Here is a 124544-nt window from a genome sequence, read left to right as displayed (position 1 = left end):
AGATGTATCCCGCTCTACACCTCTGTATTGACTCTGTATTGAGCACTGTTATATGAACGCCTGCACTCACGCACTATATATATATATATATATATATATATATATATATATATATATATATATATATATATATATATATATATATATATATATATATATATATATATATATATATATATATATATATATATATATATATATATATATATATATATACACTATATTCATTCCTAGTTGCTATTTAAAATAACAAATAGACATAAATGTAGAGTGACAAAAACGAATCAACAAAGTTGTTAAGTCTTGTCACCTTAAGGGGGTAACCAATAGCCAAGCTGCTCGGAAACACGAGTTTATTCTACTCTGAACTCTTTGAAGAACTTAGAAGATTGGAGAACGGGAGAACTCGAGAACTGGAAACAATCTTCCGGTTGCTCCTGTTTTAGACAGGGTGCATCTGCGTGTGCCTGCAAGCACTCGTGGGTTTCGTGTACCATAACATCATCAACACGAAGAAGTTGACTGCTTTTCCAGATTTTCTTGGTAACGGGTACACGGGTTGGCCCAGGGGTGAATGCACAAATAGAACATACGCAGATACTGTTTACAGACATTTCTTCAAACATAAAACTAATATAAAAGTAGCAACAGAAAGAAAGAGCAGAATCTAACGTAGCTGACGGTACTAAAACTTAAGCTAAGATTCGAAAAGAAAAGAGTTATAATTGAAAGACTCAAAGGTTAATTATGTTGCTACATTAGACAAAGTGTCAACAAAAACGGAGTTAGTGTCACTAGGACGATTAGCTGCGTTCTGCGTGTGTTCCATAAATTACACGCAAAGATTTGTCTAAAGGTCTATGAAGTTGCGGCCGCTAATTAACTAAACATGACTTTTCTTATTAAACATGTTTTCCTATTGAAAATTTTATCGAGATAACACCTACAACACAAACGATAACTCAAGTGTGCAATCATTAATCATTAAAGGCTTATGAAAGAGTCATTAAAGGCTTATAACAAGTTGTAAGGGCTTAGGCTTGTTAATTTGTACCGTTGTATGCAAAAGATGTCAATTGTCAACTGTCATGGCGGATGGTCATGAAATTTCGAGCTCCTAGTAAAAGTTTACATGGGAGCTCTGAGATTTACACAGCACTTTATATTTATCAGTGTTTATTGTTAAGTTAAAATGGGAAAACACTCAGATAAAAAGAAGTCAAAGTCGTGTGAAGCCGAACCGACAGAATCTACTTCAACGGTCGGCGACGAAGGTGTAGTGGCAATGGCGGCTGTGCGTGGCTTACTCAAAGTTCAAGAGTCAATGTTGCGTAACCTCTTCGAGTCAACTGTGCCGAGCATTAACGCCCGGGTTGACGAGCTTGTCGGCACAATTGCTGGGATAAAAGCTAGCCTCGAGTTTTCTCAAAAAGATATAAACGAACTAAAGCCGTTAAGCTCAAAGCTTGAGACAGCAGAAGATGGTATCGGCCAGGTAAAAAACTTATCTCGAGAACCAGTCCCGCCGAAATAATATCCGGGTTTCAGGAATAGAGGAGTCCGAAGGCGAAACATGGTATGACGCAGAGGTAAAGGTAAAAGAGGCCATCAAAACCAAATTGGGTTTTGAAAACGTGGAAATAGAACGAGCTCACAGGGTTGAGATCAGAAAGAAAGCCCGTGGCGGCGAGCAGACCAAACCAAGGACCATCGTCAGCAAGCTCCGTGATTGGAAACAACGCGAGGCCGTGATACGGGAGGCGAGGAAAGTCAAGCCTGAAGGCCTGTACATAGCGGAAGACCTGGCGAAGGCTACTCTGATGAAACGTGAAGGCCAAATCCCCAAGATGAAGGAAGCAAGGAAAGCGGGCAAGATGGCGTATTCTGTCTTGGATCGCTTGGTTATAAAAGAAAAGAAGAACGCTGAATCTCCAGCCGGCGAATAGTGAGCTAAGTAGCAGCACATGGTTCAATTAACTTTGATCCGGACAGATTGGCTTGCCTAAAATTTAACCCATTACTTTCTGAAAGTACCAATCGATTAAGCCTAAATGATAATGATCCCGATGCTAATTTCTATGAGTCCTTCAACTGCGAGTATTATATTGAAGACAAATTTAATGATCTCGTAGCTGACTGTTACACAGATAAGAACTTTTCTCTTCTGCACTTAACACGCGCAGTCTGTCTGGCAATTTTGATGAGGTCACCAACTTAATTTCAGCGCTAAAATTGAATTTTTCAATTATCGGAACAAGTGAGACGTGGTTGAAGGACTCAAATCATTTCTGCGATATTCCTGGTTATAATTATGTACATGAGCATCGAATGGATCGGGTAGGGGGTGGAGTAGGATTATATTTAAAACGAGACTTTGATTTCAAACTCCGGCCAGATTTGTGTTTTTCCAGTCAGTCTGCAAAATCTTTGTTTGTTGAAATTATGCGAAAAGACAACAAGAATTTAATTGTGGGTGTAATTTACAGGCCACCTGATCTAAACGCTCGCGAATTTTGCGACGAATTAGATCAAATTCTTCAAAATATTTCTAGAAATAACAAAATTTGTGCATTGTTAGGTGATTATAATTTTGATGTGATGAAACATCATTGTCATAGAACAACGGCGGGATTTCTAGACATAATGTATTCTAAAATGTTTTTTCCCTTGATTACGCGACCAACAAGAATTACTTCTCATACCGCAACTTTGCTTGACAACATCTTTATAAACGATTTGAATAGCTATTGTGATAGTGGGCTATTGTTCTCTGACATTTTTGATCACCTTCCTGTTTTTTTCTATTCTTTCTGACAAGCTTGATTGTAGTGCTAAAAATACATTGATCACTTACCGTGAAAAATCGGCATCCAATATGGAGAGGTTTAGAACAGAGTTACAGCAGTGTATTTGGGTTAATATATCCCTAACAAATGATCCCTGTTATGCTTATGGGATTTTCTTAGATAAATTTACATCACTTTATAATATGTGTTTCCAGACAAGAAAACTAGAACGAAGAAAAGCGTTAGAAAAAAAGCCTTGGTTAACAAAAGGATTTTTAAAATCAATTAGGAAAAAAAATATAAGCGATATCTCTGTATGCCAACACCTTTGCTTGAGCGTCATTACAAGAGTTTTAGGAACAAGCTTAATCATTTATTAAGAATTGCAAAACGTGATTACTATGAAAGAAAGCTTAATGATTATAAATCCAATGTGAAATATACCTGGCGAATCTTAAATAAGTAATTAAAAATCGCAAAAGTAAAACAAATTCGTTGCCTTCCACATTTAAGGTAGCTGATTCTGAAATCAGTGATCCAGTTAAAATTGCAAATGATTTTTGTGACTATTTTACCAGCCTGGGCCCTACTCTTTCAGCTAAAATCCCTTCTTCGACTAAGCCATTTGCTGGTTTCTTCCAAAATGAGGTAGTGAATTCTGTATTTTTTGAGAGCACTGATGACCAAGAAATTATTAAAATTTGTGAAAGCCTGCGTCCAGGCACTGCTGCTGGATATGACAATATCCACATGGACGTCGTAAAAAATATTATTGACTTAATTTCGAAGCCAATAGCTAATATTATCAATTTGTCCATTTCATTGGGCGTTGTCCCTAAAGAGCTAAAACTAGCTCGTGTTATACCTCTTTTTAAATCTGGTGACCAGGCTCTCTATGTTAACTATAGGCCTGTGTCGGTCTTGCCAATTTTCTCAAAATTTCTAGAGAAAATTATGTATGATCGTCTATATAAATTCTTAATCAAATATAATTTATTGTTCGATAATCAATATGGCTTTAGAAAACACCACTCAACCGCCCTTGCACTTATTCACTTATATGATAAGCTTTCATCTGCCATACAAAATTTACGATGAATTTACGATGGGCGTGTTTATTGATCTTTCTAAGGCGTTTGACACGGTCAACCATGAAATATTATTAACCAAACTACAGTATTATGGCGTGCGTGGAACTTCATTGAGATGATTTGAGAGCTATCTCTCAGAAAGGATGCAGTTCGTTAACTTTAATGGCCATTGTTCCTCTAGGAAGGTGGTCAAGTGTGGTTTACCACAGATCTCCGTTCTTGGCCCTCTACTTTTTTTGATATATATTAATGATGTTTGTATCGTTTCGAGCGCCTTAGATCTATTACTATTTGCTGATGACACTAGCATATTTTTCTCTCATCGTTATCTTGCTGCTTTATCAGAAATAGTTAATAACGAGTTGGAGAATATGGCAGACTGGTTTTCAGCTAACAAATTATCTATTAATATAAAAAAGTCGAATTATATGATATTTAGACCACGGCAACAAAGGCAAACACTTGAAGTTGATGTATGTATTGGCCATCATTATCTTTCGCAGGTTGAAGAAACAGTTTTTCTAGGTGTCGTTTTATACGAACATTTGACGTGGATTCCACATATTTCTAATGTTACTAGGAAAGTCTCCAAAGCAGTGGGCATCATGTAGAAAGCAAGTTTTTGCCTTCCTAAGCGTTCTCTTATGACTCTCTACTATTTTCTAATATATCCGTACTTACAATATTGTATCTGTGTTTGGGGTTCAACATACCCTTCAAATCTCAATCGTCTTTTTTTGCTCCAGAAAAGAGCTGTACGCATAATTTCAAATAAGCCATATGATGCTCATACTGAGCCAATATTTAAAGATCTAAACATTTTGAAATTTCACTGCATTTATTTATTTCATATTGGTAAGCTAATGTTTTCCCTGCTAGCAGAGGCCTCTTCTCTCTGCATTTCGCTGGTCTGGCGTTCGCGAGGAAAAGATACCTCTGCCATGGGTCGAAACTGTTTTCGTTGCGCATGCGTGAGCGTTTCTAAGCGACCGTATGCCGTGCCAAAACCCGTACCATCGCCCAAAAGCTGTAAATATGCTAATTTTTGTCGCAAATTATGAATCAAGTTCCGGTTAGTTCTCCTCTGCGAAAAAAAGAAAACAACTGTTCAATTTCAATCACCTAAAACGTAACTAAAAAGATTTAACAGCAAACGCAGCAAAGACGAGTTTTGTCTTGTTTGTGGGATAAATTTCAAGACATCTGGGCAGGCGAGTTTCTTCAATGTATTAAATATCGCAGTTGGACTCGAACAAAATGTTACAAAACTTTTTGGTAAACTTAGATCAGCTAATTCCAGAAAAAATATGCAAAAGCTGTAAACGGTAGATTGACTCGTTAGTCAAAAGAGAGAAAATTCTGAATGAAGACAAGGCATTGAATGGCTTCTTTTATAATTCGTCTCGTGATATTTCTACGGAGGACGCCGTTTCGAATGCGGGCTTATTGTCCCACAGCGGATATACGCTTCACGCATGCGCTAGTCATTGTGGGCCCAAATAGTGGCCAGTAATTAATGAACGGAGCATGCGCTCTGGATCTCCCGTCCACGATCGTGGACGGCGGTTTGATCAAACGAACTTGCGACCCATGGCAGAGGTATCTTTTCCTCGCGAACGCCAGCCCTGCAAAATACAGAGAAAAGAGGCCTCTGCTAGCAGGGAAGCTAATGTTTCAATTTAAGACTAAAATACTTCCTCGATACTTTGACTATATATTTTTTCTCAATTCTCAAATTCATAATTACAATACAAGACGTGCTAAGCTATTTCACATTCCTAAATGCAGAACAAACATACGCAAATTTGCACTTAGATATCAAGGGCCTGCATTTTATAATTCCCTAGACACTGATACTCAGTCTGCAACTACTTTAGCTTCTTTTTTGACTAGCCTTAAAACTGTTCTTCTCAACTAGTATATTGAATTTTTCCCTTTTTTGACTTTTTGTATGTGTGTATGTGTTGTTGTTTTTTATATAAAATCATAGTTCAGGTATATTAGTATGTAATCTCCTTATTTATATTTAGCCATGACTTAATATTATGTATTTTTTTCTTATAAATGGGGAGGACTGTTTCGTATAAGCCTTGTGGTTTTTATGGTCCTCCTCGCCATGTATTCGTCTAATTAATTATATGTTTAATGTACTTATTGTAAATATGTGGCAAATAAAAAAAACTTGAAAAAAAAAACAACTTGAGGATTAATAGCAAAGGTGTAGATCGTTATTGCATACACACACTTTCAATATTGCTATGCCGTGCTTATTTGTTTCATGATGTTTTGGTGCCGTATATAATATTTAAACTTGAACCCAATAATATCTGCAGCCAATAAATATAAAAACTATACGTTTCCCTTCCAGCACCCATACAAGACGTCTTTTATGGGTGCTGAAAGGAAAACGAGTGAGTAAAATGCGCTCATAATACCCAGAAGAGTTCCCAAAAACAGACAAGAAAAGACAAGAAAGTATATTTTCTTTAATTTTCCATTTTTTCATCAATATACAAATTCTCTTGCGTGCTAGAATGCAAACCGAGTGCTTGGGTTACCTGTGCTCGCATCCGAGAAAATCGAATTCTAGTTGGAGGGCATGTTGAAACCGTTTGCCGGTGTCTTCTAAGCTAATCATCGGTGAATAAGCCAATTTCAATTAGCTCAAGACAAAAGCTAGTCTGATCAGCAGCTTCTTTTAGTGACATGAACGCTTTCTCCACAAGGGGGAAGGCGTGCGTGACACCAAAAGCGGCTGCTAAAAGCAGACTAGACGACAAAAGCGGAATTACCATAATTATTTACGGCTTTGTTTACGTTCTATGCATCTTGTAGAGCATTAAAGCGTCACACTCCCAAAGCCAATAGAATTCTATGTTTGTAGCCGTTTCCCGGTTACCGTGATAAACAACTTAAGTCTTGGTGTTATTTTATGCATAAGATCACACAAGATATCAGTGCCCCATTTTAGGACTCTAGCAGAACTTTTGAAACATTTCATTTTTGAACTCTGCTTAAAAAGTCAAAATGAGCTGGTCAAGTGGGATCTGCGGCTGTTTCGAAGATATTAACACCTGTGCACTGACCTATTTTTGCCCCTGTGTGGTGGCTGGAAAGAATGCCGAGGCGGTTGGGGAAAACTGTTTTCTTCATGGATTTCTATCCACATTGGGATGCGTTGGTATTTTCTGTGGAGCAAAAATACGCGAAAAGATTCGCGAAAAACATGGAATTGAGGTAAGTCTGTTTACAGTTTGTACTGCACTTCACGTAGAAGCAATAAGTACTTTTAGTAATATAGATTTATTCAAACTGAATTTGTTGCATTTAACTTTTTATTTGATTTTCGGTCGAATGATAATTGTGGACTTGTAATCACTTTTCACTTGAATCTTATTCTTGTTTTGTTTAAGGAACTTTATTATCGTTTCTCGCATTCATGAACTGAATTGAAGTGAAAAGAAACCCCACCAGTGAAAAGAAACCCCACCGAAATTCATATTAAGCAAGTGAAACATTATTTAGTAGTACCTTCGTTTTTTTGCAGGGTTCTTTTGGCAACGACTGTATTATGCATTGGTTCTGTCCTCTCTGTGCGTACAGCCAAGAGGCAAGGGTAAGTATATATGTACCACCTAACTAAGAACCCTTACCAAAAACTAATTATTGTTTATTTCTTTATTAGGAGCTGAAGGCGCGCTGCCCATCAGGACAAGCAATGGCTCGATCATAATAGGAAGCACCTCCATGGGGGGGCCTCCATATACAACTGATTGATTGGAACTTGCGACTTTAAATATATTTCACAGTGAGAACATTATTTAGCGCACCTAGATAAGGAGACATTTGAATCAACACTTAGTAACAATGGACTGCTTTACACTCAGCCAGTACTGTCGGTACTGTGACTCGATTTACTATTTTCCTAGTATGCTTGTTTTGTGGAGGTTTTAATTCGGACTTTCTGTTCTTAAACACAGTTACTTTAGGTTACTTTATTGAGCTATTCAATCATGTAAATAATATGACACGTATAACCCGTTGTATTGGATAACTAAGGCATACGTACCCATTCAAAACACGCTTTTGTAATCTGGATATCAATAAAGTTGCGGTGGTGCTTTAAATAATTATTATTGTCAGTCACTGTATGAAATACATAATCAGAAGAATCTAGTATCATTTTCCTCTCGATAGTCAAAACTAAGATGAGGGGGTCGTGAATTTTTTCTAATAGATTTTAATATTTCCTAGTAGAAAATACCTCTAGGTTGAGTTGTTTCCTACTAGGGCTCAGCCATCGCCCAGCCGTACTCTTATCCTCTCCTTTGGCATAAAATTCGGAATAAAGCAAACCGAATTTCTCCCCAGTAGGAAGAAACCAATTACTTGAGGGTAAAGGAGAGTATCCCTCACCTCAATTCTATAAACTAGTTACGATTTTGAGAAGGCAGTTAATGAAATAATCTACTATAAAGTTGTGAAATGCAATAATCTAGGTTCGTGTCAGTTCTAAGGGCTTTAGTATCTGCAGAAATTATATTTTGCAGCTTTTAAATAACATCTGATAAATCCCTCAGTTTTGGATAACATCTGATAAATATCCCAGTTAAGAACATATATAGATATCGTGAGGATATCGTAAATGGCAAGGATGTGTGGTACATATTGCGCCCTTTATGGTGATCGAGCAGGGCAGGTGCATTACGGGCTTCCTTATTCTATATGTGGTGCGCAAGTAGACTGGGGCCTGGAAGTTGTAAACAGCAACCAAACCTGAACGGGCATCGCAACGCCAAATGCAACGAAAATGACAGTGAAATTCCCTATTTGTCGGATGCTAAAGGGCTATTTATAGACATGGAAGCGCATCAAGAAATGGTCCCTCTACATGACAAGCTCTAGACTCTTTTTTTTTAAAGGATGTGCTGCTAGTTTGAATGGAAATTTGTCAAAAGCCGTTCCTTGAACGCCGGGAAACAAAGTTAAATGACTTTCGATGAGCCGCCGCAAACAGAGAGGCCGTTTAAAGCCTTATCAATGTCGGATTTGAATTGATATGGGTCAAGACCTAACAAAATCTTCTAAAGTTTACGACGAATTGACTATGAGCTCCATAAGTACACCTGGTGTTACGAACAGTACTCAACCGTCCACAAGATGTAAGCTAACAAAAACTTGTTGTATAAACTAATTATTCTCATTAAGTATTTCCTTATTACTTAAGAACCGCATCGATTATAAGCGAGAGATTGATGGAAGTAAACTTTATTACACACATGGTATGATGTTGGGTGGTAGAAGTTTTTTAATTTGCCAAGATTCTCATTAATAAAGAACTCATTCTTACCGGGATTTAGACTAGATACTACACTCAACACGGAATATCGTGAAACCTTTGTTAAGCATAGGTGTACTGCACAATGTTTATTCTGAAAGATGTCTGATACACCAACAAAATAGTACTATGCCAAGTTTCAAGGCAACAAGTTTCAAGCAACATATGGTGTACCCCCCCCCCCCCCCCCCCCCTAGCTTCTTGGCCCATGCAGTGAAACTGAACTTCAGGAAAAGCTATAGCAGAATTTAGATGGTGTATATCAGTTCAACCTATTTTGAATATGTAGTGCAGTTGTATTTGTTGTTGTTTTGTGCCTATCATGGCTGGATTAATTTATTTTGATTAAGTAATTGTTTTTTTCTTGCGTTTATTGTACATATATTTTTCAGTTTCAGAATGTGAGCAAAAAAGTCTAGTTCAGGCCTTCCACAAATTGGCATCTCTTTCTCCCAAGGATGACTGCATTGATAGGAGAACATTGTGAGTGCCAATTTCTCAACCCTAGACTTGTTTGTAAAGCAGAAATGGGAGGGTGTGTTTTTCATTCAGGAATTTTTTTTCTTCGCTGCATAACTTTTTAGCTTTCAGTGAGGCCATATATTTTTATGGCATTAGAGTTTGAACAATAATATATTGTTGGATGTCAATAGCTTAACTTACCATTAACCTAAAGCCTGAAGGTCCTTTTTGTCATCGCACATCATAAATCTTTATTGGGGGGGTGAATAGGGGTATGTAAATCCGCCAATCCAACATTTTCAGGGCAAATCCGTCGATCCGCAGATATTTTTAGATCCGCATGGTTTGACAGATAAACAATAGCATTGATTGAAATTCATTTTAATTCCGAAATTCGACCGTCAAAGCAGTGAAAATCCGAAATCCGTGCCCAAATTGTCAACAGATCCGTGATCCGCCGTATTTCCAAAATCCGCCAATCCGCTGAAATAATCATCTAAATCCATAATCCGTGACCATTTCGGGGCCGAATCCGCCGATCTGCGAACCTATTCACCCCCCCCCTTTATTGAGGGATGTAAAAGGTAAAAGAACGACTGCCCATGATACCCATTAACCATCTTCAGTGACAGTGCTTACATGCTAACCTGCATTCAGAATGGTTAACTGCTTCGAGCAGTCCATATCTTCACACTGATGTGCAGGCCCGTAGCAAGGATTTTGAGCTGGGGTGGGGGGGTGGAGGGTTCGTTGAGTGTGGGTTTCTTTCGTACCCCCTGAACCCCCCTGGCTATGGGACTGACAGGTTAGGTATTTGATAATGTCTCACAATGTTGATAAGAACTATAAAAATACTTTTAAACCTTTAATTTCAAGCCTACTAGATTAAAGGCACCATTCATGCCCCTTATTTATCTTATTTTTCTCTGATTAGCCCAAGTTTTGATATTTTGCAGTGAGCACTATTTTCCACTTGGTGGGATTCTAGGAGGAAGGCTGTTTACGTCATTTGACAAGAACCAGAATGGAGTTATTGATTTGAATGAATTTTTAGGTAAGAATGTTTGCTAAAGATAAGTCTTCTTATAGATTCACTTAGACATACAGCAATAAGACATCTTTGTCTGGTTGTTTATATTAAGGTTAGGGTTATAACTTGTGGTGATAGTGTCAAAAAAAAAGGGGCCATGCTGAACTGCCCAAGTAAAGTACCTACTGGAAAAGTACCTACCAGATAAATCTTAAAAAAATAATAGAAGTACTACTGTACCTGCTCTTTATTTTGGTATTGATAATTTTTTTTGATAACTTGAATCATAGGATTGTACTGTGAGAATTTTTTTCTAAAAAAAAAAGCATACTTGCTCCCCCTCTATGCAGCACTCCAGAGTAGGCTTTAGAGTAGGCAAGCTAGGCTCAGTTTTAACAGGGGCCTGCTTTATCAGCTTGTAATAAGTTTATTTTTTTGTACAGGTTCTAGGGTTTGATTTAGAATTTTTACCCTAACTACAGTAAGGCTATTAAAAAATATTATCATTTCTGATCACTGCCCGCCTCTAGAATTTGTGCCTCATAAAATTAATTTTTTTAAATCTTTAAATTTTCTATTTTAAGTCTTTCTCTGTAAAATATCTTCAGCAAGAATAATGACAACAAATAGACTTTGAATAGCCACAAATTAAAAGCTTCAAGCTTTCACTGCAGTAATGTAGTAGAATTCTCTGATTGCATGAGTATAAGCCATTTTTCTCACACATGAAAAAAGGTTACTGCACACATTCTCTAATTGAATTGCAGGCGTACATATTTAGGGTTATTTCCTTAGTGAGTATTTGTCTTTACACTGCAGTTTATTAATATCTTCAATACCTTAAATTTTAAAATTAAAACTATTCAAAATAATTAAAGATAAAAATTGCCCACCTGCCTGCTCTAGGGAGGGAATTGTGACCAAAAACGAAATATTTTTTGTGTCCTAATAACCTACTTCTTTTGTTATTTTTTCACACATGAAAAAAGGTTACTGCACACATTCTCTAATTGAATTGCAGGCGTACATATTTAGGGTTATTTCCTTAGTGAGTATTTGTCTTTACACTGCAGTTTATTAATATCTTCAATACCTTAAATTTTAAAATTAAAACTATTCAAAATAATTAAAGATAAAAATTGCCCACCTGCCTGCTCTAGGGAGGGAATTGTGACCAAAAACGAAATATTTTTTATGTGTCCTAATAACCTACTTCTTTTGTTATTTTTAGATATTATGGATAACACTAAAAAAATTTTGATAACTGCTTGTTAAAAGTCTTCCCTAAAGCATATCATTATTATGAGCATCAAACTTTGATGGGGCCTCATCACTCAACATTGTTCAGTATCTGTGCGGGGGACACCCAGATTGCATAGATAGAGCAGTCTGTTTAGTGTCAAACATCTTAGGACTGTATTTTTTACATTTTAACATTTGAGTGTGTGCTTCGTTTAGAGGGTATGTCTATGTGCTTAGAAGGCTCTAATGATGACAAGTCACAAATTGCTTTTGACATGGTGAGTGGTTTTACATGGCTTTACACTGTAGATTTGGAGAAACACAACACACTTTGTTCTACTTACTGTGATTAACAATATTCTCCAACACCTAGAAAATTGCCTTTTGGCTTCTAACATTCATGTTGAAAGCCTTTTTATTGGCCAGCACGAAAAATGGCTTTCAATCGTTGAACAATTCAAAAACAACAAATGTAATTACGATTTTGAATGACGGAAGCCAGAAAACAGTTTAGCATTGGACATTATTGATGAGAGCATCATGGATATGTGCAGTATTAATGTACCTTATGTTTTTTCCACATGTGCCATGATCGTGTAGTTCAACCTAGATGGTAAGTAAATAATGATACAGTTCTGCTTTAGAAAGATCTTGACCCAAATAAATACTCCCTAAGGTTTCCTCTCTTGTTTTCACATAACTGTTGCGATCTAGTTTAGCTTTTTTTCAATGGAGTATCTGTAATAGTGGGACGTCCATAAACCAAGACACGTAAGATTGGGGTCACAATACAGAAACATTAAGAAAATACTAAAATTATTGGGGGCAAAGCCACGCCCCTACTGGTTATTTCTCAGGGCTTCTGGAATTACGCGCTTGTGCGGAAGCGCGTAATTTGGCTTTCTCCGCGTAATCCCGCGTAATTTGGCAAAACATTTAAGTGCAAAACAAAACATTTAAGTGCACAGCTGATGTGTTCTTTCAGGGTTCTTACCTCTATTTTTCGTAAAAAAAAAAAAAAAAAGATATTCTTCGTAAGAGTGCGATATTTCGAACTGAATTTCGAAAAAAAATAAAATGACTAGGCGTTCTTTGCTAAACCGCGATAGGCCTAGGACTAATAATAAAATACCTTTTTTAATTGGCTGGTGGCTAGGAGCCAATGAAAACTCGCCTAAGATATTTTCGCGCAAAAAATTAACCTTTCCTTCGGTACAAAATGTAGTTTGGACGTAACTGTTGATATTCCGTGTAACTTAGCGCGTAATTCAGTAAAGAATCCCGCAAAATTTTGATTTTTAAAGAAAAATGTATTGCAAAATCCCACGTAATTTAGCGCGTAATGATTGATTTTCCGCGCAATTTAGCGCGTAATTTAGCAAAGAATCCCGCCTAATTTTAAGTTTTTTTTCCGCATAATTTCAGAAGCCCTGAATTTGCTTTATAAATTTTACATATTAGGGGAGGGGGGGGGGGCACATGCCCCCAGTAAATGAACTAACAAAACCAGTCTTTTCTGTTCAATAATTGTCAATTTATTGGTTGTGGTTGTCATGACAGGATCAGATGGTGTATCTGCAGGGGAAATGTATATTGCTATCAAGTCTGTTCTCTCTGCAACAACCAGGTAAAGTAAACAAGTTCGATACTGAATACCTGGTTTGGGGTAATGTATTGTAAGCCAGCAATTAGCCAGCAGTTCTTACCCCTAAAAAATAGTGTGTTCGAAGCAGTATCTAACCTTAAGCACTAAAACCAAACACTTTTCAGTTTCCCTAGCTAGTAGAAATCAAAAGATATTACTATAAACCCTGTCTACCATTATGGAGAGTCCGCGTTGCGATAGAGACGCTATTTTTACAGTGTACAGAGGTTCCTCGAGTGCGGAGCTGTAATGGGAACTGAATACCATACTTGCAAGGTCTTCAGCGATTAAACAGAAAAACCTTTGAAATATGAAATGCAATGTTTCTCGCGGCAAACTTCAGGGGCCGGTTCCTGAAAAGCCGATTAGCGCTAACCCAGGGTTAAATTTGCCCTAACCCACGATTCGATTTTTAACCCCGGATTAGTTCTGTTCCCGAAACGCTGGTAAGCGCTAACTCTGGGTTAGTTTGGAGGTAAAATCTAACCCTGCTCGCGAGGTGGGTTAACTCGCTAACCTACGGTTTAGTTGGCGTAACACAGGCATACCAAACTTTTTAGTAGAACTAACAGACTAAAGTTTCATAAAATGGAGTTGCCGACAAAAAAGACGTTTCACAAAAACAATGTAGGGATCAAATGTCCTAACATTTCGCTTTGTTATGCGACCTTCGTTGCGATGCTGACTCGGAAGTTGTGCTGAGACAGACATAAAGTTACATGAAATTTATACTTGAAATGAATCTGTCTCGCTAGTGTCACGCACCAACTCGAATCCTGCAAATGACAGGTGTTTTGGTGCTTCTCTTGAGTTGCTCTCTATTGATCTACTGGGTATCCTGTGTGAATTTTACTCGTCAAACCAGTTTTTCACTCGCTTAATCCAGATCGGGGGATTACTTGGCTTTCGGGAACGGTGAGTTATCCGTAGGTTAGCTAACCTACGATTAGCGCATTTTAACCCGGGATTAGGCGCTCGTCTAGGGTTAAGTTAATCGGCCTTTCAGGAACCGGCCCCAACGGCACTTTTTTATGTCACAAAGTAAAAATGTCAATTGTAGTTGAATTAATTGCCAAATGGATTAATTGATTGTTACTCTTTTTCTTTCAAGGACAGTGAATGGAAAATGTGAAGATAATCAGCCAGGTACTTCAACATTTTTAGTGTCATATTCAAGATGTTTTTGTGTGGATTACTTTTCTGACAATACGCAGGCATTTCGTAATGTTCCCCCCCCCCCCCCCCCCCCAGTTTTCTTAATGTCTTAGATATAACATGGTACACTGTATAGGTAGTAGAAATCGTATAAATGCTGGAAGGCCCTGGTTCCAATCAAATCCATCATACAAATAAAGCAAGGTTAATGAAATTTCCACAAATGATCAGAGTTTTCAAATAATATGCAAAATATACCGCTGAGCATTCGAATCTAGGGTCCTTTGTGGAATTTGATAAAAATCAATATTGGTTGCTTATTCGAGAGGTCAAGTACTAAGGCATAACACCGCACTTTTGTCATCACAAAAGAGTAACAACATTTTAATATTATAAAGGTGATGTCACTATTGACGAGGCGCGTGTAGATCGCGTGGCTCGCCGAATCGTACACGACGCTTTCACCAACCAGACTACTTCTGTGGACAAGGTAGGGCTAATCTAATGACCTAGATCCTCGCGCAAAAGCATTGAAATTGTTGTCTCATGTCCTTTCAATCATCAGTGATCTACAACTTACTTTACACATAGTAAAATTAACATGTGATTAGTGAGCATTTTGACGTCTATGCTGCCTTATCCATAGGCCATGGTCCCAATGTTCAAACATAGCATTACATTTATTAGTAAAGCAAAATACAATCGTAATTTAAGTGACCACATTAGTTACAAACAGTGCATATAACGGGATATTCACCATTCTTACGTTACGCGGGTTGAGTCGGATTGATAAGCAGCATACTGGGACGATCTTAGTGTCTGGCCCGAGGACAGCGCCCTCAGTCCATCCCCCCCCCCCCCCCCCCCCTTCGCTACCGTAAGCGCTGCCCTGCGTGAGTCCATTGGCCCATTTTTTTTTCGAATAAGACTTTGTAGCTCGCGACGAATCGCTTTGTAATATCAATATTAGTCTGGTCGAATAGACTGGGTGCACAGGGGGTCATTCAGGTTGTCACGCTTTATTGGTAGTTTTAGAAATTTTTTTTAATTATAGCGAAGCTTTGATAGGTTTACACCTATCTTAGGAATTATTCATGAGTTATGCACGTAACAAGGAGATAGAGTAGGTGCGTGACAAGCGTGACCCTGTTGCAGCCATATCGGTGGGTGACAGCGTGACCGTGTTGCAGACATATTGGTGCGTGACAGCGTGACCATGTTGCAGCCATTTCTGTGCGTGAAATGCGTGTCCATTCTCATCTCGGTTGCGTGACGTAATATCCATTGTTCACATTTCAACAGCACGCATGGTAATATCTATTGATAGCATAGCATGCAAGGAAATGAAGTGCCTTCCATGTTACTCAATACATAAAACTTCGTCACAAAAATAACCCAGTCACGGGTTAAGCGCCTGAAGATGGTTCAACCGGGGTTTATTATCAAGAGCTTTTTGTTCTATTATCTTATTCGGCAAAGGCGAGGTGAGATACATGAGCAATGTCGAACCTGAATTTTTATTTTGAATCTCGCAACCGTTTTCTTCATACTTTGGCAGGGGATTTCAGTGGTTATAATTTTTTTGAAGATTTGGATGATTTTTGTGACACATGCTGGGTAGAAAATATTCTATTTGTACGGTCATGGGGAATAATTCATTTCAGAACTGAACTGGGTAGACATGTTTCTGATTTCGTATTGTGCGAGATTCTCGAAGCTGTTTTAGCGAGGAGACTTATATTTTTTATTGAAATCATAAAAAACGCCCAAGTTCTCATTCATTATAATTATTGCCTCACTAAGTTTTTTCACTTGAATGCCGTACTAAAGAATGGTTTATATATATGTCCAAATATTGAACATACTGTTTTATGTTGTTTTGAATATAGTTTTATTGTTTTGAATAGTAATCACGCCATATCGATTCGTTTTTTAAGATACCGAAATGCTCGCTTTAGCGGACTGGGCGCTTGTTTCATTTTGGGGTCTTGAGGTTGGCGCTAATTCGAGTGACGCTTATTTCAAATTCAGACTCGCTTTGTATGAAGCAATGATACCATAATTCAAAAGGAAGCTGGCTGTTAAAAGAAGCACGTCAAACTATGTTTAGTCCTCAAACGGAAACAATCAGTCCTCCTCCTGGCGAAGACCACAAGCTACAGCAAAGCCGTTTAGTATGTGTCGCAAGTGACTTCGTGGTATACACGTTTTTATTTTTATTTTTCAAACGTGCTATGACAAGTGAATGATTATGTGTTCTTAATTGCTTTGGCGTAACAATGTATTTAACGTTTCAGGATAACAAACTTTCTGTGCAAGTGTTCAAATCGTGGATGGAGTGTCATCCCTTCTTGCTCGACTCCATCTTCGGTCAGTCGTGCTTGAAGGACAAGACAGCTCAGGTGAGACTAAACGTCTCTGAATAAACGTCGGCTGACTTATGCGACTCTGCGGCTTTCTTGTGCGACTCTGCGGCTGACTTGTGCGACTTACTGTGGCGAATGTTTCTGCAGAGTCACTAGGAACAAGGGGTTACGTGCCCAGAGGATACACCCACCCAACTGAATGTGCAACAGAAAATCAATGCAAAAAGATTTACATTTCAGATAGATGGGCTTATATAGTGCAAATCACATTTTCGTCCCCATTTCAGTTTCTCTCCCGTAGAGAAGAAAACACGTTCTCCAAGGCACAAATTTTTATCACATTTTTGTCTTCATTTCAGTTCACACGCCTAGAGGAGGAAAAGCGTGCTCCAGATGAAGGGAAGAGGCGTGTATATGGGTAAGGTCTGGTGAAGGGACGAGGCGTGTATACGGGTAAGGTCTGGTGAAGGGACGAGGCGTGTATACGGGTAAGGTCTGGTGAAGGGACGAGGCGTGTATATAGGTAAGGTCTGGTGAAGGGACGAGGCGTGTATATGGGTAAGGTCTGGTGAAGGGACGAGGCGTGTATATGGGTAAGGTCTGGTGAAGGGACGAGGCGTGTATATGGGTAAGGTCTGGTGAAGGGACGAGGCGTGTATATGGGTAAGGTCTGGTGAAGGGACGAGGCGTGTATATGGGTAAGGTCTGGTGAACGGATGAGGCGTGTATATGGGTAAGGTCTGGTGAAGGGACGAGGCGTGTATATGGGTTAGGTCTAATGAAGGTCTTGAAGTCTTGATGAGGGCGAATTTGACTTTTGGTGTTGCATTTCAGATCCACAGAAGTTCGAAAGCAAACTTGGATCCACCTAGATGACATGAAACCCCCTGAAACGGACAACGGTAAGCAAATGCAATTGTAAAGGTACGCCTATCTCTTTATATCAGAGCCCCCATGTGATGGTAGCTACGCCTCTCTATTTCAGAACCCCCGTTTAATGGTAGCTACGCCTATCACTTTATTTCATAGCCCCCATGTAATGGTAGCTACGCCTCTCTCTATTTCAGAACCCCCGTTTAATGGTAGCTACGACTATCTCTTTATTTTAAAGCCCCCTGTTTAATGGTAGCTACGCCTCTCTCTATTTCAGAGCCCCTGTTCGATAGTAGCTACGCCTCAGCACAATACCTTTGGAGCCCAGTTTTTCCACAGAGCAAACAGAAGCCTCGCAGTCGTAGCAAACTTGCAGCGTGTCTCCTGCATGATAGCTTGTACATGTACGGGGGACGCGGTGCGTGCTCGTCGCTTAAAGACCTCTGGAGATATGACATTGGTATGAGTGTACTTTGAACAAAACGCGTCTTAGCTTGGGTAGCAATGTGTTAAAAGATTCCCCCTTAGCTTGGTTAGCAATGTGTTTAAAGATCCCTCATCGAGTGTATGTTTCTTATTTCTTACAAACGCAACGTAATCAATACAAAACGCGTCTTAGCTTGCCTTGGTAGCAATGTGTTAAAAGATTCCCCCATGGAGGGTATGTTTCTCATTTCTCAAAAAACGCAACATAATCACGTCTTTATTCATGAACACGGGGAAACGACCGCACTCTTTTATGGAAAAAGTGAAGTAGGGCTTTAGCCATAGCAGAGTCAGCTGAATTGATGGGGTATGGAGGGTCCCCTTGGTTGAGGTAAGAGACAAAAGGGGTTGTTTCCCATCTCTTATAGCCCCTGTCACTTCCCCCCTTCAGATATACTGTCAACAATTTTGTGCTGAGTTTGAGTCTGTTATCATAGGTGACAATGCGTGGATGTCCGTACCATCATCAGGCGATAATCGACCCCCATCTCTGCAGGAGCACACCATGACAGCCTTTAAGGTATACACACCCCCTTTAAGGTGTACACACCCCCTTTAAGGTATACACACACCCTTTAAGGTATACACACCCCATTTAAGGTATACACACCCCATTTAAGGTATACACACCCCATTTAAGGTATACACACACCCTTTAAGGTATACACACACCCTTTAAGGTATACACACGCCCTTAACTCGACCTAGCGTCTAACGGGGCTTACACGCAAACTGAACACGACCTAGCGTCTAACGAGCCTTATACACACGCTTAACTTCACCTGGCGTCTAACGGGCCTTTTGCACAAACTGAACTCGACCAACCATCTAACGGGACTTATACACAAACTGAACACGGTATAACCGTCTGAAGGGGCTAATACACAAACTGAACTCGAACTAGTGTCTAACTCGGCTTACATTAATGTCTATTTGTATTTCATTTTCCAGGAGAAGTTGATTATATTTGGCGGAGAGTTCACTTCTTCTACGGAAACTCCCTTGTGGATGTTTGATACAACGAGTTTGAGTTGGAGCCGATCATTTCAAAGGGTGCGTCTAATGTCTATGTCTCTTTTTATCCCTTTTATTTCCTTTGTTATGTATTTGTTGGTCTGTCTGGCTGCCATTGGCCGCTTATTATACTTTGGTAGAGGAGAAAAAATGTATCACGACGAGGGGGAGGGCTAAATTACAATGTATAAAAATGTCTTTCATTTAGGGATGGGGGGCTTAAGCTCCAGTCTCTCTATTAGCGCGGCCCATGTCTGTCCTTCCGTCTATTTGCCTCGTTCACGTTAAAGTGTTTATAACATTACCCACTTGTTCTTTTTTGTAGGGGCCCGTGAATCGCAAATCTCACTCAGCTGTTGTATGCGGGGATTGCCTCTTCATTTTCGGTGGCTATATCGACATAAGAGGTGCTACTAACGAGCTCTGGAAATATGACATTGGTAAGGGATTACTCGTTGGCTTTCTTGTAAGCTACTACTCCTTTGGGGCTCCAGGAAGATCCAGAAAGTGGCATCGATGGCATTTACATGGGTACATGGGCCGTTTCTTAGATGATTTATGTGAACTCTGTGGTATATGGGAAGTTTCTTAGATGATTATGTGAACTCTGTGAAGTTTGGGCACAAAAGCGAGGCCTTGTTAGGTCGGAGATTGTTTTATGTCCTTACAATAGTCTTATTGCTCATATTACCGCATGTAAAACGTCCTTTTAACGAGATAGTAGGAGGGACTTTGAACAGACTCAGAACCGAAAAATACAACGATACAAACAGCATCAACACTTTTGCTTCATTAGACTTGTCCCTGTGCGAGTATTAGGCGCTGTATGTTATATCGCCACCACTAAGTCGACAGGCTCAGGCATAATGGCAGTTCATCGATGACTCTCATTTTGTTCATCTATTGATTTTCCAAGGTACTGACAAGTGGTCACGTGAGAGAAGTAGGTCGAGCCAGTGGCCGAGCCCTCGGTACTCGCACTCTGCTGCGGTGTTCGACAAGAGCATGGTTGTATTTGGTGGGTTGGAAGAGCTGCAGTGCAAAAACGACCTGTGGCTCTGGAATATTGGTAAGCAGGGTTATATGTCCATAATAACAAGAACAAGAAGGAAAACAACAACAACAACGTTAGCAACAAAAACAACTAATAATATTTATAATTTATAATTGTACTACTGCTAATAATAATAATGATAATGATGATGATAAAGGAATATTGGTAAGCAGGGTTATTTATCAATTATTTTCCATGCACGAGGACTGATTGTTTACACAAACAAACAGCTACTGTAAAAGATAAATCAAAATAGCCTCTTTGAGTATTGTGAAAATATTGATTTATTTTCTTCTTCATCATTTGCGTGCAATCTTGCTTTCTAATTGTGACTCCATATTTTGATCATGAGATCTAGGAGGAGTGCATCCCACGGACAACTATGGGAAGCTTGTTCAGTTCTCATTGATACCAATAATTGTGTTGTCTGACTTGTTTCAGCGGCAAAGAAGTGGACTCGGATCAAAGCTAAGGGCTCCCCTCCACCTATCTTTGGACACACTGCCGCTAAGGTTAGACACTTTAGTGCCTTCTTAGCGGTATCTTAGTATTTTTAACAAACATAGTCAAAGGTCGTTTATGTCTCGGGAGAGTTGATGAGAGTTTCACTATTTCTATAGCTTAAACGGTGTTTGAGAGTTGGAGAGTTGTCAAAGATTCAGCGCGTATTACTTTCCTTTAAAAAAAAAACGAGCTCACAAGTCACGTCATATCATGCTTTACATCAGTCACGTCATGCTCTGCACCAATCTTGTCACGCCATGTTCTACACCAGTCACGGCGCGTCACGCCACTTGTACACCCGTCACGTCACCTGTAATGTCTAGTGGAGGGGTTGACACCCTGTCCATGAGCACTTGCGCGTAATTTTCTAGTTCGCAGCAAAAAACGCGTGAAATTCGCGTGAAATTTGTTTGTGAGGTTTGCGATGTAAACTAAGTCTCCGAAACATTGCCTTGCCGTCTTGTTTGTTTACATTTTTCTTATCCAAATATTTCGTATTCTAAGGATCTACCCTAATACTTTAGCTAGTTCGTTCATCAGGCCTTTAGTAAACTTTTAATCGGGGTCTAACTCTAAGCCACCTCACTCCTAAGGGGCGAATTTTGGCCTTGAAGATAGACTACTTGAATCAACTGGTCTCTGAAAATTGATCACGTCATTTTGCTGTCCATCTTGTTTTACTCGGGTTGCACGAACCGGTCGTCTTAGCTTTTGACTGACTAAAATAACATATCAAGCACAGATTTGATGAGGATTTGCCAAAAGAATAATTATACTTCAACTAAGCCTTAAATTCGAGGAATATTTTGCCAATTTTGGCTAGAAAATGAGGTTATTGAAGGTGTATTTTATTTTTCACACTGTCTGCGCGAGCTTCATGGGCAATCGAAAATGACGCCATTCCCGGCGCACGCACGTTATTTTTTAAAGTTCGTGATTTTGTAGTCATTTTGAGCTGTAGCAAACATTTCTCATGACCCTCAGTGCAATCTTTACCAAGAAAAATGAAAATACAGTATAAAAGGCATAGGTATTGAAATTAAATCGTTAAATCGTCCGGGATTGAGTAATGAAGGCCGTGGATTTGAAAGGCAAAGAAAATATCTATTTTCAAATTTAAATCTTTAATTTTCAATGTCGAGGCATTCGTCTATAATAAAGCTAGTTTCTTCCTCGGAATGCATCGGAACAATTCCATCTTGCTCTTACCGCCTTCATGACTCAGGTCATCTGCGCACCATCACGACGCTCGGCGGTTAATAATATATTATGACGAAGTGCATGATGGGATGGGTGTCAACCCCACCCCCCCCCCCCCCCTATATAATGCCATAACCCCCGTCACGATCCCTACGCGCTAATCAGAATGTCTCGTTTTTCAGGTGGGTGACGGCATGCTCGTGTTTGGGGGCGAGTCAACAGATGGCACCCTATATAATCACTTGTGGAGGTTTGACTTTGGTGAGTTTTTCAAAGAAAAGGTTTTAAGGTAATGCTCCGTGAGCAAGAGCTACGCAACCAAAACGCAATTCACACTGGCGTGTTAAAGATGTTAATACTAGAAGTTTGATTGGCTAAGACACAATATCATAGCATAAGTTACACTTATTAAAACAAGATTTTGCCTAATGTTTTGATTACTTGAGTTACTTATTATTATTCTGATGATCCCTGGGAAACCTAGTAAAATAAGACAACTAAAACTACTGATATTACTTCTTCTGATAGGCTCATAACAAAAACTAACAAATACGATATCTATGAGAGAACATTTTTCGCGTACCTCTTACATGGATGACTACTTAATGAGCGTGATATTGTTTGAATTGCTGATAGTGGGATCTGCAAGAAACGTTGATATTGGCAGTGGTTTTTAAAGGCATATAGCCCCAAGATAGTATAAATTAAGCTGGTTTCTAGGGACCAGACGCTGCTTGCCTGTTGTGATCATTTTCATTTTGTATGTTCTTCGAAGATTTACGCAGCTGGACTGCCATCTCCACTCGTGGGTTGATCTACCCTCCGGCTCGCAGTCATCATTCCATTATCACCATTCCTGATTTTCTCATCTCTTCGTTCCGCCCCACGTCTGCTCACTCAGCTCCACCCTGCACCCCGGCATTAGATAGGGAAGATTCATTGTCCCTGGAAGCGGTCCGTACAGACTCAACGTTCTTAGCAACCGCGAACCGATTATCCTTAGCAACCACAGTTGAGATCGTGAAGCGTTTACGGGTTCGACCTGAATCAGCCATGACCCTCGTGTCCGATCGTGCCCGAGAATCATCTGGCTCTTTAGGATCCCTGTCTTCAGCGGCGAAGGTGCTTGACACAGAGAATCGACGAAATCACGTGACTTCCGGTTCGCTCGACTCTTTGATAAGTGAGCTGGATCCTGGTCACGTGGAGACGCTATCGATGGTGAATCACGGGGTAGACATGAGTCCATCTTCCTCTGTTACCCAGAACCCGCTTGGACAAAACACATGCACTGCTGCTAATGATAATCAAGGCAGAGGCGAGGTCCCGGATGCACATCACGTGACAAGTTTTACCGGTACTAGCAAAGCAAAGACTATAGCACCCAATGTGATAAATAAACACTGCGTGCAGTTGTTGCAAGATGTGGCGACAACGAGTGCAGGAGATAGGCGAAATATACAGCAACCCCCTCAAGCTCTGCTTAAACCAGTAAGCGCCCAAGACCTCTCCCCAGGGCAGGGGCCTGCAAGGGTGTTCCCACCAGTAGTAAAGAACAGTGGAATTGTATATTTGATGGTGCTGGGAGGCTTGTCCAAGCGCGTGGATAGCTATGGCAAATCCATCGACATGTGGAGGTGTCAGATCGATCCAGGTGAGCGAGACTAGTTTTACATTGTGTTACATATATGGCATCATATCATGTCCCGTCTTACAGTAGCATTAACTTCCCTTACAAAGACGCAAGTGAGGCTGATGGCTAAAAGCCGCATTGTCACCAGGTTTCTTCCGGTCGATTACGTTACAATATCCGATGATTTTTAACGGAAAACGCGAAAAATATTTCAAAATATTGAAAGCGTGTATAAATTGCAAGTTTCTTCGAGGATGTGATTGATAATTTACAGCAGATGGCATGTTAAATATCTCGGATTTTAATAGATTCTTTTGTCTTTTAACGGTTGAGGTTTCCGTCGGACCTCCGGAAGTGAACTGGTGACGATGCGGCTTCGAGTTTCAAACTGTTTTATAAATTATACCTTATACAGACGCTAGCAAGGCTCTATGGCTCGGCTTTCTCACTGTCAACCGTAGAATTAGTGATCGCTGTAATGCAAAGTCGTTCGTCATCCCTTTGTTTTGGTGTGCAGTTCAGTTCTTTGTTTGGCAAGGCTGACGCTGTTTTCACGGGGCTTTACGGGGTATTTTGTCATCGTAGAGATCACCGCCCTGCTTTCTGTCGTTCCAGTGAAACGCTCACCCAAGTCAGTGCGCAAGATCCTAGTCCAAGGCACGACTAAAAGTTCCCCTACAACGGTCAGCGGGGAGTACAGCAGGCTCGAAGTGGCATGTGATGCGTTTGAGAGCGATGACGAAGCCCCAAGTGAGTGCGTGCTAATGGATGTGTCTGACAGCGACAGTTTGGATGTTCCGCTGGTCTCCCGACAACGGACAAGTAACACGTCAAGTAAAACCGATACGTAGCCGATGGTAGGTGAATAGACATTGTATATACATTTATATTTTGTATAAATCTATATTATATACGTATATAAATGTCACTAGAATCGTTTTTTTATTCTCTTTGGAGACCCTTTCGGAGACCCTGCGGGCCTTAATGACTGTACTGTACTTTCCGGCGGGTCTCTCGCGGGGCTGGATTCTTGAGCATGTTTTTTTTTTCATCTTCTTTCTTTTTTATGGTGTTTTATTAATTCCAATTTTTCATTTGCCATTTCATAGTCGTTTATAAAAAAGAGAGGTGATATGATGTGGTATGTGTAATTAATCACAATGTGGATTTTCAATATTATTATACGTGATCTAGGGGACAAAATTCGTCCACTTTTTCTTAAACCTCGTCCCAAGGGCCTTGGTAATTTTTCAAATTAAGGCGAGATTATTTCTTCTCAATGGTGCTGTAAGGCTAAGTTCAAGCGTCGTATTATCCACGAGCCGTATTCAATGCAAATGCATGCACACGAAGATGAAACGATCGACCAGATTCATTTGAGCAAGAAAGCTCAAAATAAAAACTTAAGAGGCAAATAATATTCTATGCGTTACTTTCAAAAGCTACAATTCTATATATATTCTATATATTTCGATTATGACAGATATATACCATACAAAATGTGTGTTATGGTTACTCGTGCTCCTGACTCGTCCCCAGGCTCTCGACAGGGAAACAAAGCTTTTCGCTCTGTATCATGGGAAGGATTGTCGTTTCGTCAAAAACATAGTGAGGGTAAATAAATCGCAAAGGACCATGGGAAGAGTTAACGATTCACAAAGGAACATGGGAAGGGTAAACGATTCGCAAAGGAACATTTCTTTATCCTTCCCAGTATGCCTTACGTGCTCGTCGCTCGTACGCAGCCCGGGAACGAGGCAGATAGTGCTCACCGGCAAGGGCATTGTAAAACCGCTGAATTTTTTGAAAAATGCAAAACCGGTAGATTCTGTGGAATAGATTTCTGGAGCGTTACCTGTTTTGTATTAGCTCCAACGACACGAAAATATAGGGGGACTTTGTATCTTTCATTTTTTTTATCCCCCAGGGAAACGAAATATATATTGGTTTGTTAGACGTGCAAATAAGCGTCCAATTAAAAGATTATATATTTTTCAATAAATACATAACATCATTGCAATTTGTCTTGCTTATGATACAGGGATATTTCTGAAACATCCCGAAAAGCCATGCTCTCGAAAATATCATGGGATGTTAAACTTCGCCCCTTCGAAACTGTTAATTTGCTGATTTCCCTCTTTTCTTACATTCACTTTTTAACGTTGCGGTCATGTTTTACATGTTGTACATCAAAATTTCGATCGATGTCGGTCAGCATGTGGAAAACGATCATTGCGAAGTGTTATAATGATTTAAAGAATTTGTAAAGGCGAAACCTTTTCCATTTTTACAGTTTCTGTTATAACTAATATATTCTATCACTATTTTTTATGTATACTGTACAGACAATTTTTTTAGTGTGTGTGTGTGTTTTACTGCTATATCACGCTATCATATTGCGCTTTGTCGCCTGCTTCTCCGATGACCTGTAAGTTATTTCTCCGTCATTTTTCAAGAAATCTTCATCGTCTTCTTCACAGTGGACGCTCTGAATGAGCTCCACCAACCTGTCCACCCTGGTCTTCAATACCTCTGCCTGGTTGGTACGAGCGCGATGCTTGTACGAAGGTCTTTTTGCGTTTGCAGTCTTAGAGACTCCAACACGATTCTTAGATCCCATGAATAAACCAAACGGTGTCCACCCCAACCAATCGCGAAACTGCTCCGTCATAAAGTCAACTATCTCGTATTCATTGGACTGCAAGTCGTTTTGCGATTTGACGCGTTGGAAATTCTCGATGATGATCGAGATGAACATGTTGATCAGAATGAACACCACAACAATGCTGTAGAAGAAGAACATGAATGGCGCAAGCAGACGGTTGGTTTGGAGAAGACGTTCGTAGCTGAATTTCCCCAGCATGACGCTGATGAGTGTTTCGACGGTCGATAGCACGGTATGAAAGATGTACAGCTCGGTCGAGAAGATGAGATAACAGAAGTGAACAAAGGCCATGAACACCAGACCAAAGACAATGGAGAAATGCGCAAGCTCCTTTGCAGAGCATTTTAATGTCGTTGCCAACAACGACATTCGTTTATTGAATCGAAAAAGACGCAGGAATTTAAGAGAGACGAAAAATGCGACAAATGCGTAAACATATCCGAAGACTTGATCACTCGCAGCGAGTGCGTGGAAGTTGACGAAGACTGATGTATCCTTGTGGTAGGTCAACACTGTTGATTTATTGATGCCGAACCTCACGAAGTATAACACGATGCTGGTCCACGAACATCCGCTCAACACAAGCTCCACCCAGCTCCAGTACTCGTGGAAGTGGTACGCGACGCCTTCCCTCGCAATCTCTTTGCCTTGCTTGTAGGTGAAATACACGGTGAATAGCACAAATAAGATCTCACAGAGGAGGACAAAAATCATGAAGTTGCCGGCATAACGATCAATACGCGTTACGAGAAGTTCCGAAAACGGACTTGTCCCCCCACTTGGCAGTACCTCTAGGAGGAGATAGCCGACACAGTGCAGATTTGTGTAAGAACTGTACACAGTGAACTCCACAAAAATCGCGCGCGTGGATCTGTCCACCCATTTATCCCGCTTTAGCTGTGCAAGCATAGCCATGGCTTTCTCCTTTTTGCCGAGGTCAAACGCGTAGCCTCCTCCACTGTAAAGCGCCAGTTTACCCAGGTGTGGCAATGATCTCAGTTCGCTCGAATCGCGGTATTTCCAAGCGTTTTGGGCGGTTGAGTAGTTGGATGGGGCGGGCCGCCAGCCGGGTCTGAAAACAGGTGTAGTATCCTCTGTGTCCCAGCTATATGGGCCGTTGCACTGGGCTAAATATCCACTATACACGTCATGAACTTTGCAGTCTCCTGAGAATCAAACAAGCACTCGTTAGCGGAATATGTTGTTAAGGAGTTGTTAAGTCGCGTGTCGTTTGTTGCGCGGTCATGTGAATGTGGTTAGTGGTGGTGGTGTACCACACGTACCCGCTTTCACCCTAAGTTGTCGCATCCGTGCGGTACCCAGCATCCATGAGGTATGATCCGCTAGAAAACCTGGCTTATCCGACCGTCCGTTATACCAAGACTCACTGTACAGGCCTGGAATGAGCACAGCTTCTGTCCAATTCCAAAATGATGTAATGTCACTCACCTGAAACAACAAAGAATGCCCGTCAGGAACACTATGGTCATGTTTTGCTTGTTTCGATATCGTCGATAATAGAAAAACCGCGGTTTGAACCTTTAGCGAATTTAAGCAACTTATACCATAAGTTCAAACGTCGTATTATCCATAAGCCGTATTCAAAGCAAATCCATGCAAATGTCGTTTGTTTAATTTTAATCTTCATTTGCATGTATATGCATTGAATACGGCTCATGGATAATATGACTTTTGAACTTAGCCTAAGACGGCAACAGTAAAAATTGGAAAGACTCAAAAGAATTGATTTGAGTTGGGGACTGTTAAAAGTGTGAAAGTGTCCGTCTGTGGTTACACTGTACACTGTTAGACCATCTTACCCTTAGAAATTTGATTATGGTTCTGTTCCTGAGTTTGGGCGGCTCATAATCCACCATCCAGCTGTTACCCCGGCCGGAAAACACGTCTTCTAGACCTTGGTTCATCACGTGCGCGTTAGGATCCCTGTGCCCGTAAGCGACCACCAGTACGACCCAGACAAAGAGCGCGTAGAATAAGATCTCTTGGATGACCTCGAACATCTTACGCTCCTTGAAGCGCTGAAGGCGAGCTCGCTGCAGGGCGGACTACAACATGACACAAACAAAGTAACTACGTATGCCGGTTTTTCTACTAACCGAGTCTGGGAATTACAAGCCGGGTGTAGTAAATCAAGAAAAGTGAAAAAAAAATGTTGTGGATCCAGTTTCTATTTTTTAATGTTGCCGCATAGTTATTAGAAGAGTCTCTCTACTAACTATGGTTGCCGAATTGAGGAGAACTTTACGCAAGAATGTTAAACCCTCAAATACCTTTCCATCAGGTCAAGTTTCATTTTGCTTGTTCTTTTAACCTTATAGACTCGCCGCTAGGACTGCAAGTGGTTGTTGGGCGCAGGTACTTACCGGATCTGGAGGCAAGTACTTCGGCTTGTCGTTTGAGATGGCGTTACGCCGCTTGTCTCTCTGACCCACGTGTTCCTCTAACCACTGACGATCTTTGGCGAGCTCCGAGTTCAGCTTTTCATCATTTTCACCTTGCGGCTTCTTCAACACGAGTGCGAAAACAAGAGCAAAACCTAGAACCTAAAAACAGCGATGACAATCTTCAGCTTTGTTTGCACGTTGGATCAAAGCCAAGCAGCTAAGAAAAAGTTGGGCGGGCCCTGTTATCTACAGGTTATGGACCCAGTATCAAAGGGGTATGATACCAGGTGTATATCCATAGTCAATGAAAAGTCAAGGATTGATAGATGAGGGGGGTCGAGCTCATAGAAATGCTTCCTTGAGAAGTACCTATGTGTTATTCCTTTATATTAATTATTTGAAAAATACAAACAAAATACAGCTGTCTATTAATAAGAAAGAATAATCCATGATTGAAGTTTGATACTTCATTTAGAGTTTTCCATTGTGAAAGTATATATTGCTCCTTAAGGTTTGGCGAACGTTGTGCTCACTAGGACGCAAGGCCAAGCGCAGTACAAATGAGAATCAAACAAAAGCGCTAGAAAATTAAGTAGTTTCGTTCTCTTACGCTTGTGTTTCAGTGAGAAAGTTGCGCCTGCCTAGCAATAACGGAAATTTTTTTTTTTTTTTTTTTTTAAATTAGTGCGAAACCATCAAATACACGGGGCCCTCGTCATTAGGCTTTTATAGGCTTAGACTTACCTTTAAAGGTTGGGAAATAAAAATATCTTGTACAAGGGAGAAGAACATCGATATCAACCATGCATGTTGCTTGGGTTTATCAAACGTCAAACCATACAGCATAGTGAAAAACGCCGCTGTACAAGCCGTCAGCAGACACAGAGCCCAGCCCACGTACACAAACCACCAGGGCAGTAGTACCTTTCCCACGTGCTCCTTGGCCTTCTTGCTCTTGCGGGCGTTCGCCTCGGCAGGGGACTTGAAGAGCGGTTTTGCACCATCTACGTAGTCAAAGCTCTCTATCGACACAGGGCTTGGTTGTTCCGTCGCTACCAATGAAAATAGATTGGATTGGTAGAGTTAAATCGTTGATTCGAGATTTATCAAAAAAATCTTTGCGATCGGTAGAGTATTTCATTAGTTTGATGTTTCTAAAGCAGAGTAACTCGTATTTTAAAGCCGAATTCTTTGTTGCGCGACCGCGAGAAATTCTAAACCCATTTCTTGTCTGGAAATAGCGCGTAGTCAGTCATACCACCGTGACCAATCAGTTCTCTGTGTGCAGTCTTATGACACCATCGATTGGTTTAGACGGCTGATTGACTACGCGCTATTCCCAAACGAGACAAGGAGTTCGAATTCGCCGAGGTTGCGCAACAACGAATTTTGCTATAAACCGTGGGCGAAACACATTGATGCGAAGGCGAAGCGACGTTTGTTGCGTGGACGAGACTACTCCTATAGACGTGGGCGATACAACAACATGGGGGAAACCACCTGTTACCTTGCACCGCCCTGGCGGATTTAAAAACTATAGAAGGGCGATGGACAAACAAAAACATGAGTGGGTGGGTAATACAAAATATGTACAAAAAAATCATGAAGGACCTGCCATCCAGGAATACAAGTTGTAGGTCAGAGTATTTTCCCTCCCTCCTCAAAAAGAAATACAAATAAACATGACATCCTTACGCTCAAACAAGTCTGCTCTATCCGCATGCTTGATGTCAGCAGGGGCTTTGTTCTCTGGAGTCGTCTCACGGTAGAGCCCATCAAGACGGGTTTCTATAAGGAGTGTTAATAGGTCATCGTCAACACTCTCTTGGCTTCTGAACGGATGTTTCCTGGAAAAACGTCTTTCAATCGTGTCCAGGTTTTTCTTCTCTTCGCCACGCCGCTGTTTGTATGGGCTGTCGAGCCGTCGTTCTGAATGCGTCCAGGATTTAACCACATCCGGTGTTTCCCTTGTTACCGTTGTAATATCTTGAAGGGCTATAGCTGGAGTCGTCACTGACCTACTGCAAATGCTCTTCACTTCACAACTGTCATCCTTGTGTAGCGGCCTTGGCTTTGTATTACGGAAAATTTGAATGATAAGCAAGTTTATAGGAAACACAAGTAGACTCGATTGAATTCCAATCAGCAACTCATGCCACGTGATTCGAATGAATCCAGATTCAAAGATAACATCTTCCTTTTGCGATTGAGGTACTTGGTACCATAGCACATTTGCCAGCATTGTGCATAGTAGGAGAGAAAGACAGCATGTCACCCGCTGAGTACGAGTGAAAAGACTTCGACACGGTCTTAAAGCAATCGAGAACCACAAGTGGGCGTCCGAGAAATCTCGAGTCGCCTTCGAACGGAACAGATACATGAACTGCGCCAGTTCCTCTTTCCCTGCTACTGGTAGAACCCGGTCCACCTCACCATCTCCCTCATCACAGGCGAACCAGCGGTAGCACAAGAAGTAAAACCTCTCGTTTGAATCGATATTACGTACGGCCACCTAGAGGGAACATTGGCGATAAGTAAAGGTATCCAATACATGTATTTAGGTGTTCTGATATGGACAAGATTTGCGATTGGTTTGAATGCTTGAATAAACTGCGAACACGTAATATAAGATGAATTGATGAGTGTGAAGAATATAGGACTTCTACACCCTAGTAACAAGCACGTTACTTGTGGTGGTGTAGGTTATTGATGTTGTGATTGCTGTTGAAGGTGTAGTGGTTGTTATCTTCTACTATTGTTGATATGCCGTTTTTATTGTTGTTGCGCTACTAATATATGATCACGACGACGATGATAAATTTATAGTATTGGTGGTGTTAGGGTTCACGGTGCAGTGGTCATGTACAATCTTTAAATGATTCAAGTACCACGAGGGGCTGCTTTGTGTTGTACCAAATCCATACCTGGTTCAGGTACCACGAGGGATTGCTCCCTTTGTGTCATACCACACCCTTACTTGGTTCAGATACCACAAGGGATTGCTCCCTTTGTGTCATACCAAATCCTTACCTGGTTTAGGTACCACGAGGGATTGCTCCCTGTGTGTCATATCACACCCTTACCTAGTTCAGGTACCACTAGGGATTTCCCCGTGTGTGTCATATCTCACCCTTACCTGGTTCTGGTACCACGAGGGATTGCTCCCTGTGTGTCATACCAAACCCTTACCTGGTTCAGGTACCACAAGGGATTGCTCCCTGTGTGTCATACCAAACCCTTACCTGGTTCAGGTACCACTAGGGATTGAACCGTGTGTGCCATATCACACTCTTACTTGGTTCAGGTACCACAAGGGATTGCTCCATGTGTGGCATATCACACTCTTACCTGGTTCAGGTACCACAAGGGATTGCTCCCTGTGTGTCATACCAAACCCATACCTGGTTCAGGTACCACAAGGGATTGCTCCCTGTGTGTCATATCACACCCTTACCTGGTTCAGGTACCACTAGGGATTGAACCGTGTGTGCCATATCACACCCTTACCTGGTTCAGGTACCACGAGGGATTGCTCCCTGTGTTGTCGTGCCAAATACGGATGTAGCAGAGCGCTCCGAGTGGGTTTGGAGTCGTGACAAAGAATGAATCAATTCCTCCCGCCTGAAACACTTCACTGTTGTCATCCGTGAGCGTGACAGCCTGGCTCTCACCCAGCTCACCGCACATGATAAGTGTCACATTAGAGGTGGTGGCCGCAGCTTTGCCACGCCCCGTGTACACTGTCACCTCGTACCGGTACAGGTCGCTGATGTCGCTATCCGGTACCGCTACTAGTCCGACCTAGGGAAAGAGAACTTGGTTTTATATATTCTTGGTATTGTCAGATATTACTCTGGTAATGTTACTTCCTCTATATTATCCGTTATTACCTCGGTATGTATTAGCCGTTTTTATCTTGTTGCTGCCTTACTTCCTCCGTATTATCCGTTATAAACTCCGGTATTATTGTTTTTTACCTCTGTATCATCCGTTATTTTCTTGATATTATCAGGTTTACCTTGCTAGTATCCTTGAGGTCTCGTCTCCTTGCCCAGATAAGCGCTACTAGGTACATCCCAAGAATGGCACAGAATGTGGCCAGCAAGGCAGGCGATTCGTCAAAGTTAGCGAAATTCTTTATTGCTGAGCTTAGATCAATGGCATTAGGCGGGATGAATAACTTTGCACCAAACCACGTGAGATGCGAGCATTTGCAATGTGTCACTTGGCGACTGGTATTTCTGCCCACCTAGAAACCAGAAAACAACGACTTGATAAAACGTTAGACAAACTTTGTTTGCTTGCATACAGCTATTTTTCTTTCTGAACTGTGCTTTCTGATCCTCCCTCCCCCCACAACTGACTTAGCAAACATCTCCCAGCTCGAAAGTCTCGGAGTAACACGTGGTTCCGGGTTGGATTCCCGATTCCGACATGAGTTGAGTTTGTTGTTTTTTGCCTTTGCTCCGTAGTTCCAAGTTCTCCGGTTTTCCTCCCTCCTGAAAAGCCAAAAGTCTCGATCTAAGCTGTGTTTTGTAGTCAAGCCTGAGTCGTATGGCGGCTGCCTTAAGTCTGAATTTGGCAGCGTGACTTAGACTTATGCCGCGACTTGCCCGCAACACCTCTACCACTCGAGTCTTAGAGTGTAAATCAGGCTACAACTCCACTACGACGTTCGGCTACGGAAGTAGTGTGTAATTAAGGGCTAAGACATGTAGGCAGGTCGCATACGTATAAATCGTGCTGTCTAAGGGGCCGTCCACACTAACACGGATTAGTTTGAATCCGTATACTTTTAGATCCGTTAGGCCTTCCGTCCACACTAACACGCGCGCTGGATCCAGCGAATCCGGATATTTTTGAAAACGCCGTCGAAAGTGAATCAAAATGAATCCGTATACTTTGGTCCGTATTGCGGACGGTCGAATCCGTATCAAAATGAAAACGATGGCGTCATATCGCAGGCGCGTCTGCTGCTTTGAGCACGCGCATATTATAAAAATAACGTTTCCCTTTCAGCGTTTTCAAATGTTTAAATCCGTGTTAGTGTGGACGGCTGGAACCAGGCGAACACGCTGCGAAAATGATAGTGTGGACGCGAATCAAGCGATGCGTTTTCGGCAAAACGAATCCGGATACTTTTGAATCTGTGTGTGTGTGGACGACCCCTAAATCAGCCTTTAGGCGCCTGTTTTATGCCTTCGCTCCTTCGACTCTACCACGATGTATCTGCGCTCTCGCAATTCAGCATCCCTGCTGTATGAAGGGTGATTAGCTCCCCAATTTTTAGGATTTGTGATCGAAGCACAGGAGGAGGGAGATTCTATTTTTCGCAGCGGCGTAGCCAGGATTTTTAACAGGAGGGGGCCCAAAAGGCCCGGTGAAGGCATTTTCTCCTGTATTTCAGATAATGACTCATACATTTACTGTATTTTTGGCTGCTAGAAGGGGGGGGGGGGGGCCGGGCCCCCTGGGCCACCCCCCTGGCTACGCCCCTGTTTCGTATTTAAAAAAATTTATTCTAAATGTTTTAATGTGACGTGTTTGTATTGCTCTCCATGTCATAACTGCACTGTTGTGATGTTTACATCTACCCACCTCGCAACCTTGTGATGACCACATGCCTCCGGCCTCGTCCCAAAAATAGCAACAAGACGAATAGGCACCAAAGGTATAGTTCATAGCACCGCTACCATTGAGCATAATCCCAACAAACACATCACCGGTTATGTTACTGCTAGGAATGAACACTGAAGAAGGCTCCGATAGGTTGCCTTCAAGCATATAGCTAACGCCGGGTAATGTCATCTTACGGTCGTACTCAGTTGGAGTAGGTCTGCTACCATGGCGAACATAAACATCTAATGGAACGCTTCGGTTTGCGCGGAGGATCTCTACTGTGATTGCACATAACGGTTTGCTTAATTGAACTTTGTGAACGCTCATATTCCCTGCAGTGCACAGAGTTGTGTTCGGCAGAGCCTGAAAAGAAGAAGCAAATATTGTTTGACTTCCTTTACCAACCTCCAGAAGAATACGAATGAAGCAGAATAGACTCTGGAGCTGACTTCTGTGGCGAATATTTTGGTGCCGAAAAATTCAATACCGGGAGATGTACATTTTAGTTGCAAACTAAATACACTTCACTCACTATTAAACTAAGGCCCGACTCATACGTCGCGCTCCTACCGTGCGGAATCGTATTGTCTAATTATGTCTGTACGTCAACTCGGACGTTGCGCTCATCTATAGGTTGCGAGCAGTTATAGCTGACATGATCTGGAATTTCGGTTACACAATATCAAAATAAACAATTCAATTCGACACATCAAAAGCTCGTGCTTTTGCCGTGTAGCACGACTGTTCATGTTCCCAATCCAAACAATTAAATTCGGCACGGCACAAACGCGACGTATGAATAATACGAAAAGTAAGTGAATGCCACGAAGGCATACTAAGGCATACCATCTCACACGGTCACCAATTGGCCGTACCTGTGCGGGCGGCGTGGACGAATTAAGGAATATGTCGATCAAGGAGTTATCGCTAAGACCCTGCACGAGAATCTCGTGCGAGGAGGAGTCCTTGAGGACAAGCGAGAGGGCAGAGGAAGTAATGGAGGAGTTCTGACTTGTGATGAACGGACTTCGCTGAAGCTCCAACATCTGAAAGAGAATAAATAACCGTGCTGTCGAGACTATTACTATACCAACGGAAAAGTTCTAAGAGGCTACTTTTGTCACGAAGAACGGGGAGGGGAGCGGGTCTTATTAAAATGAGACAAGCTCATATTTTATTTATTACATTCATTTCATCTAATTATATTAATATTTAATTTTTTTTCAGGGCCTTACAAAAGTTTCAGATGAGATGCTATAATTTACTGTGTATTACCCTTGTCTCTACATAAACAATTACTTTGTTACTTCATATTTTATTCTTTTTTAGGGAGAGGGGTTAATAGAGAGTGTAGATTAATAAAAAAGTTAGGTTTTTGAAAGGGGGATCAAATGGGATGGGGGCTGGGCTAATTAGCTTTTACGTTACATACACTCGTGAGTTTTTCACAAAGCCACAGCTATGTAAACCTCCCCAATTATTAATAATGACAATATGATACTCACAATTACTCCGACCGCGTCGGGAGTTTTGTCCATATTTGAATAAAGCTCTTCACCTGAGGGGAGCAGGAACCCCCCCTGATCTCCAGCCCTTATTTCTTCCTTGGTGATCTGTTCCGGGGGGAGCTTGTACACCAGTAGCGACAGGTCGGAAGTGGCGATAACTGTCTTGTTTTCGCCGGGGACTTTTTGCTTTTCTATCGAGCCCGCCATAATGCTCGTGGAGTTCAATAGTCTTGGTAGAGTGATTTTGTTCTGTGAATTTTAAGATGGTTTTTACGGTTGTGTTTGTATAAATGAAACACGAAGAGCGGAGTGCAAATATTATTATTGCCCGCTTGGTTTTACGGTCGAATCTGTTGTATCGCGACCCGCGTTTTCAAAACACGATTTGTTTTGGGTTTTTTCGTTCCGTCAGTAAAACCATTCTGAGCCAATCAGAGTGTCGCGACATAAAGCCAGACAATTGCGCTAGGCGAGAGATGACAAGAATCTGATTGGCTTAGAATAATTTGACTGGCTGAACAGAAAATCCCAAAAGACAAAAACAAATCGATATTTTAAAATGAGACGTCGCGATACAACGGATTCGGCAGTAAAGGTTGGTTTTGAAAGGGTCCTGAAGGGTTTTCCTTCAGGTTTTTTATCCTGTGGGACAGTTGTTCTATTCGCGCTGCACCGAGTGAGCGTTATTATTTTGTTTTGTTTTTTTCTGCCGGATAAAAATATCGAACAATTATCCCAGGAAGAGCCTTGACAAAATTCCAAGTCAAGGAAGCTGCTATTTCCATCGGCTAATTTGAAATTTTTTAAAACAATATAATTGTTTAGCTGGTTATTTTAAGCTTTTCAAGTAACTAGTCTTCCAATGTTTGGATAAAGACAATAACAAATGTGCTGCTGAAGAGGGAACAGTCATAATTTTCCCTCGGGTTGGTTGGTGGCCAAAAAAAAGAAAACAGTGACATTTGTACCATATTCCGCTTAACAAATATAAAGCAACGGCAAGACATTCTTCTCTTGAGAAATTCTCCAATCCCCTCTTGTAGGGTGAATTGCCGCCTGGCCCCAGCATCGGATAATAAAGTTGTTTATAATACCATCATATTCAATATTACTCGCGGGCAGAACAAGTCGTAGATACGTAGTTACGTCGTTGTTATATAATTTGTTGATGCTCCTTGCCATCTTACGACTCGAGACTACTGCTAACAAAGGTAACCTTGTCTTGAGCGGAAGGTTCTTAATTTTTGGTCGCCTTTGAGGGGGGAAGGTCACCATTTCTGTTCTCTAGAATAGGAGAGGGTCGAAAATTTTAAGCGGGAAGAATTAACATAGCCCCCAAGCCACACTACCCCCGCCCGATAATGAGTGATCCCCTAAGGCTTTTAGATTTACCTCGCTGGTTGATGTATCCATACTGGCTGCAGTGATGACACTTCCTACCCCCGCTAGAGCTTTGCGACAAGCCAGCTCAACAAGAGCTGGGTCTTCATCGAGCGCACTTGACTTACTAACGACTTCGGCAACTTTCGGGAATACAAGACTTGCTGAGAGCTGAAACGACACGAGTGCAAATGACGACTTGAGTATCCATTCGTAGCGTCGGCAACTTTTCTTACATTTCCCCTAGCACGCTGTTGTGTGAAAGAACAGCAAACTGGGAAATCCCACTAAATGCTGCTAACAGCAACAACGGAAATGCAAACATGCCCTTGTCTTGTGGTTAGTCGAGCAAGATTTCGCCAGCAATGCTGGCTGATGTTGGCGCTGTTTGCGCGACAAAAACGTTCAAATTTGGTGCTTGGTGGTACATGTGTTGTAATTAACGGTGCTTTTATAATACAGAAAGCAAGTGAGGGGCTGCAATGTCCACGCGACTAGCTTAGACGGTTACTAAACTGCATGTTTCTGCGAAATGTTAACATAAAGAAATAATTATGGTTCCCTGTTTTAAAAGCAACATTTTTCTTGATTCAAGACAAATTGCATGGTTTGATAGTTATATCCTATCACAGATCAGGGCGGCTGCTCCCTTCTCCGTTGCCTTCCATCGTAAAAATCGGCCTTAGCGAAGGTTTGACTTTACTCTGGTTGACTATAACATTAGGACGCCTCTTGAGGTATTACCTGCGCCTGCGACGTGAGCTCATCACTTCTCAGCGTTATCATCTCCATAGACCCGGAAAGTTGCCGAACAGCTAGAAGATCCCGAATGATGAGGCCAGACATGGCGCCCGCTAGGACCTCCCGCACCTGTAAACGCCACAATAGATCACCACAATGATAGGACTTTCCGAACTTACAGGACCCTAGCAAGTATGAGGCGAGCCTATGAGACTTGTCGAACTTATAATACCATAGCTAGTATAAAGTGAGTCTAGGCACGCTGGCCCAAGATAAAAAATGAAGTCGATGGTGATGGTAATGGTGATGGTGATGGTGACGTGTACGCAAATGACCAACCTGTATTCGACCTTGTGTTGTGAAGTTTTCAGACATTGTATTCAACATGCTCGCTATAACAGTGGTTGCTTGCACTGCACCTTGTAGATCACCGCGAGCTATGGACTGCTGTAAAATGCTATCTGAACCATTGGTGAAATCCAACAGTTTGGTAGAATCCACGTTAGTCCATGGTCTAACCTGAAAGAAATAGGACACAATTCCTACTACACGGTGGCTACTTCATGAAAAGCTTTTTTACCCTATCCCCGCTACGACATCGCAAACCCTCACAGTAAAAACAGACAAATTGCTGCTTTACCTTCAAGAGCACTGAGCCTCAGAACCCTTCGCTATTATAGCATTTGAGTTTCATTGTGCCTTGGGCTGCTTTGAGCGCTAAATGTACACTCATTTCGTTTCTTAATACCTTGATTGTAAACTCGGTATCGTTGACAGCGCCAAACACGTCACGCACTCGAACAATCAGGTTTTGTGTAAAGTTGTTCTCCTTCTTCCCAGCGGCAAGGACAACCTGTTGGAATATATGAAAGCGTGACACTAGGCCTCAGTAGTTACAGCACCATGACACTTGGCCTCTGTAGTTACAGCACCATGACACTAGGCCTCTGTAGTTACAGCACCATGACACTAGGCCTCTATAGTTACAGCACCATGACACTAGGCCTCTGTAGTTACAGCACTATGACACTAGGCCTCTGTAGTTACAGCACCATGACACTAGGCCTCTGTACTTACAGCACCATGACACTAGGCCTCTGTAGTTACAGCACCATGACACTAGGCCTCTGTAGTTACAGCACCATGACACTAGGCCTTTGTACTTACAGCACCATGACACTAGACCTCTGTAGTTACAGCACCATGACACTAGGCCTCTGTAGTTAAGCACCATGACACTAGACCTCTGTAGTTACAGCACCATGACACTAGGCCTCTGTAGTTACAGCACCATGACACTAGACCTCTGTAGTTACAGCATCATGACACTAGACCTCTGTAGTTACAGCACCATGAGTCTAGGCCTCTGTAGTTACAGCACCATGACACTAGGCCTCTATAGTTACAGCACCATGACACTAGGCCTCTGTAGTTACAGCACCATGACACTAGGCCTTTGTACTTACAGCACCATGACACTAGACCTCTGTAGTTACAGCACCATGACACTAGGCCTCTGTAGTTAAGCACCATGACACTAGACCTCTGTAGTTACAGCACCATGACACTAGGCCTCTGTAGTTACAGCACCATGACACTAGACCTCTGTAGTTACAGCATCATGACACTAGACCTCTGTAGTTACAGCACCATGAGTCTAGGCCTCTGTAGTTACAGCACCATGACACTAGGCCTCTGTAGTTACAGCACCATGACACTAGGCCTCTGTAGTTACAGCACCATGACACTAGGCCTCTGTAGTTACAGCACCATGACACTAGGCCTCTGTAGTTACAGCACTATGACACTAGGCCTCTGTAGTTACAGTACCATGACACTAGGCCTCTGTAGTTACAGCACCATGACACTAGGCCTCTGTAGTTACAGCACAATGACACTAGGCCTCTGTAGTTACAGCACCATGACACTAGGCCTCTGTAGTTACAGCACCATGACACTAGGCCTCTGTACTTACAGCACCATGACACTAGGCCGCTGTAGTTACAGCACCATGACACTAGGCCTCTGTAGTTACAGCACCATGACACTAGGCCTCTGTAGTTACAGCACCATGACACTAGGCCTCTGTAGTTACAGCACCATGACACTAGGCCTCTGTACTTACAGCACCATGACACTAGGCCTCTGTAGTTACAGCACCATGACACTAGGCCTCTGTAGTTACAGCACCATGACACTAGGCCTCTGTACTTACAGCACCATGACACTAGGCCGCTGTAGTTAAGCACCATGACACTAGGCCTCTATAGTTACAGCACAATGACACTAGGCCTCTGTAGTTACAGCACCATGACACTAGGCCTCTGTAGTTACAGCACCATGACACTAGGCCTCTGTAGTTACAGCACAATGACACTAGGCCTCTGTACTTACAGCACCATGACACTAGGCCTCTGTACTTACAGCACTATGACACTAGGCCTCTGTAGTTACTGCACCATGACACTAGGCCTCTGTAGTTACAGCACCATGACACTAGGCCTCTGTACTACAGCACCATGACACTAGGCCTCTGTAGTTACAGCACCATGACACTAGGCCTCTATAGTTACAGCACCATGACACTAGGCCTCTGTAGTTACTGCACCATGACACTAGGCCTCTGTAGTTACAGCACCATGAAACTAGGCCTCTGTACTTACAGCACCATGAGACTAGGCCCCTGTAGTTACAGCAGCATGAAACTAGGCCTCTGTAGCTACAGCACCATGACACTAGGCCTCTGTACTTACAGCACCATGACAATAGACCTCTGTAGTTAAGCACCATGACACTAGGCCTCTGTAGTTACAGCACCATGACACTAGGCCTCTATAGTTACAGCACCATGACACTAGGCCTCTGTAGTTACAGCACCATGACACTAGACCTCTGTAGTTACAGCACCATGACACTAGGCCTCTGTAGTTACAGCACCATGACACTAGACCTCTGTAGTTAAGCACCATGACACTAGGCCTCTATAGTTACAGCACCATGACACTAGGCCTCTGTAGTTACAGCACCATGACACTAGGCCTCTGTACTTACAGCACAATGACACTAGGCCTCTGTAGTTACAGCACTATGACACTAGGCCTCTGTACTTACAGCACCATGACACTAGGCCTCTGTAGTTACAGCACTATGACACTAGGCCTCTGTAGTTACTGCACCATGACACTAGGCCTCTGTAGTTACAGCACTATGACACTAGGCCTCTGTAGTTACAGCACCATGACACTAGGCCTCTGTAGTTACAGCACCATGACACTAGGCCTCTGTAGTTACAGCACCATGACACTAGGCCTCTGTAGTTACAGCACTATGACACTAGGCCTCTGTAGTTACAGCACCATGACACTAGACCTCTGTAGTTACAGCACCATGACACTAGGCCTCTGTACTTACAGCACCATGACACTAGGCCTCTTTAGTTACAGCACTATGACACTAGGCCTCTGTAGTTACAGCACCATGACACTAGGCCTCTGTACTTACAGCACCATGACACTAGGCCTCTGTAGTTACAGCACCATGACACTAGGCCTCTGTAGTTACAGCACCATGACACTAGGCCTCTGTACTTACAGCACCATGACACTAGGCCGCTGTAGTTAAGCACCATGACACTAGGCCTCTATAGTTACAGCACTATGACACTAGGCCTCTGTAGTTACAGCACAATGACACTAGGCCTCTGTAGTTACAGCACCATGACACTAGGCCTCTGTAGTTACAGCACCATGACACTAGGCATCTGTAGTTACAGCACCATGACACTAGGCCTCTGTACTTACAGCATCATGACACTAGGCCTCTGTACTTACAGCACCATGACACTAGGCCTCTGTACTTACAATACCATGACACTAGGCCTCTGTACTTACAGCACCATGACACTAGGCCTCTGTAGTTACAGCACCATGAGTCTAGGCCTCAGTAGTTACAGCACCATGACACTAGGCCTCTGTACTTACAGCATCATGACACTAGGCCTCTGTAGTTACAGCACCATGACACAAGGCCTCAGTAGTTACAGCACAATAACACTAGGCCTCTGTAGTTACAGCACCATGACACTAGGCCTCTGTAGTTACAGCACCATGACACTAGGCCTCTGTAGTTACAGCACTATGACACTAGGCCTCTGTACTTACAGCACCATGACACTAGGCCTCTGTAGTTACAGCACTATGACACTAGGCCTCTGTAGTTACTGCACCATGACACTAGGCCTCTGTAGTTACAGCACTATGACACTAGGCCTCTGTAGTTACAGCACCATGACACTAGACCTCTGTAGTTAAGCACCATGACACTAGGCCTCTGTAGTTACAGCACCATGACACTAGGCCTCTGTAGTTACAGCACTATGACACTAGGCCTCTGTACTTACAGCACCATGACTTTAGGCCTCTGTAGTTACAGCACTATGACACTAGGCCTCTGTAGTTACTGCACCATGACACTAGGCCTCTGTAGTTACAGCACTATGACACTAGGCCTCTGTAGTTACAGCACCATGACACTAGGCCTCTGTAGTTACAGCACCATGACACTAGGCCTCTGTAGTTACAGCACCATGACACTAGGCCTCTGTAGTTACAGCACTATGACACTAGGCCTCTGTAGTTACAGCACCATGACACTAGGCCTCTGTAGTTACAGCACCATGACACTAGGCCTCTGTACTTACAGCACCATGACACTAGGCCTCTGTAGTTACAGCACTATGACACTAGGCCTCTGTAGTTACAGCACTATGACACTAGGCCTCTGTAGTTACAGCACCATGACACTAGGCCTCTGTAGTTACAGCACCATGACACTAGGCCTCTGTACTTACAGCATCATGACACTAGGCCTCTGTACTTACAGCACTATGACACTAGGCCTCTGTACTTACAGCACCATGACACTAGGCCGCTGTAGTTAAGCACCATGACACTAGGCCTCTGTACTTACAGCACCATGACACTAGGCCTCTGTAGTTACAGCACCATGAGTCTAGGCCTCAGTAGTTACAGCACCATGACACTAGGCCTCTGTAGTTACAGCATCATGACACTAGGCCTCTGTAGTTACAGCACCATGACACTAGGCCTCAGTAGTTACAGCACAATAACACTAGGCCTCTATAGTTACAGCACCATGACACTAGTCCTCTGTAGTTACAGCACCATGAGTCTAGGCCTCTGTATCAGACTCACCTGTGAGTTCGATAACGCCGGTCCATACCACATGAGAGCGTAGTTCCCAGGCATGAGCTCAAGCAAAATCTCATAGGTGAGCGGAGTGTCTTCTTCTTCCCATGCAGCACAAGTGACACTGAACTTTGTATTTAGCTCTTCGCCTTCCTGGGGTACAATGCCACAGTAGCCGCCTTTTGGTGGGGAGTTTGTAACGAAAGCGTACGTCGCGAAAGCCCAATTGCCTAATGATAGAAAGGCAGCGAAACATTAAGATAACGTTTTAGTTAGTTTTAGTAGAAGGCCAATGGATAAAACCATCCCCTCCCTGCAAAAAGGCTAAGCTCAGGTTTACCTCCTTTCCTTCTTGCTTCCACCTTAAGCACATAATTAGCATCTGGCTCAAAGACTTTCTTTTCGATTACAGCGTCCGACAGGTCATTACTAGTCAATGCTTTGTCTGGCCATACTTGTAGAGTCTCTAGTCCGAACGGGCCCGATCTGTAGGCGCTCCATCTGTATTCCAGGACAAGACTGGCGTAGTTACTACACGTCGTGCGTAAGGCAAGCCTCTCCGGCACAGTGACTTTAGAACCGCAGTTAAATAGACACCTAAAATAGGGCATAAAGTATTAGCCGGCAAAAACAAATTGTTGCAACCAACTTAATATTAATTTTCTTAAAACCAAAGTCTACTTGAATCTGTCCAAAAACAGTAGTTATATTTTAGAGAATTGCTGATAGAGAATTACTGATAACGAATTAATTACTGATAGAGAATTGCTGAAAGGAAGGGCTCTAAATGGAGGGCTCTAGGGTTATTAGCCGACAAGAACAACTTGTTGCAACCAACTTAATCAACTTTTTCAAACTTTTCTTAAAACCAAAGTCTACTTGAATCTGTCCAAAAACAGTAGTCATATTTTAGACAATTGCTGATAGAGAATTACTGATAGCGAATTAATTACTGATAGAGAATTGCTGAAAAGAAGGGCTATAAATGGAGGGCTCTAGGGTTATTAGCCGACAAGAACAACTTGTTGCAACCAACTTAATCGACTTTTTTAAACTTTTCTTAAAACCAAAGTCTACTTGAATCTGTCCAAAAACAGTAGTCATATTTTAGAGAATTGCTGATAGAGAATTACTGATAGCGAATTAATTACTGATAGAGAATTGCTGAAAAGAAGGGCTATAAATGGAGGGCTCTAGGGTTATTAGCCGACAAGAACAACTTGTTGCAACCAACTTAATCGACTTTTTCAAACTTTTCTTAAAACCAAAGTCTACTTGAATCTGTCCAAAAACAGTAGTTATATTTTAGAGAATTGCTGATAGAGAATTCCTGATAGCGAATTCCTGATAGAGAATTGCTGAAAGGAAGGACTCTAAATGGAGGGCTCTAGGGTTATTAGCCGACAAGAACAACTTGTTGCAACCAGTAGTTATATTTAAAAGAATTGCTGATAAAGAATTCCTGATAGCGAATTCCTGATAGAGAATTGCTGATAGAGAATTCCTGATAGCGAATTCCTGATAGCGAATTCCTGATAGCGAATTGCTGATAGCGAATTGCTGATAGCGAATTCCTGATAGAGAATTGCTGAAAGGAAGGGCTCTAAATGGAGGGTTCTAGGGTGGGGTTATTTCGTTGACGGATATGATTATTCATTAAATAATTTAAGTAAGTCATCTTTTTTGAATTGAAAAAAATCGTGATTAACTGTGGCTTTGTATTTGTTTCGTATTTAATCCAGTAAATGGTTGCGTGTGGTGACGGTTAACTGGTATTCCAAAGGGTTCTAAAATTTAAACGGGATTATATTTCATTATGGTGGTGAAAACGTTATAAATTTGGCAAATAAATTTTCATATATAATAAATGTATGTCGATTGCATACCTGATCTTGATGTTTGGAGGGTCTCCCGCTAACACTGTCACTCGTTGAATGGCCGTTGCCTGACGTCCATTAGTTGACGTCACAACCACCGTAAATTTATAATCAACAGACTCAAATAGCGCCATTTCCCTAATTACAAACACAGGCCTTTCACTTTCAACATGTCCAGAGATGTTCCCAAAACACCCATACCCGGGCTTGATCACATTTGTCACCTGGGTACAGTACCACGCAAACGAGAGTACATCGTTGCTAGGATACGCAGGGTCATGTGACCCAGAAGCGTCTAGGACAAGCTTAGACTGCCATCCATGCGATATTGCGGTACCGCCAGCGATGACAGCTTTGACTGCAGGGGTCGATATCTTAATGTATTTCTGTTCGGAGTTTTCTAGCCTGACGCCTTCCTTACTGTTAAGCACGACTTTCAGGACAACCTGGTAGACCCCAGGCGAAAGAGAGTATCCGGGTATGATAATGGAAGACTGGGAGCGAATGACGTTACTAGGCAACCTAGATACAATCAACCGAAGGTTAGATATTGAGTGTTTATTGCATTTCTTTCCTGAATAATTAATAGTAAAGGGTTATTGAAGGTTGAAACATTTAGAACGCTCGATCAAGAACTAACATCAGAATCGTTGACGGAAAGGAACATCTACTAATAACGACTCCTACTATGTACAGGAAGCTCAAAACCATTCTGCGAGTGACTTAACACTAAACAACTTTTTCTCTGTACTTACTGTATTTCTCTGGCGCTGTTTGGAGGCATCGAAGTATTGCTGTCAAGGCGTGTATCGACAACGTAGACGGTCCAGATGAACTCCGCCATTACGGTACTGTTGCAAGTCACATTGACCTCTGACGTCATTTCAAAGCTATTCCCATAAATCACAGTAGGGGCAGACAATATTGTGCTTCCGCCGCCAAATATGGTAATTTCGGGGATACGACAACCAATATCCGTCACTGCTACCTCAATCTGCAAAGCATGCCGGGACACCTCGTTCCAGGCCATCAACTTAGCTTTGTAGTTGCCGACTTTGTCGAACGTGTGATTGTATACGACTGAGTAAAACGAGAAAGTCGGATCAAACGGGAGCCTGGTTTGTGGGCGAAGGTATTTCTCGGCGGATACCAAAGAGTTATCGCTAGGTGTGGATAGAGTAACATTTTCACCGTTACCAACGTCCAAAACGAAGGAAGAACCATTTCCTGGGCTAGAGCAAAATACTACAAAAGTCACGGTTTTTTCCGGTCGACCAGGGCTATTGGATGCCAGGAATACGTCATAGATTCCTTTGACTAGCTTTACCTTAGTAGTAGCATATTCGTGCTTGACACTGTGCGAATAGGGATTAAAGGCTCTTACAGTAACTGTGTATTCACCAGGTAGCGGATACGAATGACTGACTGTCGATGGGCCACTGCTTGACTCGCCATCACCAAAGGAAAACTCAAACTCTAAACAGGAGTCGTTGACGTTCGATGCTTGAAGCACGACCGGGTATTCAAAGGGCAGAACGTCACGAAGCCATGGAGCAAACGCTGGAGGCTTGGCTTGCAGTGAGAGCCTTTCGATTGCGCTGATGATACGTACTGTGATGTACCGAGATTGACTACTGATGGAATTTATCACAAACATTCGAGCCCTGTAGCAGCCGGCAGCAGCATAAGTATATTCATATGAGGCAATTGACGTCTGAAAAGTTTTAATAGGTGATCTTTCTCCGTTTCCATAGATTATGTAATAGCTAGCATTGGTAGGTGTTTCATGTGATGTTATCTTAACTGTGAAAGTCACGCTGTTGCCGAGGGACGCCGTGAGATCAGAAGGTACCGATATGTTAGTGACAGGTACTTGGACTGATACATAAGCGAGGGCCGTCTCATTCTTCTTGGAAAGACGATTCCAGACAGTTACTGTAACAGGGAACATTCCGGTATGCGCATACAAGTGTCTAGATGTGATGAACTGTCGAGGTCCGCTTTCGTGTTTCTTCAGAGAACTTCCATCTCCGTAGGACCACAGTGACACGGCGTGGGATCCGTTCATCGTAAGAGCAGCCATCGCGGGGAATCCAATTGCCACATTCGGGTTGATGGAAAGCTTCAAATCACTTATTTCTTGAACCATGGCAATCGTCAAGCTGATCATCTGTGGTTTAGAAACTGAGTTTCTCGCTTTTACTGTCAACACAAAATCGCCAGGATAGGTGAAGTAACTACTTTTAAGCTCCACGCTTGTCGAATTGTGCGGGAGGTCATGTAGCTGGCCGTAATCTGATAACTCCGCGGTAATTTGTATCCTTGATCCAGCCGTCCAAAGCCATCCCACCTTCAAGGATTCCCCATAAACGGCATGTACTATGCTCTGGTTACCTAACTTGTAATCTAGACCTGAAAGTGGCTCGTCGACATCCATCTTACCTCCAGCTTGAACCGACCCAAGACTATTTTCACATGAGATTTGAAGCTGATAAGTGTTAGGGTGATGATAAAGATGTTGAATAGGTTTCCGCAGAGCTGTGTCATCCAAATTCTGAGATGTTTCGTCACCAAATTTAAGCTCGCAATTAAATTCAAATCCCTGCTCCCACTTCACCTGGATTTCACAGAGTGTTCCTAAAACGCAAGGACAAGCAGAAACTTTTAGTCCAATGATCTTGATGGGTGATGGGGGCTTCTCTACTGTTACAAGCAACGAAGTGTTTTTCTTTCCTAACTTGTTACTAGCAGTCACATGTACTCTAAAAACACCAGGGTAGGAGTACAGGTGCTCAACACTCGCATCTGAAGTAGACACTAACTCGGTATTATCATCGAACTCGTACTGGTAAGTCACCCCAGTTCCTTTCACAAGCGACGTTCTTATTTTCACAACCAGGGAGGAGTCCCCGAGCTTGAAGGTCGTTGGTTCAGCGGATGCATTTAGTCCAGTAATGCGTTCCTCGACTGTTACGTACTGTCTAATATCAATTCTGTCCACGAGGTTCATTGCTGTTAATTCAATTGCGAATTTCCCAGGAGATTTATATGTATGCGTGATTGTAAGCTGAGATGAAACGTTTACTTCGGGATTTCCATCACCATAACGTATTCTAAAGGTGACGTCAGTCCCGTTAGTTATTGCCCACTTGATAGTAAAGGATTCATTCATACCCACAACCTCGACTTGCCGAGTAAACTTCAAACCCGCGATGGCGTACTGGGCAGTGACAAGTTTTGTCCAAGTAGCTGCGCTGAGTTGATTAAAGGCTCTCAAAGTAACACGATACGTGCCCGGTGAATCGTACTGCCATACATGCTTTGTTTCCGTCGTTGTCACGTTAGCAGTGCCATCTCCCTTACTGACTTCATAAATGACATTCCCACCCTTATCCTTTTCCAGGCTCAGAATGACTGACCTTCCTATTACAACAGCGTCAGGGATATTTGCAGTGAAGCCCTCTATTGCTGCCTGGACGACAAATCGCAAAGACAAACTGTGAGTGCTCACCAAATTTCTTGCAGTAGCGTTAACAAATACTTCCTTCTCGTAGTTGAACACGTGATTCCTTGTTATGGTCGTGTTTCCGGTTGTTTGGATAGTTTTGTCGTGATATGTCCAACCGTCTATCTGCCAGTCAACCATAATGTCCGTACCGTTCAGTGTCCTTACTTTGAGCTGTTTGGTTTTCCCAAGTGCAACGTACCGTATGCCATTAACAACAGCGTCTGCATTGATTGATATATTCATTTCTTGGATCTTATCCTGCACGATGAGAGCGTAAAAGATGGTTAGATAACTGACAGAGTTATTAGCTGTAAGGATAATCTGTCGATTGCCTGCGACGAAATTGCGGTTAAACTCCAGAAGATCTCCATCAAAATTATATATCACAAGTCCATCACCAAAATCAACACGATATTGAACAGTGCTACCCGAATTCTTGGTGATGTTGAAATTTATAAGCTCGTTAGACTTAGCTGGGTTTGGTCGGGCAGTGATGTTCACACCAGTAACGAGATACTCTACCGAAAATGTCAGACGGTAAGAATCGGAGGAAATGGCGTTAGATGCATTGACAATGACGGTGTATTCGCCAGTCGCGTTGAAGAAGTAGGATATATTATTGTTTGAGCAGATGGCTATGAATGCCATCTTTAGGCCTTGTATACACCACTCAAACGTCAAATTATTACCAGCGGTGTACATAGCCTGGAACATCTTGGTTTGATTTACTTCTACACCAGGAAACGGCAAAATTGTCAGCCCAGTCACTGGAGCTATGATGAGGATAGAAACACTGGAATTAAGTGGGACATTGCTCGCGATGCGGCAAGAAACCGTAAAAGTGTTACCACGGGAGAAAGTATGAGTCACATTCGACGAATTGGCAGCAGTTACGATGGTCCCATCTCCAAAGTCCCAATGGTATTGAGTCAAGTCAAAGTTTCCTTTCAGCGCACAGGTAAACACGACGGAAGTATTGACAGGCGCCCAATCCATTGAAGAGGTCATTGTTACCGGGTCCTCGACTTCTACCAGAAATGATGTGTCAACTTCCATGGCAAGATTGCTTGCTATTAATGTGACGTTCACGGTACCGGTCTGATGAAACACAAACGTTGTAGTGTTACTTGCAGTAAAACCTACGGTTCCTTGAGAGCCAAATAACCACCGATATCGCACGCCATCGCCACTTGCCACAGAGGAGTTGAAAACTACGGCCAGTCCTTTGTAGACAGTCAAATGCTTTTTGAGTAACGATCCAAGCAAACCAGTTATCCCATTAGTGATAAGCACGGCAACTGTAGTGTTGACAGAGCTGATAGCATTGGATGCCTGAACATAAATCTCATACCGCCCAGGAGTGCTTAAACTGTGGTTGATGCGGTAAATCGTATATTCATCGAGACTGTTCGGGACAAAGCCTTCCCAGATAACCTCACCATCGACTGAGGCATTTCTCCATACGATGGAAAGGTTTGTTGCGGAAGTCATGTTCACACATAGTTCAACTTGGTGTCCTACGAGTGCCCCAAACGTTTCGAATCCCAGGGGATATACAGGACTAATTAAGACGGCTGGAACCTGGGCGATGACGAGGCGATTTACCTCTAACAGCGGGGTCAGTGTGTTGTTTAACTTCACCTGGTAGTTATGTAATCCTGGGCTCAGTAATACATGGCTAGCACGTGATATAACCGCTTCGCTGGCGATAACTTTCAGGAGGTACTCCACATGTCGCTCCGTGCGAGGCGTGGCTTTAGATATGTTAAAACCTTTGATGATATGACTAGAGTCAAGTGATGAAATCTCATATGCCTTGCCTCCGTTCCGATGTCCGATTTGACCACCTCCGTCGCTCACCCAACCAAGCACGTCTCCTTGCTTGACTTTACAGGCTTTACCATCTGAGAGGACGAACAGGTTGTAACCAAGATTGAGGTTAAACGTTCCCAACTCACAGGCGATAGTGTAGTCCATGACCGGGAGTGTGGTTATCGTGGATGCCATGTTGCATGTGCAGTTGCTAGTCCCGCATTTGACTTTTGTGATGCTCAGGACATTTGTTGGCGAGCAGGTATTGACAGGGATAGTGCAGGACGTGCCAACAGGAATGCATGTTAAGTTACTTGGGCAATACGTTTGGTTTGTGAAGTTACAGAGTGGTGTTGCGACCTAGAGAAAATTAAGAATACTTTGCTATAAGCATGAAATAGTAAGCGTCTATAACATCCTTCCCTCCTTCGCACAGGTTTTTTTATTATCTCCTCCCTAACAGCTTGGAGGGAAATTCTAGACTTTTTTTCTTCATATACAGTATGTCGAAATTTGATTTGATTCAAAAGGATCACTGTGATCTTCGTGCGATCTATGTCATTTAAGATGATGAAGATAATAAGTTTGCGCGCACGTCGTTCTTTCTACAAATGAAGGGTTAAAAACCCAGCAAGGGTAAAACGTTTGAGGAAAGTGTATAATACCTAACAAATTTTCTGTCGCAAGTCCTGCAGCGTTTCAAACACGCCCACGCTGTTTTGAAGCTTGATTTTTAATTACAGTTGTAAGCTTCAGCAGTGTCTTGCAATTCGACCATGAGAAAAAGCGCAAATGTCATGTTTTTTATATAAGATTTCTACGCAAATATTTTGTAGCAAAAGACAGAGCGCGCGCAAGCAACCGTTTTTAATGACTAATGAATCGGGTAAATTGGTCGATTTCCTTTACATTGGGTGGACAACACTCTACTCACAAACAGTTTTGCTGGTCCTTCTTTGACTCCATATACTTCTATGCTGACAATCAACGTCTCTGTTCGTATACTCGTGGATGGAACGAGTAATACACCGGTGAAGTTTGAAGAAACACCTTGCTGGCTCCACTGAGGAACAGGGTTCCCTATCTTTACATAAGATGGGTCTATAATAGAAAGAAGCTCATGTAACATGCAACAAATTTATTATGAGGCAGACATGGATTAGAGAGCAAAGGGGGAGGAGTGGAGGGGGGCGTAGTCAGACAGGCACAGAATGTGTGTTGTGTGTGTGTGTGTGTGTATTAAGGACCAAATAACATGTGAAGACAAATGAGAAATCCCTTAATTAGATCCTGTGAAAACATTTTTTTCATTAGAGTCACTCAAATTTTATGAGAAACGTAATTAATTCTGCAAATTAAATTAAATCTCATTAGATAAGGGACATGCTGTGTTTTTGTCACTGTCTGTGTTTATTTTTCAGAGTATATTAATAGTCGGACAAGGAATTTTTTTAAAGGGGAGCGTTTGTTATTGGTTTTTTCGACTACACAGACTCCCATTTTAGTTGAATCCATGATCTCTTGCAAGTTGTATGTCCCCCGGGAAAGAGCAAAAAAAAAAAATGGCAAGTTTTCCTAAAACAAGGTCTGGTTAACTTCAGTAAGCTTGAATTTGTGCATAGAGGTTCCTTATGTTATGTAAACCAACATACCAAAAAGAGTTTTTTTTTCTAATGGATTCGTCTTCGAGATATGAGGCTTGAAGTGCAATTTTCAATTATTCAAAGTATGAATTATCCTCGTCTTTGGGAAGAAGTCGGGCTCTGATCAGAAATTAAGCCAACTTTGCTCGCTAATATCTAAATTTCATATCTTCTAAATTTCTTTAAAATTTGAAATTAGGCTTTTGGTCAGAGGAACTCCCTGTATTTGGAATGTTGGGCTAATATATTGAGAATTGGAAAATTTCATGCCATTTTTTTTTTGCTCTGTCGTTCCCCGGTGGTAAAATACATTCGATATTCACCTGCCAGTTTACAGCACTTTCCCATATATGTGTACATTGAGTGAACCAAACATTATTTGTATTACCCAACAAACTAATGAGCAAAAAAAAAAAAAAACAAGTACTTTTTTTCTAGATAAAAACTAAAAGCCATTAGAGATAAACCTTATAAAATTCAGCCATCCACCGCCCAATCACAGATGCGTTCGCCCCGAGCCATCCATGACAGATGTGCCCCCAATTCTTTGGCCATCCTTTTAAAGTTGCATTCGCCCTAAGACTTTCGCCACCCCGCAATCCCTTGAAAGATGCGTTTGAACCGAGTCTTTTGCCACCCCTTGAAAGTTGCGTTCGCCCTTAGCCCTTGCCACACCGCCAACCCTTGAAAGATTCGTTTGACCCGAGTCTTTCGCCACCCGTTCAAAAATGTGTCCCCCGATTCCTTTGCCATCCTTTGAAAGATGCATTCTCCGGGAGTCTTTCGGCACCCCTTAAAAGTTACGTTCGCCCTAAGATATTCGCCACCCCGCCATCCCTTGAAAGATGCGTTTGACCCGAGTCTTTCGCCAACCGACCTCGGTGGATTCATAAAAAAACACTTCGTAGAAAAACTGTTAGCCACACCAATGCATTACATAAATAATAAAAAGTTGATAATTACATAATTAATCACACTGCTTTCCCTTGAGGTCAATGCGTGTTATTTGTATGCATTCTTTTTTGGGGGAGAGGGAGGAAAGAATTGCCTTCTGATGCTTTTCGCCTTGGAAACAAAGCGCATACAATATGTTTTGAAGACTAAAAAAATAAAAATGAGATAATACGGAAGTAAACAAATCGGGTACAGGTTATCAGACAAAGTATTCCAGGCTTTTCCTAGCGTTCTAGCCGGCTCTCCAGTGGGTTACTGTTTTCCGAAAACACTTATCTCCAAATAAACCCACTGCAGAACCGGCTAGCATGCCTTTCCTTTTTTTCTAGATGTTTTAAGAAGCTCGGGTGTGAGCATCCGGGGTAAGAGAGCGCGGGTCGTCGACCCGTCAAGTCTGTGACTTAACCCTCGCTTACCTGGTAAGGAGGCGGTGACTGGCGGTTCGTTGTTGAAGAGCCGAACCATTGATACGTCTGTCCCTTGATACACCTTCGTCTCACAGATAAACGGCACATTCGTTGTGACGACTTGAGGGCAATCCAGCTCGACAAATTTTACGCCAGCGCGGGTTCTTAGTTCAAACGCTGTCGTTTTAAAAGCTTTGGAAATAGTATTTCTGAGATAAATCTTTGTTGTTCCCCATCTTGTCGTTCGGAACGTGAATTGTTGGTGTGTACTCCTTGTAGTGGAATAACCTATTTCATCCTCGAGATCTACTGCATAACCAACGTCTGTCGTTGTTCCATTTAAGAAGGTTACTGTAAGGTTTACTTCAGAATACAGCTCGGTTAGCTCTAGAGATTTCTCCACTGACAAACGTCCTATGAAAAAGGTTGAATTGTACGCTGAATAGGAAGAATTCCCACCGCAATGTCTGGTGTTGTCTCCCGAGCAGGGCCGATCGCATTCATTGCTTACTCCGCTCTTTCCATAATCCCTTCCGCAAAAACACAGGTCGCCCTTTTGCAATCCGGCGTATTGGAAATACAGTTTACCGCAAATCTCTAAGCATTTCTTGGGATCCAAAGATCTGGTGTCATAGTCCCCCGCCGAAAAGAGCAAGTCACGCACTGGCCATCCCTCCTTAAAACAGCCAAGGTAAAGCGAATCTGAAATCAAAATATCGGTTTCAAGACTTTTAGCCAAGTGATGAGAAATTCCAGGGCAATGTTTAAATATCACAATATTTTATTAAAGTAAACGGTTAGGAAACGGTGAATTAGATTGATAGAATCACTAATAGTTGTGTTTACTATGCGGAACGCTAAATGTTCAAATCAATTATATTAAGGTGTTCTTTTTGCTGAAATATAACTCTATCCGTCTCGTAGTCAAAACCTATCGCCGCATTAAACAAAATAACTTTTGGCAATGGGAGATCTACGAGATATTCTCTGAGGAGGTTTTGTTGTTTTGTTGATAGGAATTAGGCACAGAGCCACTGGCCGGACGAGTAATCAAGTTAAATATGATTGATATTGTTTTACAGCGCCACCAATATTTAGGTGTTTGCGACACTTTAACGTCAAAGAAAAAAAAAATAAGGAACAAAACATTGTCTACTCTTTTGGGGTTTGGTATAGTTTGTTCTGCTTATTAAAGTTGGCAAGGAATGGATTAATCGCAGGTCTACTCTCAATTGTTCTCTACCTTTAATCTTAATGAAACTTCCCTTTTCATTTTAAGAAGGACAATATTTTCTTTCTTGAGGAAACACTGCCTAGCCAATCAAGCAGAACATTTCGCATCCTTGAAAATTAGATTATAAACAGAGCTGTAAGCACCGTTCTTTTTCCACCACGACAAATAAGCACCTGGTAGAACTCGAGTAAGGAAAAAGTCTAGAAGTTGGACTAGACGACAACTGTTTATTTTCGAGTTATATTTACCTAAGTAAAATAACGGTTATTAAACTAGCTAACTTACCGACATTTTCGACAGAGGAAGTCCCGAGGAAAGGGAATTCGGCAGATCGAACAGATAGAGTGCGTAGAATAACCAGGAAAATCTGATAAAACAGGAACTTCCTCATCGTTCACAGGACATCAAAAGTTGAGCAAAAGTGCAGTCAACCAGACAGGAATCGAATCCGCCGATCCCATTAGCATGATCCGGAGACGCATTTAACCCGGGTAGACGATCAGGAAAAGAATGCTGATTCTTTCCCTTGTAAGTGAATTCTCAAGAAAAGCGAACGTTGTTTCAAGTTCTGACGGAGGAAGAATATGCTCTGTTTGCACGGGGCAATGCGCACGCACCTATCCAGGTGCACAGAGCGCTAAGGTCTGTAATGCGATTGGACCATCTCCGCCTCATTTGTATGAGAAACAATGCGTTAGTGTCGAATAACCAACCCAATAAATATACTACTTGCTTTATTTCGTCATCAGCAATTGCTTGTAGAAATTATTAAGCGCCAAAGGCGGCTATTACGTAGGGTACATCCGCTGTGCCCTTTATTGTAATATGCATATTTAAATTTTCAATTCATTTCAACTTTGCCGGTTGCAATAAAGGCGAAACTATTGGATGCTTCAAAATTTTGATGGTCTTTCTCATATGGTGAAAATAATTTCTTGCCTTGATTACATTAGGAAATAGAAAAACGGCGCATTATTTTCACAGAAAAATCAACTAATTCGGAAAGTAGCTTTGCTGAAATAGCATCGTCTGTGTTATTCATTCCATTGCTTTTTCCGTTATTATAATTATCCTCAATACTGTCCAAAACTCTTGAAAAAAAAAAAAAAAACGGAAAAGTGTTTAGACGAGATGGGGGAGCTAGAAAAAAGGAAGCCGCATTTGCATGATTTGAAAAAATGCTAGTCATTAGTAAAAACCCCAATGGTTCCAGAACTTCAACTTGAAGAGGAAATATCCGCAGCCTGTTGTGCTCAGAAGAAAGCGCGCTCATCACCACAACTTACCCAGACAGGTGAAGCAAAACGAAACAGAACTCGAAAGAGCAAACACAACAGAGCGAATGACACCTGGTTCTATACACAATTAGTAAAATTATCCCATTCCACAATGTTTCGGAAATTATTTGTGTGGGAAACTTCAAAGACTTATTTGAAAGACATAAACATCAGACATTTCAAATTGGAGGTTATCGAAGAATAAAGGCAGATTAAAAAGGTTTAAATGGAATTGGCATATTTACGACAACAGCTTGCTGCGTTTCTAAGTACCGGTGATGAATATTTGTGTATATGATGTTTTCATTGGTTTAGATTGGTTCCCTAGGTGATTTACCCTTCAATCTCGCGATACACGCATTACCTTGGTTTATTGACTCACGATTACTATAATAAATTTTCACGGGGGAAAAACGGAAAAAGTAGTCTAGCGTGCTTTATCTTCCTACAAGAAAATAGAATACAAAAAATGTGAAATGATACACGGGACAGTCCATCTGAACGTTTACAGTTTTGCTCTCTACCTTTCAGTTCCATGTTATGCTTATTGGGAGCACTCTGTGTGACGCACTCGAAAAATACTAATTAACGCTTCATCGACGTTATGCCCTGTTAATGGGTCTTAAACTACTTCTTGGAAAATGATATCCCCTGCAACGTAAACCCACCCCAAATCTACTGAGCCGAAGATAAACATTACAACAAGTATCTGTTTCTAGTTTATTGTGATATCTACAAGGCCACACACATGTGTACTATTTACAAACGGGCTCGGTTTATTTACAAATACTTTGAAGACTTGGCTTTTTATTGCTGGAGAGAGAAAAATAGAAAGTTTAATTAGTGAGGTATTTGTCATTACGCCAAATTAAGCCCACGTCGAATGAGCCATCAATCTTGTTACCATCGAGTTAACTAACCATCAATTCCGGTTTATGACAAATCAATCAAAACGTCTATAACGGTAGGACATATAGGCGCCAAATAAGACTACGTTAGCAGATCTTCCTATTCTCATGTTAGGATAAAGAAAGCGTATATTAGATTTTCTAAAAATCTAGCAAAAAAAACACAATTAACGCATTTTGTGGTCATTTATGGTTATATAGCGAAAAAGCGGAGAAGGAAACAGAAAAAATCTCTTGTACATGTACGCGTTATTTTCACACTAGAGGCATAACGTCTACTTTGCTTATATCTACGCTTGATTTTCGCGCTAAAGCCTTTACGTCTCCTTATGTCTACGCATGATTTTCACACTAAAGGCCTTGCGTCTCCTTATGTCTACGCATGATTTTCGCACTAGAGGCCTTACGTCTCCTTATGTCTACGCATACTTTTCAAACTAAGGGCCTTACGTCTCCTTATGTCTACGCATGATTTTCGCACTAAAGGCCTTACGTCTCCTTATGTCTACGCATGGTTTTCACACTAAAGGCCTTACGTTTCCGACATTAAATAAAAGGATGTACTCTAAATGTGTAATCCCTGGGAAGAGTCGATACAATTGGGCCCGCTTACCACCAGAAGGAATCTACTCCTATCGTCATCTCCTGCGGACGGGAGGGCAGACTTGGTGATTTCTAGCGGTGTGCTTGCGATCTCGATGCTTCGACCGCAGAACGTCTACACGACACATAATTCATGTTAATCTCAGGATAGTAGTGCCACCAAGGGTGATCCAGGCCTTATCATGCTAACAGGAAAAGTAACATAACCCACCTGTGTTGATAGGTAAGCACAAGCCCGTGGCTACTTTTTGATAATGAGTTTAATATAATTACTCGTACACACGTGTCTACCCAACCCGGTCTTTTCATCGCTAACGCCAGGCCATTTCAGCGGTAATATAACACCAAAAAAAAGACAAAACCTTTGCCAAATCCGTTGACGACACGTACTCTTTCCCATATTGATTTCCCCATATTGACTTTTCCATATTGTCTTTTCCATACTGAATTTCCCATAATGACTTTCCCATATTGACATTCACATATTTATTTCCCCATATTGACTTTCCCATACTGACTTACCATACTGACTCACCCATATTGACTTATCTTTATTGACTTTCCCATATTGACTCCCTTTATTTACATTGCCATATAGACTTATCTTTATTGACTTTCCAATACAGACTTCCCTTTATTGACTTCCCATATTGACTTATCTTTATTTACTTTCCCATACAGACTTACCATACTGACTCACCCATATTGACTTATCTTTATTGACTTTCTCATATAGACTCCCTTTATTTACATTCCCATATTGACTTATCTTTATTGACTTTCTCATATAGACTCCCTTTATTTACATTCCCATATTGACTTATCTTTATTGACTTTCCAATACAGACTTCCCTTTATTGACTTCCCATATTGACTTATCTTTATTTACTTTCCCATACATACTTCCTTTATTGACTTTCCTATATTGACTTTGCCATATAGACTTATCTTTATTGACTTTCTCATACAGACTCCCTTTATTTACATTCCCATATTGACTTATCTTTATTGACTTTCCCATACAGACTCCCTTTATTTACATTCCCATATTGACTTATCTTTATTGACTTTCCAATACAGACTTCCCTTTATTGACTTCCCATATTGACTTTTCTTTATTTACATTCCCATATTGACTTATCTTTATTGACTTTCTCATATAGACTCCCTTTATTTACATTCCCATATTGACTTATCTTTATTGACTTCCCATACAGACTCCCTTTATTTACATTCCCATATTGACTTATCTTTATTGACTTTCTCATATAGACTCCCTTTATTTACATTCCCATATTGACTTATCTTTATTGACTTTCCCATACAGACTCCCTTTATTTACATTCCCATATTGACTTATCTTTATTGACTTTCCAATACAGACTTCCCTTTATTGACTTCCCATATTGACTTTTCTTTATTTACATTCCCATATTGACTTATCTTTATTGACTTTCTCATATAGACTCCCTTTATTTACATTCCCATATTGACTTATCTTTATTGACTTCCCATACAGACTCCCTTTATTTACATTCCCATATTGACTTATCTTTATTGACTTTCCCATACAGACTCCCTTTATTTACATTCCCATATAGACTTATCTTTATTTACTTTCCAATACAGACTTCCCTTTATTGACTTCCCATATTGACTTTTCTTTATTTACATTCCCATATTGACTTATCTTTATTGACTTTCCCATACAGACTCCCTTTATTTACATTCCCATATTGACTTATCTTTATTGACTTTCCAATACAGACTTCCCTTTATTGACTTCCCATATTGACTTTTCTTTATTTACTTTCCTATATTGACTTTCCCATATTGACTTATCTTTGTTGACTTTCCCATACAGACTCTCCTTTATTGACTTTCCCATATTGACTTATCTTTATTGACTTTCCCATACAGACTTCCTTTATTGACTTTCCCATATTGACTTATCTTTATTTACTTTCCTATATTGACTTTCCCATATTAACTTATCTTTGTTGACTTTCCCATACTTACTTCCCTTTATTGACTTTCCCATATTGACTTATCTTTATTTACTTTCCTATATTCACTTTCCCATATTAACTTATCTTCGTTGACTTTCCCATACATACTTTCCTTTATTGACTTTCCCATATTGACTTATCTTTATTTACTTTCCTATATTGACTTTCCCATATTAACTTATCTTTGTTGACTTTCCCATACAGACTTCCTTTATTGACTTTCCCATATTGACTTTCTCATATAGACTTATCTTTATTTACTTTCCTTTATTGACTTTCCCATATTGACTTATCTATATTGACATTCCAATATTAACTTATCTTTGTTGACTTTCCCATATTGACTTTCTCATATAGACTTATCTTTATTGACTTCCCCACATACTTTCCTTTATTGACTTTCCCATATCGATTTTCAAATTGTAACGCCATGCGCCTGCATACTGACTTATCTCTCACTAACGTCAGCTTACCGTGGCCTGCAAGTTTTCTTGAAGAGTCATATGATCCAGCTCCCTGTAATTGATAAAAAGTCAAAATGCATTTAGCGATCATGGTATGATTTTATTTTCACATACATGCATGCGTCTCTTTATGACAATTTTACGTATAAATGAGGCCAGGCCAGGATTGAAATCATGCCTTACAAACGTTATTTCAGACAGACCAACCAACCCCAAAATGAAATAAGGCAGTCAAAAGGAGATTGCACAAATCTAACTACATTTGTAGTCGAGCCATTCTGAGAACATGTTAAAGGCATATGTCAAACAAATTACAACAAAATTAAATTCATAGCAAAATGAAATCTACATATAACATATACATATGATAACATAGTCACCGAAAATTCTTTCGGTGGAAATCTTAAAGATAACATATCTCAGCCATTCATTAATTGGATTCTGCTATATTTAACTGTTTTCTCCAGTAAAAAGTTACTCATTAGTTCATTGCAAGTTTAACTGAAAAACGTAAAATGACTGGAATAATGCAACGCAGAACTCAGCGTAAACGCATAAAAAAGTGGGATGTTTAGTCTTTTAAGTAATCTAATTTTTTTTATGGTTCGTATGAACCATAGAAGGAGTAGAGTAAACAGCCGCGTAAAGGAACCTAGAGATTAAAAACCTACAGGCTAAAATTGGCATTGTAACACCCTTAAAAAAAAAAAAAAACTAATCAGCCGTGTGGGGAAGAATAGGTTTTTAAGCATTTAAAATATCATTCAAATGTTTTGTCAAAATTCTGATATATGGTTGATAACAAGAAAGATACTTTTCATAAATGTTTGGTGCATTGCATACTGTAGTTAAATACTTGCATGCTATGTTCAGCAATAATTATTATTGTTCGGTATATTGTATATGAAAAAATAAGAACCAATTAAGAACCTAAATAGCCTGATTTGTGATCTTGAAAATTCTAGGTTCTTATACGCAGATGTTTCCAAGGTTCTGAGTAATCTGACGCCACGACTCACCCCGAGGGGACACGGCCTGGTAGCCGTGATGCATCGATGGTATGCAACTGCTTCTGCTTCGTATCCTGAAGATGTAACAAAGGATGACTCAGATCCAGCCAGACTGGAGAAGCACACTGGAAGCCCGCCAGTACTGCACCCGGAAAAACCGCCAGTACTGCACGCGGTAACCGTCAGAAGTACAAGCGGAAAACCGTCACTAGTACTGCACACGGAAAAACCGCCAGTACTGCACGCGGTAACCGTCAGAAGTACAAGCGGAAAACCGTCACTAGTACTGCACACGGAATAACCGCCAGTACTGCACACGGAAAACCCGCCAGTACTGCACGCGGTAACCGTCAGAACTACAAGCGGAAAACCGTCACTAGTACTGCACACGGAATAACCGCCAGTACTGCACACGGAAAACCCGCCAGTACTGCACGCAGTAACCGTCAGAAGTACAAGCGGAAAACCGTCACTAGTACTGCACACGGAAAAACCGCCAGTACTGCACACGGAAAACTCGCCAGTACTGCACGTGGTAACCGTCAGAAGTACAAGGGGAAAACCGTCACTAGTACTGCACACGGAAAACCCGCCAGTACTGCACGCGGTAACCGTCAGAAGTACAAGCGGAAAACCGTCACTAGTACTGCACACGGAATAACCGCCAGTACTGCACACGGAAAACCCGCCAGTACTGCACGCGGTAACCGTCAGAACTACAAGCGGAAAACCGTCACTAGTACTGCACACGGAATAACCGCCAGTACTGCACACGGAAAACCCGCCAGTACTGCACGCAGTAACCGTCAGAAGTACAAGCGGAAAACCGTCACTAGTACTGCACACGGAAAAACCGCCAGTACTGCACACGGAAAACCCGTCATTACTGCACGCGATAACCGTCAGAACTACAAGCGGAAAACCGTCACTAGTACTGCACACGGAATAACCGCCAGTACTGCACACGGAAAACCCGCCAGTACTGCACGCAGTAACCGTCAGAACTACAAGCGGAAAACCGTCACTAGTACTGCACACGGAAAAACCGCCAGTACTGCACACGGAAAACCCGTCATTACTGCACGCGGTAACCGTCAGAAGTACAAGCGGAAAACCGTCACTAGTACTGCACACGGAAAAACCGCCAGTACTGCACGCGGTAACCGTCAGAAGTACAAGCGGAAAACCGTCACTAGTACTGCACACGGAATAACCGCCAGTACTGCACACGGAAAACCCGCCAGTACTGCACGCGGTAACCGTCAGAACTACAAGCGGAAAACCGTCACTAGTACTGCACACGGAATAACCGCCAGTACTGCACACGGAAAACCCGCCAGTACTGCACGCAGTAACCGTCAGAAGTACAAGCGGAAAACCGTCACTAGTACTGCACACGGAAAAACCGCCAGTACTGCACACGGAAAACTCGCCAGTACTGCACGTGGTAACCGTCAGAAGTACAAGGGGAAAACCGTCACTAGTACTGCACACGGAAAACCCGCCAGTACTGCACGCGGTAACCGTCAGAAGTACAAGCGGAAAACCGTCACTAGTACTGCACACGGAATAACCGCCAGTACTGCACACGGAAAACCCGCCAGTACTGCACGCGGTAACCGTCAGAACTACAAGCGGAAAACCGTCACTAGTACTGCACACGGAATAACCGCCAGTACTGCACACGGAAAACCCGCCAGTACTGCACGCAGTAACCGTCAGAAGTACAAGCGGAAAACCGTCACTAGTACTGCACACGGAAAAACCGCCAGTACTGCACACGGAAAACCCGTCATTACTGCACGCGATAACCGTCAGAAGTACAAGCGGAAAACCGTCACTAGTACTGCACACGGAATAACCGCCAGTACTGCTCGCGGAAAAACCCGCCAGAACTGCACGCGGTAACCGTCAGAAGTACAAGCGGAAAACCGTCACTAGTACTGCACACGGAAAAACCGCCAGTACTGCACACGGAAAACTCGCCAGTACTGCACGTGGTAACCGCCAGAAGTACAAGCGGAAAACCGTCACTAGTACTGCACAGGGAAAAACCGCCAGTACTGCACACGGAAAACCCGCTAGTACTGCACGCGGTAACCGTCAGAAGTACAAGCGAAAAACCGCCAGTACTGCACACGGAAAACCCGCCAGAACTGCACGCGGTAACCGTTACGTCACTGTATACAAAGTCTCGCCGGCTAGAAGATCCATCTAGTCTAGTCACTGTATACAAAGTCTCGCCGGCTAGTCAGACACTACATTTAGTTGTTTTTCACTTGCATGACATGTTGTTGTGTTTAGGAAGTGTCGTAAATTTCGCTTGTTGAAAACGCTGTTGTAAAACATTGACGACATCAGAATGTTAATGTCGGCGGCAACTAAAATTTGATTGCTTTTTCTTGCTATTAAACCCGCGCATCAAACAGACCCCTCGAAAACGAATCCTCTATATCTTAGCTTTAATTTGCTATAAGAACGTCGCAATCGGTAAAGCAGTTGGTTTAGTTTGGGCCGTACGCAAGCCAAGTGAGCGAGGTGACAATTGATCTTCGCTTGCCTTTGCAAAACAAAGACAGTGTAATGTCGGCGGCAACTACTGTAAACTATAACAGTTTTTTTTATTGCTAGAAACTCGCGCATCAAACAGACCCCTCGAAAAAGAATCCTCTATATCTTAGCTTTAATTTTCCATAAAGAACGTCGCAATCGGTAAAGTAGTCGATTAGTTTGAGCCGTACGCAAGCCGAGAGAGCGAGGTGACAACTGATCTTCGCTTGCCTTTGCAAAACAATGATAGTGCAATGTCGGTAGCAACTAAGCTATGACTGTTTTCTCTTGCTTTTAAACTCGCGCATCAAACAGACCCCTCGAAAAAAAACCTCTATAACTAAGCTTGAATTTGCTATAAAGATCTTCACAATCGGTAAAGCACTCAATTAGTTTCGCCGTACGCAAGCCGAGAGAACGAACAACGTACCACGTTATTATAATGCATACATGCCATACGCTTTAACTAAAACGTCCTCGTTTCATGTGGCTTTCGTATGAAAGTATTTTCGGCATTATCGATAGTTCTCCCTGCATTAAAAATTCAAGCGAACAATAGCCAACATTCCTGCATAACAAAGGAAATATACACGCACCGATCGTGTAGTACACTCAGCGTTTTACACGCAAAATCCGCGCATGAACTACACTCAAACTACACTCAAAATACGCGCAAAGAACACGCGCGACGCTGTTAACTTTCTTCCAGGCTGTACTGTATGACCGCTAGTATTGTATAGGGATAACCCCCAGCACTGCATACTGAAAGCCGGTAGTACAACAACAAAACATTAAATTAAAGTATATACTTTCCAGGAAGGTTCATAAGCCAGTTTTTTGAGGTGACATCCCTACCTTTAGAACTGTATAATCTGACGTTCTTGTCACGAAATCACAAAAATCGCGGTATGCCTTTTCCTCTTGCCGATGATTTTCCTTGATCTAAGGAGCAATATCATAAATACATAGTGAGTATTTTGTATCATTTAACCATTTGTGATTAAAATGATTTACCATTTCGTATTGTTCCTCTTCTTCAATGAGGTCTTGGTTTTTCTGGGTTTGCATTAACTGTACCTGAGCCAACAAAAAAAAGGAAAATGTAATAAATCATATCACCACCATTATCCTATCCTCATCACCATAGCCACCATCCCCATCACCACCATCACCACCATTAGCATCACCACCATCATCACCAGCATCACCATCGCCTTGACCATCATCATCATCACTATCATTATCACCATCTTTATAATCATCACATCACTTCAATTAACGTATATTACCTGGGCTGCTGCAACATCATTGGCTCTTTCATCCAGTAGTTTGGTTATCTCATTAAGGCACTCAGCATCAGGTGTAACAGGTCGAATATTTTCCTGCTCCAACTCCACTTTGATTTCTTGCCAAACCTCACCCATCTTAATAATCAAGCAGATATAAGTAAGCTTTTAAGTTATTGTCTGGAGTCCTGGAATAAAGAATGACAAATACTTGAAAAGCATAGTATAAAAATGGCGATATAACAACCAATGGCATAGATGAAATACAGCATATAGAAATGCTCAGTAGCCACATTTTTCAGACCTTTTCTGTGAAATGTATTCCTTGCAATTATAATTTGGAATTTCGTTAAGCTTTGTATTAGGTAAAAACAAAACAAAATTTCTTATCAACTTCGATACAATATTAGAATCACCTTAAAATCCAAGTACTTTTCGATAAGAGCAATGGTGACGTAATCCGCAGTGGACAGACCAGGAAGCGCGTTGAACCCTAATAAACAAGTAACATGACGAATGCGGTAAAACCATCATTATTAGGGTTAGTACAGGGGGTAACAATTTTGTTTTCTTTCATCGCGATTTTCAATACTGTATATAAGATGGGACCATGTTTTTGTAAATTCTCCACATGTTTCAAGTTATTTGTATGTGAAGGAGGTATTTTGGATTGAATTGTGTGGCACTGGCGCCCCAGTGAATGATTAGACCATGATAAAAACGAATAACTTCAAGAAAGCCAGTGGTCATTTATGTATAGCTCGACTACAGTATCTCGAGCAGTTGGAATGAGAGAAGTGATTCACTGCGAAAGCTGCTTTCTTATCAGCACGTCACCACCAAGAAAACAAGAACAAGAAAATCAAAGACAATGATGAACTCGATCTAAGCTGTGCTCCGTGGTCAGACATGAGTCGTATGGTGGCTGCCTGAGGCGCCTGCCTCTGCCTTCGACTCGTTGTATCTGTGCCTTGCAACTTTTTAGCCAATTTTCTTTATCAACAACGTAACAGTGCCTAGAGAGATTCTCGGGGTGTTACTTGTTGTGAATATTTTGTTAAAAGAGGTCGAAAAGGGTACTTAAATGGGCAATAGCTATGTACCATAAACGACTTATTCAAGTGACCTACCAATCTTGCAGAACATGGAGAAAATCTTGGCGCGCATGTTCTCAGACACGTCAACAATAGATTGACTTGGCCTGTCAGCTGGAAGTGGGATTACTCCCTGACGCTCCTGCAAACGACCTTCTAGCGGTTTCTTTGGGTCTAAGGCAAAATAAGCGCCAATTAAAAAGAGAATGGTTGGTTAGAGGGGTAATTTGTTGTAAAATGATTTACGATTACGAGTTATTACAAATATGGGGAATAACTAAATGGCCAGGTTTATCAAATCACCTTTGGTCTTTCAGAAAGATACAACATTGTGGTATGAACACCTTTACATCAAGCGGATGGAAATGGGTTTAAAATTGTACTTTAGATCCAACTAGATCCTCCGAGTATAATTCATTTAAATAATTTTCTTCCGATTGTCCCCTGGGAACAAGAGCGATTATGAACGATATTTCAGCGAAGCTAAGCGAAGCCTCATCATCAGGAAGGTCGTTTCCCCGTTATAGAGAAAGAGTCCGCTGGTCTTCCAGATTGTCCAAGAAACGCTTTTCGCTTGTGTACGTTTTATTTTGCCGGGTCACATATGGTTTCTTTCTATCTATCACACTTGAGGGAAGTAAACCAACAGATTTTGCACAGTTTTGTTAACCAGTATTTCAATTTTCTTCTTAATACAAGCGTGCGACTGCTACTTTAATAGGGGCTTTTTGCAATTCTTGTTGACGGTAATAGATGGCATTTTACCTGCAATAGCTCCTGTGCTGTCACGCAAAACCCCCATGGAAGCCTCCTCTTTCTTCCACAGATTCACAAGCAATTTGGAAACTGTTATCTCCTGTTTTCCTCGCCATGCCAACACATGCGGCAACACCTACCACCGGATAATCAAAACAATCATTTAAGATTTATTATTTACCTATGATCTGACAGACAAATACTTTTCTATTTGCGCATCTCAAATGGAACGATGAGAATGGATTGAATATACCACTCTTTGCGTTTGAAAATATATGCTGTCTACGTTCGCTCAAACCTTCAAACTAAACTAGATCCTCCGCATATCAGGAAAAATCATATAAGAAAAATGACTTGTTGAAATCAACAAGATTTTTTTTTGTTTTGTTGTACTCTGTCATATTTTTCCGCAGTTTCTTAGTACAACCGTGGGAGAGCCCATTATCCGTGATTCCGGATAGGTCGTTGTAAAGGTTATATCAGCTTTTAAAAGAAACCCAAAACTAATGATTCTTTAGCGCACCTTCTGGTTTTCACACAGGTCTACAAGACAACCTAGCACAAGGTGTTGCATGGTACTGGGGCAAACCTGTAGGGAACAACACAAAAAAAGAATAAGATAGGATCGATCTTCAAACCATCAAATATATCACAAGGCTGTCATCATGGTTAGCATACCTCCAGCAAGTCAAGAAGATAGAAAATCCCTTCACTTTCCAAGAACACTTGCTCTGTGATAAAGGAGCCTAGAACGGCAGACCTTTTTTCAGGGGAAAAAAAGAAGTTTACATGGATGTGTAAAATAAAAGCGAAGAGTAATGTGCCTGTGGAAAGAGGACATTGGTAAAATTTCTGATATCCTATATAGCCTTGAGTAGGAAAAACATTGTACTGAGTGTTAACGATGACAAACGATGTGATTAACAGAAGGTACTCGCAGAAAACTACAGCACACACCACTTAGCGTAACTAAGCATTGACCACTTTTAATAAGGACAGCTAACAACGATCCAGAAAGGAAGGACTTTCGAACAATCAACGACAGGCAGTTGTATACGTGTCACGAGAATACATTTGACATCCTTATATTGGTCAAATAACTTTTCTTTAGGACAAAAGTCATTCTCTTCAAGGAAATCTTTCACTGCCCAAGAGTGTTAAGCTTGGCACAAGTTCAATCTTACCAAATACAATCCACAGTGGCCAGTAACAGCTTGTGATGACCGAGAGGACTATTGATTTTGCTTGGGTCTTTCTTGAGGTATTCAATTACTACCTGGACACCACTAACGCCAAATAACTCCTATAAAAAAAAAGAGCAGTTTTTTTTCCCAATAACACCGATAGTGAGAATCCCAACACCAGCAGGGAAAGCGGCCTGGAGGTCATATCAACATCAATAGGGATAGCGGCCTGGAGGTCCCATAAACAACAAAAGGGATAGCGGCCTGGAGGTACTATCAACATCCAATAGGGATAGCGGCCTGGAGGTCCCAATAACATCAATAGGGATAGCGGCCTGGAGGTACTATCAACATCAATAGGGATAGCGGCCTGGAGGTACTATCAACATCAATAGGGATAGCGGCCTGGAGGTCCCATCAACATCAATAGGGATAGCGGCCTGGAGGTCCCAATAACATCAATGGGGATAGCGACCTGGAGGTACTAACAACAACAATAGGGATAGCGGCCTGGAGGTACTAACAACAACAATAGGGATAGCGACCTGGAGGTACTAACAACAACAATAGGGATAGCGGCCTGGAGGTACTAACAACATCAATAGGGAAAGCGGCCTGGAGGTCCCAATAACATCAATAGGGATAGCGACCTGGAGGTCCCAATAACAACAATAGGGATAGCGGCCTGGAGGTCCCAATAACATCAAAAGGGATAGCGGCCTGGAGGTCCCAATAACATCAATGGGGATAGCGGCCTGGAGGTCCCATCAACAACAATAGGGATAGCGGCCTGGAGGTACTAACAACAACAATAGGGATAGCGGCCTGGAGGTACTATCAACATCAATAGGGATAGCGGCCTTGAGGTACTATCAACATCAATAGGGATAGCGGCCTGGAGGTCCCATCAACATCAATAGGGATAGCGGCCTGGAGGTCCCATCAACTACAATAGGGATAGCTGCCTGGAGGTCCCATCAACAACAATAGGGATAGCGACCTGGAGGTCCCAATAACATCAATGGGTATAGCGGCCTGTAGGTCCCAATAACATCAAAAGGGATAGTGACCTGGAGGTACTATCAACATCAATAGGGATAGCGACCTGGAGGAACTAACAACATCAATAGCGATAGCTGCCTGGAGGTCCCATCAACATCAATAGGGATAGCGGCCTGGAGGTACTATCAACATCAATAGGGATAGCGGCCTGGAGGTCCCATCAACATCAATAGGGATAGCGACCTGGAGGTCCCAATAACAACAATAGGGATAGCGGCCTGGAGGTACTAACAACAACAATAGGGATAGCGGCCAGTAGGTACTATCAACATCAATAGGGATAGCGGCCTGGAGGTACTATCAACAACAATAGGGATAGCAGCCTGGAGGTACTAACAACATCAATAGGGATAGCGGCCTGGAGGTCCCAATAACATCAATAGGGATAGCGGCCTGGAGGTCCCAATAACATCAATAGGGATAGCGGCCTTGAGGTCCCAATAACATCAATAGGGATAGCAGCCTGGAGGTCCCAATAACATCAAAAGGGATAGCGGCCTTGAGGTCCCAATAACATCAATAGGGATAGCGACCTGGAGGTACTATCAACATCAATAGGAATAGCGACCTGGAGGTACTATCAACATCAATAGGGATAGCGGCCTGGAACTTCCTATAATAATCATATGGGTAGACCCTGCTAGTCGATAAGAAAGTATCTACCTTGCGGTGTATATCACCCTCACAAAGGGTGGATACGATGATCAGCATGTCGCACTGCATTTCAATATCAATCACATCGTTGTCATCAGGACTGGTGCTGGCATTCAACAAGATACCTTCGGGGAAAAAAGGGTTGGTTTTCTTACTTTTGGTTAAACAGGGGTTTAACAGGGTTTAAAATTTCGCATTGTTCTAAAAAGAGATCCTTTAGAATTTGATCGTTTTAAGAAACACCAAACCCACACCAAAGACAAAAGGCAACTCAAAATCTAAGAAATTCTGCTGCTTATGACAAGTTTTGTTTTTCTTTTTGTATTTACTTCCCTAAAAAGAGCATGTTTAAAAGTTATATTTTGCCGACTTGTGCTTCCCCTTTTGTGCATCAAAATGCAAGTACTGTATTCTTCATCTAAACTCACATCCCGTGGTAACAAGGGCCAAAACATTTTATCAATTTTGGCATTTTCGAAAAAAATGTTGTCTGGATCAATTTCCTATTTTGTTTGAGCGCGCTGGTGTTTACCAGTAGAATTGCTATTCATCATCCGAAGATATAGTCAAAACTTATGAAGCAGAAGTTGGAGTTGGCCAATTCTTGCAGTCTGTACATACCAACCAACTGATGAATAGCGCCTTGGTCAATGCAGTCTTGGTTCACACCCTCGTCACCCACGGACACCATACTCCGCAACAGCCGCAACACAAAACGCATCTGGGCTCGCTTGTTACCACGGCCTCCGCTACCATGGTAACTGTTGCCATGACCACCATAGTCCGCTATGAGGGATAATTTACATATTTGTGGTACAAATACTTGGTACAGCAATTTTCATACACATAGATGTGATGAGTACACATGCGTGAGTGTGTAAATGGACAAACGCCTCTATTCTCACACAACAAACTAAGAAGAAGGCTAACATTCCACAATGGCCCCTGCGCTATCACATGTATATAAATTTTCCTGATTCACACTTGAAGGTAAGGCCTTCCCTGACCTAAGAACCTAGAGAAGCCATTCCGGCCATTCCAAGACACTTAAATCCATGACCTTACCTTGTCCTACACACCACTCCAGAAGCATCAACAGTCGAGTATTTCCCTGACATGTCATGTAGTCCTCTATGCACAAAGGACCAATTGTACATAGAGTGTCCAGGGCCTTAACAATAATTCACACATTAAACATCAGAGTTTGACAAGAAACAACTACAAAAACTATTTGCAATGGGTACTTGACGTAACACCATTATTAACATACTGTTAAACTTGGCATAGGAAAGATTCACAGGACAGTACCTGTAGCTGAAGTTCTTCAAACTGAGCAGGAGACCAGTCAGGGGATGAGAGGTTGTCGTTAGGTTTGACATACTCTAACAAAGACAAGAGAACTCGGCCTTCTGACATGATCTGCAAATCAGATAATTCTCGTTACTACAAAATGTCTTGCCCCATTATCAATACTTAACACGAGTTTAGTCCAGTGTTAGATGCTGAGTACAGAGACAAGCCTTCTGATATAATGTAATTTAATTCACATCTTGATCTATATGTCACAAATGACTACTAGGGCCTTAGTTTGGTTGACCAAACTAAATCAATATTGTAGATTTGAATTACTTGCACAACCGCCCGTTTTATGATATCTACATGAATATTAGAAAGAATTGACCAAATCTATAAATTCTGAAAGGTTATACAGACTTTAAAGTTATTATACAATGTTTGGTATAAAACGTTTCGTTTTCCATTGTGTGACAGCCAAGGTTCACTGGAGTGTGTGGAAGATGATCCAATATTTCTTTAGTCTGCGTAGCAAGCGTTCTTGTGTGTTTTGAGTGCAAAGAAACCCAGAAACCGCCGGGAAGTTCGATGAGCGAGATTTTAACAGCGGGGAAAAATGGGGCAAGAGCAAAAAAACAGGAGGGGGAGGGGAAAGAAGGGAACGCTTGCCAGCAGCCCTTGTGGTTTTGAATTTTCCTGTTCGCCAACGAACGGGGAAATAGCGGCCTGTGATTGGAGCGGGATCTAGAAGAATGATTGACATATCGCACATCAACTCAGCCTTGTTCTTCATAACTTTTAGAATGGCGACAGAACAACAAGAAGACTGAAATATAAGAGTAGCGATAGAATTTCTAGCTACCAAGGGTTTCAGTCAGGAAGCAAGAGCAAAAGTCTGCAATTACGCAGCTGCTGAAAGTTGACGAGCGCGCGCTGTGTTTGATTTATCAATAACAATTTTTGTAAAGTTTTTGTACTGACCCCAAACGCTTTACCAAATATGCCTGATAATTCTTTAACATTCTCTTTTACTTTAAATATGTAGTAATTTGTCGTACAGCTTTACTTTTTGCAATGTTTTCTTCTAGCAGTTTCAGAGGTCCGCACTAATAAAGTCTAGCTGTGAATGACGACGACTTGCGCGTGAGCTTGTGAAAAAGGGGGCAGAGCAATTCTTTTTTATATCGCATGTTTGTAAATATGTCATGAGGTGTTATTCAAATCCTCAAGGGCTGCTGGCAAGCATTTCCTTCTTTCCCCCCCTCCCCGCCCGTACTTTTTTGCGCTCGCCCCATGTTTCGCCTGGCCAAAATGAGGCATATCGAACTTCTTTCCGGTTTCCTCTGTTTCTCTGGGTTTTCCTTTGCTCAAAACACACAGAAACGCTTGCTATGCAGGCTAATATTTCTTGTCCCTTTGTGCTCACAGAACTCCAAATGTTTGAGAACATTTACTGTAGAAATGTCCCAAACGAAATGATGCTACAAGACTTATGATGGATTAGAAGGTCTCTTACCTGACTGGCAGTGCAGTCGTGACTCAGCAAGATTAACGTGTTCATCAACAGCTTCTTCAATTCAAAATCTTCATGGTTTTGGTACAGTTTGAAGTTCCTCACTAGAGGGTTGTGGCTTTTTACTAAAATAAACGACACAAAAGAAATGGCATAAATTGTCATACAGTTTATAAAGTAAGGGTGGCAATGTGTTTTTTTTTTCACCTTCCGTAAAAGTAGCAAAGAGCACCAGGACTTTAGTGAAACCAGTTTCCTGAAAATGAAGAAATATCTGAGGAATTTTATAGAGAAAAGGATACACATAACAATTGCACCAGTAGTCTGGTCATCCGAGTTATAAAACATGTACCACTCTCTTGCATGGCAAATAAAGGTACTGCCTAACAGATGAGAAACACACCACACCAGAAACTGCACTCACCACAAAGGGGGCGTCAGCGCAACAAGATGCAACAAGAGACGAGATGACTAACAAGTCATTTCTGGAAGACAACAAATATTGTTGATGGCACATTCAGTGATATAAGGCAATGAAACAGGTTATCATATACTCTGATCAACATCTGTGTTTTACAGTACCAGTGTGTGTGTGTCAGTGGTGGAATTGGAAAGATAAAAGAACATGGAATCTTATACAATCTGCAGTGTGTTTAAAAGTACTGTATACTGTAGTATTATAGTACACCCTCAGGCAGAGCCTGGGTGTAGAATAGGGGCCTTAAGCAACAACAACGGCAACGATGGCGGCAGAAATCAATAGAATTTGATTCAGGATTCAAAGGCAGCACGTGGAAATGCGTTCTGTCTGATACATTTCAGCCGTTTTCCATAAAACCACGATGTGAAAACTCCAAGTTTCACAGTCAATTGAGGACACGGACGTTTGCACTGTAAACTTTACTAGCTACGTTCGCTACTGTAGAAAGTCCTCAGTTTATTTTTATCTGTCTCTGACTATGTTTTGCTTATTCCATTGCAATTAAGTTATAATTGATTGCCACGCGTGAAACCATCTTTTTCGATCGCGTTGTCGTAGCCATCATCGTCGCCATTGCTTAAGGTCCCTAATGTGGGGATAACAGTGGCACAAGAAACATTAAGTGAAAAATAAAGCCTGAAGTTCTAAAAGGGTTATTGGCCTCTCCAAACACAGGTCACGTCTGCTGCACTTTGTTATTCTTGTACTAAACGCCGATCATTAAGATGTAGGTGATAAAGGATGAGAGTAAAGCATCAGAAGTGATCAATGTAGATTCCTCTTTTCTTTTCTTCTCACCCCTCTCATTCCCACTTGTTTCCACACAACTCTCTTTCCTATGCTCTTCTACGCCCTGGGTGATATAGGATGCTTATAGCATTTGGTGTCAGAAGTAGTACAGTATTGCATAAAATCAGGTCTCATTGATCATGCATTGCATTTCCTCACGTATTTGGTATTATATTTTTGGTGTCAGAAGTGGGACTGCATTAATGAAAATTTTAATTATTCAACATATATATGCTAATTGCATAATTCCTTGAGATACGTAAGTAGTCTAAGTAGACTATAGTCATACACGGAAAAATCTGGTATTTTAGGCAGAATCTTATAAAATATAACAATCAATTGCGATATCAGTATCTTATGAATTCTGTACCTGAGTTGACGGTCAGCATGGCTATAACCCTCTTTGATTTGTTTGAGGAAACCATCTTTTAAAGCCCTGAAGGTGAAAGAAAGAGCAAGGAGCTGCTTTACCAACTGAAGGCTACTGTGTACTGGTACATGAGTCATGTGTGTGATGGAACAGAGAGATGTGTACAAGCCATGGCTGATGAGGGTATCCCTTAGTGTACCAAGTACAACAGGGGAACCTAAATAACTCGAACTTGGATAATCATACACTGCAGAACCCTGCGAACTACAGTATCACTCGGATAACTATAGCATTTCCTTGAACTGATTTGGATTTGCCCTGAATTTGGTCCTAATTTTCAGTCATTTCTTTTCAGGTATCTCTAACTCTCAAATTCTCTGCTTACTTGACATATATTTTGTTTCCCTTTATCACATTGCACCCTACTAAATAAATACTTATGTGTTCAACTCAAAAATAGCATTTTTGACCACTGATTATCTTTATTTGATTCATCGTGATCCTTGGGTGATGTCCATAATGCATACAGAGATGGATATCAATACTTTTTTTCATGAATTATATAACACTATGAGAAACTTACATGAGTTTCCATTAGACCCTGTTACCTCAATCTCCTATTGACTCAAACTTACTCTTGTTTTCCTTAAAAAGTTTGAAGGATTCTACTGTATTACTGTATGATAGGGGCTTTCTTACCCGATACATTCCTTACAGTTAAGTTGATCTGAGACCTAAAAACGTTAAGAGAAACACAGTAATAAGTCAAGGTTTAAGAGAAATACTGAGCAGTAATGGTGAGCAATTAAAGTACAAAAGAACACAAAATATGACAGAGGGATGAAAACCCATTCATGCCACTTCTATAGTGTGTGAACCAGAAGAAAGCACAGGTTTAGAAAGGTAAAAATACAAAAAATAACAAATAGAAATAACATTACCACTTGTTTTGATCCTTGCTCAAGTAAGTTCCACAAGATCTCCACAGACAAAAAGACAAGTCTAAATATTGAAAAACAAAAAACAGTTATAACATAACAATGGCAAGTGCTGAATTCTTGATCTATTTTATGTATATACCAAGTCAATGCAACTAAACAGTATTCAATGAAATACGTTTTGTTTGTACTCTGTTTTGTATCTTTGGCTGTACAATACTACTGTTGACAACTACTTGAAGAATTCATACCCATCTAATCTATTTTACCTGTGAAATACCAAAAGATAAACCTTTGGTGAGGATTTACCTTCCAGAAGGGTCCGGTAAATTAAGAGAGCTACAGATTAGCCCTGCACAACTGACAGACAACATGTCATCACAGTTCAATGCTAAAAACAAATATCAGAGCTGTTAACACCAAATGAATAATAGCAATCATAATTTATTTTCCCTGGGAGGCAGCCTGCCCCCAGCACTACTTGTAGTGTCTTTGACATTACACTATCTTTGATTTTGACCTATGTTACACAACAGACAAATTGCCTGTTCATACTACGACTTATGTAGTATGTTACGATTTTGTAATCATGAATAATTTACCTGAGCATGAGTAATGCTGTAGGACTCTCATGACCTCTAGTCGGGTCTCCAGGTCTTGTAAAAACTCTAGACACTAAACACACATGCCAAAATGATTAATAATTATCTGCTATGTATTTGTATACAAATCCAAACAATACAAATGTGTAAAAAGGTAAAACGCACTGCATAAAAAACATCCCGGTTTAAATTTCTACAGTAATTGTTCTTCCTTGAGGAAGCAAGGAAGTACTTTTAGAGAGCATTCGTACTTTATGTCTTTAATGCAGCCAAACCAGTTAAAATACTGATCTGTTATTACCTCGACAAGGGATCTGGCAATTCCACTCTTCTCAATCTGACTTTTGATAAACTGAGGATTGGGTACTTGGCAATCTGAAACAAATGTACAAAAAAGGGGATAAAAATACAGTTTTACAAATCATATAAAGGCACAAAAAAACTTGGAATTTGCTGCAAAATGTATACAAACCATTAATCATGTGCTGTGGAGTGGAGCTGCAGTAGAGTCTCGTTAACGCGTTAGCCAGCTCAAGTTGGATGGTCTTGTTATTTATCTTCATTGCCTCACCTGTATCAATAAATCAGAGTACCAGCTTCTAGCATCTGGCAGAATACCATAGAATCTGGGATCCTTTGGCATTTGTCAGTCATCTTAGTTTTCTTCTTTCAAGAAAGATGCATCATAGTATCTGCACAATCATTGATTGAGCTCAAGAGTTTAAATCTTTGCCGTTCTGTAGTTGTTATGTATGTGGGAAAGTTTGACCTATCACTACAATGCATTTGGTAAAGATTATTTGAACTACACCTACCCATTTCAGTTAGCAGACTAATGATGGCCTCAGCATACAACGCTTCATCTGAAGACTTTTCTTTCAGAAAAGGAAACCTGAGACAAAAGCAAAAAAAAACAACATAAAGTATGTACTGTATTGATTTTTAAAATGATCAAAAAAATTCCACAGAAGTGATGCTTCCAAAATTTTAATATTTTTTTTCTGTTAAAAAATTAAGCCTTCAATGAGAAAAGGTGCAATGTGGCACATCATTGACTGATCGCTTTCAAAAGAATACTTCTGATTGAGAGGGACAATGTCCAGGAGTTGTAACATACTGTAAACTTGTTCAAATTAGAAGAAACATCTACCACACTTGACAGTAACATAAATTGTCCTCAGTCTACAGTATGCATTTGCAAGCCATTTTGTTTGTTTCTTAAAACTTTCAAAGGAGCTGTATCAACACAATTAACATAGGTGATGATTGAGTCTGGTATTTCATTGAGTCTTGTTATATTTATTGAATTACAGTGGTAAGTATCAAGAACCATAAATTTAATCTAAAATGACTGAGAAAATTTAAAACGATAGACTTTCGTTATACTAATTGAGTAAGTCAGTATCAAGAATCATAATTTAGTCTAAAATGATAAAAAAATACAAAACGATAGACTATAATATGTTTGTGGAGTTTCTTTTCGACCTCCTGTTCATTCTTAGCTTGCTAGTTGCAATGCAAAGGAAAAAGTGTGATGAATGAGATGAACGCTTGGGTGACAGTTACTTCCACCACGCACAGTATCACATATTTAAATGCCAATCACTTAAATGCAGAACTGGCGCAATTGCTGATTTTCAATATGGATTGCGGGGAAGATGTAATTTTCTGCAAATTTCCCACAAGATCATTTATACTTGTATTTGCACAAGTTTCTTGCAAATCAAGCCATTATTAGAGCATTGGGAAAGGAATGGCAAAAAAAACTAATGTTAACGAGATCAATCTAAGAATCCGTCCTGGCCTTTTTTTTATCTACGCCTTTAAATCCCACATTTTTTGCCGTTTTTTCCCTGCGAATTAAGGCCTGACTAGTATATATGAGTAATGAGAGGTTTACCTACCCACAAATCTTTATGAGCTGACATAATGCTTTTTCATACAGCGGTTCACTTTGGAGTCTTTGGGTGCAGGCAGTGAAGATATCAGATATCATATTTAGATCCTTCATGAGCTATTTATATTTGTAAAGGATGCAATTCTAATAAAGAATGCTAATGTGCCTTTAACAGCAATTGTTTTGAAAAACAAACACATGCATTGGCAATTCAACACTCATTTAACATCCCGCGTAAAAACGCCATAAAAAGTTGTAAAAATCATTGAAGTCAACACATATCCACAAATTTTCTACAAAGCTTCTCCATGATTGGTTCATAGCATATTTCATGTTTTTCTCAGTCCTGGGTCCTAACCTCAATTCCTTAGACTGGCCATAGAGTCTCTCAATTCCTATGAAATGAGGAATTTTTAAACAACAGCATTGACATTTTTTTTGTAAAAAGCCTGTTTCGTAACACTGCCTATTACTTCGCACCAATAGGTCCTTTCTTGCCTTTCATTAAAGGATACAAAACCACGATTGAAGTGTTTTGTTAGTCTGTGAACTGCCCTGGCATGGCGTTCAGCAAGACCTCTCTGAAAACAAATTAAGCAAATTTTGTTAAAATGATAAATTAATAAGCTATAAAATAAATAAAATAATAAAGCATGATGCCAAATCAAAGCCCAACCTCCAGGTTGGTCTAACATCACTGGACTTCTGCCTACACAGTAAACAGCAACTGTACCAGGCATACTGTATATTGACTGGCATAGAAAACTGGACTTAAGTTTGGTTATCAAGAAACAACAATCCTGCTGCACTGGAAAGAACGACACACAGTAAAAAAAGTTACGAGTAAGTCTCTCAACACACGTCTCTTTCTATAATAATCAATAAACCTATAAAAAGAAAGCCTCAGTTTAGCTTACCGAGTGTTTATCACATATCAGTTTATGAGTTTTCGCCACACTAACAGGGATGTGTTTCAATGTCTGCATATTCTGCAACGAAATAATCGGAATTATTCTAAATAGATGCACAAACAATATCTCTGTCATATACAATGAGCACTAACCTTGCTTTCCGTCGTATTGAATAGCACTTCTTCGTCGGTTATAACATTATTTACTACAGGAATTGGCGGTAACTGTGTAGCAGTCGCCATTTTGTTTTCTAGTAGCCCGATCTTTCACGAAAACTCGTCTCCAAGCAACATTGAGACAAAGCCTCGCTTCCATGATAGCACCCTTGAACCACAGGCAACCCAGCACTTTTGTTTGATTGGAAATTCACTCAGAAAAGAGGAAAAAGAGAAAAAAAATAAAGAGAAAAAAAAAATAAAGAGAACAAAAACGAGACTCTTTAAGAGTCTTCTTGTCTCTGTTTTATTCTAATTTAAAGTCATTTAGGTGTAACCAGAAAAGCATGAAATTTGAATATTTGTTTCTGTCAATCAAATCACCCAAGTTTGGATTTACCAAAAATTCCGACGTGAGCCCAGCTAAAAAATGAATGATATTAGTATTAGTACCTTAGAGTGCGCAGAACACACAAAACCGCTATAGGGTATATAGGAAGTATACGGAAATAAGTACATAAAGGTATTAACTAGCATGACAAGGACCGGAATGTTTATTACATATTTGATATGCTTGTCGTACCTCCACTATTCCTCTACATAAAAAAATATAAATAAAATAAAAACCTCCCTACACTTATAACTACTCATGTCTCACCAAGGGCATGAGCCGTGTCCGTTGTTTGCGGCCTAAGCTTTACTTGTGGTCAAAAGCGGCTGAATGCTTCGACAGGTACTGAGGATTGAATTTGCATCGTGAGTATTTAGCCACAAAAGAAACGACCTCCACTAGTCGTCCGGAGATGGCTCATGATACAGCGGTAAGTCTTTGTATTTTATCAGATATCTAGTAGTAAGAAATTTCTACACAGCGGGCATGTGCACGTTTGCCAATGGAAAGGGTAAATTCCCGGTACAAAGAATACTCATATTATATGGAATGCGATGCGGGGGGTCTAAAAGGAGCTTTGGAGACTTATCTGAGTTTAAGGCAGTTTTTCCTTCACCAGTTATTTTTCTCCAGAAACACAGCTACGACCCTACCAATGATTAAATCTACTAATGCACGGTGGTTATGTTGGCGTTCTAGACCTACCTTGCGGGGTTCCTTATCCTAAATTGATATTTTCCACTGTCCCGTAAGTAGTAAGAATAGGGCCATCCACATTACAGAAATAATCCGTAATGAGAGGCAAGGCGAGGCTCTTGGTCTTACTGTACACCAGCTATCTATACTACGTAACTTTTGTTTTAGGCGGTACTTTTATGGTGTAATTAAAAAAACCTATACTCCTTAGATAGAATAGGAAAGTCAGGCGCGTACACAGGGGGGTGCGCATGGTGCGGGCCCCTTGGCAGCCAAAAGTGGGTCATTTCTTATTAAGAAATCTTCAAAAACTTTTCTTTTACCATGTGATACCTACGACTGCGCAACCCCCCCCCCCCCCCCCCCTTCCCCCCCCCCCCCCCCCCACCCTCAGCCAATAATCCTGAGTGCGCGCCTGGCATGCACAAAGATCCAGGGTACTTTGCGGCTGCTCCCAAACGTCACTACCGCGGGCGCCTGGAAGTTGCTGGAAGATTAATCTTCATCAAGTGTCATGGTTTTAACAAGATTTATCCTTGCTTCTTTTTCATCAGGAAACAGACTGCAAAACGGTTAGATTTTGCCAGGATACGCCTACCCTGATTGGTACCGATTTTTCGCCCATTCCAATGCAGGAAGCAACAACAACTGATCTTCATAATCGATTTTACAAGTGGGATCAATACCTGCAAATTGCACCCACACCATCTTACGATTCCTTGTTGCGGTTTCTCTGTCGCCGCGCGGTTGGTTCGTCAGCCTGGATATTCGCTAGCAAGCTTGTGTACATGGTTCTTTCTTTCTTATTCTACATACTAGGCGTCAGCGGGGCTCACGACAGGTAGGGACTGTCATCATAGTGAATTATTTGAATTGCAATTATTATTTTTGCCTTGGCCTACAAAACATGTTTTCTTTGTTGGTGTCCTTTTTTTTCACTTTCTAGGCTATTACTGTTTCCGTGGCAAAATTCACTATTTGTAACTGTTCGCTTTAGGGAAATTTTCGAAAAACCAACTTTAGGATGATGTACTTTCAAAATCTACAAGAGGAATTCTGAGATCTTGGCGTATTTTTATTTTAAGTCACACTGTTATCTACTTACTTTGAAATCGCCCCTAATATAAATCGATACTTAGGCAACCATTGTTATTTAGCTACCCCTTATTTCTAATCAAATATACTTATAATAGAAGCAATCGGTTATATGTTTATCGTAATTTTTATGGGCCATTCCGGGGACTATTTGATACCATCATTATAAAGAAAAAATAAAATTTTCTCGAATAATTTTTTCGTCGTGTCCGTGGAATAAAAATAACATATATTGCGAAACATTAATTTTGAGCTAACCAAAGTCCCCAGAATGACCCCTAAAACTCCGATCAACGATCAACAAGACCGATTGCTTTCAATTTTGGTATGTTATTAGAAATAGAAGGTAGCCAACAGTCAAACATATTTTATAGTGTTCTATTCCATAGATATGTCATATATTTATTATTTACTTTGACATTTCGTGTTAAGGAAGAGAGGGAGGGGGTGGGGGACTAAATCTTCGGCTTATTGACTGGGAGGGGGGGGGGGGTGAATTTGTATGGACCTTGGGGCAGCAAATAAACGAGAAAAAAGAACGAGCCAAAACATCCTCTGCCTCCACCCCCCCCCCCCCCCCCCCCCGCAAAATACATAATTAATGTAGCCTAACTTAACATCAACAACAGAATGGTTGCCGATACCAAGCAAGGCCGCTGCCTGTGGTACTGCCCTGCGTCATGTGATGACAGATTTGGGCTTCGTCCCGAGGAACCATACCTACAATCTGCTGAGCTGCCATCGCAGGCGCAGGTCTCGTACTCGATTATACTACGAGGCACAAGGTGCATTCCCGGCTCATCGATATCAAATGGTTTGGCTATGGATGCATCACCAATCAACAGCGACGAGGAATGTGGCCATGCTGATACAAGCATGCCATTTCAACGAAGCATGGAATTCGATCCCATAGTACACCGCGCAACCACACTCATTCTTGCAATTTTAGAGACTCGGGAGTTTTATTCCTCCGCTGACATAGGCCCTGACTTTTACCGGCGCTCGAAACCAATGTCAATGCAATGGTATAGCTTTCTTTTCGCTACATCTCTGCAAGTCCATCGTGATCATGTGGAGAGACACGTGACGCCTCGGGCACGTGCTAGACACGTGATAGTGATGTTACGTGGTAGGCTTTATCAAGTTCAGCTCGTGAGACGGGATGCTATGGGGGCGGAGATCATGCCGACTTACGAGGAAGTCAAGGTGAGTTAGAGTTGGTGCTTGTTTAAACTGATTTTGGTCATTTTGACCAATATAATTTGGCTCACTTTTGAGTCACAACGCCGCTTTGCCTTTCTTTAGAGTTATTCGTGGCCTGGAAAGGGTTTTACGAAGGATCAAAATCTGAGTGCGGAAATTTTACGGTGTTACTATCCATAGCACACTTGCTCGATTAGCATGTAGATCTTGGACTGTTCATAAAATCGTTTACACCAGACCAGGGAATCGATCAACCTCAGATGACTAATCGTATGAAAGCGCATTATCAAGCTTACGAAAATTCTACTAGAAATTTTTTTTAATGTTTCATGGGGTACGAAGAATACATATTAAGGGGGATGAAGGAGACGCCTGGGGCCCACAAGTGACGCCCATTTCCTGTATCCGCCCTTGCACTTGAAAGATGCCGTTGTGGCACAACTATGAGAAGTTATATTTTTTCAAGAGGCAAACTAACGTGCCCTCATTGAACATGTTTTCTCATTACCTTCTTTTGCAGCGTCAGCTCGAGAAAATCTTCCATTCAAGGCACACCTCATCGGCGCTTTATGTTGGAGCTTTAACTGCTTTGAAGTCTGCTGATCGCTTTAGGGAGGAACAAGGGCTTAAATGTATAAGCGACAACAATATTTATAACTTATGCGTAATTAGGGACTCGTTGTTTGTAGTCTCACTGGACCCAGACGATTCTCCTCGACTGGCAAATGAAACTCTTTACTGTGTACAATCAAAGAACAGTTTCAACAGATGGTACGACAAGAGCGTCAGCCTGGTTGTGTTTCAGAACGGCGTGGCCGGTTTCCTCATGAATTACTTTGCTGGGGTAACGGGCACAGTGGCGTCTGCTTTTGTGGAGAAAGTCCTAGAGAAAGAGGAGCAAATTCTACGATCCGTGCTGGAGGAGAATATCGAGACACATGGTAATTGTCGGTCTCTATTTTAAGGTAGAATGGGGGGAAATAAGTAAAAAAGATAGTTGTAGGGAATGGGTTAGTGGTGGGGTATTACATGGCAAAGAGCTTGGGGAAAGATTAGTGTAAGAGATGATGGTAGGTGTAGAGCTAGTATGATGACAATGGTTTATATCTTGTGGATTAATCTATAGTGGCGGTAGTGAGAATTTCAAATCGAATGCCAGGGCAACGAAGTAGTAAGTGATGCTATTTGGAAATAGGTTCGGATAGCAATACGAAATGTGAAGTAGGGTAGCAATAAGGGTAGGGTCTAGACGGTACGCAAGGGCGTAGCCATAATGAGGGTATAGTAATAAGAAAAAACAATGTAGCTTCACCGTCTGAAAGCCTCTTTATTTATTTACCCTTTCTCCCCTCCATTTACCCTCCCCCATTCCTTTTTGTGAGAGTTGGTTCTAAGATTTCCCCCCACACAATTCGCTATCGATTTCAGCAAAAAAAAAATCCTACCAATAATATATAAAGTGTATCGAAAACAGCTATCGAATGTTCTAGACCAGATCCAGCTGCGTGAGCTGAAGTCACCACGCATGCTCTTATGGGACGACACCGCAGATGGACACTACAGACGACGCATCGACAAATACTTACGCACCAGGGAGGGCACGGGGCCCTTTGCGCCCTTGGTACCTAGTACGTTTAATCTGCGAAGCGGGATATCTCGCCGAAGTTTAATTAAGCTGCGAGTCAGTCCGGCAGGAACCTTTAACACAGCTCTACAATTGGCGTTACTGCGTATGAGCGGCAGGTCCATGGAAGTTTTCGAGATTGTTAACCTCAGGTAAATAATTATCATTATTATTATCGCTATTTTTAACCGGAGGTGAGGTAGTAGTATGATTGTGGAGGAAAATCACGATGTGATGATCTTCTGGGCATTCTCAAAAGGTTATCTAAAGCGACCACAATGATGGTGATGGTTATGACGATGACGGCGAAGACGAACGTGATAAATATGATAAAGATGACGATGACGACAAAAAATAGTGATTATCTCGACGACGATCATGATGATAATTATGATGATAATAAGTTGGCTGGAAAATATTGCGCTTGTTTTCAATCCTTGTAGGCATTATCGCTATGGGGGTACAGCCTGGATGGAAACTAACAACGCTACCATGAGAGAATTTATCACTTCTGCTTCGCGCAGTATGGATGATAAAGAGACAATGCCAGGTGGAAATGAAAAAAGGAATTTAAAGCCGCTGCTTAAGGCAGCAATTCAGGGTTATCGAGACGATCTCATGGCAAACAAATGTGGGGACGTTTATTTGTGGCATTTAGACGCTCTCTACAGGGTCCTTGGTCTAAAAACACGTCTGCCCCGAAAGGCTAGCCCAGAGAAAAGCTTGCGACAAATCGTACAACAGTGGATGGTGGATTACTTTAGGGGCCCGTCAGTTGACATCCTCCCCCCTGCAACTGCGCAAAACTTTGTGTCGAATCCTGGATGGAATCCTGCTATCGAGGCAATAGGGCGTGTGGGTGTCAAGTGTCTTTTAGGAAAAGATGGTGAGTATTCTTTTTAGATAGCACCCTTTTGCACTATTTAACTCTTTTGCATGCGCAGAAATTATCATTGTCACCTCAAAAGCATACATAGATTGAAGTAGATGATGACCTATCTCCAGTGTGGGTGGACTGCCCGACAAACACCAAGATGACACCCTTTTGCGCTAAGCTTCTATCACGAGATGGAAACAAATAGATACAAAAGAATCCTGCCCTACTGGCGTCCGCCTCCTCAAATAAATGTCAGTATCACAGGTAGCCCAAGCGTATTGTTAGTGGACTTCAATGTACAATAGTTAGGGCTTATAATATAGGGTTCTTATACCTCAAAAGACTTTTCTTTTACATGGAGAGGTGGATTGAAGGTAGATTTTTTTAAACTTCACATGAGCATCAAGGACATCACGAACTGACCACATGGTGAGTTTCGGGGAAATTTTACAGAATTTCTTATAAATTTTGAGGTATAAAACCCCCCTAAATTATAAGTCCTAACTTCAGTACATTGCAGTCCACTATTATTACTATAAATTACGCCTGTGGTCTTTTTTGTTTTAGCAATGGCTCTTCATTACTTAATGGGCGATAACAACATCAGTATCACCATAAGCACTGGGGCTGAACATCCCAGCCACGGGCGGCACCAGGAGTTTTTCAACGAGCTCAACAAGGCACTCGACCTAGTCTACAATATTATCCACGAATAACAGAGGACCATTGAGGACCTAGACTTTTGATAATTTTTTTTTTAATCTCAGATGTAGCGCTGATCCCAATAAATTTTGGATTAGAATGTTTCACAACTCTGACATTTTTAAACTTGCACACTAAAACCTATCAAGAATTTAAATTAGAGTTGATACTTGCCGTATCATAGGATAATTTTCTTTTTAGATTAGGAAAAAAATAAAAAGGAGCATTGAAGGGCACCTAACGATCATTTTCTGCCATATGTATTTGTTTGGAAGTTGAATGGTACAACATATACTCCCTTGCTTGTATGATGAGTATTTACACCGGGCCTTGTTTGAAGAGCTATTCGAACCCAAGTCATTCGCGCGCTATATACTACGCTAATTAAATTACGTCACAGAGAAATCACTCGTCAAAGAAACAAATACCTTTGCTATTCCGATGTTTATGCCAAAGTTCAGCTGTTTCATAGCATTTTTGCTCCTGTGGAACTTCTCGCACTCCATTGGTAAGTTACTTAAGCCCTTTTTTTTACTTTTTCCTTACAGAAAAATTGTTAACCATCGCCATTTAAGATCAAGAGATCAAACGTTGTTCATGTGTATGCCAGATATTTTTTTTCACGAGTGATTCAGTTTTTCAAAAGCTCAACTTGCACGAGCAGTCTTTACATAGAGGTTGTTAAACATTTGTTACTTGTGTAATACGGCCGAAGATAATTTTAAGGATTATAAGACTGACTTTTAAAAGGAACGTGTTGGTTTTGCTTCAAAATATTGGTCCTGTTTCATTTTTCTTTTTTTTTTTGGTAAAACGAAAAAAGTCACTTTAAATTCGCTAATTTAAACCCCCCACAAATACAATTTTTCTTCGCGATCGCGAAATTAGAGACTCGCGAAATGTGCTGATAAAATTTTAGCGAAAATAAAGACGCGGAAAATTAGGGTAAGGAAGTGCCTTTGGGACCCTTTATTTCACACAAGTTCTTGAATTTCAGAGCGGTCAGAAAATTGCCCACAGACGCATGCGTGCAAGCAACACGGGTTTGCGCCAATATGCGCATTGGTTCGCCTTAGCAAGTCTGATCACGCAACCCATGTGACCTTAAAAAATATGTGCCATTACAGGGCTGTGGAATGTCACGTGATTGCAGCTGGTGGTAGTATTGAGAAAAAGACTTCCTGTGGAACTGTGGCCGCGAAGGGATTGGAAAGTCCATGAACATTTTTGGATTATGAAATAGCAGTGAAACAAAATCTAAAAAAAAGTTTAAAACTTGTATGTAGTGTAAAACAGTCCCCGGAATTTGCGCCTACACTGGCCTTTGCGAAAAAAAAAGTTTTTATTTTTTTTCCAAAGTCGAATTTTCCACATCATTTATTTGCTCTATGTCTTTACATAAGTAAGTATTTTGTCAAACTATCTAGATCTAACGACTGGCGAACTTTTCATAACTGTTAATTTGTATCAGCAAGCCGGTTAAGATGAATATAAATGGAAACACAGCGTTTTCTAATCTTTAAAATATTTTATAGCAGCTAGCGGATGACTACCACCTATAAGCAAATTCATATTTTCTATTTTCTATTTCTCCTTGCTCCCTTCTTATGAAGTGATCACGTTTCCCTGACAACCTGATAACAAGAGGAGACTTCTTTACCTTGGAAGGGAATAAATGAAGAAATTCTCTAGAAACAGTAAAAATAACCTTTTTGAAGCACAAGGTTTCCCAAGATACATTTTTTACAAATTTGGAAATATATATATACATAGAAAGATTACAGTGTACAAACAAATGAAAAAACAAAATGCAAATGACTTCGAACAAAGCCGGGATTGATTATTTGAATATTGACAAAAAATACAAGTTAAATATAAGAAATAACAACAGAATATTTGGTGGAGAATAAGGTGGAGACGAAGAAAAAGGAAAAGAAAACTGAAATACTATCATTTCCCGCTGAATTTCTTTGAAAAGACATTTTCGTGTGATCCTTACCGTTATTTATAAAGTTAAATAGGAATTAGCATATAATTCAATATTCAAAATTCACTGGTTGGTACCAGCTTTAGAAATTTAAGTGACCTTTTTGTGGCAAACTACTCCAAAGCCTTCTTAAAACAACCTGTAGTATAGGTGTAAACATTTGTAAATGTTTGCATTTTGGAAGTTTGATGTAACACAAGCCGTCGAAGGTCTCGATAAAAATCAAATAACATTTCCATAAAGTTTCTGTATTCTAGTAATATTAACCGGTATCCAAGATATACAACAAGCGAGAAGCATCCGATGCTTTTAAATGACTCTTTGAAAAAGCACCCCGAGGGCATAAAGAATAAAAAAATCTAATTTCGCTTCCTACATGTTCTTACTTCCACATTTCAATATATAATCTAAACACTGACGCTTGTTTCACGCCACCTGGCACACACACAAAAATTCTGCTATTCTATCATCAAAAATTAAAAATTATTTCGGGTATCTGTCCTGCAGATAGTGAAGTACCATTAGGGCTCGTGTATTCTAAAAATGTGAATTTAGCTCCTTCGACCAGAACTTCACGCTGCCCGTTTGTTCCACTTAGCGAGCAAGGTCCCTTAAGCAAAACTGTTATCGTATAAACTATATTCTTCTCTATTGCAATACTCTCATCGAATAGTATGTCACAAACTAAGTCGTGTGTGAATGAAGAATAAGTTGCTTTAGTCTGAGCGAGAATTCTGTCCTGTTCTTTTAATTCAACCGTTGTCTTATAGTCCCCTTCTGTCTTGCTAGCACCATAAAGACCCACTCCCTTTATGTACATGCGGCGGTCAGTCATAAATTTGATTCCATCGTGCTTTCTTGTATCGCAAAACCAGTCATTTCCGCAGCAGCTTTTAAAGCGGGAGCATCTATACGTCTTTTGAGCGGCCAAAGGTCTGGGTACTCTTGGGGCATTAGTAAACGAGATTTTGGTTTCAAAGCTTGATAGGAAAAATAAAAACACACTCGTTGTCTCTTCGCTTGTAAGTAGCCCGCAGCGTGCAACCTCGTCAGCAAACTCCACCGGGGACATAACGGGATAACGAATATACTTCAATGCTTCAGCTGCAACGGATCTTTGGTTCTGGGGACTTGGTTCTATGTCTTTTCTATAGCACTCGGCCTCAGCCCAGGACTTCACTGCATGGAACAGGGAAATCTCCTTTACGCTAAGAGAACTTCTTTGAACCAACAACAACAGCGTCTCCATATCTAACTCAGCAAAATACTCAGATTGCAAAACTTTAGCAGTGTGGACATCAATAATATCCCAGCACTTTTCCTCCAAACACTTCTCTCCCAGGTACCGCGAGTGGCACAAAACAGTGAGTGCATTGTCGGGGTTCAAGTGTTTTTCCACAAACGCCGCGCACTTGTTTACAAGGACCGATAACAAGTACTTTTTACCAAGATACAGAACTCCTAAAGCGTTATCCAACGTCAGCAAGCATTTATCCGTGTAGACATAGCGCAAAAGCTCCGTGAAACATTCTTCTTCAGTGTCCACAACTGGGATCTCTTTCGTGTCGTCCGCCATTCGCCCGAAAAACATAGCGAAAAAAACAGGGCTACTGATAGCTAGAACATATCTATGAGCGGGAATTCGAGCTTTTTTACTACCCACCAGAAAATGAACATCACTCAAAAGCTCGTTGTTGAACATGAACTCATTTCGCTCACGAACCGTGGTGACTTTTAGCTGCCACTTTTCAAAGTCGATGCCTGCCACTTGGGACGCCATCTTTGTTTTGATTCAGAATCAGTGATATTATTTTTCAATGAATGAGCTAGCGGTGACGCAATGGGGACCGAGAAAGGACTGGTGCTCGATTGCTGGTATCTGTATTGGTTTTGCTAAAACAAAATTTAACCATATCCATTTGCTGTTTACACAAATAAAATCTGGTGACTTTGATAGTGCAGTTCAGTGGTTGGTTACACCTATATCATAAGAAAAATATTGTTACAATTTATGTTGTCGTTCATGTAGTTTATTTGTTAATTTGAGACAAAATTTTCTGTATATATATCACCACCTCTATTCGAAATGCAAAGAGACCTCCTGGCAATGCGTTTTTCCTTCTTTTTTTTGTGTTTGTGAGGAAATGCAAAGGCTAAATAAGAACTTAAAATGCTGATATCACCCTGGCCGCCATGTTTGTTTGTAAACCATCTTATGGGATATGAGAAGAACTACATCACGAGGATCTTTTCATTCCAAAGCCAAACGAGATAATTTCAGGTGAAACACCCAGAGTAGCAGAATCGCAGCAAGTTTGGATTTCTTTAAAAACACTAACACGGTTCTCAAGCCAAACAAGAAAAAAAATCTTTGACGGGCGGTAAAAAGTAAATAAATAAAAAATAAATAGAGTAGAGAGAGTAGGCTTAGAAATAGCCACGAGTCGATGAGTTAAAGGGTGAAATTTTAATTCAATCATTTACATTGAAGATATGCTACAGAAAGGAGGCTATGCTGCGGTCTAAAAATAAGTTTGTTTGTTTGTTTGTTTTCCCTGTCTAAATGGGATTTTAGGGTCTTCCCTTCCCTTCTTCCTTATAGACGCTCGTCGGTCTACGTAACCACACGACTCCGGATGAGGAATATTTAATTATAATTAACTTTTAAGTTTTGATACATTGACATACCCCTTCATAAAAACGCTTTTCCTCTTTTTATGGACAATTCATAAAATAATATATTACTATGATTATTGGCAGGAAAAACATCTCTTTTTTTGTTTTACATATAGACATCACATGTTTCTTTCTCATTACTTGACCAATGTAGTTATTTGTAGGCGCGCAGCTAGGACTTGACAAGGGGGGACGCGCAGGAAGAGACACATGAGACGTTTTAGATTTCGCGATTCTAAAGGAAAAAAGACTGCTGAGGGGGAAGGGGGTAAGCGCGTTCCCTGTGCCACCCTAGTTACGCGCCTGATAAGTGTGCATTATCATATCCTCGATGGTTACCATGAGAACGTCATTTTAGCAACGAATACAGTAAACGCGGATCTGGCGCAGCATCGTCTAACTAGGTGGAAATGAAGTGATGGCCGATAATCATGTACATAATCATATACAATATCATAAAAAAAGATTCCGACCTATGGCCAAACTTTACACTTGAGAAAGTACAATGAGCGTGTCATCGAGTGTCAATACAGACCATCCAATCTTTTCTTCTATATGTCTGTTTGTGTGTAAAGCTTTAGCTGTGAGTAATAGAAACAGCGTTGTACCCTATCCATCTCAACACACGAAAATAGACAGTGTTTTCTGTGTGATCATCCATTAAGAGGGGCAGACTTGATAAATGGTCGTCAGGCGCTTGCCAGTCGTAGTAGTAGGCGCTCATTTTCACCTGTTTCAGACAGGACACTATTTTATGTACTTTAAATACTTTGAGCTCTATGAAACGTCTCTGTTGATGCTCTGCAACGAAGCACCTTCTTCCCTTCAGTTTGAGTGAACTTTTTCATGAAGCAATGTTGATTCTTCCTTTGTGTAATAAGGCCGCATGAATGTCACAAATCTAAATATCTAGGACATAGTCGAATTTATGACTGGTGTGTCCACTTGTAAGGCTCAACAAGTGGATAAGCACTAGAGGTGCTCGTCTGTGTGTTCAGATTCATCTTTAAGCAATTCCTTCGTGAAAAGGCCTTCTTCAAGCCTCAGAATACATTCTTGAATGTCATTCGTTATTGCCGCGCCGTAAGAGATCCCACACTTTATGGCTTTGTATGTTGAACAGAATGTTCTTGAATGCCTCTTTGAATTGTCTATCGTGAAAGGAGTACATGTACGGATTCAGTGCAGAATTCAGATAGCCCATCAACAAAAGAATATTATGGACCTCCCGAGGTGTCCCCCGGAAGCATTTTGTCCCGCAAATAGATACTCCAAGACTTAACAATGTGTAAGGCAGCCAACAAATAAAGAAGGTCCCGACTATGATAGCGATATACTTAGACCCTTTCAGGTGCTTACGGATCGTCTTCTTCTTGCCGCCCTCACTCATACTTGGTCGCCCATTTTGCGCTTCATTGCCGTTGATACTAAGCGACATTGTCGTCTCTACCATGGACATACTGCGTTCTAGCTTCTTGACGCGCCTCTGGTGCTTTTTGGCAATTTTAAAGATTAAGGACCAGAATACAGCCATAAAGATCATAGGCAGGAGAAAGTTGGTGATGTTGATGAGCATGACGTACTCTTGGAGTAATGGAAAGTAACACGCGTTGAACAGAATGTAGTCGTAGTTCTGGTCCTTCCACCCTAACACAGGAAGGCACGCCGTCACCAGAGCGTATGTCCATAGGCAGACTATCGCGACTATAGCCTTCCTTGGCGTGATTATAGTCGTGTACCGCAATGGCATGTGCAAAACGATGAATCTGTCGAGCGTAACAGCGCACAAGTTAATGATCGATCCGGGTACAACCAGCAGGTACAGCGTGGTCCATAACTGACACGTGATTCGCCCGTGAGTCCAGATACCGTCTCTTATAGTCTGGTCGAGCTCAAATGGCACCACCAGCCCCGCAGTGAGGATGTCAGAGAACGCCAGACTGACTATGTAATAGTTGGTCACATTAGCGCGCAGCCTGTGGTAGTTACAAAATGCGTACACCACAAGTATGTTGCCCAGTAACGCGAAGATGATGATAAGGATGGTGATCATCGCTTGGAAAATCTTAAACACCACGTGCAGCGGCTGGTGTGCATGGTCCATAGTCACGTTGGCAGGTGTTCCGTGACACCATGTTTCATTTGGACACGCCCCAGTTACATTTATCATCGCGATGGTGGGCTGAATCGTACCTGAAATCAACAAGAACAAGGTTTAGTATAACTCTGTAGAACAAGATAATAATACAATACACCAAAAACTGGAATTCGATTTGCGTCTTTAAAAAGACTTAGAGCAGACTGAAGAAGGTGAATAGTAACAAGCTTATTTACATCAGAATAGTGGCGCGAGACGCAAAAACATTACAACTGATAACTGACTATTTGGCCTTTTTGTATTTATCAGTAGAATAAGGGTAAGTATCACCCAGAAGATTCGGGGGTTAATAGATATACGCTTGACTCAATAAGTCGTTGCCTCTTGACTCAATAGACATGTGGTTGACATGTAAACTATAGTACCCTGTAATCAAGGTTAACCAACCAGACTTCAAACTTCTCAGCCCCTTTAAATACCCATTCCAAAATCCTACGAATTTCTCATTAAAAAACGGTGGAAAAGCTTCGGACGTTTTTCCGAAACCTTTTCAAACTTGCCCGCGAATGTATTTTATGGAAAATTAAGGTACTTTTTGTTTAAATGTTAGCCTGATAAACCCTGTTTCTTCAGTACTTGGCCTATCGGAATTTGTAAATGATGGAAACATCTGTCGAATTTAAAAAGTGCTTTCATAATGAGGAATGCTGTCATTTTTTGTAGTAGCGGTTCCAGTACTATATGAACTATTCATTGAGATGTTAAAGCGGAAAGCAAATAAAATTATTACAACCCCTGCTTTTAACTGTGATTTTCTGCGGGTACGGGGTTCATGCTACAGATACCAACAATGATTTCACTTGCGAGTTTTCTTAATAATCGGCGCTCGTAATAAGGCTCTTCTGCTTATTGTACACCACAGCTATCACGCATTTCAGTCGGTCTATACACAAAACGAGTCAAAAGAGCAGCTCAAAATAGGTCATGACCGTATGAAAGGCTAAGACGTTAAAGGTGTCAAGAAAAGCCTACAGGCTATCAACAAGTATGCACTTGCTGTTTCCCAAGTGCATACGCCTCTTGACTGCCATTGTGTTGTATAATGCACACAAAATGCGCATCGAGAGATCCCGGTGTCTATAATACACTATACATACTCGAGTTAGGAATAGCGCAACTGAAGGGCGTACGTGTAAGTCGCGTAATATTCTATAATAGAAAAAAGCCCGTAATATAACTAAGTATTGTTGCGCTTCAGTACGACATTTAGATGACATCGTAATGAGATGTAATTTGGCGATCTAATGGGTTATTGTCAATTTAGGCTGATTCTGATATTATTTACGGCTTATTTACGAGTTTTGAGCTTTATATTTTTCACACATAAAATGTCGCACCTCTGCTTTTATTTAGATAGTAAACTAGCGGATTCTTGCCACAAATAGGGACTATCTTGCTATCGATTTTAACCAAGGTTAATGAAAGTATTAAAAACCCCAGCTATTTCCTTTGAATGTGGGGAAAAAATCAATTAACTGTTTTATCTAAATTATCTAGACGTAATAGTGTTTTTTTCGGTGGCCTTTGTTGTCGCACACCCCGAAAATCCACACCTAAACTTTGTTGTCATTGTATTTTTAAAGTGATCGTTGAATTATCAAAATGGGAATCTGCCGATACTTACAATAGAACGGTGTGAATAGATCCTATGGAGGTCGGCACTACGTGATAAGTTAAGTCTGCGAGCTTGCTCTACCGATGATTTTACAGACGACAGATGATGTGTTAGATCGTAACCTCAAAACCTTTAAACGAAGAAGGCTAATGAAGCGTTAAAATCTGCTACTGACAGCGTAGGCAATATTGAACAAAGGTACAGCGGAAAAAGAGCGGCTAGCAACGCAGAGTGGTGATCACTCGTGATCTAGATACTAGCGATCTGGGCAGCTTGTTAGCGGCAACACTGGCTGTAATAGCACAGGAAATCCTACATCGGCCTATCGCTCTATCAGTAAAAACGCCGTAATGATGATTATCGTCGTCCTCTACATAACTAAATATCCCGATAACAGAAATGAGTAAATGCTACATGCGCAAAGCAATCCGGTGGACTTATCATAACAACCCCCACGACCTCAGCAGGGACTCTTAAACTCCCTTAGTATTAGGTGCATGGCATTAGCGAAGACGAGGGATAGAAAGGGAAGTATACAATATGCAAGATGGGCTAGAAGGAAGTGAATGTTCGTCTCGATGTTTTGAGTTGGTCTGATTGTCATCCTGAGAGAGCTTCCGCGCTAGAATTCCATTTCCTCAGCCTGCACACAACATCTATCTTTTATACCTTTTATATTTCTTTTCCAAAGTGCGCGCTTTGAAAACATACAATAAATTAAACTTTCTTTACTTGTTCCATTATAAGGGCAAACAAAAGTAAATGAGCCAAACATGTTTACAGGTTGATACACGAGCCCCATTTATAGAAAATATGGAAATGCTTCCCTTCAATTTCAGTCCCTGAAGGTAAAGAAAACATTGTTCGACTAGACGGAAATGTTATTATAGTTCGCTTGTGGTTTGTGTTTACGATAAAACGTCGATATTCGAAGCGTCGGCGCTCGAATAGCAATAATCAAAAACACTCTCGAGTGTGGGGGAAAAGTGACCATTAGTGAGATGAAGAAAAGAATGCACGTAAAAAAGCCGCAATTTTGTCATCAATCCGCTTTGAAATAACTTTAACGCATTAGTATCTTTTCAATGAAAAAAATACTATGTTTGAATACTCAATGAGAAATTAAAGAAATTAATCCTCTCAAGGTGTGGTCTGCGCATCACATACAAAGCAAATATTCTATTCGAACTAAATGATTTGAAGTTAATCGGTACTTATACACTGCTTAGGAAGAGAGCAATCATCATGAAAAGCAAACCAGATTCAAGGGCCCCTAATGGAACTCCGAGTTTCACGGACGAAAGGTTCAACCGAATCAATTTACATTGTCTAGTTCACTAATCTATAAATTCTATCAGTTGTTCGAGAACAAAAAGACGCTTCAGTTTTAAAAAGAATAAAAAAATATGCGTGAACGTGAAGCCAGTATCCTAACACACTAATGAAATATATTCGTGATATATATCGCGTAAAAAGATGATTAAGAAGGTGAATTATCCTTTTCGTTATATTCTCCCATTTCAAAACAGTTGTGATAAAAAAGAATAAGTCAATGAGATACAATGTTTGAATAGCTATATATCTTACAAAATCTAGCTTTGTTTTAAATCAAGCTTACCCGAAAACACAACAATACCGTCTTCTTCCATCGGAAAGCCTTTCATCGAACAATACTAACTTCGAAACCGAAGGCGGACTGCTAAGCAGGTTGGCGTGCCTTGAAGGAAACGGCGCCGAGTGAGAAAAAAGACGGGGTTGCTTTTGTTTGATAATTTAGCAAAACATCAAATAGATATGGAATGTTTAGACAGAACCAATAGCCATTGGGCCTTATATTAAGGGGACTTCCTGAACAAGAGTGCCAATATTATAATATAACCACATATATATCATATTTAAAAAAAGGCAGCATGATTTTACAGCCAGCTTTTATGTGATTTGTTGGTATTAAAGTGGCATAAAATGACCTGACTGACATCTATGTTTTGCTCATCCATTTCTAGCTGTGGCTTAGGGTTAAGATTGTATTCACGATTGCAGCTATGAAGCCAAATTTGCGTATGCACTTGCCTTTGAAAGCATAACGATGGCGACCAAAACATTAACAACGAATAACTGGGCAACGCGAAAGAATATGATAAAAATATTGCGTTTTGTACACTTCTTTGTTTCAAAAAGTACAATATGGAAGCTCATTTCTGTAACAAAAACAATATGTCGGTTCAAATATTTAAATCTAATCATCTAATTTTTTCAAACAAAATAAATATAAGAAGAATCACGCTTGTAATAATTGTAGTAGTAAAAATCTACACCCGCGTTAAAAATATTTTTTTACTTGTTCAGTTGGTTCGATATCTGCTATCACCCACAAAATGATGGACTAGCTGAATCAAGTTCCCGATAAAACTCTTTAGAAAAGAGATAAGACTAAAAGCAAGTACTGGAGAAAAAACGATGAGGCAAAACATAAAAGAGGGTGCAGACAATATGGGTAGATGAGATGGCGAGGAAAAAGTTAGAAAAAGATGGTATGGAGGAAAAAGAGGTAAATTAGTGACTCGTATTTCTCAGTAATAGACCCCTTTCTTTGTTTTTTTTTTTTCGTGAAAAGTAGTTTAAAAGCGAAGTTGTTGTTAGAATTAAAAAGAAAAAAAATCATAAGCAATATCTAGTTCAACATATCATGTATATCAAAATAAATTCTAAAATTCAAAATAACTTAATAAAAAACAGAAAAATACAAAGCGATGTTGCAAACAGCGAACTACAACAAGCAAAAAACTCTGCGCACATACTTGTGAAGGCTTGTACCTTTACGCCTGGTCAACCTCGTAAACCTAAAACCTTCCGCTATGAACCGAATCTTTGAAAAATCTGCAGATATCGAGGGTATCTCTCTTTCTTCCTCCGAATATGGGGCATGCTGAAATGGGGCGTAGTTTGATGCTAATTTTTACTTGCTCTTCAAGTTTTACTCGCCACCAAGAGAAGAGCCTCCTCTTGTTAATGTTATCATGTAGAGCAATCACAAGGTTTAATACTAGGATTTTCAAGCATAATTGACTCTATCAATAGATCTTATATGTTTACAAAGTGAATGACTGAAAATAGCAACAAGCCGACTTGCAGGATCTTTCAAATACACGCAAACATGGACAGAACCAATGAAAATTCTAGCTATCTGTCACTTTTGGCAGGTGATTACCGTCATTGCACAGGCGGCAGTTATCTTGACGACTTTGCTAAGCGTGTGTGAGACACTACGAGAAAAAAAAGCGACAGGGGAGTGGAGGTGCGTTTATACCAGCTGGGTGAAAGCTACCGAAAAAGGAAGAAGGGCGGAAAGTAAACATGTTTTGCTTTAAAAATGGAAAGATAATATCTTTTATGGCGACATTTATGGTCTGATACGAAACCCTTGGGTTGGATCATTTGGAGAAGATTTGTTTGGAGAAGATTCGATCTGTGCCGGAATTTTTTATTTCCCAAATAACGAATATGGCAGACATGTTCGGGGTAAACAGCAATGTACAGTGTACAGCTTATGGAGGTTTGCTGGAGGGGGAAAGAAAAGTCAAGAAATAAAAAATACACAACGTATAACAGCAAGAACACTTGCGGATAATGTCGAAGTGACATTATTTGCTATGTTATTTGCTTTAAAAGCGTTACGCGGCCGTAAAAGATGGCCAAGACCTCTTAACAGGAATAAAAATTACAGTAAAAATGGCCGTAGAAGATTGTCAAGGCCTCTTAATAGAGGTGAAAAATACAGTAAAAATGGCCGTAGAAGATTGTCAAGGCCTCTTAAATAGAAGTAAAAAAAAAACAACAGTAAAAATGGCCGTAAAAGATGGCTGCGGCCTCTTAACAAAGATAAAAAATACAGTAAAAATGGCAAAATATCGCCCCCCCTTTTCGTGATTCTGTATGATTTTTCTAGAAATTTGTTTTTGAAATCGTCCGCCCTCCCCCTCAAACGTTAAGTGGTCCGCCCTTTAGGTGACTCCTTAGGACTTTATTACATAGTATGGAAATATATAAATTTAATTTATTCAACCAAAGACTCCAGTATATAGGTCAAAATCATTAATTTGAACGGTTCTTAGACTTTTGACAACCATAATTTGATAACAGATTAATTGTGAAGCCAGCATCATAATACAAGAAAATTGTATTCGGTAAATTTCTATCATGCTTCAGAGAAAAGTGAAGTTAATGAGTCGATGAAGTACCACTGGATCCTCGAGTATGTACGATACATTACAGCTTCAAAATTATAGCAAAACACAATATTAGGGAGTATCCAAAATAATACTAACATTGATGCTTATTGAGTGGAAGAAATCTTAGGCGACCACCCCCCCACCCCCGCCGCCCACAACGACGTGTGGTAGGATAGTACTGGAAATAGTATGAAGAATAGTAAGGTAGTATAGAGAATGCACGCGCTCAGGATAAACAACAATCGCAAAATAAATTGATATCAATTTCGTCAAGATATTTCTTTCTAAAAAGCTAATCCTTTGAATCTTTTACCCAAGGGTAAGGGAAAAAATAACGTAAGAGATGTCAATTGTTTACTAGACTAGTATGTTGGCCCTCCCATTAATACCCAGATACTTGCCTTTTACATCCTGTGGTTAGAAGTACAACTTTCAACACACCACTCTATTTTCACAATTACAAGGTTTATATAGCCTACACCTTCCATTTATGGCTGGCCATTTGATTAAAGTGATTTATTACGCTACCACCTCACCGCGTCCCGCTGGTAAATGGCGGAACTCAGACAGGCTATCCGAAGAACATGTTGATATGTCATTAACATTTATTGCGACGTCTTGTTTCTATTTTCGCGTCTTACGCACATGGAACGTTACATGTCACCAGTTGCAGTAATAACACATTCTCCTTTGGGGATGCGCTATAAAAAAAATATATATTTCTGTTTATCCGTATTTATTGTTTTTGAACGTGCACGTTTGGGAAATCAACTAGAGATAGGAAGAACTGGTATCCTCGCCATCTAACGAAATAGACTAATGTCAACAAATAGCTGACAACGGCGAATGACGTAAACAGCAATTACATTAACAGCAACACCAAAAACTAACGACAACGAATGATAAGCAGCAACAACTAAAAACAACAGCAACAACAACAGCAAAATACAAATCACAACAAACAAAGCAATAGCAATAGCAACAACATTATCCACACTAACAAAAAACTTTCTGCTCTTTTTGCTAATGCTGATCGTAGGCGGCAAAAAGGGGGTGTTGGGGGTGGAGTGCGTTAGAACGGTAGTACGAAAATATACTATATTTAACCAATGTACGCGTAACTATAATGCCAGTGTTAGCTAATGTTTCTGCTACCAAGGAGTAGAATCATCCATTAAACACCCTTCCCACACATACTCTCCAATCAACATTAGATTTAGTAAATGTTTCGTGAAACTCTTGGTAACGTCACTTTAAAGTACATCGTAGGGCGTTTTTTAAATGGTTCGTGAAATTCTTCGTAACGTTACTTTAAAGTACATCGTAGGGCGTTTATTTAATAATAAAAGGGGCTAAATAAATCTAACATAAGATTGTTAAACTTGTTGTGTCAATGAAAGCATCTGAAATGTGGCTTGGTATCAATCTTTTGTCAGACGAGCGAATCTCTAGCAAGTGTCCATATTCGAATCACTTACCCCTAAGCTGCAGCTTTTCGTGATGACTTTCGTGGCTGTTTTTTCCCTTCTTTCAAGAGACCGAGGAAATTTCAATTTTGAAAAAAAAAAGAGCAAAATAACATTTTAACAATTCTTTTCATATTTTAATAAAATTTCCAATTAAAAATGATTCATTAAGACGCCCAGCGGGGTTTTTGGTATACAGAAAACAACACTTTTTACTATGTTCTACTTTGCTTCAACAAGGCTTTGGAATCATTTGGACTAAGCACCAAGTGGAAGATTTGCTCTAAGCCAGAGGTTGACACTACCATTAAAGATCTAACCTCACCGGGTCCAACATTTTGGGTTTTCGTGTCTTGCCGGTGGCAAATTGTCAAAATAATACCCATTGAAATAAAACGACATTATGCGTTAATTTTTGACACGTTTTTTTACTAAATAGTCATTTTTTTCAGAAGCAGATGCTTGCTTGCTTGAAATTCAATAAGTCTAACTTTTTGTTATTCAACAAATGCAGCAAAAGAGTTGCAGAAATAAATAATTCTGCTCTTAATTAAAACTGTATTATTCTTGATCAATTCAAGTATATTTGATTTTTAATTTAACAGAAGACGTTTCTAGAAGCTGATCATTGATATGATACACATTAAGCTTATGAGGCATCGAGGAGGTAACGCCGGTTATTAACATGCACGAAAACGAGCTGTTACCAAAAAATAAAAGGAAACATGCGGTGAATACGTGTCCGAAATTCACTAATCAACTGTTTTAAATGATTGTTATAATCTTATTCCAAAAAAATGTGAGATGTGGGTGTGATTAATAATTTTCGTGTGCACGTTTGCTTGATTTTCCGAGCTGTCATTATTCCCTAGGAGCTTAGGTAATTCGTAGTCACTTATCCTATTTTAAGGCTCACTTTCTGAGTTTTTCTCTTTTTTTTAAAAAAAAGAAAATATGTAATTTCCCGCACACTCTCAATATTCCAGTTTAGATGGCGTTGTTACATTACAATGGTTGCCATAGCATTTCACATATATGGTGCACTGGAACAGGCTCGAGTCAGGCGATGTAATGAAAGTAGGAAAGATCACTAGGCATGCTGCAGAAAGGGGAGTTCTGTATCCTTTGCTTCCATCAACTACGCGCCTGTTAAGGGCCTTCTTTCTTTTAAACTACACAGGAAATAATACACAGGTAGATATCCTATTTTGTTGTTTTGTCGCTGGTAGTCGAATAAAAATATAAATGCTATGAGCCGCCACAATTTCCACGAGAAGAAATAAAGTATTTTATTTTTGATATTGATTAGTAATGAGGGAGGTTTTATTTGGTTGTTTCTATCGACTTGGTTGTTGCTGTCTCAAACTGTTTCACATTAGCCTCCCTTGAATTTGGCCAAAGCTCGAGCGCCCTCCCCCCCCCCCCCCAAAAAAAAAACACACACACACACACACCACCTCACACATACACACCCGCGCTTATTTTAGCGTGTAGCTCTTCCCTTCTTCCCTTCTCTGCATTGGTTTGGATACAACTCCACTTCGCTCCACAGCTTAGGTATTTATCTGCTTGATAAGATCAAATATACGAATGCTAACACTGTTTTCAAGTGTCAGGTTGAAATTATAAACGCTCTTATCTGATTTTATAATCTAAATATATTTTGTGAGAAATGAAATCATTAAACAAGCCGTTAAGTCGATGCTTTTATTTGCTTTAATGAAAAGGCTCTTGGCGTTATTTTTGTCATTTTTTTTGGAATAAGAGTGGCCATTTCGATGCGTTTTGTTGTTCGGTTGCGTGCAGTTCCGGCCAGTTTGATTTATGTTAAAAAAATTGCCAAGGCCACCCTGTGAGAAGACTACTGTGATTGCTAGATATATATCTACTAGCCTGTAATACCACTCCAATTATACGCTATTTGTTCCGCTGTCATGGCGTGGGTGAATAGCTCGAAGTACCTCACACGGTACAATATCGTTTAAAAGCACCCACGACTGAAAATAGGGATCACGAGAGAAAAAAACATATAACGTAAAGCATATTCAATCCATCCCATTTTCCTAAAATGATGCTCATGTTGCTATTCTTACATAAAACTGAATGTTTTATATTGTTAGCTAAGAGATATAATTGATTTTTTTTTCGGAAATTAATGCAAATTTCATGAAATACGTTGGGTAATTGTCTACCTATCCTTGCTATGATTCGTTTTCTGAGAGATATGAGCTAAAGAAATGACGAATAAGTTCATCGAAAGTGCCTAGAGAAATTTCAATTCTAAACGATACAATACAATTAAACAATCCCAAAAGTTTAAGCACTTACCAGCAGTTTCGCGTCTATTGCTTCTCGACACAGATTGTAAAGTTAGGGAATCTTACTAAAGCGTTCAACACACCTCTAGTTTCGCATGGTATTCCTCTGTCTATAGCGCTTTTGGCAGCAGATGTGCCTCTATTTTCGCTAAGTGCCTTTGAAAGCACCAACTATGTTTACATATCTACAAACGACATAAAGCCGAATCATGTTCATAGCTTAGACCTGGGCCAATAAGACGCGTCGATCACTAGCTAAACAAGGAAGTATATGTTGAGTTTATATCCTTGTTGTGAGATGAGAGCCCGTGCATTTAGCTATTTCAAATAAACGAATACGGTCTGTCCATGGCGGCATGATTGACAGGTGATGATCATTTATAAAAGGTTATAGTGCATTAAATTCGAGTTATGTGAGTTGAGTTATGTGAGATCGTGGGATTGTTTAATGTGGGTACGACTTGAAAAAAAACAGTCAAATATTACACATCGAATTTGATTACATCTACACTGCCTATTGAAAAATGAAAAACACAGCTTGGTTTCAATAGTGAAAAAAAGCTAAATTGCTCTACAACAACATTGTTTTACAATAGGGTGCAAAGCGCACCCGCGTTTTTCTTTTACTTCATTAAAAATCCTGAAACATCCTTAGCTTAAACAATTATTCTTTCCAAAACGCTCTATACTTATAGAGGATATCGATCCGTAAAGATATGCTATTTGCCCGAAGCGTTTTTGTTCAAAATTTTAAAATAAGCCAATATCATTTTTGCACAAATGAAAGTGTAACAGCTCACGGCTTGATATCTTTTAGCAATTATCGCAACATTATTCATGCATTATCCCGTAAACCACGTTAATCACCTTTGTATCTATTTCTAGCGCTGAAAGCCACTTACAAAAACAGCAATCAGTTGTATTATGCTTGTCTGTAAATATACACTTAACCACTAAAAAGGGGAAAATACGTCAGAAGCTTTTTGAAGTTGAGGAAATCGAGTTAAATTTAATAGCAAACATAAGAAGTACTTCAACTTTCTGGCGGAAGATACTCAGAACGAACGGAACAAAACCTCTAGTCTTTGCTCCGGAATAGAGAATGAATTTTTTAACTCTTTCAGGAGCTTCACAGTAGCTGAAATTCCATCATATTATCAACCGGAAAAAAACTGTTGTTGTCCCACTCTACCCACAATGCTTTGCTTTGGCGGCCATTTTCAAAGGCGGCCATTTTCAACACCAGGAGTGAAAACAAAGTGCTTATTTACAGAGCGTAACAGCTAGTTAAATGCGTATTATTCAAGGACATTTTGCCGATGAAAACAGCAACAATTATACAATGGTTAATCAGTAAATGTAGAACTGCTACTTTATCGATACTCATATTTTGTCAGAATTTGAGATTTCGAGAAAAAAAATGCTCCAAAGATTCCTAATTCTTTTTTATTTAATTTTTTTTTTCGTAGAAACGATAAGCCTGGTTATTGCTATGAAAAAAATATTTGTTTGCTAGTGACGGCGGAATGATGATGCGATACTTGAATCATACGAGGAAAGGCTATACATTTGTGTGAAGCAGATAATGTTGATGAATAACTCTCCATTCCGAGTAGCGAGCTAGCCGTTAGAGACCTGTGTAACTATTTTAGAGAATTTCGCAAAGATGTGCATGGTGTTTATTATCGCTGTTTATGAAGGGAAAAAACACGCGTATGACACAAAAAAACAACAAGAACTAAAATCTCAATAACTACTATGATTTAATAAACCCGTATTTTTTTACAGTCGGTAAGACATACCTAGTCTATAAAGAACATTATTTTGTGTATGGTTATCGCTTTTTTGTTGATGTTTTTTAAACTAGATCTTTTGGTTTTGTGGTAATATATAAAACTTGTCATTGGTCGATTACATCTTCAAAAGTATAACATCATAAAAACTTAAAGTGCAACAAAAAATGTTAATAAGGCTATGTCACAAGGGATCATTCACTCCGCCTTAGTCTATACGGAAAAAATCCGATATTGTCTGAGAAGATCATAGCCTCGACAGAATTTCAGCGGAAAATGGCACACATTAACACAGTCAAACTAACAAAAGCTAATTTAGAAGTAGGGGATCCCTTATAATTTCAAGGCAATTGAAAAATGTTTGCGCTTAACAGGAAATATACAGAGAAAACAAGCGTAAAGAGAGTAATTACGTATCATTTCTCCATTTCCTTATCTTTTATGAAGCCAACTGCTGATAAGCCATCTGCTACCTCATGCTAAAAGATCTTGTTTTTGTAGCTATTACTACAGCTATTTTTTCATACGCCGTTTGGAGAAAATTGCATATATTGTTGCTTGAATTTACATTATAAATCTTATTATGATCAAAAAGCATTTGAATTTCTGAAATGTTGTAAATAATTGACGTTGAAATTGACACGTTGTCTCTACATGCATAATGTCGGGCCTATTTTTCCATTCATAATTCCCTGCAATGTGCGAACACATATTTTTTTTTTTTACTTAAACAAAGAAAAATCAAAGTTAAATATTCTTGTTCTTTCAGTTCTTTCTTAGGAGCGTCCTAAGAGTGGAGAGCGGCTTCAATTTTTTTACTTTTTGTTATATTTTGTATTTTGTACTTTTTTTTGCCTTGGGAGAAACCCGTACTTTTCGGTTCGTGACCATTTCTTTAATAGCAGATAATTATATTTGACGAGAATAATACTTATTTCTTGCTAAGAACTGGAAGACTTAGGAGGCTTTAAAGATGGTGAATATTGAGTGACTGACGTTTGGTATATTGGATATACCGCTGCGTTCCGTTTCTTGAGGACATACTGCAGTAAATATGTGTTATTTTGTCAATCGTTCGGGTATAATAGATCGCCATTTGCGTTTAAAATGCCAGGAGTTGAGACAGATAAGAAATATACTAAAAAAAGTTTGAGTGGGTTTTGTTTTCCTCTGTTTTTCACCAGATAATATTTGCAAGTGCCCAGTGATCCGAGCAAGGTCGCTAGCATTGGCCCCGAGACATTCTATAACGTTTTTCATCATTATATTGGATGGTAACGGATTTTGGCCCTTGAGTCCAATCATTTCACGCTTAAAAAGAGGCCAACCTTGAATCAATTGCAGCAGTAGCTATTTCTGAAAAATAAAATCCATCATCCATCTAGGCATCTCTTGTTATTCTTCACTTATGCCCAAGGCTGCAAGCAAGATTCTATACAGCATATTTATTAATACAGTGCTATCGGAGCAATTTATGTTAAATATCTTTTAACTGTGTTTTTTCATAATAATCAAATTAACCGAAAACCGCGAAAAAGGCGAATGTATTCAAGCATTTTGGAAAAAACTGATATTTGAAGTAAGGCTAATGAATAAAGTGAATTTTTAGGCTTTTTGGTTTCTGACGAGTTTTTTTTTTTCAGAGCCAGTGTTGTTATTTGGGATTTATTTATAGACACAAAACAATTTTATTACTATCTTTCATTCGATAACTAGTGTAGGCACTCAAAAGTATGAGAAAAACAACTGCCAGATTTGTTTCTTACGCAGTGAGCATAAACTTTCCTTGTGTCGAAGTCCGTACTGTCTCATTAGTACCAAATAAATGAACAAATAAAATGATTAAAACATATTTCTGTTTCGATCCTGCCGTTTTTCAGTATCTTTTACTAATACCTGCACGGTTGTCACTAATCTTTTTTTTTTCTCTTATAGGGTACCCATGATGCAATACAGACTATTGGTTCTCATCTTTACGTCTTTTTCTATATTCGGGATACGAAACCTGCTCATTACGAAATTATATCATGACTGGATTCATATAAACCCACTGAACCCTCAACCTGCTTGTACCGCCGTGTACCCACAACCGAAAAAACTCACTAATGCAAAATAATCACAACCGAGATCATGATACTCAGGGATGAATGGTCTTGAAGATATGCATCCAACCAAGGTGATAGCAACAACTCTTCAGCCAAATAATAGCTAAGGTTCTGAGACAAATTTCAAATCGAAGAAAAAACAGCAGAATTGACACCCTCAACAAAACCCTCAAAATACAACAAGGAAAAAAGAGGTAATCACAACTCTAGACACAAATAGATACATTTATTCTGTGGTGATTCATTAGAAAATTATTTTCTCTTTCAGGCAAATCCAAACAAGAAAAAAAACATGAATCCACCTTCGCTTGTTGTAAATATCCGTAAGCACAGCTTTCAATTAAGCGCCAATAAACTGAATGTTGTCCTAGGGCACTCTCCCAATATGCTGATAGCTGTGTGTTGTGGGTTGTCTGTGTTATGAAGCTACAATCCACAACAAAAGCAAGTGGGACACTTCGCATAGAACAACCTTCATCCCTCTCCCCCCGACCCCCGATTAATAGAGGCGATTTTTCAGCTCAAAACACACAAGCAGTCACAAGGTGATCATTTGCCCTCCAACATTGAGGAGGGGGGAGGGAAAGCGTCCCATTAGTTTTGTTACAGATTGTAGGTTACCCAATAGAGTGAAACTTGCTTCCCAAGCTCCTATCTTTAATCTTCAATCACATCCCTGCTTCAATAACTACTATAAAGCAGGTCAAAAGAAAAAGTACCAAGGATGGACAGTACCGAAGGCAAGAAATGAGGCCGGAACGCACACGCCAACCAAACGGCGCAAATGACAATCGAATTTGCCGTTTCTTGATGTATTCCCACAAGCCACCTCGCCCGAAGTCTCGCTTAACTGAGCGTCTAGTTTTGATAAAAATATAAGCAACTGTCAAGCAAACTGATTTAGCTCCCAATTGGAGTTGGGAAAGCAAAGCACTGTTGGAAAGCTTGGATTCCGCCGACTACGTTCAGCGCTGTTCTACTTTGACGGGCTGTAAAAAACTTAAAATAGGGGGGAAGGTGCCTGTTTTTGGTCTGTGTTTTGTACATTCAGCTAAAAAAGGCCGGAGGTCAATACATATGTCTTAGTATTTTCAAAAATTAGGAAACCAGGAAGAGTCAAAAAACGAACTTCCTATAATAAGATATTGTCATCGATCCCTTAAAAGCTTCAGAAGGCCGAGCAGTTCGTGAAAGTAAATTGTTGAAAAATCAAATTTGACCGAAAATCGAAATTTTTTTAATTTCTTCTATCTTCTTTTATCTTTATAGGTTTTCAAGTATCCTTTTAAGGATTTTATCAACCTTCGAGGTCTGTGATTGATTGAGATTTCAAAGTGCTTGGTGCATAAGAAAGTAAAATTATTACGACATGAACTTTTTATGCTTTCCTGTTGGAATGTTCTTGAGCAAATGGTAATAAGTAAAACAGCTAGATATCATTAACATTGCGTAGCAACATCAAAAGCAAAAACAAATGTTATCTAAAATAGGCTACTTACAAGTCTTTCCTAATTTTAGTTTCACGGTGATCGCGCGATAGGTAGTAAAGCTTGTTCACATGCAGATGACCGTTCGCTTGTGTTTTTGAGCTTAAGCTTCATAAGGAAATAACTGTCGACTGATCGCTCTTGGCTCTAATATCTAACCAATTGTCATTTGCTCGACGCGTGCTTTCCGTCCCTTAAGGCAGCAAGATTTTGAAAACCGATCATGCACCTGCTGTTATTGAATTTGTTATATTTGTACAATTGGCATATCTCAACCTTCTAAATGTGAAAAGACAGCCGAAGGAGCTTTGATTATATATTGATATAGGCCGCTGATCTAGAGTTCAGAGGAGTTAAGTGAGTTGGATTAGATCAGCTTGGCTTTAACTATTAGGCGGATTAAGCGTTAAGCCTACTGAGAACTTCAATAACAATAATAAGTGAGAAAGGGAAAAAACGTTGAAAAAGTGGGTGAAATATAGTTGACTGATTTGCTTCAAGTGAAGAAATATAGTTGACTGATTTGCTTCAAGTGAAGAAATCTTTTTAGAAGGTTAAGCTCTTTAACATGGATAAGCATAAAATACACACGTACGTTGCCTTCACATACGATTTTGAGTCCCACGCAACATATTGGTGTGACAATATTGTTGATGAAAATTCTGAATTTAAAAAACTGATTAAGATGAGAAAGTAGGAAAAGCAAACCCACTAAAAAATTTTGAGTCCCACGCAACATATTGGCGTGACAGTATTGTTGATTAAATTTCTGAATTTGAAAAACTGATTAAGATGAGAAAGTAGGAAAAGCATACCCACTAAAAAATTCAAACAATGCGAGAATAAAGTACCTCCAACAAAAACAACATCACCAACAACAACAACATCACCACCACCAACAACAACAACAACAATAAAAACATCAACGGACTCGTAACATAGGTATCGAGAAGTAAAAATTTGGCAATTTGGCCTAAAAAGGACATTCGATCTCAGTTCAACTTAACTCGAAATTTGAATTATCCGAGCACGATTTAAGTCGATTTAACCGAGTAGAAATGACTGAAAATTGGGTCAAATTTCAGGGAAATCGATCTCAGTTAGTAAGGTATTCGAGTTAACCGAGTAGAGATATCGACTTCAGTTCGAGTTATGTCCGAGTTCGGGTAATCTTGGTCTACTGTCCGAGTTCGAGTAATTTTGGTCTATGGTACCTCTATCTTTGTCGTATGTCGGGAGATTTGCGCATCAAGCATCAAGAGTATCCACTCTATTTGAATTCTTTGTTATCACTCGCATGCTGTAATATCCACTATTGCCACTGTTATCAGTCAAGACCGTGATACCTAAAGCCTGGAGATGATACGGGAGGCTGCATGAAGTCAAGCTTTTTATATCGCTTCTATACCAGCATCATGCAGCGGTGATATGTTGAAGAGTCTTCCTTCCTTTCATCGCACAAGGAAATGCACGAGACTACTCGTTTCATTAGTTTTATGGAGTTCGTTACCAGTAATAGAGCCACTCCCGATACAGGAAAATTAATTCTCTCAGTGTGTCGCATCTGCGATCGCCACGAACTTTAAATCTAGGATGCTCAGAAGACAAATAAGCATTTATTTTTTTTTTGTCAAGTTGATTGGCCAAGGAAAGTTCATGCCGATCAGATATTTTACATTTCCCAGACGTTATTGGTTAACATTCTAAAACTGTCAAAGTTGCCATGGAAAAGAGCGGTTGATCTGTAAAAGGGGCCTGCCACTTTTGTGCTGCGCGGCCTTTGTTCAAAGCATATTTGTGTTGTGATATACTGCCAAAATCGAATGAAATGAGATCCAGTCTCTCGCCTGAGGTTATAACGGAAGAGGAGGTAGTTCTCATCAAAATAAACATACCTAGTGCTCAACACTGCCTCCAGCATTGCCTTTCTTGATCAACGCAGTGAGGAGCATAATCTAGCTCAATTATGAACCAAAACAGTGACGTTATGGTCTTTTATAATGCCATTCTACGAGTATGACCTTGTAATACTAATAAAACATTAGAGCTTATTGACTGCACTTGTCTCTCTCTCTCTTTTTCCTCATGGCAAGTCGTTCATCGCAAGTCGTTTCAGTATAATTCAGGTGGCTCGACAGAATGCTAATACTCCTAAGAAGCCATCAATAAACCACGCCTCTTGAGATAAGCCACCCCCACAATTTATCTGAATCATAATAAAGCAAATAGTTACTGATTATTTTATTTCCTAGGATCTTTCTCTAAATGATAAGTGATATACAAGGGCCAATACTTTTTTTTCTGTGTTTGTATTGCATATTTACTGTGCTCTCACCTTCGCCGAGAATAAAAATGGGAATTTGTTTCGGTCTTTATAAAACGTGGGTAAAAATGCTCCAAACGGAATGGTAAATACGGAATCCTTTAGGGGTCTTGTAAAACTAAAAAAATCCAAAAATCCGAGAGAAAATGGAAGGTGGGGGGGGGGGGGGGGGGCTGGTTCAAAGGCCAATTAAAAAAAATAAAAATGGGAAAATCGAAAAAAAAAACAAATATGATCTATGTATTTCTCTGTTGTTGTAAAAATTGGGCCAAAGTATTAGAATAAAAGCTGTGTATAGCATATTATATGGTATCGAGTTCTGTATATATAATGGATGGTCATTAAAAAAAATGGATAGGCATGACGGGGGTGTTCACCTCTATCCAGTTTTTTTCTCGATTTTTGGAGTTTTTACTTATTTTTACATTTCAAGTCTTCTTATCTCAACTCTAAGGCAATAACTTTTAAGACAATCAATGAGAAAAGGGAAAAACTGATACCATGCCACACAGACGAACAGAAGTCTATCTAGTGGTCCTGGTAACACATTTCATGTCCAGATCAGCTACACCTTTGTCATAGTTTTTTTTTTCAAATTGTAAGACAAATTTTATGCAAAAAATAACCAGAACAATGCTCTATATAGTATTAACCATATTCAGTCGACGATCATCAACCGGCGGAGGAATCTTTTCTAGATTGATGACAAAACGGTACCTGTAACAATCCTATTAAAAGCGATCAAGTGTTCCTTGCCAAAGATGTGCCACAAATTTCTAATTGAGCAAGACTATTTGAACAAGACATTTTTTCAGGGGGAGGAGGGGGGGATATTTTTAGGGGGAAATCATTTGGGGAAATTCCTTCTCCCAAGATATCGAGTTAACCTGAAATAGAGATTTCTTTTTCTATATTAATATCAACTTGGGTTATTTTTCTATAGATTGAAGTTGCTTTAGTGTCGAAGGGTTGTCACTAGGTCTTGAATTACGCATGCGCAATTAAAGCGGTCTTAACAAATGATGCGGCGGCGCCAAAATTTTGTAGACTACAAGTATTACTTAATTATTTATTAGGTCACTCCTTAAACAGATTTTATGCAAACCTTTCTAGATGAAAAGGCTAGAGAATGTCACATTCTTAAACAACCGTCGTTAATCTAATCAATATTTTCTCTAGGTTATGTTCACATTACTTTTTCATTTGATTTTCTTAACACTAGGAGAAAAAATACGCCTCACTGCATTAACTCGTGAATTGTTTATTTATAACCAGGGTGGTCTACTTGATAGTGAATCGTGCGAGGAATTCGAAGCATATCACGGAGTACTGAAATTATTTGAGGATTCCACAACAACCGCAGGAAACAGACGCTAAGACAGTACACTACGCGATGACTAGTCAGATGCGAGGATCAAGAACCTATCACGACCCACGACCTGACACAAAATTCAACTAAGAAACCCTAGCCATTGCGTGCACATGGCGGCTAGTGAGTCTCTCGTATCTTTAGACTGTGGCATTACCAGACGACAGGAAATGGCACAGATTTGGCAACAGTGAACCGACTCAAACAGCTGTTAGCCATCACATTGCTTTGCAGATGGGTATAGAAACTACCACGTACGATTTATACGGCAAACGCAAAGAAATCGCAAGCCGAGAAATCGTGTGCTTCAAGATCCATCATTGCATTGTTTGCGTTGTGTCTTTGTGTCTGCATTTTGTTAAGCTTACTTGAGATAGAGATTTGAAGTACCTGTCTAATAGGTGTAATCCTTCTTCTTTTTCTTGTACCCTCAGCCTGCAATACACAAGTATTCAATTCACTGCGTTAACTCGAGACGTCTTATAAGCGCGCGCAACCCAATATTACAGATGCATACCCTTTATATAATACTATGCAGATATGATTGTGAGTCTATTTTTGAATTCCTAGATTTTTATGATATGATTATGATTAACTCATTCGACCGGAGATATAGTAGCAAAATGTGCTTTGGTACTTGTTAATTTAAATCTCCTTGCGGAAAGATGCTGCGCAATAACGGCAAGTTTGTCACTTAATAAAAGTGAAAATTTAATAAACTAAAGCACCTAGACAGAAGTTTTGTAGTTTCAGGACAACAGTTATCAGAATGGCTCTCTTGACCTTGCTAAAAACTAGTTTAATTGAGTGTAACCCCAGTAGAATAAATCACAGCTAATTAGTGTTGTTGAACCATTAGGTCAAAATCGCTCATCGATACTCGGTGGGCATTCAAGTCGCAACCCTCAACGTAAACACAACTATCACCAAAAGAACTTATTATGAGGAAGCTTGTTAGAAAAATACTCTGAATAAAACAAGTTAGCATACACAATACAAGTGAATAGGCGTCCGCTTCACGCTGTTTTGCGGTCCGCGTCTTAGCAAAGAGTTCTTGTAGATAAGGGTGCGGACACACGGTTTCATTATTGATGCATTCCTTCACGGGACAATTGGTTCTCCTCTTAACTTACGATAATTGAATTTCATTGAGGAGTCACATTTTAGACAGTTTTTTTCAAATATTGTTTACGTGTCTATATAAGAAAGCATTTTCCTCAAGAATAAAAGCATTACAAAAACACGCGATTTCTAGACCAATTATATGGCCACTCTGCATCCCATGTCTATCCATGTTTTAAAAATATTGCAATCAATAAATAGTATAGATAAGAAGAAAAACTTTGTGAGAAATTCCCGCCGTCATCGCAAGGAAAATCACAGAATGCGCTTTCTAGGTGTCATGTTACTGCTATATTTACTTCCAAACTCTTAATAACTAGGTATCTTCTCTATTTCTTTGAGTTTGTAGCAGGGATTTATCGGCGGAAGCCTCTTCAGAATACAACTGGACTCATAGGTAGTATTAAAGATTACAGGTCTCCAAAACTTCATAACATTTTCCCTCGCCAGTGCGAAAATCGTTGATAACGGTAAAGACAATTATAGAACGATTACAATCCAATTAGATGGCAACACTGACGAGCGCCAGAAGATTACCCATAGGCTGTTCAGCTGTGCCCTGACTGGAATCTCGAGCCCTATTGAATACCAAACGAGCTACAATTCTTAGTGAGTGAGACTACTGTTGCGTTTACCTCACAACTCCTCAATCTCAATTTAACGCGCGCTAACAAATAAAAAATCCTTATTGCGAGATTATTACTGCATTGTAAACCTAGAAGGCAGAGATATTCGAGTTGTGTCCAGGTTCATTCCGTTTAGTGGATTAACTCACCTGTCTATAACACTTAACCAAAGAACATTACCTTTTCCACGTTTTGAAGCTCTGTCTAAATCGGGTTAAAGACGGCTAAAGGCTGAGCGAACAGTTTTGAGGAGATGACTGTGGTCGCCGCACGGCAGTCAAGTCTGAGTTCATTACACCGGGCAGTTAACGAGAGAAAGGCACGTTAATTACGGCGTTTAAATTGAGAGTAATTTCCGACGTAAAAATTTCACAAGTTGTTTGCGTTTTAAAATTACAGGGACTTGCCAAAATCGGCATGGAAAGAAGAACGCGGTGACAAAAAATGAGTTATTAAAAAACATCTTAATATTAACGAATATTTTTTTTTTCAAGTAAAAGGGTTCTAACGGATGGAGTAGATTGAATGTTTATTCACTTCGATGGAAATCCTTTTTTTTTTAAAAATGTAGTTTTTTTAGCAACTTATTTTTATCACCCCACCTTCGTTAGCAATAACTTTGTTAGGAATATTGCTTTAAAAAAAAAAGTAAAACTTGGTCATCCAAAATGCCAAAACTACGTTTTCATCTGGTATGTTTTATTGACAATACTGTGCTCACCAGAAATCCGTGCCGAGTTTGCAGCCACGGACGACAAACGCTTCACCCACCCCCTCCCCTGTACTTTATGGGCCCGTACAAATGCTACATGTCATACTATCTTCAAAAAAATATATTGAAATCAATCGTACATTAATAAAGTACAAAAACCAAGCACTTTTTCCCATTATTTTTACAAATCACGTTTAGGCCGCATGTGTAATAAAATTTTCAGAGCACTTAAAGTGAAGATAAAAAAATTATGCCCGAGCCAAACGGAGGCCAGAGTACAGTTTAGAGTTTGCTTAATGAACCTTTGATTAAAAACGCCGTTGCATATTTTTTTCCGAATGCTAAGAGGATTTACAAGGTTGCGGTGGATAAGTTATATTGTAATCTCACCTTTATTGAAAAGTCGAGAAGTCTTCGCTTTCACCTACCGACATTCTATGAATTCAAACGACAACAAAATTTAACCTACGAAAGCAACAACTAATCGACGAGTGGATGAATAAATGCGTGCCTGGAAAGCGGATTACTTAGGCGTAAATTTTTATGAAGCTATGATATACTCCTTTAACAGAAGAAAAAGGGAAGGCAAGTAAATATGAAGTTCTGTTGACGTCAATAGAGAAAAAGATCAAAATAAAGAATGCGACGTATGAACAAGGAACATTATCTGAGCAATCCGACTGTTTCCTATAAATAATATCCGTTAATGTCAAACATCCTTTCGGTTCGTTTATTCTATTCTTCTGGTATTTCTTGCGACAGTCTTTAACGATTTGTGAAGAATTCTTCACAAATTCTATAGCGTTATTGTTTAAGATTAGATTTTGAAATGCGTTCATTTAAGATTAGATTTTGAAATGCTTTCATTTAGAATTTGTATCGACCAATCTGGGGTAAGGTTGCGGATATAAACCGCTCTTGTGTAAGAAACTTGGTTCCATTTGATTTAATTGATGGTTTTGCATTTTTTTTAATTTGTGTGAACGAATCACTCAAAATTATTTTCTTTTTTGTGCATTTTGCGGCTTTTGTTTTAGTTAGTTTTACAGACGTTGATCAAAAGTTGCCGTCTACAATCAAACAACAGCAACAAGAGAAAAACAATTATTTATTTATATAAGCCCCCGAAAATGCGAAGCAAAAGGCCAGTTTATGTCACCCAACAATTTATGTTAGTGTGGTATCAAAACAACACATTTTACTTAAAAAGTATCATAATCGAAATGGGTTCTATCCACTTTTCCAGAGGCAATACTTAAAAAGCTCAAATTAAGTTTGAAGTATTTTGATTTTAAATCAGGGGTGTTGTTATAAGCTCATTGTTATTATGATGTCAATTTCTATTTTCTGATACCCCTCAATTTCTCATTGGTAATCTGCCCACCCATACACTAGGTATCCAGCCTAGAAATGTTACTAAATGTTTTCCATTACCCAAATGGTGAGCCTTAAGTAAAGCTCTTAAAATGCTGTGTATGGAGTATGAAGTGGGGTATCAGGTTGGTTTCTGGTTTAATATCATATTATCTAGTTGCCGCAAGAAATGGTGAAAAAAGGAGAGATAAATCAAGTGATAAATAATGTGCACTCTGTCACCCGTTACAAAATCACCCCCTGCGTAAAAACTGCATCTCTTAGGAAAAACGAATAGGAATATCACATTGAAATACCTGTGTACGAAGAGTGCCGAATTATCGTGAATGTTCCAGAGTTAATAGAGATCAATCGAACTGACAAGTTACAAATCCATCAGATCCGGGAATCAACAAGAGCGAATTTGTGAACCAAGCAATAGCACATGCAAACGAGGCTCTAGTAAGGGCACTTCAAAAGCAAACTGATAAGGAAAGCATCCCAAAAAAAGGCAACTGCTGAAAAGCACGAATTTTAACAGTCACAACATGGCGTCTTACCCGATAGTGCGATACTTGTATAACGTTAGATAAAACAAAAACCGCGACAAACCAGCGCGCCGCCACATGTAATCGAGATCGCTCAACAAGGATGTAATAATCAAAACATTTAGATGTCTGAGATCATTTGACGCGCGTGTCACTGTGTCCGAATAAGAATGCCTCCAAATAAACCATTTTCTACACTCCAATCAGATCGAGCACGGACCACCCTTTTTCCGGCCCACTGACAAGTTTTGCTTGAGCGCACTGCGCTAAAAATAAAATCATGAATATAAATTACATTTATTTTCCGGTTTTATAGAATAACGACTCTTATTAATGGGAGATCTCATGCGGATACCAACAAATCCAAACAGCGCTAGTCCGCGCAGTTTAATACCCAACAAGGCCTTTGTTGTCTCCATCGCTCATAACCAATCTTGGGCAACTAACAACGCCTAGAGCAAGGCGCGTAACTAGGGAGGAACCTCATTTGGCCTCTAAAAAGCCGTCTTATTTTTTCAAGGAATTGCTAAATCTCTATGCTTGCGCATCACAATCCCCCACCCCCTCCCTCTCGGCAAAGCAAATTCTGGGTACGTGCCCGATAGCGGCGAAGAGATTACACCTCACACACACACTAACACCAGCGGCTTTTTTACTGTTATCCTTATTTGATTTTTCTTTTTATTCAGAAAAGGTATCGCGATATCTGCGGCAATCAAGTGCTGCAATTACATCTCTGACCAAGAGCTTTTTTAGGTCGCTTTTCGAGCCTGTTTTCGCCAAAAAGCCTTTAAATCTGGTTTTGGATATTATCACGCTATGTTTGTAGTCTAATGGATCGCTTGCAAGTCAATACGCGACTCTTGTAATTTATAATTCCATTATCTGCAAGAATGATGTTGTTGGAAAGCGCTCAAGTGCGAGATGCGTTCTTGAGAGTCACGATAATGGATCACGTGTCGCGACAACCCTCCCGAGGTCTCACCTCGCTCGCTATTACACGCTGTGTCTTTCAATATTGTCTCACTCAGTCAAACATCCGTCAGCTTTCTACCGAGTTTCGCGGTAAAACACGTAAAAGTTCACTTCCAGAAGCATCGCTTATTTGTTGAACTAGCGTTGTTGGCTAAAGGTTTCAAGGTTAAACCAAAGACCGGCTATATATTTAGCAGTGAGCTTAGTCTATTTCGCTCCGGGCACTCTCGTATCAAGGTGCTGCTGCTGCCCACAGCTGAAAACATCGGAAATAATTCGCGACATTTAAGGCAAAAGCAGTACACACTTGTATAGAAATGACTAAAAAATATGTCCGTTGGATGAATGTGTCCCCTTAATGGGGGGGGGGGGGGGGGGGGGGAATGTAGATCGGAACCTTCGAAAATGTGTTAAATAGAGGAATTGAGGTCCTTTCAAAGAGAAAAAACGCCATCTAGAGTGTACTTTCTTTGTTTACATTCTTGTTGTGAATTTACTCCAGTAAGCCACTTTCTGAAGTCCCTAAGTATTGGTCATTCAATGGGTCGCGAATCTTTAAACCTTTATGCGGTCCCCTCCATTCAGCGGCCACGAGTACCATATCCTAAATGTGTTATACACTGTTACGATCCATGCCGTGTGATTCCCAACAAATATCAACATCAAATGACATCACCACATGTTTTGTACGTGTTTTATTTTGTTGCTCATATTGTTCCTTCAAATTTAGAAAAAAAAAGAGAGAATTTGACTTAAAAAAATTTGAAAACGGAAATAAAATGTGCAACAAAATAAAACACGTACAAAACAGAATTTGATGATGATTTTTGTCGGGATTCACACATCATAATAAATATCACCCCTAAAGTAGCATAAGCGGAAAGAAAACTTTATTACTGGTCTGAAAACCTTTTCTTTTAGGAACAATCGTTACAGTACGTTACGTTGACAGGTATAATTCAAGCCACTTAGACATTAACTTAACTTGGACCTTTGCTAGCGGCTTTTACGGTGAGAAATACCGTTTTCCCCTTTTTATTTTATTATTATTATTTTTTTTTTTTTGCAAAGGTCTATTAAGTGTCCATAGAATATTAAATACAGGTACCGCTAGATGGAGACGCTTCTGGAAACGATTGCATCATTGTTCTTGTCGAATTGTTTAAGATTGCTTCAATTTAATATTGTCTTCATTCCAGTTTAAGCGTGTTATTGTTGTTATTTTCTTCATTTCCCTGCTCCAATTGGATAACGTGGAAATGATCACGTGATGCGGAGTATTTTCACGCTAAATTCAGTATTTTGTATCCCCAGTGGCAACACCCTTTCGTAAATGATATTTATTGTTGGGTATAAGCACATATTGGCCACTGGGTTTTCTTTAAAAATAGCTGGTCCTTAATTCGTAGTAGTGCGTCGAGAAAAATGAAATGCATAGCGTTTATTTAAGCTTATCAGAAACCTATTAGCGTACACTAAGGGCTGGGGGAGGTTATCAGAGGACCGACGTATTAAAAAAAAAATGAATTTTTCCTGGCATTAATGGAGGTATAGAACCCAGGGTCAGATATTTTGAGAGGTATGAAGTCTTCTTCCATAGTATATTTTGGGTTTGAAAAGTACTTATTATTTTTTATTCAGTTTTTTTTTTTTTTTGCTGTTTGTTTGTTTTTTCCCTTTTTTTTTTTTGGGGGGGGGGTTAACGCATAGAGTTTATTTTTGGGGTAGTAATGTAAAAATGAACATTCGACTATAATAGTTGCCATTCGATCTGTAGAAAGTTTTATATCAAATGGTAGTTCAGGATATAGATTTGGAAGCGAATTCTACTAATTCTGACGCATTTTTTTCTTCCAATGCGAAATGTCCTATTACAAAATGAAAAATTTTGTTTTTTTAAAAACATTAACGCATCTTCCAGATTATTTATCTAGCTTTTTTACGAATACGTTAGATCGTTAGATCCGCATGAGAAAAAAATGTAAATTGTGCATTCGTAAACAACCTTAAAATTGATCAATACCGGAAAAAAAAAGTTTATTTTGCCTAAAAACTGCTACAGAGACTCGGCAATCGAAAACGAAGTCTTTTCCGGGGATTTTGATCGAGGAAATTAAGCAAAACCTCGACATTGTTATTGCAGTTTAAGTGTTCGGCTAGATGAAGTGTCGGAAGCATAGTTGAGCATAACGTACACCTGTCACTCGTAAGACGGTCCTCTCCCTCGGGCTAAATCAAAACTATTATCCTATCACTTCCTTTAGGAAAATAAAGCAAGTTTGATTGAGTCTATCTAGATGAGTTATGTAGAAGTATAACAAACGCAGCGCTGAGATAATGAGTTATCAATCGCAACAGTGTGGGAGAAAAGAGCAGTTCATTAGTTGTCCACTTATCTGATTTCGCTGAACACTTTCCCGTTAAAAGAAAAATCCGAAAACCATTAACATGCAATTTGGCAAATCGAAATTTTTAATCTAAATCAATGCTATCCATTGCCTCGGTGTGGAATGCGATAAATATTTTACCTTTATTTTTCAAAGAGTTTCTCCCACAGCCAAAACGAACCTGATTTCGGGTGTGATTTACGCGATGTTCTTACCACGACTTTGACTAGTCTCGCGACAAATACCGCTTAAAGGCATCCACAAAGGAAGTGTTAGGAAGAGAGCTCAGTTCGAGCAAGGACTTTTGGAGCCATTCATCGGTCAAGGTTTCAAATTACTTTAGAGGCTTGGCGGTAAATTCAACCTTTTTCGTGGTCAGAGTAATCGTAGTGAGGTGATAATTTACAGCAGTCATACCACGGGGTAACAATTAGGAGTATAGTTTGGCAGGGTTAAAATGCTTTCTTATCAGATTCAGTATAGATCTGTCAAGATACACCCGGGGGTTGGGCGCTAGTCACGGAGATTCATTTGCACGACCATGAGCAAGAGTTGCCGGCAATTCAACAGCCTAGCACTATCACGACAGTTAGAGTTTATCTCCTAACTAGCGAAAAATTGAATACAAGTTTACCCGGTATATCTTTATTTATGTGTGTTAAACCGCAAAGGCGTAATATCAAAAAGCCACAATATAATAAACACGAAGGCTCATGCCTATGTATAACAGTCACGAATATATTTTTTCATTTGCTTTGATTTGATTTTAAGGTTTTAAGTTCAGAACGTATAGAATAAACAAAACAATTGTTGAATTGAAATAATCATTTAAAATTGATTTTTCAAAAACTTCAACGTGAAAAAACAACCATTGGGATGCCATATTTCGTTATGTACCGAACAACAATATATACGATTCGCGTGTTTTTTTGGTTTTCTAACATACCAAGCAAATGATTTGTAGACCGCAAAAACTTCAGCCGCGTGGGGATGCGAAGGCGATTGAAGCGGCCACAAAAAATGCACGGTCAGCGGGATTGCACAGAGGATTGTGGGAGGATTTATCTGGAGGAAGTCGCTAATCAAGCTGTTTTACTAACTTCATTCATACTGAATTACGAGCCGCCACAAAAGTCCACAATCTAAAACCTACAACACAAAATACAGTCTATGGGCGAGAGCACGGGTCTGCTGTCATAGACAAGACCGTTCATGAATGAAACACAATGTACACATGGTCTCTCTCAAAGACTACCACTTTCACATCCGTGCGCCTGCTTTCATATTACAAATTAATGAAGGACTGCGTAGATAGATTTTAAACTTGAAACACATAATTAATAAGGCGGCCATCAAAAAGCAACATCTCCCCACAAAATTGAAATTTTGGATGATGGTTAAATTACGAAAGTGGCCAAATCCAAAGGCAAGGCAAGTTTATTCCAAGCGGAATAACAGATGCAAAGACAAAGTTGTGCCTCAACACTATTTCTTGAGCACAGCTTTTAAACCAGCAATTCAGATAATTGCTAAACAAATGCATGCACCATCGGCGTCCCATCATTCATAGCACAGGCAAAGTCGCAAAACAACACAAGCCCAACCCGCCGAGTTCAAACAATAGATTCGCTTTCACGGCATGAATACCTTAGCGGGAATCTAAAAATATGACGCAGATAAATGCAACAGGCCGATCAAGCTCGACCTAACAAGGTCGCAAATCAATTTTGCCAATGCTATTTCTATTGTAGCAACTCTGATGTTAGTCCTATATACCAAGGGATCTGACATCCTACCTGAACAACAATAAAATTATATGGTCTAAGTTTGCGCAAGTAAAAGAAATTGATAAAAAACAGTGGGTAGTTTCTTTTATAAACAAAGACATTTATCAGTAAAACCAACAAATTAACAATGACGTTTAACCCATGTAATCTCAATTAAATAATAAACTATGGGGTCAAATAATTTGTTGGTTTGCCAAAGCCAGATTTACATACTCATCAGAGAAAAGTGATCGTCTTCATATTTTAGCCCCAGGCTAGTGAATCGATTTGCTATGGTAAATGGGTTCGCCTACATTTTGGCTTTGTTCTAACACTCGATGTCTGTTCATAAATGAAATCCCTATATTGTGTGATCATCATCAAATTCCTTTTACCTTGAGTTATCTTGATGTGGTTGTAATCCTTGAGGGGCTGAGGTACATCTCTTCGGGTTTCATTGCACTTCTTAAACAAATTAGACACAGAGGACATTATGAAGGTAGATAATCAATGAATTGCAAATCGCTATTTTCTATTTTGTATGAGATCAAACAAATCAGCTGGGATAATGTATATATATATATACTACGTTACATTGGTAGAAAGTACCTTTTTACTTAGTATACCTACTATACTAAAAAACCATATTCTCCTCGCTTAGCCCTTCACTTACCTGCAGTAAAAGAAGCAAATGCTTCTTTGTCCATAACTTTGCCAAGACACGAGTTTTGAACTCTCTCTCTCTAGGCCTGGTCGCTTTGGGGTGACTTACTCTCGCGTGGGGGGACAACATGAGTCATTAACCTTTAAATGAACCTTTTAGCTGAACAATCAACATGGGGCCGCGTGGAGTAGAAGTTTGCAAAGCCAGCGGTATCTTATCAAAGAAGCTCTTTCTTCGGATTGGCTAATTGAGGTGGCTAGCGAAAATTGCTTTGGCAATACTGCAAATTTTTAAATTCATCTTACGAAGACTTATTGTAAGAGCGATTTTCGTAGATTTTTCAATCTTTATCAATGAACCCTTGCTTTATCAGATGACGCTCTTTGAAGTCAAATTTGAAAGTTTTATACAAGTTTAGATGAGGCAATGTTTTTTTCTTTAAAAAAATCTTAAAATTTGAGCGATGTTTTTTCTTTGTAAATTCACATTATCACTTATCAATACTCCAACTTGTAGCACCACAAAAATTCGGCAAAAACGACCTTTACGAATGATCTTTATTTTTTGAAGTACAAAAAATAACAGGTTTCAAAATTTTAACATTTTCGGAATGAGACTTTATTTTACAGCTACCAAAATGATTTACATCCATGTTACAAATGTGATCTCACTATTGTTTACATGTAATAAGTACATTCGTTGGCAACAATTTTCCTCAGAGTTTTAGTCCCAAAATAACTTCCATCAAGACACAGGTCACCGATTCACTCCTACGCCCAAAGAAGACTGCAATAGAAAGACCAAAAACATACATTCATAATAATATCAAAGCCGCTCTAGGTCATACTTGGAGAAACAGTATTCTTGACGGCCACTCTTCAAAACAAAGTAGTACTTGTTTCTTGGCTGTTGCGATTAATATACAACTGTTACCTTAATAATGTTGGTTCAGGCATTCCAGGGTCTGCACCTCTTTTTAGTCCTACAATCAAACAGACTATATCACTAACATCCCACATTTAATACAAGGGGGCATACAAAAAGTACAGCGGAAGGCGGGAACGCAGCTCGATGAAACTTTAGGATTGCACCCGAGCGCTAGCCAGAAAGAAGGGTCGTGAAGTCACGCTCGGCTGACAATCTGTCCCCACAGGGGGTAACACAACTAACAATTAGCAATCGGGCCCCAGACATAAAACCATTTATTCCCCTTTATATAATTAATATGATTCATTACCGTCTCAAGGTGAAGGGTCCTGTTCTGTAAATGGATAACTATATTAATCCATACCGCATTTGGTTTAAAGAGTGGACCCATGGTTCGACCCACGGTTAAAACTGCTATTTAACAGTTGACATTTAGTGTTTGTACTGACATCGTTGTTTAAAAGAGCTGTATTTTAGACGAATACCCCACTATAGTTATTTAACAAAAATGCCACATCGCCCTCTTGACGGCAATTAGTTCGAGTATCAAAGTCTGTTGGCAGAGGAAGTTTTAAAAAGCAGCCCGAAGCGCAGAGAGGTGAGTGGAATGAAATGCTTATTCGTTATTTTCTCATGGACAATTTGTTTCCTACTTAGTTATTTTGTTTCCTACCTTTTTTTTAATTTGAAGGCGAAACCTATTTACCGCAGCCGATGTGTCTCAGGCCGAATATAAAAAATCGCATCGAAGCTGTTTTTTTATTTATTATTATTAATGTTGATCATCCAGATGTTTTTCCTTACTAGGTTAATTCCATCGCCAAAATGAATTGCGAAAAAACTCCAAGACGTCAATAAGTTCGTTTTTTCCTTACCAAAGAAAGGAGATATTGTCCTTCTAACGTTATCCAAAAACAAGATTTAGAAGTCAAAATTGGAGACTTCGAGATTTAGTGAAAGTTAGGAAGTGCCGCGCATATACAAATATTCAGGAACTTCCACTTTGCCTCCATAACGTGTGTCCTATACTATTGTTCTAATCTGTGTTCACCTGGCATAAACGTTTATAGCAACGAGCTTTAAGCCTTCGTATCCTGCTGAGAAATATTTAGAAATTTTAACTTATTCACCTTCATAACGTACCTCATTTACTATAGTTTCTGACATTGTAAGCGGAATCGGCGTTTTACCTGGCATAAGTGTGTAAAACACACCACTTGTGTTGATCAAGGTCAGCTGAAATGTCAGAGTAAGCCACAAGATAAAGAAAGAAAAAACAAGCTAATTTTATGAACACCTTCTCCGACAAGTGCTCCTTTGTAATTGTTCTTGCACTGGCAGACGTAGGTAAGTGTTGTATTAAAGTACTTAGCGGAACGATCTTTCGAAGTTGTTTTCTTTTCAAACTTTTAACACTCTTTTCATTGTTGAATTTAATTTATACTATGAGTACTTACCTCAGGGAATAAATATTCTAGGCTGTATTTATCAAATTCGATCTCTAAATCTGCCATTCACCCTCTATCATAGGAAAATTATAACTACTTTTCATGAATGAATTGAATATACTTTAGTTACCAGAGCTGTCGACTCTGTCACAAGATTTTGGACCTCATCATAAACCTAATTTTTGTAAGAATGTTTCATACACTCTCTGTATTCATCCGCATTGGCTCTCTTATTGTTTTTTTTCACATATTTGCTGTATTTCATCCGATTTTACATGATTTCCATCCAAGTTGGGTTGACAGCTATGATATACTAGAAATAAAACCAAAAGTTATTTTTAATTCATTTCAATGAATGATTGGTAAAATTCTTACAAAGATGAGCAAGGCTTAAATGAATTACTTGGGTAAACTCCAGCTTTCTTTGGAGAAAGAAATAGAGAACTGGTTTCCTAAAACCTTAAAGAAATTGAGAGCTGGTCTCCTAAAACCCTAAGTATTAGTAATTTGTGAAAAACAACATATATTTGATAAACACTTGAAATTTAAATCGACTATTCTGGAATTCTGTTTTGATTTTTAAAAAAAGGTGCACATATACATAATTAGGACCTTGAGGATCTGTTATTAGCTAAAAATATGCCTTGTTTTTATACCACCTAAAATATTTTCAATAACCCTGGGTACCTCAATGTTTTCTTACAAACCTTAAAAAAAAATTTTTTCTCATGTCACAATATAATGTGGTCCAAAAATAGAATACAGGTTTCATAGAAAGCCAAAAAAGCTTTTTTGTAGAGGAGCAATTTGCTCAAAAGCAATGGTTTTTTTCCCTCTGCAGTTTCTCCTATAAAAGCTCTTTCAACCTCTGGCTCATCAGATCATAGAGCTTTATGAGACAGCAAAGTTCATATGTTCATTTTCTGTAATGGGTATCATTTTAGAAAATTTTAGTTTGGACTATTTTTAGTTTTAGGTTTTATGAATTAGGTTTTTGTGGTATAATATTTGTATCATAAGGAAATCACCAGTTTTTTCTTAAATGCTTTTCTCCAAACTTCTTTAGGTTAATCTCAGCAAGAGATTCTGAAATCAAGCTGAGGCACAAGCTGCTGGCTAAGGAGCATGACCCATGACAGGATGTACATATAAGGCATTGGTATTTAATGTAGGTCACCAAAAATAAACACATATAAAGTAACAAAAAGTAAGATAATATTTTAATGGAAAAATTGTTCTAAAAAAATGAACCAGAGT

General features: G+C 40.1%; 7 protein-coding genes across 29 annotated transcripts; 3 read left to right on the top strand and 4 right to left on the bottom strand.

Annotated features, from left to right (window-relative positions):
* Positions 1-6808: 6808 nt before the first annotated feature.
* Positions 6809-8007, top strand: LOC5516764 (cell number regulator 11). Its single transcript, XM_001636807.3, has 3 exons — positions 6809-7114; positions 7425-7493; positions 7563-8007. Exons 1-3 carry the CDS (start codon positions 6905-6907, stop codon positions 7608-7610), a joined length of 327 nt encoding a protein of 108 aa, XP_001636857.1. The 5' UTR covers positions 6809-6904; the 3' UTR covers positions 7611-8007.
* A 626-nt stretch (positions 8008-8633) lies between these two features.
* Positions 8634-29401, top strand: LOC5516806. 5 transcript variants are annotated; one of them, XM_032386645.2, is made up of 21 exons: positions 8634-9039; positions 9608-9698; positions 10634-10731; positions 12166-12227; positions 12550-12562; positions 13510-13576; positions 14706-14740; positions 15148-15239; positions 17047-17151; positions 17475-17533; positions 17950-18017; positions 18266-18448; positions 18912-18994; positions 19426-19527; positions 19814-19928; positions 20405-20557; positions 20984-21054; positions 22429-22507; positions 23022-23900; positions 24495-24736; positions 28884-29401. In XM_032386645.2, the coding sequence occupies exons 1-20, from the start codon at positions 8937-8939 to the stop codon at positions 24728-24730; spliced, it is 2694 nt and encodes an 897-aa protein (XP_032242536.1). In that variant the 5' UTR covers positions 8634-8936; the 3' UTR covers positions 24731-24736; positions 28884-29401. The 5 variants fall into 5 exon arrangements, with proteins under 5 accessions (XP_032242536.1, XP_032242534.1, XP_032242533.1 ...); XM_032386643.2 differs by having other exon boundaries at positions 24465-24736; XM_032386642.2 differs by lacking the exon at positions 28884-29401 and having other exon boundaries at positions 24465-25895.
* LOC5516763 (polycystin-1) lies at positions 26237-56676 on the bottom strand. Of its 2 annotated transcripts, none has more exons than XM_032386640.2 (22): positions 55125-56676; positions 53615-54307; positions 51536-51702; positions 46037-50961; positions 45291-45803; positions 43745-44001; positions 43411-43634; positions 38946-39050; positions 38537-38716; positions 38201-38326; positions 37469-37627; positions 36074-36325; positions 35444-35614; positions 34548-34931; positions 32968-33198; positions 32457-32750; positions 30645-31461; positions 29694-30001; positions 28929-29108; positions 28365-28610; positions 27828-27993; positions 26237-27710 (listed from the first exon to the last, which is right to left on the bottom strand). In XM_032386640.2, the coding sequence occupies exons 1-22, from the start codon at positions 55228-55230 to the stop codon at positions 26263-26265; spliced, it is 11952 nt and encodes a 3983-aa protein (XP_032242531.2). In that variant the 5' UTR covers positions 55231-56676; the 3' UTR covers positions 26237-26262. The 2 variants fall into 2 exon arrangements, with proteins under 2 accessions (XP_032242531.2, XP_032242532.2); XM_032386641.2 differs by having other exon boundaries at positions 29874-30001.
* A 146-nt stretch (positions 56677-56822) lies between these two features.
* LOC5516802 (cilia- and flagella-associated protein 69) lies at positions 56823-78935 on the bottom strand. Of its 2 annotated transcripts, XM_048723783.1 has the most exons (32): positions 78643-78935; positions 78497-78568; positions 78095-78160; positions 77587-77696; positions 76498-76574; positions 76155-76253; positions 75984-76057; positions 75683-75755; positions 75390-75471; positions 75084-75144; positions 74842-74876; positions 74143-74208; positions 72927-72987; positions 72710-72758; positions 72506-72627; positions 71005-71115; positions 70762-70867; positions 70318-70482; positions 69706-69821; positions 67981-68099; positions 67475-67556; positions 67320-67385; positions 66806-66932; positions 66077-66214; positions 65363-65439; positions 64950-65084; positions 64675-64737; positions 64516-64602; positions 61120-61184; positions 60110-60152; positions 57638-57742; positions 56823-56929 (listed from the first exon to the last, which is right to left on the bottom strand). In XM_048723783.1, exons 1-32 carry the CDS (start codon positions 78730-78732, stop codon positions 56924-56926), a joined length of 2748 nt encoding a protein of 915 aa, XP_048579740.1. In that variant the 5' UTR covers positions 78733-78935; the 3' UTR covers positions 56823-56923. The 2 variants fall into 2 exon arrangements, with proteins under 2 accessions (XP_048579740.1, XP_032242668.2); XM_032386777.2 differs by lacking the exon at positions 61120-61184.
* A 473-nt stretch (positions 78936-79408) lies between these two features.
* On the top strand, positions 79409-105964 carry LOC5516761 (carnitine O-palmitoyltransferase 1, brain isoform). Its single transcript, XM_032386649.2, has 10 exons — positions 79409-79466; positions 80287-80573; positions 81457-82033; positions 82551-82971; positions 83521-83806; positions 84098-84540; positions 85099-85741; positions 96016-96217; positions 105411-105774; positions 105849-105964. Exons 1-7 carry the CDS (start codon positions 79449-79451, stop codon positions 85245-85247), a joined length of 2181 nt encoding a protein of 726 aa, XP_032242540.1. The 5' UTR covers positions 79409-79448; the 3' UTR covers positions 85248-85741; positions 96016-96217; positions 105411-105774; positions 105849-105964.
* On the bottom strand, positions 86557-89008 carry LOC5516801 (BTB/POZ domain-containing protein 6-A). Its single transcript, XM_001636754.3, has one exon. The coding sequence runs from the start codon at positions 88998-89000 to the stop codon at positions 87690-87692; it is 1311 nt and encodes a 436-aa protein (XP_001636804.1). The 5' UTR covers positions 89001-89008; the 3' UTR covers positions 86557-87689.
* Positions 89669-121683, bottom strand: LOC5516799 (tyramine receptor 1). 17 transcript variants are annotated; one of them, XM_032386650.2, is made up of 4 exons: positions 120922-121683; positions 120644-120713; positions 111150-113654; positions 89852-92089 (listed from the first exon to the last, which is right to left on the bottom strand). In XM_032386650.2, exon 4 carries the CDS (start codon positions 92064-92066, stop codon positions 90960-90962), a length of 1107 nt encoding a protein of 368 aa, XP_032242541.1. In that variant the 5' UTR covers positions 92067-92089; positions 111150-113654; positions 120644-120713; positions 120922-121683; the 3' UTR covers positions 89852-90959. The 17 variants fall into 17 exon arrangements, with proteins under 17 accessions (XP_001636803.2, XP_032242541.1, XP_032242553.1 ...); XM_032386662.2 differs by having other exon boundaries at positions 111150-111194; XM_032386656.2 differs by lacking the exons at positions 120644-120713; positions 120922-121683 and adding an exon at positions 114890-116454 and having other exon boundaries at positions 111150-112790; positions 113610-113654.
* Positions 121684-124544: the final 2861 nt, after the last annotated feature.

The sequence above is a fragment of the Nematostella vectensis genome, chromosome 2, assembly GCF_932526225.1.
Source record: "Nematostella vectensis chromosome 2, jaNemVect1.1, whole genome shotgun sequence".
NCBI classification, from domain to species: domain Eukaryota; kingdom Metazoa; phylum Cnidaria; class Anthozoa; order Actiniaria; family Edwardsiidae; genus Nematostella; species Nematostella vectensis.
This window is presented reverse-complemented; position numbering and strand designations above follow the sequence as displayed.

What these genes read in the sequence shown, in the direction of transcription:
- LOC5516799 (XM_001636753.3), bottom strand. Translation starts at nt 95,333, where the DNA reads ATGAAAGGCTTTCCGATGGAAGAAGACGGTATTGTTGTGTTTTCGG. An exon ending in CGGTATTGTTGTGTTTTCGG is followed by an intron (nt 92,090 to 95,287) that starts GTAAGCTTGATT and finishes TGTTGATTTCAG; the next exon opens with GTACGATTCAGCCCACCATC.
- LOC5516802 (XM_048723783.1), bottom strand. Translation starts at nt 78,732, where the DNA reads ATGGCGACTGCTACACAGTTACCGCCAATTCCTGTAGTAAATAATGTT. An exon ending in ACAGCATTACTCATGCTCAG is followed by an intron (nt 75,472 to 75,682) that starts GTAAATTATTCA and finishes ATTTGTTTTTAG; the next exon opens with CATTGAACTGTGATGACATG. An exon ending in AAGAGGAACAATACGAAATG is followed by an intron (nt 64,603 to 64,674) that starts GTAAATCATTTT and finishes ATTGCTCCTTAG; the next exon opens with ATCAAGGAAAATCATCGGCA.
- LOC5516764 (XM_001636807.3), top strand. Translation starts at nt 6,905, where the DNA reads ATGAGCTGGTCAAGTGGGATCTGCGGCTGTTTCGAAGATATTAACACC. An exon ending in GCGAAAAACATGGAATTGAG is followed by an intron (nt 7,115 to 7,424) that starts GTAAGTCTGTTT and finishes GTTTTTTTGCAG; the next exon opens with GGTTCTTTTGGCAACGACTG. An exon ending in CGTACAGCCAAGAGGCAAGG is followed by an intron (nt 7,494 to 7,562) that starts GTAAGTATATAT and finishes TTTCTTTATTAG; the next exon opens with GAGCTGAAGGCGCGCTGCCC.
- LOC5516763 (XM_032386640.2), bottom strand. Translation starts at nt 55,230, where the DNA reads ATGAGGAAGTTCCTGTTTTATCAGATTTTCCTGGTTATTCTACGCACT. An exon ending in CGGCGTTATCGAACTCACAG is followed by an intron (nt 39,051 to 43,410) that starts GTGAGTCTGATA and finishes ATATTCCAACAG; the next exon opens with GTTGTCCTTGCCGCTGGGAA. An exon ending in TAGAGCAGACTTGTTTGAGC is followed by an intron (nt 30,002 to 30,644) that starts GTAAGGATGTCA and finishes TTTCATTGGTAG; the next exon opens with CGACGGAACAACCAAGCCCT.
- LOC5516801 (XM_001636754.3), bottom strand. Translation starts at nt 89,000, where the DNA reads ATGGCGTCCCAAGTGGCAGGCATCGACTTTGAAAAGTGGCAGCTAAAA.
- LOC5516806 (XM_032386643.2), top strand. Translation starts at nt 8,937, where the DNA reads ATGGGTCAAGACCTAACAAAATCTTCTAAAGTTTACGACGAATTGACT. An exon ending in ATGTGAAGATAATCAGCCAG is followed by an intron (nt 14,741 to 15,147) that starts GTACTTCAACAT and finishes AATATTATAAAG; the next exon opens with GTGATGTCACTATTGACGAG. An exon ending in GGGAAGAGGCGTGTATATGG is followed by an intron (nt 17,534 to 17,949) that starts GTAAGGTCTGGT and finishes GTTGCATTTCAG; the next exon opens with ATCCACAGAAGTTCGAAAGC.
- LOC5516761 (XM_032386649.2), top strand. An exon ending in GTCAGCGGGGCTCACGACAG is followed by an intron (nt 80,574 to 81,456) that starts GTAGGGACTGTC and finishes CATCAACAACAG; the next exon opens with AATGGTTGCCGATACCAAGC. An exon ending in GGAGAATATCGAGACACATG is followed by an intron (nt 82,972 to 83,520) that starts GTAATTGTCGGT and finishes CGAATGTTCTAG; the next exon opens with ACCAGATCCAGCTGCGTGAG.